The 144,179-nt window shown below is 38.9% G+C and overlaps 3 protein-coding genes across 3 annotated transcripts; 1 reads left to right on the forward strand and 2 right to left on the reverse strand.

Annotated features, from left to right (window-relative positions):
• Window positions 1-16,931: 16,931 nt before the first annotated feature.
• LOC121400404 (vomeronasal type-2 receptor 26-like) lies at window positions 16,932-17,657 on the forward strand (the record flags this gene model as incomplete). Its single annotated transcript, XM_041583394.1, has 1 exon — window positions 16,932-17,657. A coding segment is annotated over one exon (726 nt), but the record flags the coding sequence as incomplete, so codon positions are not given.
• Window positions 17,658-37,475: 19,818 nt separating this feature from the next.
• Window positions 37,476-57,498, reverse strand: LOC121400407 (vomeronasal type-2 receptor 26-like). Its single transcript, XM_041583400.1, has 6 exons — window positions 57,173-57,498; window positions 56,900-57,014; window positions 54,965-55,255; window positions 52,062-52,286; window positions 48,698-48,821; window positions 37,476-38,380 (listed from the first exon to the last, which is right to left on the reverse strand). The coding sequence occupies exons 1-6, from the start codon at window positions 57,496-57,498 to the stop codon at window positions 37,476-37,478; spliced, it is 1,986 nt and encodes a 661-aa protein (XP_041439334.1).
• Window positions 57,499-131,269: 73,771 nt separating this feature from the next.
• On the reverse strand, window positions 131,270-132,118 carry LOC121400408 (vomeronasal type-2 receptor 26-like). The gene has a single exon (XM_041583411.1). The coding sequence runs from the start codon at window positions 132,116-132,118 to the stop codon at window positions 131,270-131,272; it is 849 nt and encodes a 282-aa protein (XP_041439345.1).
• Between the last annotated feature and the right edge of the window lie 12,061 nt (window positions 132,119-144,179).

Here is a 144,179-nt window from a genome sequence, read left to right on the forward strand (position 1 = left end):
AATAAATGAGTTTCCCTCAGGGCTCCAAGGTTGGTGAATATTCTGTCACCAAGTCTCTGTGTCACAGACAGACAGAGTAATAAAAAAGCCACGATGGGACATACATGGCTAAATGTGACAGGCACTTTTTGTTATGGCAGTAGTAAATGCCTGTGTTGTGGAGTCATTAATAATAAAAAAAACAATGTATATCCCACACTACAGGTGAAAAGTATACTAGAAATAAATTACTATTGAGAATGTTAACAAAGAAACCCCAGTGGGAAGACATTTTCTACATTGCTGCAATAGTGTTACAAGGCGCTTATGGGTAAAAGTAATAGAAAAAGATTTCCCTCAATTACACAGGGTTATTTGTTAATGACTTGCAACCCCCGTGAGGCTTTTTGTATTTTTAAATTAGGCACTAGAAGCCCTGAGGGTCTTAATAAAAGATGGGATATAAATTGCTTTGTTTAGGTCTAATAACAATATCAGTATATACATCTAAGTAATTGAATACATTTTGTATTTGAATTTGGGTTTTATGTCATTATCGCTACTAATAACTTTTCCTTGCAGATAGATGTCGAGTTAGAACATAGTTTCAATTGCTTTTCCTTTCCCCTTTAATTTTCTCATGAGGAGTGCTTGAGTATAGGTGCAGTTTGATTTTATTGACCAGAGACAGTCATGTGATTTTATCATTCTGTATTTAAATGTTTTTTGAATTGAACATCATTGATTCATCATCTTATTGTGTTCTATCTGACAAATTCTGGGGCTGGCAGTACAAGGTTGTTACAGTCAATGTGAGGCAGCAGAGGGAGTTGTTATTTTCTCTGTGAGTATTGTCAACCCCAGGTAACATAGTAACATTGTAAGTTAGGTTGAAAAAAGACACACGTTCATCAAGTTCAACCTTTTTACTTTTTTAACCTGAATAACTGCCAGTTGATCCAGAGGAAGGCAAAAAAAAAAAACACAACTGAAACCTCTCCAATTTGCCTCAGAGGGGGATAAAATTAATTCTGACTAAAAAAATGGCAATAAGATCAGTCCCTGGATCAACTTGTACTATGAGCTATCTTCCATATCCCTGTATTCCCTCACTTGCTAAACACCATCCAACCCCTTCTTATACCTATCTAATGTATCAGCCTGTACCACTGATTCAGGGAGACAATTCCACATCTTCACAGCTCTTACTGTAAAAAACTTCTTCGGAATACATCCCCAACTTGGCCATTCTTTCCTCATAGCTAAGATTTTCCCTTTACCGGCTTAGTTGCCCTTCTCTGTACCCTACTACAATAATGTCCTGCTTGAGTGATGGAGACCATAACTGTACGGCATATTATAGATAAGGCATTACCAGTCCTCTATAAAATGGAAGAATGTCCACTTCCTGCCGTAAATCAATGCCCCTTTTAATACAGCTCAAGACCTTATTTGCCCTTGATGCTGCTGACTGGCATTACTTGCTACAGACAAGTTTATCATCTACAAGAACTCCAAGGTCCTTTTCCATTATGGATTTCCCTAGTGTAGTCCCATTAAGGGTATAAGTGGATATTGTTACATCCCAGGTGCAGGACTTTACATTTATCAACATTGAATCTCATTTGCCACTTAGCTGCCCAGATTGCCAGTTTGTCAAGATCCTGTTGCAAGTGCCACATCCTGAATGGAATTAATTGGGCTGGATAGTTTTGTGTCATCTGCAAACACTGATACATTACTTACAATACCTTCCCCATACTCATTAATGAACAAGTTAAATAAAAGTGGCCCCAATACCGAGCCCTGATTGACCGACCCCACTAAGAACCTTACTCCAAGTAGAGAATGTCCCATTAACAACCACCCTCTGTACCCGATCCTGTAGCCAGTTTCCTATCTATGTGGAAACGACTTCATTAAGCCCGACAGACCTTAGTTTAGAAAGCAGTCATTTGTGGGGCACAATATCAAATGCTTTGGCAAAATCCAAATAGATCACATGTACTGCCCCCCCACTGTCCAGCATCTTACTTACCTCATCATAAAATGCAATCAAATTAGTCTGACATGACCTATCCTTCATAATTTGCGCCGTTTCGCTTCGCCGGAAAATTCGCGAATTTCGCGCAAAATTCGCGAAACGGCGAAAAATTCGCGAAACGGCGCTGGCGTCTCGTTTTTGACGCCGGCGCCCGTTTTTTCGACGCCGGCGCCCGTTTTTGACGCCGGAATTTTTTCGGCGAATTTTCGCGGCCGTTTCGCAAATTTATTCGCCTGCCGCGAATCGCGCAAATTCGCCGCGAATTCGCGCCTGGCGAATAAATTCGACCATCACTAATTGTAATCCCTTTTTAAATATTTAAATAACATCAGTTTTTCTCCAATCCATAGGCACTATACCAGATGAAAGTGAATCTGAGAAAATCAGAAATAGGGGCTGCTCTAAAACTGAACTAAGCTCTCTTAGAATCCGGGGGTGTATGCCATCAGGCCCTGGAGCCTTGTTTACAATAATTTTTAATAAAGCGTTATGAATCATATCCTGAGTCAGCCACTGACTAGATTGAGCTGAACCATTAGTGCAGTTATAAAGTGAGCCTGGGAACTGGGTACTTCTCTATTGTATACACTGAAGAAAAGAACTGATTTAGCACATTTGCCTTTTCTGTCTCTGGCACAACCATATTGGTACCATTATTTAATGGAGCAACAATCTCAACCTGCATCTTTTTACTATTAATATATTTTTAAAAAAACTTTTTTGGGCTAGTCTTAGCCTCCACCGCAATGTACTCTTCATTTCTTTTCTTTGCCTTCAAGATTGCTGTTTTACAACATTTATTATAGTGTTTACATTCATTAAATACAGACTTTTAGTTTTTAAATGCCTTTCTCTTATTTCCTATTAACTTCTTTACTTCTATATTAAGCCACACGGGATGATTATTAGAGCTTCTACATTTACTCCTTAAAGGGATACTGTCATGGGAAAAAAGTTTTTTTTCAAAATGAATCAGTTAATAGTGCTGCTCCAGCAGAATTCTGCACTGAAATCCATTTCTCAAAAGAGCAAACAGATTTTTTTATATTCAATTTTGAAATCTGACATGGGGCTAGACATTTTGTCAATTTCCCAGCTGCCCCAAGTCATGTGACTTGTACTCTGATAAACTTCAATCACTCTTTACTGCTGTACTGCAAGTTGGAGTGATATCACCCCCTCCCTTTTTCCTCCCCGGCAGCCAAACAAAAGAACAATGGGAAGGTAACCAGATAATAGCTCCCTAACACAAGATAACAGCTGCCTGGTAGATCTAAGAACAAAACTCAATAGTAAAAACCCATGTCCCACTGAGACACATTCAGTTACATTGAGAAGGAAAAACAGCAGCCTGCCAGAAAGCATTTCTCTCCTAAAGTGCAGGCAAAAGTCACATGACCAGGGGCAGCTGGGAAATTGACAATATGTCTAGTCCCATGTCAGATTTCAAAATTGAATATAAAAAAATCTGATTGCTCTTTTGAGAAATAGATTTCAGTGCAGAATTCTGCTGGAGCAGCACTATTAACTGATTCATTTTGAAAAAAAATTATTTTCCCATGACAGTATCCCTTTAAGGGAATAAATTGAGAACAGTAATGATTTAATATCAGTTTAAATGACAACCATTTCTGTTCTGTGTTTTTAGCTGAAAACTTAATGCCCCAATCAATGCTCTGTAGGGCAGCCCTCAAGGTACTAAAATTAGCTTTCCTGAAATTCATGGTTTTTGTTACCCCAGGTAAGTGTAAGGTAAATAAATGGACCTTGTCTGACCAAGTAGAAGTTACAGTTCAAAGATATGGGGCACAAATCCTTTGAGACCCCCCTGCCTAGCCTAGTGGCCTGCATGGAGCTGGTACAACCACTGAAGGCAATCTTTGCCAGATAGCTGAACTCACCAGACACAAAAGGTGCTTTCTTTGGGACAAATGTAGGAGTGGATGTTCAAGTATTGCCTCCCTCATGGCAAGAGGCAGTAACACAAAAGGTTGATGGGAGGAATGGGAGGACATCACACATGAGAAAAGGGAATAGGAGGATTTTGGAAACAAGGAGCTTGCCATATAGCTTTGGCCACTAGGTGGCAGTGTAATAATGGGTAAGCATATCAGTATAAACAATTAAACATACATTTTAACATAATAAATCAATTAAATGCTGGGAAAGCACAAAAATTGTTTCTAATTTAATAAAAAACTCAAATGGAAAAAAAATTGATAATGCCCTAACTGCAACTTAAGTCAAGATCCTTAGCCCATACCACCCTATAGAAATATCAGGTCATTATCCACGGTACATTTGGAGGTTATTACTGTTTGAGTTGTGTTTTCCATGAAAATTCGAGTTTTCGAGTTGATTATTTTTGATCAAAACTCAAATTTTCAGGTTAAAAAACTAAAAATGTTTGAGTTTAAAAAAAATAATAATTTTTTTTCAAGATTTATTATACTCTGACCCTGGAAATAGCTTGAATCCAAAAATACACCATCTAAAACCTGTCAAGATAATGTAAAAGTCACTGGCAGAGGTCCCTTGAACCATTTGAAGATGTTAATATCCTGCATGATGTTCAAGTTTTTTCAAGTGTTTTTTCCTGAAAACTCAAGCAATTAGAGTGATTCAAGATTTTTTCCACTCAAAAACTCAATCAATATGAGTTTTCTGGTTTCACAACTTGAACTCACTGAATTGAGTTTTTCCCATTTAAGTTTTTTTTCTTAAATAAGAAACCATTCAAGTTGTGATTTTATTGGAGATATAAAAAAACTCTAGCATTCGACCTTTCATAAATGCGGGCAGATTTATCAAAATGTGAGTTTAGAGTTTAATAAATACCATTCCATTCATTCCTATGGGATTTTTAGAATGGTATTTATAAAATGGTGAGTTCTAACTTCCATCCATTGATAAATATTATTATAAAAATCCCATAGGAGTGACTAGAACATGGGTGAGTTTTTTTTAATTATTAAGTATATTTTTTAATTTTCCCAATTTCACAATTGGGGTTTGTTTATCTTTATTTCCATAATATTTCAAAGCCATGTTCCTATGTTTCAGATCAGTTATGGGGCCACAGACCCAGTACTGAATGACAGAACACTATATCCATTCCATTTTAGTACAGGACTAAATGATGATATTCAGCACATTGCTATAGCAGAACTGGTGGAACGTCTGGGTTGGACCTGGGTGATCATTCTGGCACCTGGTGATGACCATGGAGAGAGTGAGAGTAAGAACCTCAGGAATGAGATCAATAAACATGGAGCATGTGTTGACTTCATTGGGACTCTAACAGAAAATACAAACACAAATTTAAGAACATTAGAAAGGATACAAACATCTACTGCAGAGGTTGTTGTCTTGTGTGGGGGAGTTTTTCGTACTGAATCTTTAATTTCTGTTGTAGAGACAATGATAAAAGACAAAACGTTGGTCATTCCACAAACGTGGCATCGCTTGTATTCTACCATGCTATTTAATGGCAGTCTCCTTTTCTTTATTGAAAACAACCTGTGTTATGAGAGAAGTGAAAACAACTCATATGGATTGGTTGTTAAAGAAGACATTTTATATAAAGACCTATACTTTTATATGTACAGATGTGTGACACATGATAAAGAGAAGGATTATTTATTTCAGCAGGTTTATGGAACTGTTTTTAATAATTGGTCCGGTTTAGAAACATCAGTTTGGGCACACGAACCTAATTACCAAGTGTACAGAGCAGCAACCGGATTGGCACATGCAGAACATCTCATGCTCTCCTCATCTGGAAAATCCCATCATAAAGATATCCACAAATACATTCACAGAAAACAGGTAACAAATATGATTCATAAAAAACATTAATAGGGGCAGATTTATCAAAAATGTGAGCTTAGAGCTTAAAACATAAAAACACACCCACATTCTATTCATTGCTATGGCATTTTTAGAAATGTATTTATAAAATGGTGAGTTATAACGTTCACCCATTGATAAATAAAATTCTAAAAATCTCATAGGAATGAATAGAACATGGGTGCATTTTTATTTATTATGGTGCATATGTATCAAAGGTTGAATTTCAATGTTATATAACTTTTTTGAACTTTAATAAATTTGAATGTACACACAATTCGAATGGGAGAATATTTACGAAAATACTTGAATGTCCAGGGTCAGATTTTTTTTTTAATTTGAATTTAAAAGCACCAACACGAATGTAAATTCAAATGTGAGATTTATCACAGCTGGGCCATGAAAACAGATCTAATTTGAATATTCACCACCTAAAACCTGCCAAATTAATTTACAAGTCAATGGTAGAGGTCCATTGACCAAACTTCAAGATGGTAATATCCTTACTGAAAATTCAATTTGAGTTTCATTTGTATTCAATTAGAATACAAATCAAATGTTGATGTTCATTCCCATTCCCATTCAATCGTATTTTCATACTTAACCTCCCATTCAAGTTGAGTACATTTGATTTTATCAGAGTAAAAAAATTGACATCAATTCAAAATTTGACCTTGATAAAAATTGAATATGAATGACCCCGAAAATTTTAATCAAATTTTAATCAAGTTTTCCTCTAATGTCAGGAAAATAATAGTTCAACAGACCTCTGTCATTGACTTCTGAATGAACTATAAAGAAAAGCTATTAAGTGCTGCTGTTAAAAAGGTCCCTAGTTTTAGGGATTCAGCCCCCAGTTCCAAGGGCACACATATCAAAAAACAAAATAAATATCCCAAAACTCTATAATAAAGTTAAAAGCTAGTTTTTTATTTAACATCAAGTCAAAAGAGTAGGCATACAGACCAACTGGTATTCCGCCTTCTAAATGAACTTGGCAGGTTTTAGGTGGCAAATATTCGAATTGGGACTGGTTCCATGGTCATGGTGTGATAAATCTCACATTCAAATATAATTTGAGTTGTTGATTTAAAATTCGAATTGGAGAGTTTTGACCTAAAAACCTTTAAAAGAATCTAATTTGAATTTACCATTCGAATATTAGTAAATCTGCCCCTATGTCATTTTCAAAAAAAAAAAAAAGGAAACAACATGGTAACCAGTTAAATCTATAATTTTGAATATGTTCCACATCAATTATCCATTCCAATTAAATTATATGCATATAAGGGCCTACCATTTTTGAATATGAACATTTTTAAAATTTGAATTTTGGTTTTTAATTCATAATTCCAATTTTTGGATATGAAATTAGTATTTATGCCTAAACCTGTCACCACCATTTTGAAAATTGGAGAATATTCAGTATAAGGAGTTGTATTTATTGATTTATATGGTAAGGACTGATAATGTAGTAACTTAATTTTCCTTGTTTATCTGTCTAATCATCAGACTATCCGTGTATATATCTGTTTGTTTGTTCTATGATGTTATTGTACTGAATAGTGGATTATAAATAGCTGTTAACAGTAATAATTTTATTTTACAGTTACATCAATATCTAAGAAATGTGCGCTTCACTGAACCTTGTGGAACAGAAATAAATGTCAATGAGCTCAACAAATCTCCTGTAAAGTTCACAATTGATACTTTGCTTATTTCTTTCAACTCAGAAATCCAGCAAATACAAGTTGGTGAATATTTTTGGTCAGGCTCTGAAAGTTCTCTTAAAATTGATATCCAAAAAATATTTTGGAAAAAAGAAACCAATCACCAGGTAGGAGTCATTTCATATGCTGCTTGCAATTGAAGAAAAAACATTTTGAAGAGCAAATGTATTACTCTATTATGTTGAAAGAAATATAATAACTAAGCCTGATAGAGTCCCATTTTTCTGATGTCATTCTTCATGCAAAAGAAGAAAATTACATCATACAGGAACTTAAAAAAAATAAATTTGAAATTCATCTTGGCATCTATTAATTTTAAATTTCAAGGTGCTCTCATTTCATGACCATGAGTGCCACCATTTTGAATCTGTCAGTGCCAAGTAGTGTGTATTTTTGCCATTAGCTGCTCTAAGTTATGAATTCAAGGTTCTGGAATGGCAAGTTGCTGAAATTCATGCACTATAGATCTGCCTGCAATGCCTACTTTCAAAACTCTTGATTAATACCAGGGTCTGACGAGAGTCAGTATCAATTAAATTTATATATTATAGAGAAAAAGAACCCCTTATTAACCAATTTATTTAATTATATTTCCCTTGTTTGGGTTAAATTTCAAAATTCATTAGTGCTGTATGATAAGACTCACATTAAAAATAATGCAAACTATATATTTTAAGGGGCCGATTCATCAAGCTCGAGTGAAGGATTCGAAGTAAAAAAACTTCGAATTTCAAAGTGTTTTTTGGGCTACTTCGACCATCGAATGGGCTACTTTGACCTTCGACTACGACTACGACTTCGAATCGAAGGATTCGAACTAAAAATCGTTCGACTATTCGACCATTCGATAGTCGAAGTACTGCCTCTTTAAAAAAAACTTCGACCCCCTACTTCGGCAGCTAAAAGCTACCGAAGTCAATGTTAGCCTATGGAGAAGGTCCCCATAGGCTTGCCTAAGTTTTTTTGATCGAAGGATATTCCTTCGATCGTTGGATTAAAATCCTTCGAATCGTTCGATTCGAAGGATTTAATCGTTCGATCGAAGGAATAATCTTTTCTGCACTAAATCCTTCGACTTCGATATTCGAAGTCGAAGGATTTTAGTTCCTAGTCGAATATCGAGGGTTAATTAACCCTCGATATTCGACCCTTGATGAATCGGCCCCTAAAAGTATATCCCCACAATCATTCTCTGTGTTATCAATAATCAATAATGAATTTGTGCAATTTAATTGAACCCCCTTCAATAAATTGAGGTATTTAATAAACAATTCACTGGATTTCAATCATTAATTATAAAGTGGCTTGTGCTAATGGTTATCAATCAATAATCCACAATGAATTAGTGCAAATAGTAAACCTACTTCAATTAATTGAGGCATATAAAGTGCAATGCTCAAATAATTTGAAATGCATTGAGATACAAAACTTGATTCTAAAGTGACTTGTGCCAATAAAAGACTGAATAGTAATTACGCAATTATTAGATTTGATTGTCACACAGCTCAATTCATTTAAAAGTTAGGAAAATGAAATATTCACCACAGGGGAAGACCCATCAGATATTCTGTTATCATACATATGTACAATACCTAAACCGGGGAAGAACAATACACAATGCCCCGATTATAGTCCAATATCTTTTTTAAATGGATATTGAAAATATATGACACTATTTTAGCCAAATGGTTACAGACTCTATTGTCAAATGTAAAAATGCTGATTTCCCAAAAATCCTATATATAAAATTCCAAGTACCAAGTTCCAAGTATATAACTTCCAATACCACTGACAAACACTTAGGGGCAGATTCACTAGTAAAAAATACTTCGAAATTCGACCCTCGAATTGAAATCCTTCGACTTCGAATATCGAAGTCGAAGGATTTAGCGCTAAACGTTCGTTCGATCGATCGAAGGATTTTTCCTTCGAATCGAACGATTCGAAGGATTTTAATCCAACGATCGAAGGAAAATCCTTCGATCAAAAAAAGTTTAGCAAGCCTATGGGGACCTTCCCCATAGGCTAACATTGACTTCGGTAGGTTTTATCTGCCGAAGTAGGGGTTCGAAGTTTTTTTTAAAGGGAAAGTACTTCGACTATCGAATAGTCGAACGATTTTTCATTTGAATCGTTCGAATCGAAGTCGAAGGTCGTAGTTGAAGGTCGAAGTAGCCCATTCGATGGTCGAAGTACCCAAAAAATACTTCGAAATTCGAAGTATTTTTCATTCGAATCCTTCACTCGAGCTTAGTGAATCGGCCCCTTAGCCTAGCTTGTCCAAACATACTACAGAGCTACCCTACTGAATCAAATGGTGGATTGGCATTTAGCCCCTACCACAAAAAGCTGGATAGACCTTGAACATTGGCTATACAAAAGCTAGTAGAATCAAACTATAACAATGTCCATATGTCTATACAACAAAATGACAAAGAACAAACTCAGACCTCCTACCATTACCAATAGAGGCAAAGCTAAAAACCTGGCAAGCCACAAAAACAAATACAGACATGACTAAACCCCGAGCTGCCTTTGTCCCTCTTACAACTATGAAGAAGCTATACAGGATACATCCCTAAATATGTGGACCCCTGCAGTCCTGGAAAAACTAGGTATAAAAACCTTCTCAACAATCCTAGGAGCCTATAAGCTACCTAATAGTCAACCTAATAGGTATATACTTACCTGTGAATCCACGACTTTCTCAAGTCAAACCAACTACTACCAACTAACCCTCTACACAAAAGTGTCTACAAAAGCCCCAAAAAATATAAGGGAACTGCAACTGTCTACAGGTCACATGATGTTGAAATATTTCAAAAACAACTTAGGGGCACATTTACTAAGGGTCGAATATCGAGGGCTAATAAACCCTTGAATTCGACCCTCAAAGTAAAATCCTTCGATTTCAAATATCGAATTTGAAGGATTTTAGTGCAAATAATACGATTGAACGATCGATGTCAACGATTTTAATCGATCGATCGAAGGATTTTTCTTTGACCAAAAAAAGCTTAGAAAAGGAATGTCCCCATAGGCTAACATTGTACCTTGGTAGGTTTAAACTGCCGAAGTATGCAGTCAAAGTTTTTTTAAAGAGACAGTACTTCGAGTTTCGAATGGTCGAATGGTCGAATAGTCGAGCGATTTTTACTTTGAATCATTCAAATCGAAGCCGAAGTCGATGTCAAAGGTTGTAGTAGCCTATTCGATGGTCGAAGTACCCAGAAAAATACTTCAACATTCGAAGTTTTATTCATTCGAATCCTTCACTACTTGACACCAGAAAAAATCCATACAGCATATCCAAACATGTCACATCTGTGATAGAGATCTCAAAAAAATATTGGGTCACTATTCCATATTTCTTGGTCCTGTCCAATTACAAAGCACTTCTGGGGGAAAACACAGACCCTGATCCCAAAATGTACCAATTCCACAATTCAATTATTACCTGAATTAGCACTACTAGGAATTCTCCTGTGACAAACAGAGAAAAGTCACAAGGAAACCATCTTTTACATAATATTTGCAGGTAGATTTCTCAGTAGATTTCAAACCCTACCAAATTCAGAGGATATACACATGAAAGTAAACATATTATTCTATATAAGCAGACATTTGCATCATCTGGGACATACAGTAGTAGAGAAATAAAGCTACTTTGCCTAACGACTTTCTCCCCAACAAATTACCAACAAGCGAAAAATCAAGATATCAGAAACCTTGATATGTGCATACAAAGTTAAAATATATGTAATGTTTAACCACTACATTAGCTTATTTTATTCATGTGCTCCTTCTCTTCTTCATTTCTTCACATTCTCTTCTTTTCTCTTTCCTTCTTTCTAATCCTTCTATACTAGTTCTCTGGTACAAATGTTATGTGTCAATTGATGAAGGCTGCTGTGGAAATACTGGAGCTACCAACAACATCTCCAAGGTCTTCCCTATACCAATTGACACACATGCAAAAAGTATCATCCAGTCATAATGGTACCATGATTTTCATTGCTTCAGGTTAAGGTTTCAAGCTACATAACTGATAGTAATGTGACAATAACAGGGTAAAGCTGTTAAGAATCATTGCATGCTGCTGACAAGAGGTATGGCAGGCCCTCTCTTCTGTTTAGGGAGGGTTGTTCTCGATAGACAGGAGACAGGAGAGGATGACTGGAGAGTCCTGGCCCTGAGGAGTTAGCTCTTGTTAACCAAGTGGTTGCTTAGTCACCCCAATCTACACTGGACTGCTGCTATCATTACCCCAACACTTCCAATCATGCAACTTGAAAGTTGAATTCCTGTACAAATGTGATTCATGGTACCATTGTGACTTGATCATATTTTCACACCAGAATGATTTTTAGCTAACACCTACCTAAATAAGTTTAATGGAACTGTTGTGATTAGTTATTGGTTGGTGGTTATATAAATCTTAAAGTTTTAAATTGCCAGGGAAATCCCTTCCACTTAGTTGTGAAGAAGCCACTCAGTTGAGTTGAGATAATAAAGGTTTTGTGATTACTCAGCAAGTCAAGTTGTTTAAAACTTTCCATTATAAGACACTGTATATCATGCCCTAAATACATGAAAACCTTGATAAAACATGCAGCATGAGTTTGTCCAGCAAGGTTCAGGAAAGATTAAGAGCTGAATTTGATGATTTTCCTACATTGATCAACTCAAGTTTCCACAGAAGGAAAGGGACAAGCTAAGCAATTTCTAAGCATGTAATTCTAAATTATACTACAGCAGTAAAATGTCTGAAAATGTAATCTTGCTGAATAATAAATAGATTTCGGCATAAATTGTAATGAACATGAATGTTTAAATATAAAGAGCTGAAAACTCAATAATACAGTTAACACTATTTTTATTCTGATTTGTAGATTCTGAAGTCCCAGTGTTCTCCAAACTGCCCTCCCGGCTACAGAAAAGTCACAAGGGAAAGAGCGCCGCCCTGCTGCTATGACTGTGCCAGATGCTCAGAGGGGGAGATCTCCAACTTAACTGGTAACTAGTCATGTTGTAAAGAGAAAACAATAAACAGCAGGAACACAGATATGCTGCAAAGTGGGGGCAAGTCACTGTGTTTACTGTGTTAAACAAAACAAGGGCTTGTCCTCACTTTGCAACATATTCGTGTGCTGGTCATATATTGTTTTCTGGATACCTATGGGGGCGCTGTCCCCTTATACAGCTGCAGCACCAGTAATCTAAGGAGAGGTCAGATGTGCCTATAATCTTTGTTTTGAATGTTGTAAATACTTACATAGTTAGTTACATAGTTACATAGTTACATAGTTAAATCAGGTTGAAAAAAGACAAAGTCCATCAAGTCCAACCTCTCCAAATGAAAACCCAGCCCCATACACACACCCCTCCATACACTCACATAAACTATATATATATATACCCATATCTATACTAACTATAGAGTTTAGTATCACAATAGCCTTTGTATTATGTCTGTCCAAGAAATCATCCAAGTCCCTCTTATAGTCATTAACTGAATCAGCATCACAACATCACCCGGCAGTGCATTCCCCAACCTCACTGTCCTCACTGTGATGAACCCCCTACTCTGTTCCTTTAAATGAAACTTCTTTTCTTCTAGTCTGAAGGGGAGGCCTCTGGTACGTGATTCTCTTTATGGGTAAAAAGGTCCCCAGCTATTTGTCTATAATGTCCTCTAATGTATTTGTAAAGTCTAATCATGTCCTCTCGCAAGCGCCTTTTATCCAGAGAAAACAACCCCAAACTTGACAGTCTCTCCTCATAATTTAAATCTTCCCTCCCTCTAACCAGTTTAGTTGCACTTAGTCTCTGCACTCTCTCCAGCTCATTTATATCCCTCTTAAGGACTGGAGTCCAAAACTGCCCCCATACTCCAGATGAGGCCTCACCAGGGACCTATAAAGAGGCATAATTATGTTTTCATCCCTTGTTAATGCCCTTTTTTATACAAGACAGAACTTTATTTGCTTTAGTAGCCACAGAATGACACTGCCCAGAATTAGACAACTTGTTATCCACAAAAACCCCTAGATCCTTCTCAGTTAAGGAAACTCCCAACACACTGCCATTTAGTGTATAACTTGCATTTATATTATTTTTGCCAAAGTGCATAACCTGCATTTATCAACATTGAACCTCATTTTCCAGTTTGCTGCCCAGTTTTCCAGTTTAGACAAATCACTCTGCAAAGTGGCAGCATCCTGCATGGAACCTATAGTTCTGCACAATTTAGTCTCATCTGCACAAATAGAAACAGTACTTTCAATGGCCACCTCCAGGTCATTAATAAACAAGTTGAAAAGCAAGGGACCTAGTACAGAGCCCTGCGGTACTCCACTAACAACACTGGTCCAATTAGAAAATGTTCCATTTACCACCACTCTTTGTAGTCAATCTTTTAGCGAGTTCTCTATCCAGGTACAAATACTATGTTCCAGGCCAACATTCATTCATTTAGCCAGTAACCTTTTGTGTGGCACTGTAAATTATGGTTACAATATTGGTTACAAATGTGGCAAATAATGAGCTAAGATCTGTCTAAATATTTCCAACTCTAGAAAGAAATCCTCAGTACTCCTATGGATTTAAGCAGAAACAACAATATTATCTTTTTTTAAGGCAAATGGAATCTAGGGAATATTTTATGGTTTTATTGTAGGCTGGCTAGAACAAATTATATTATAATCAATCAACACATTGGTATCAAATAACTTGCCTATCTCATATAAGGTATTAAAAATACTTTTTGAGTGTTTGGAGGAGTGTCTTAAACAAAGCTTGAGGCTGAGGATTTGGTGTTGAGAGTCTATAAGAGTGGTCAGTTGTGTTGTATTTACAGGCTGGTGAGATACCAGGCTCCTGACTGCTATTTAAGATACCCTCAGATGTTATTTAGTGATAAATGGTTTAAAGGAGATGTCAAAAATGTTAATCCTCTTTGGTTTTGGGGAGTGAATATAAGGATTTTTCAAATAGCTAATAATTATTTTTTATTAGCCATTTTTTAGTTGCTCACAACACAAGCATATCCTCCACATACTGTACCTGCTCATACTTCAGTAGTGCGCAAAACCTTAATGGCCCATTGTTGTCTCTTCTTCTTGGTCTGCCTGCCTCTTCTGCTAGTCCCGCCAGCCTACCAATGAAAAATGAGTAGGCAGTCAAGCAATGGTGAGGCACATCAAGCAGGCATCTGCAAACAAGAATGACTACTTGCTTTTCATTGTAGGCTGGTGGGACTAGCAGAAGAGGCAAGCGGCCCAAAACGAAGAGACGGCCATGGGTTGTAAAGCTGAAGCATGAGCAGGTATGTGAGGGATATGATTGTTCTGCGACCAACTAAAACGGCTAATAAAAAATAATTATTTGCAATTTGAAAAATTCTTATATTCACTCCCTAAAGTCAAAGGGGAATTTAAATTTTTGACCATATATTCCCTTTAACTGGTGCATTTCTTAATTGAAATCCTCTTTTAATATATAGTGGAGGATATGGCAACAAACCCTAAATCTAATTGGTTACCGTATAGAGTTAATTAAAAGGATGTGGATTTTGATTGGAAAAAGGGATATACACATATTATCAATCAAAAACAAATGCTTCAAAAGTTCAAAAGTAAAGCCTTATTGAGGTGAAATTTATGTTTATCATAAATGAAATTGCTTACTAAATTTACTAAATGAATGCTTTATATTGTTTTATTATGCAATTTAATATTGGAATATGTTTCTTGCCAGGAAGGAAGGACTTTGACCGGGGGTAATTCACCATTTTCTGGGTCAAAGCTCGGTCCTTAGCTATCCCAGGCTTATCCACAAGATGGCACTGTGTTATCCCATCAAAGCTGAGCACACATCGTGCTCAGTGTCCATTTTGTTAATCCCCTTACCTGAGCATGCAGGAAGGGTGAAGTGGAACCTAAACAAGGTCAGGTCTAGTAAGGATAGGCTGACTCACTTTCATAGGTCACTCTAAGACTGACAAACAGTTAGACTATTTAGCCAAGTTGCTGAAGCTCCACCAAGAAGTATTGAGTGGGGATATGATCCCATGTACCAATTGCCCAGAAGTAGGGACTACATATTAGCGTGAGCTCCACTTAGGGTAAAGGCTGAAAGCTGGGTATACCTTTGGAAATGCTGTGCATGCTATTGTCCCTGCGGGGACTTATAATGATGATTTACTGTATACTGTGAGTATATGTCTATCCATTGTGTTCCATGTTCCTGCTCATTTTGATTGAATTCCTTTGTGGATGTTCTTATTTAAAGGAGAAGGAAAGCTACGGAGGCATTTTATTGCCAATAGATTAGCTGCAATAGTACAAGCTAGAATGCTTTAATTATTCTGTAGAATATTTTACCATACCTGAGTAAAAAGCTCTAGAAACTCTCTGTTTGTTTAGGATAGGAGCTGCAGTATTAACATGGTGTGACATCACTTCCTGCCTGAGTCTCTCCCTGCTCTGGGCTCAGATTACAGCAGGGAGGAGAGGAGGAGCAAACTGAGCATGCTCTTGCCCAGGGCAATGAGGATTAAGCTGAAGGCAGGAAGTCTGATACAGAAGCCCATGAGTACACAATAGAAGGAAAGAAATGCAGTGTTTCTTTTGACAGGGGTCTTGAGCAGCACTACTTTGGGGGTTTACTGGTATATTTAGATGGACCTTTCTGATAAGGCTTACTTAGTTTTAACCTTTCCTTCTCCTTTAATAAATATTAATAAATGTTACTAATAAATATATGTTTAAGTTGCAAGAACCACTAGCATTGTGCACTGCACACATTTGCAGTTGTGCAACACCCTGCCTCTGCACTGTTGCGAAGGCTCAACCCCTGGGTTCAACTTGTTATCATCTTGAAATTAGAATCTAAAACTATCATATGTGCTGTGGAATGTTTTGGAAGTGATAATTAGGCTGGGTTACTGAAAAGGGGTGTTGTGTCTGTATATGAATATATGTGGGACATTCTTAGCTAAAGATACTCTGAATAAAAGTCAAGAGAGAAATTGTCATTTTTTAATAGGATTAATTTTAATATAATAGTATCTTAAGCTAACCTTGTATCAGGTCATGTTAATGCCACAATATTCCTAACTTTGACAACAGATTTATTCTTTATTTACAGATATGGAAAATTGTCTAAAATGTCCCATCTATGAATGGCCAAATAATGAGAAAACCATGTGTATTGAGAAGCAAACTGAGTTCCTCTCATATGAAGGTGATTCCATAACTCTGGTCTTTATTGTCCTCTCTGTGGTGTCTCTTTTATTAGTGACAGTTATAGCAGGAATTTTTATTTCATTCCGAGACACTCCATTAGTGAAGGCCAACAATCGCAATCTGAGCTTTATTCTCCTTTTCTCCATCAAGCTGAGCTTTTTCTCTGTGTTTTTGTTCCTTGGTCGCCCATCTGATATAACCTGCATGCTCCGACAAACCTCTTTTGGTATCAGTTTCTCCATAGCTATGTCTTCTGTCCTGGCAAAAACAATTATGGTTTGTATTGCTTTCAAAGCCTCCAATCCTAATAGTCCTTGGAGAAAATGGTTGGGATTCAAAATCACATATTTTATAGTCATTATTTGTTCATTCATTCAGTTTCTAATTAGTGCTATCTGGCTGATCATTTCTCCCCCATTCATGGAGCTCAACATTCTGTCTGAACCTGGAAAAATCATCATTCAGTGCAATGAGGGCTCTGTCATTGCCTTCTATATTGTCCTCTCCTACATGGGATTGTTGGCATCTGTGAGTTTCATTGTAGCTTTCTTGGCTCGGACATTACCGGACAGTTTTAATGAGGCCAAGTACATCACTTTCAGCATGTTGCTCTTCTGCAGTGTTTGGATCACAATGATCCCGGCCTATCTGAGCACCAAAGGCAAATACATGGTGGCAGTGGAAATATTTGCCATAATCTCTTCAAGCTGTGGCCTTCTCTTCTGTATATTTCTACCCAAATGTTACATTATTATATTTAAGCCAAATAGGAATACAAAGCAATATTTACTGGGGAATAATAAATAGAGGAATGTATCAGCAAATGTGACTTATTTGATGCCATTTTATATGTAATAATCTATAATCTTTAGTCTAATATATTTCAATGCAAAGTAGGATAGTCTCACATACTCTTGAATATAGATAAAAAATTTTTTATAAACAACAAATGTTGTTAAGTAATAACGGTATGTTACATGGCTAATTACCATCAAGTTTATTGTGTCATTATCACCATTAGTGAGTGATAGTGATGGTCGAATTTGTCCCATTTCGAAACGCGGTAGCTGATGCCCGAATCAATTCTGACGCTAGTGTGAATTTTCACGCCAGTGTTAAAGTCCAATAATGTTGATGCGTGACTTTTCCAGTGCACGTCCAAAAAATTTTGATGCAAAAATGTGATGGCAAAACGTGGAAACTCACCACAAAATTGTGCCTGGTGAATTTATTCCCCCATCACTAATGAGTGATCCTCACAAGTGTATGTACCTATTAATGCAGCCTGCTAAAGGAACTCAGGAATTTTCCCCATATTAGGATGGCCAATGATAGGAGGAAGAGGAGGATGGGTCAAGCAGGCAGAAGGAATTAGGGATGCACCAAATCCACTATTTTGGATTCGGCCAACCCCCAAATCCTTTGCGAAATATATGCAAATTAGTGGTGGGAAGGGTAAAACATTTCTTACTTGTTTTGTGATAAATGTCACCAGATTTTCCTCCCCGCCGCTAATTTACATATGCAAATTAGGATTCCGATTCAGTTCTGCCAGGCAGAGGAATTCAGCTGGATCTGAATCCTGCTGAAAAAGGCTGAATCCCGGCGGAATCCCAAACCGAATCTTGGATTCAGGGCATCCCTAGAAGGAATGCTTATGGATGGATTCTAATGAAGGCTTGCTGTGACTGGTTGTTATGCTAGCAAATATGTAAAGGAATAGAGTAGTACTGCAAAGAGCCTGTACTATGTCTTACACATTTACACATTTACATGTTAACAATGATGAACAGTAGGGATGAGCAAATTTCTTCACCGAGCTTCGCTGCAAAAATGACACCCATAGACTTCAATCAGAGAAGAAAATGCGCGTCAAAAAACATTTGCAGCATGACAAAAAAAGATTATCGGCCCTAGACTTTAATGCACTTAGGCAAATTTTTACAGATGGTGAATTTTTGTCGAAGCGAAACGGGTCAAATTTGCCCATCCATATAAAACAGTACATTGTCCTTGATCCCAACTGTGATATAATTAATCCTTATTGAAATCAAAACCATCTTATTGGTTTTATTTACTGTTTTAATGATTTTCTAGTAGTCTTAAAGGACCAGTAACGTCAAAAAATTTTATTTGAGAAATACATTCTACATGTTAAAAATAATGGGCATGCCCTAATAAATTAATATTACACACCTAGCGCTTTTTTTAAAAAATAAATCAAAATACCTTTCCTCCATTACATGGAAAACAGCGAAAAGGCGACCAGTGCGCACTCCCGACGCTGTACACACAACCGGAAGTAGGGAAACCGGAAGTCAAAACACAGAGCAGCCGGTAACATCCAAGCAGGCAGTGGTGAGTGAACTGCTGCGCGAAGAGAAAGACTGAGGATTTTAGGCGCTGCACACACAGATAGAGAGAGGCTGAGAGGACAGAATGCTGCAGGGACTTAAACGCTGCGTGGAGAGAGAGGCTGGGACAGAAAAGCTGCCGGCAGAGAGGCTGAGGGGAGAAATGCTCAGGTAGGAAAGACTGCGGGGAGAAAAGTTTAGGAGACAGAAAAGCTGCCGGCAGAGGGGAGGGAAACACTGCGGGGACACAAACGCTGCAGAGTTACAAAAGCCTGAGGAGGAGGAACGGGTGTCGGGAGAGGGGAGGTAAAGGGTGCGGGGGGGAAAGAGAGATAAATGATCTTGACAAAAATATTCTGGAGGAGGAGAGAGAGAGACATGCTGGAGGAGTCAACATTGCTGGGCAAAAGAGCAGGGAGATAATGTAACAGGACAGCTGTCAGCTGTGAGCGTGAGCAGAGAAAAGCATCCAGAAGTGACATCAGTCCAGGAAGAGAGACACAGCAGCGCGCACGTAGGGGAGAAGAGAAGGAGAACCAGCAAGAAGATGGCGGAGACCCCTTGGACACCGTGGGACAGTGCCGGTTTGAGTTTTTTCCTATGTCTTATCCAAACAGCAGGAAAGATCAGCATATTGGAGGTAAGTAATATGTATGCATTTGTTTTTTTTTTTATTTTTAAAAATTGTGTTACTGGTCCTTTAAGGTGTGAAGATCCAAACTACGGAAAGACCTGTTATCTGGAAAACCCTAGGTCCCGAGCATTCTGTATAATATGTCCCATACCTGTATAGGGAATGTTGAGATTCATTTAGGGGGTCCTTTACTAAAACTCAAATTAATGTAATTTTTTTATTAAAACATATTCAACCAAACTCCCTTACACAAATTGAACTCATTTATCAATAATTTTTATCGAAAAAGTTGGAATCAGAAAATCTCGACATTATAAAATTGTTGTCTCAAAAACATGTATTTATCAGATAAAAATCAGCGTGAATCACTATGTCAAGAAACATCTTCAGGGACATCTGTCATTGACTTCTATATAACCTCAACAGGCTTGAGGTGGAGTATTTTTGGATTTGGATTTTTAGCAGCTTTGGAGTATAATAAAAATCTAAAATTTGAGTTTTCCTTTTTTACAAACTTGACCAGAAAAATGTGAAGTTTAATAAATGGGCCCCTAAATATTGAATATTCATTGGATAATTAAACCATATGGCATGTATCACTGATACAGATTATGGAGGATTAACCCGAATAAGTGAATTTCTGCTAGGAATACAAAGGTAAGTATATTACACATTATAGGGCAAATTTATTAAAGGTCAGGTTTTAGAGGTTTTTTATATATACCTCAAACTGAATTGCTTGAATTAATCGAGTTTTCTAGCGAAACCCACCCTGAACATCCTAAAGGCTATTAACATCTTCAAATGGTTCAAGGGACCTCTGTCATTGACTTCTACGTGATCTATTTGCAACAAACTCATTGCAGTTCATTACCACTTTATATCCAAATCTCTTAACCTTTTGGCTGTCTCTGAAACACGGCTCACACCTACTGACACTGGTGACCTGCTGCCCTCTCCTATGGAAACTTCTTATTTTATCAATCCCCTAGACCATAAGGTTGTAATTCTTCTCTCCCCAAATGTAGGTTTCAAATTCTAACCACACCAATTTTCATTCCTTCAATTCTTTTGACTTGAAATGGTGGATGTCTCTCGTGCCATCCTTTTAACCTCTCTAGCTCTCCCTTTCCACTATATGACTATCACTTACTTTCAGATAGAAATCTTACCACATTTGACCTACAATACCAATCAACAGTAGTAGCACATCAGATCTCTCATATTAACAAACTCTCTTGTCCAAATATGTCAGCTTCTGTCTTCAGTGATGTTCTTTCATCAACTTTGGACACGTTTCCTTCTTCCACCACCCATCTTAGTTGTCCAGCTAAACTCCAACCCTGGCACATTAGCTTAATTCAGTTCCTAAGAAGATGTAGCAGATTAGCTGAACAGTCTAGTGATGAGCAACATTTTTCATCAAGTTTTGGCAACATAGAACTCCAATGGGTGAAAAAATTTGTCAATTGGCAAAACATTTTTGCACTTACCCACCTATTTAACCTTTCACTCTCTATATCTTTCTGAAGAACTATAATGTGCCATTGTGATTAGATTAGAGGAAGAATTTAAATGCCAAGAACGTCCAACACCAGTCCCCTCCCAATTTCACTCCTTCTGTCATTTACAACAAAAACAGCATTAGGCAGGCACCAATCCAGAACGTTCAAGAGAAATAGAATCCATGAGCCAAAAATTTAATTTAAAAATTTGATACTTTATTTCACATTACATCTAAAAGGATTAAGCCTGAGGTGTTTCGTGTCCGACAAGGACACTTAATCATAGGCTAATTTTCTTGAAATACACACAAGATATTTAAAGGAAAAAGAGCCAATAAGAGATCACTAAGGCCAAGCTAGTAAAATTGACTAAAGGTATAAATGTATCTAGTGGCCAATTTGTAGAATACACAATATATAATATTACAAAAAATGTTTATCCACAGAAGTATAAATTCATTATATCCAAAAACATTTAGATGCATTATGTAAACAATTTTTATATATAAATATGCTCAGTATAATATTATAAATATCTAAAAATATACATATATAACAATATATAAATCTATAGATAAATAAATAAAGGATTTCATTTAGATAAAGCAAGAGATATCAAATTCGAAATTTAACCCCATTGGTTGTCTAGTTGCTAGGTAAAAAATCCATTTAGCTTCTTTTTTCAGGAGATTTGAAGTTGTACTTCCTCCTCGACTATTTGAAACAATTTTATCTATAGCTATTATTTTTAGAAAAGACAAATTTCTATTATTGTAATCTGCAAAATACTTAGCTACAGGAGTAACACGTGTTTCTTTTGAAATAGTGAGTATATGCTCTCTAATCCTATCTTTCAATTTACGGCCAGTTTGACCTACATATTGTTTTTGACATTTAGTACACGTCAAAAGATATATTACGTTCTTGGTATTGCAGTTAATTTAATGTTGTATATTATAGATTTTGTTTGTAATGGAAGATGTAAAAACTGATGTTTTCTTCAAAAATTTGCATGTAATTCATCTACCCGTGCCACACTGAAAGCAGCCTTTAGTTTGTAACCATGTGTTTTTTTGTTCTTGAAATTTGATAAAACTTGGGGTTAGTTTATTCCCTATGGTTTCTGTTCTCCTAGGGATAAAGTTATGTCCTCTTTTAAGGACTTGTTTCAAAACAGGATCAATTTCGAGAATCACTAGGTTCTTCTGGATAATATCTCTAATCGAATTAAATTAGGACTATATGTTAAAATACACGATAAAGTCCCAATATTATCTTTGACTTTATAATGGTCTCTCTTAAACAAATCTTCTCTTTTAATTTTTGCCGCTCTTTCAAAAGCTTTATCTAAAATATTTCTGTTATAACCTCTTTGTAATAATTTAGAATGAAGATCTTGGGATTTGGCAATGAATTCATCATCTTTAGTACAAATACGACGTAAACTCAAAAATTTACTATATGGTATATTTTTAGTAAGATGTTTTGGATGACATGACTTCGCATTAAGAATAGTGTTTACTGAACAGGGTTTCCTATAGATAGTGGTAACTATTATTATAATTATTATAATTATTATTAACATGTATTTATATAGCACCAACATATTGCGTATCACTGTAAAGTAAATGTGATTATACAACTAAATCACATGAATTATATACATAGAACATATGGAGTAACAAACATCACAATCAATACAGGTACAAAAAGGTGAGGAAGGCCCTATGCATAGGCATATAGTCTAAAGGGAAGGGAGTAATACACAAGGTGTGGGAGTGGGCAAGATTGAATAAAGTGGGTGAGAAATGTGGTATTGTATGTGGTGTTGTGTTTGGTAGTTAAGCAGAGTGAGGGTAGGCTTCTCGAAAGAAGTGCGTTTTCAGAGATTTCTTGAAAGCAGAAAGGTTGGGAGAAAGTGGGACAGACCGTGGGAGAGAGTTCCAGAGGAGGGGTGCAGCCCTTGCAAAGTCTTGAATGTGAGCATGTGAGGAGGTAATGAGAGAAGAGTTGAGTAGCAGGTCAGTAGAGGAGCGTAGTAAGCGATTGGGTGAGTATATAAAGATGAGAGATGTAGGGTGGGGCAGAGTTATGAAGTGCTTTGAATGTCAGTGTCATTAATTTGAATTTGATTCTGAAAGGTAACGGAAGCCAGTGCAGGGATTGACAGAATGGTGAGGCAGAGGAGGAGCGGTTGCTGAGGTATATGAGCCTCGCAGTAGTGTTCATTATGGACTGGAGAGGTGACAGTCTCTGGAGGGGAAGGCCAATTAAAAGAGAGTTACAGTAGTCTAGACACGATATGATGAGAGAGTGAATAAGAATTTTGGCAGCATCTTGGGTGATAAATGATGGTATTTTGGATATGTTCCTTAGGTAGAAGTGACATGATTTAATAAGTGACTGGATATGAGGAGTGAATGACAGGGCAGAATCTAGGATAACCCCAAGGCACCGGGCCTGGTGAGAGGGGGTGATAGTGGAATTGTTAACTATTATACTGGTGTTAGTTGAAGGAAAGAGAACCATTTCAGTTTTAGAGAGGTTTAATTTAAGGTAGCGTTGTGACATCCAGGTAGAGATAGCGGACAGGCAGGAGGAGACGCGAGTTAGGAGTTCTGGGTTGAGATCAGGAGATGAGAGATAGATCTGAGTATTGTCAGCATAGAGGTGGTAGTGGAAACCATACGAGTTGATTCATTTGCCGAGGGAGGAAGTATAGAGGGAGAATAGTAATGGTCCCAGGACAGAGCCGTGCGGAACTCCAACAGAAAGAGGTAGGGGAGAAGATGCTACTCCATTGTAGGAGACATTGAAGGAACGATTGGTGATGTAAGAAGAGAACCAGGACAGGGCTGTGTCACGAAGGTCAAGCGACTGGAGGGACTGGAGGAGGAGAGGGTGATCTACAGTGTCAAATGTGGCTGAGAGATCAAGCAGTATTAGTAGTGAGAAATGAATGTTAGCTTTAGGGGTTAAAAGGTCATTAGTTAGTCGAGTCAGGGCAGTTTCCGTGGAGTGTTGGGCTTAAAACCAGATTGTAGGGGGTCCAGCAGGTTATTGTCAGAGAGGAATGAGGTTATTCGGTTGTAGACTAGGCGCTCACGTAGTTTAGAGATGAAACGTAGCAGAGAGATAGGTCGGCGGTTGTCAAGATTGGAGGGATCAAGAGAGGGTTTTTTCAGAATGGGGGTGCCAAGAGCATGTTTTAGGTGAGAAGGAAACAGTCCAGTTGAGAGCGAGAGATTAAATAGGTGAGTTAAGGCTTTGATTAGAAAAGGATTGGTATTGCGGAGAAGTTTTGAGGGAATTGGATCAAGCGGGCAGGTGGTAAGGTGAGAAGAGGCCAAAAGCTTTGAGACTTTCTCATCAGTGACAGGGGTGAAGGAGCACAGGAGAGACTGGGGAGTGTGGAGGGAGGGTGGTGGAAGTCTAGGGGGCTTGAGTAGTGTAATGTCCTTCTGATAGTGTCAATTTTGTTTTTGAAGTGCTCAGCAATATCTTGAGCAGAGACAGATGTGCGTGGAGGGGGTGGAGAAGGGGAAAGGAGAGTGTTAAAGGTGGAGAAAAGTTGTGCTGGTTTTTTTTAGAAAGGGAGTTAATGAGGGAAGTAAAGTAAGTTTGTTTGGCTTGGAAGAGGCTGGTGTTATAGGAGCGCAGGGCAGATTTGTAGCTCCAAAAGTCTGATTCTGAATGGGATTTGCGCCAGCGACGCTCAAGTGCACGTGAATGTCTTTGGAGCGCTTTTGTATGAGCAGAAAAAGGGCCTGTGACGCCCGAAACATGTTGTGTGGACTATAATAAAGTTGCACTTTAGCAGTTATTCTGCAAGTTTGTTCCTCTGTTCTCCGCTTTTGATTGTATGAGCAGTATGCCAAGGTTGAAGTGGTTTGGGTCTAGAACGTTTAGTTTTTATAGGAGCAGCTCATTTACGGCAGTGGTGAGAGTACTATAGTAGACAGAGGTAGCCACATTAGGACATGAGATGGCTGAGATATTAGAGTGAAGAAAGTCAAAGGAAGAAGAGAGATGTGACACGTCTACAGCTTGCAAGTAACTACAGCATTGTTTTCAGTGTAAAGAGTAATATCCAAAAAATTGATGGACTCAGTGTTTATTTCATTCATGAACTGTAAATTCAGATTATTGTGATTAAGATAGGAAAGAAATTCTGTGTGCCCGACCAAACAATCAGAATATCATCTATGAAGCGACCATAGTATTGTATATATCCAGAAAATAGATTTTCATTTTGAAAAATATACATTTCTTCCCACCATCCTAAAAAGAGATTAGCATAGGATGGTGCAAACCTCGCACCCATAGCTGTGCCACAGCATTGCAAGTAATATTCATTATTGAAAAGAAAAGAAAAAAATGATGTGTTAGTAAGAAATGAATAGCTGGTAATATAAAGGAAATCAAATTGGTGTTGTATGCACTATAATGTTTAAGATGATATTCAATTGCAAACAAACCCAAATTATGTGGGATACATGAATACTAGGACACTACATCTATGGAGGCCCATTTATAGGAGGCATCCCACTGAAATGTACTTAAAGCATGTCTAACATGACCACTATCTTTCAGGTAGCTAGGTAATCTAAATACTAGAGGTTGCAGAAAATGGTCTATATACTCACATAGATTTTCTCCTAGTGAACCGATGCCAGATATAATTGGGCGACCTACTGGTGGTCTATTAGGTTTATGTGTTTTAGGGAGATAATGAAAAATCGCTGTTCTTGGATTTTCAACCTTAAGAAAAGTAGTTTCAACTATAATATTGAACTGTAAAGCAGTTGACAATAAATTCTCTATTTCTAGTTTAAGTTTTGCAGTTGGATTTTTATTTAACTTTTAATAGGAAGACAGGTCTGATAATTGTCTATTTGCTTCTATTAGATAGTCGTTTTTATTAAGAATGACATTTTGGCCTCCTTTATCGGCTCTTCTGATGACTATAGTTTGATCTTTTTTAAGATTATTTAACGCTTGTCGTTCTCTATTTGTCGTAAATCTATTGATATCAATTACTGTATCAAACAAATCAACATTTTTTGTAGGACAATAGGTTAAACCTTTTTCTAAGATATTAAATTCTTCTTTAGTTAGAGTTCGATCTGAAAGTTTTAAAACCTTTTGTTCCTCTCTCTCAGTGGGTATTTGAATGTTCTCATTCTTTCATCTTCCTCTCCTGAATCGCTTGAAAGGAAGTTTATTTTGTTCCTCCATTTGTTCTTTTTTCCATACATTTTTTGCAGGATAATAAGGTTCAGAGGACATCTCTCATTCTGAAAAGACTTCTTGGACATACAGATGAAGCCACTTGGATTTGTGAGTTAAATGCGTCATGACTCAGAGTTAATTGAAGAAACTGTGTTATCTAAAGTTATCTTAACTCATTTAATGCATTTAACCTTTTCATTAGCATACCAAAGCACCATTGTTCACAATGGTGAATGCTTTAATTAGATGGGATGTTATGTCACAGTTTTCTGTGTTAAATGAGATAAATGGGATATCTGTGTTTAGTTATTCTGTGTCAAACAGACAAACCAAAGTGGCTGCATCTGTATGTATTTCTTTTTCCCTGTGAAGACAAAGGAGAGGAGGAGCAGCCATCAGTACCCATTTCTTCAAAGCTATCATATTCAGTGTCCGAAAAACTGACATGTTTGTCTTTGGGTAGTTTTATATATGGACTTCTGAGAATTATATCTTTTTTGATCTGGTATATATACTTTTCTATATCTGTCACCAATTCAAGACCAGTTATAACCTTTATTTAACTCATAATCATTTTTATATTGCTTAAATGTATTGGTTTTCATGTCCATTAGTTCTTTTTTCGATTTTATCAACTTTTTTATTCATATTCTCAGTGAGTTTCAAATATTCTGGTTGTTCAGTAGAACCTGAATATTCATTTTTTAATTTAGAAATATCATTTCATAAAAGATCATACGTTTGACATTTTTTATCAGTCAGAAGAGGCATTTGACGTAGAGAACAGTTATTTCCCAAGTTACAGACTTCCTTTTTGCCTTCTCCAACTGGATGTTATGGCTCCACCATTCCTATGGGATGTTTAGATGTACGGTAATCAAATGGTGAATTCTAACTTGCTCTCACTGATGAAAACATTTCTAAAAATGCCTTAGAAATTAATATAAAGAGGGTGAGTTTTTCTGTGGGAAGCTCTAATATCAAAATTTGCTAAATCTGCCCCATAAAACATACATCACCTCCTTCTGAAAACACCTATAAACATTGCTTATAGAGGAACTGGTTGTGAGTATCAGGATAGTGGAACCTACAGAAGACAATTAATTCCCACAAGTGCAATAATATTGAGTCTAACCACTCACCAGAAATGCCTTTATAAACATATGTATCAAATATCTAGTCCATACAGTATATCCACCCTCATGGAAAGGCTCCAATTAAGCAAATACACATAATGTCCTTTTTCTGTGACCAGTGTTCCCTCTATATGAAAGATACAGATACTTTTAATGAATGGGGTTTTATGTGCTACTGACTTGTGGATCCTAAACTTAACCTTAATGTTTTTTATTATATACATATGGGAGTTGGAGATTCTTGACTTACAGGTTGCCAGAGAGCTCCTTTATTCCCTGAATATCCATGAGTGTGCAGTTTACAGGGACTCCTGGACAGAGAGACAGCATCATATTTCCCTGAAAAGTCTCTGTATCATTCCCCTCAGGCTTCACTGTGGGTTACCCCATTTTCCATAGCAAGGGGAACCATGCAGGGCTGCCCCCTGCCTCCCCTATTATTTGTGCTAGTAATAGAACCCTTCACCCACGCTACTTGACCACAACCACCATAGTAGGGTGTTGAATTCAGGGTATTGAGGAAAAAATCCAACTCTATGCTGATGTCACTCTTGTGTACCTGGAGGACAGGGGATCCTCTCTATCATAACAAAAAAGGTAAAGTTGTGCTCACCACTCATTTTTAAAAACATTAAGTGGGGGAGCAATGAGGTTGTGACCACAAAATGTACATAGATAAATACAAGAAATATGCTGCACTTGCATTGAGACTTTTGTGCCTTAAGCTACTAAAAAATGCCTTCCCCTTTAAACAAAACAGGAATTGTTTGTCCATATATTGCAATATATTTAAGATGGCCAACTGCATCAAAGTCATCCCATATCTGGCCAGTCCTACACTCAATTTTCATCTGATTCATTAAGAATTCAATTGCTTCATTGTACATTTTATAAAGAGACTACATTTTAATTGCAACTTACTTGCTGCTTTCAAAGTAAAACTCCAAAACGTGGTTGCCCTTTTATTAGCCGCCTGTGGGATCTATAGCTGGAAGGTGTGGGAGCTACAACAGGGGAGCTGGCCACTGCTGCTATATGAACCCTCTATATAATACCTTCTTTCTATAACCCAACAATTCAGTGTGATTTCTGGTTTAAAGGTCAGTCTTACTAAACTGGTTCTATTCATGACCCCCCTGCTGCAGACCTACAGTTAACCACTTGCATGATGAAAACAGGTGATGAATTTTCATATCTAGAGTATGAAATATCTAATGACCTAAGTCTATAACTGTAATGGATATGTGAACAGTACTAATGATTTTATATCTTCCTAAACAAAAATTTGAGTTTCTATAAAGTAATGGGATTAAATTCTGATACCCTAGTGGCTCCAACATGTATGTGCATTCCACCAAAATAACAATAGGCAGAGCCATCAGGGAAAAATAATCCCATCACCCAGACTCCAATACACTTTCCCCACCTACCGTATATACTCGAGTATAAGCCGACCCGAGTATAAGCCGAGGTACCTAATTTTACCTGCGAAAACTGGGAAAACGTATTGACTCTAGTATAAGCCTAGACACAACTACAGCCCTGTCTCCCAGCAGCGCATATTCCGCCAAAGTGACCCCCCAGCGATCAACCAGACTTCTTTGCAAAGTTGATGGTGACAGAGAATTGCCAAACGGATTACTGTGTGCATTGTCCCACTGTCCCACTACCATGTGCAGAGGGTGCTGAGTGATATTGTACAAAATAAGGGTGTGGAAGCACTCTAAAGGCTAAGTAATAGTATATTTAAGTATAATGGAAGTGCTAGTTTTAATGCACATTCCCTGGTCCCCTGTCTGAAAAGTAAGTTTACAAAACAGGGGTTTTTAGTTACAAAGTTATGATCATAAAGTTGAAAAGCCACCATACCACGTCAAGGTAAACCCCACATGCCGGTCCCTAACTTGTTTGCCTTTCGGCCATGGTATAAAAAATCTTACTGCATAGTAGCATTCTGTGTAATCAGTGTCTGTTGAACCTTGGTTTCAGTGAAAAGGATCTATCCTCCCCCACCAGTATAGTAACTTTGTAACTAAAAACCCCTGTTTTGTAAACTTACTTTTGAGACAGGCGCCCAGGGAATGTGCATTAAAACTAGCACTTCCATTATACTTAAATATACTATTACTTAGCCTTTAGAGTGCTTCCACACCCCTATTTTGTACACTGTTTGATATTGCCATCACTGTTAATCTTTCGTATAACCAACAGAGGGCGCTGTGTGATATTGTCATCACTGTTATTCTTTCATATAACCAATAGAGGGCGCTGTGTGATATTGCAGTCACTGTTATTCTTTCATATAACCAACAGAGGGCGCTGTGTGATATTGCAGTCACTGTTAATCTTTCATATAACCAACAGATGGCGCTGTGTGATATTGCAGTCACCAACAGAGGGTGCTGTGTGATATTGCAGTCACTGTTATTCTTTCATATAACCAACAGAGGGCGCACTGTTATTCTTTCATATAACCAACAGAGGGCATTGTGGGATATTGCAGTCTCTCCCCAAGTGTACTGTTGGTATAGGAATGATTAAAAGTGACTGCAATCTCAGTTTCTCGGGTCGGGTACCGCTGACCCGAGTATAAGCCGAGGTAGACTTTTTCAGCACTTTTTGGATCGCTGAAAAACTCGGTTTATACTCGGGTATATACGGTGGAAACAATAGGGATTTACTGGTAGGCTGGGCCAATAGGGGCATAAAAGAAGCCACAGGAATGTACCACTGCACATTAGATCTATTACTTCCCTACTCTTCACCATTATTTACTTGGAGTCTTCTTTGGATAGTGGACTTGTGTGGGACCCCAGAACTGCCTTTTTATATTTGTACAGAAGGATTTGTTGCTGCTGTTCTACCCTTGGAATTTACAAAATAAATTGGAAATTGTCTAGTAGTTACTCTCAAGTATTTTTTACATGCTTCTGTTAGGTAATTTTCATGACGGTAATGAACACTCCAAACTTCCCTTGGGATGTAATCTTAAGTACTAAGGATCGATCTATAAACCTGATCCATTTCATGCAGGGGCAGACCTTGCAAAAGGTGGATGTGGAAAAACAGCAGCCTGCCAGAAAGCATTTCTCTCCTAAAGTGCAGGCACAAGTCACATGACCAGGGGCAGCTGGGAAATTGACAAAATGTCTAGCCCAATGTCAGATATCAAAATTAAATATAAAAAAATCTGCTTGCTCTTTTGAGAAATGGATTTCAGTGCAGAATTCTGCTGGAGCAGCACTAGTAACTGATGTGTTTTGAAAAAAACATGTTTTCCAATGACAGGATCCCTTTAAGTACTAAGGATCAAGCTATAAACCTGTTCCATTTCATGCAGGGGCAGACCTTGCAAAAGGTGCATGTGTTAATAGACTTCACCAAAAAGGCCCACAGACACCCCTTGTAGAATAACATTGTATTCCCTCACCTGGCTCATATTCTTCCACCAAGGTGCTTGTTAACTCTGGTTAATTAATGGGATCACAACCATCTCAGATATGTGGCACACAACTCTCCTAAAACCGTTGCCACACTGAAGTCACAGCATAACAAAACTTACAATAGCTGGTATACCTGCAAGTTAGTAATGCCTTGAGATGGCAAAACAAACACAAACCCATCAGGTTATCTCCTTCTCATGTACTGGAATCCTTTCAAAGTCTGACCCAGAAAGGTGCCCTTTAGGAAATATACAAAATGCTATAAAAATTTCTTGTTAAAAACAACCCTGGCAAAGGTAGGGATACATAGGAGAGGGACCAGGCTTATTTAACTGATGATCAATGGAAAGCGGCCTTGCAAGCCCCTGAATATCTGGAGCAGCACTATTAACTGATTCATTTTGAATTTTTTTTCCCCATGACAGTATCCCTTTAAGATTACATCCCAAGGGAAGTTTGGAGTGTTCATTACTGTCATGAAAATGACCTAACAGAAGCATGTAAAAAATACTTGAGAGTAACCACTTGGCAATTTCCAATTATTTTGTAAAGTCCAAGGGTAGGTAGGTAGGTCTGCAGCAGGGGGGTCATGAATAGAACCACTTTAGTAGGACTGTGCTTTAAACCAGAAATCACACTGAATTGTTGGGTTATAGAAAGAAGGTATTATATAGAGGGTTCATATAGCAGCAGTGGCCAGCTCCCCTGTTGTAGCTCCCACCCCTTCCAGCTATAGAACCACAGGCGGCTAATAAAAGGGCATCCAAGTTTGGGAGTTGTACTTTGAAAGCAGCAAGTAAGTTGCAATTAAAATGTAGTCTCTTTATAAAATGTACAATGAAGCAATTGAATTCTTAATGAATCAGATGAAAATTGAGCATTGGACTGGCATATCGGGGATGACTTTGATGCAGTTGGCCATCTTAAATATATTGCAATATATGGACAAACAATCCCTGTTTTGTTTAAAGGGGGAGGCATTTTTTAGTAGCTTAAGGCACAAAAGTCTCAATGTCTTAATATATTGATAATGAGTTGAGTGCAGCATATTTCTTGTATTAATCTATGTAAATTTTGTGGCCAAAACCTCATTGCACCCCCACTTAATGTTTTTAAAGATTAGTGGTGAGCACAACTTTCCCTTGTTTGTTATGATAGAGAGGATCCCCTGTCCTCCAGGTACACAAGAGTGACATCAGCATAGAGTTGTTTTTTTTCCTCAATGCCCTGAATTCAACACCCTACTATGGTGGTTGTGGTTGAGTAGCTTGGGTGAAGGGTTCTATTACTAGCACAAATAATAGGGGGGGCAGGGGGCAGCCTTGCATGGTTCCCCTTGCTATGGAAAATAGGGTAACCCACAGTGAAGCCTGAGGGGAATGATACAGAGACTTTTCAGGGAAATATGATGCTGTCTCTCTGTCCAGGAGTCCCTGTAAACTGCACACTCATGGATATTCAGGGAATAAAGGAGCTCTCTGGCAACCTGTAAGTCAAGAATCTCCAACTCCCATATGTATATAATAAAAAGCATTAAGGTTAAGTGTAGGATCCACAAGTCAGTAGCACATAAAACCTCATTTATTAAAAGTATCTGCATCTTTCATATAGAGGGAACACTGGTCACAGAAAATGGACATTATGGGGCAGATGTATCAAGGGTCGAATATCGAGGGTTAATTAACCCTCGAAATTCGACTGGCAAATTAAAAGGATTTTGCGGAATTCCTTCAATCGAACGATCGAAGGAATAATCGATCGAAGGATTATCCTTCGATCAAAAAAGTGTTAGCAAGACTATGGGGACCTTCCCCATGAGAGCAAGTTAGAGTACACCATTTGATTACCGTACATCTAAACATCCCATAGGAATGGTGGAGCCATGACATCCAGGTGGAGAAGGCAAAAGGAAGTCTGTAACTTGGGAAATGACTGATGGAGTGAAATTGGGAGGGGACAAGAAGTGTTGTCATCAGCATAAGTATGGTTGAATAAACTTTTCCTAGAGATTTCTAATAAATGTAATTCTAAAACAATTTGACATGCTGAGTAATTATTGAAGACATTTCACTACCCATCCAAGCAGCTTCTTCAGTTCAACTGACTGGTGTTGGACGTTCTTGGCATTTAAACTCTTCCACTAATCCAATCACAATGGCACATTGTAGCTCTTCATAAAGGTGACATCTGAAATTAACAGAGATGTTATTCTGTGGGGTTACTTTGATAGGATTACCAAGGCTTTATGCAACTCCTAGAAACAGGTGTTACTTGTGAGAGTTCATAAATTGATGTTTGAAAGTGTTCTAAAACCACCAGGGTACATATATTAGAACAGCATTGTATGGTGAGAGAGAGAGAATGTAGTGGAACTAGAGGAGCCAGAGTTAGAAAAAGAAACTTAAAAGGCATGATCAAAAAGATAACATTTAAAGCTCAAACTAGCCTTTTTTTAACATTTTCGATGCAAATGGAAGAAGGGAAACTGGATGATATTTGGTGAAAGAGCTGGGATCAAGGGAATGTTTTTTGAGAAAAGTAGTGATTGGTGCTTGCTTGTATGATGATGGAAATGTACCTATAGAAAGTGAAAGGTTAAATAGGTGGGTAAGTGCTGGGCTGAGTGTATCAGAAACTGGGTAAAGTAGGTGAGAAGTATGGGGTCAATGGTGCAGGTTGTGGGATTTGAGCAGTCTAGAAGTTTACTACATTCAGTGATTGATGCATGGGTAAAAGAGGATAAAGTAGAAATGACTGTTTTGCAAGTTAATTTGATATTGTCTGTCTAATTAGGTCATTTTTCCTTTGAAATGAGCAAGGTCTTGGGTAGTTACAGTAATTGGCGGAGAGTGTGGTGGGGCACAGTAGAGAGTTAGAAGTGGCAAACTGTTGTGGTTTAAAGAAGAGAGATACAGCTGTTTAGTTATTAGGAGAGCTTCATTGTAGCAGAAGAGCATGAACTTGAAGTGGATGAAGTCAGGGTTAGTTTGTCTCATATTGATGGGCCAGTCTCACCCATTTCACTTTGCCAATAATTTGCAAAATGTCTATGGACAACAACAGTTTTTGTTTTTTTTGAAGCGAGACAAATTTATTTTGCCAGTCGACAAATTTTTTCGCCCATTGGAGTCTATGTTCATCATATCTGTGGCAAAACTTGATGACAATTTTTGCTCATCACTAGACTGTTCAGCTAATCTGCTACATCTTCTGAGGAACTGAATTACACTAATATGCCAGGGTTGGAATTTAGCTGGACATCTAAGATGGGTGGTGGAAGAAGGAAATGTGTCCAAAGTTGATGAAAGAACATCACTGAAGACAGAAGCTGCCATATTTGGACAGGAGAGTTTGTTAATATGAGAGATCTGATGTGCTACTACTGTTGATTGGTATTGTAGGTCAAATGTGGTAAGATTTCTATCTGAAAGTAAGTGATAGTCATATAGCGGAAAGGGAGAGCTTGAGAGGTTAAAAGGATGGCATGAGAGACATCCACCATTTCACCTCAAAATAATTGAATTAAAGGAATGAAAGTTGGTTATTTTTAGAATTTGCAACCTATATTTAGGGAGAGAAGAATTCCAACCTCATGGTCTAGGCCTTTGACAAAATAAAAAGTTTCCATAGGAGAGGGCAGCAGGTCACCAGTGTCAGTAGGTGTGAGCCGTGTTTCAGAGACAGCCAGAAGGTTAAGAGATTTGGATATAAAGTGGTAATGAACTGCAATGAGTTTGTTGCAAATAGATCACGTAGAAGTCAATGACAGAGGTCTCTTGAACCATTTGAAGATGTTAATAGCCTTTAGGATGTTCAAGGTGGGTTTCGCTTGAAAACTCAATTAATTTGAGCAATTCAGTTTGAGGTATATATAAAAAAAACTCTAAAACCTGACCTTTAATAAATCTGTCCCATAATGTATAATATACTTACCTTAGTAATCCTAGCAGAAATTCACTTATTCGGGTTATTCCTCCATGATCTGTATCAGTGATACATGCCATATGGTTTAATTATCCAATGAATATTCGACATTTAGGGGCCCATTTATTAAACTTCACATTTTTCTGGTCAAGTTTGTAAAGAGGAAAACTCAAATTTTAGAGTTTTATTATACTCCAAAGCTGCTAAAAATCCAAATCCAAAAATACTCCAACTCAAGCCTGTTGAGGTTATATAGAAGTCAATGGCAGATGTCGCTGAAGATGTTTCTTGACATAGTGATCCACGCTGATTTTTGTCTGATGAATACATGTTTTTGAGACAACAATTTGATAAAGTCAAGATTTTTTTTGATCCAAATTTTTCGATAAAAATTATTGATAAATGAGTTCATTTTGTGTAAGGGAGTTTGGTCGACTATGTTTTCATAAAAAATTACATTAATTTGAGTTTTAGTAAAGGACCCCCTAAATGAATCTCAAGATTCTCTATACAGGTATGGGACCTATTATACAGAATGCTCGGGACCTGGGGTTTTCTGGTCTATCCATAATTTGGATCTTCACACCTTAAGACTACTAGAAAATCATTGAAAAATTTAATAAAACCAATAAGATGGTTTTGATTTCAATAAGAATTAATTATATCACAGTTGAGATCAAGTACAAAGTACTGTTTCATAGAGATGGGCGAATTTGACCCGTTTTGCTTCAACAAAAATTCTCCGTCTGTAAAAATCCGCCTAAATACATTAAAGTATAGTTGCGATAATTTTTTTTGTCATGCTGCAAATGTTTTTTGACGTGCAACATTTTCTTCTCCGATTGAAGTCTATGGGTGTAATTTATGCAGCGAAACTCGGTGAAGAAATTTGCTCATCCCTACTGTTATCATATTATTATCATAGAAAAAAAAATGTTATTACAATTTTGCATTATTTGATTATAATTGAGTATATGGGAGATGGTCTTTCCATAATTCAGAAATTTCTGGATATTGGGTCTATGGATAACGAATCCCACACCTGTATTCCTATTCATGTGTTAAATGCAATTATTTTATTTATTTACAGAAGTGTATTAAAAACTACAAATTTTAGTATGGAATTGCAATTTGGTAGATTGGAGTAAAAAAAGACATGTTTTCCCATTTTAAATTCTCAGATTATACACATTTCAAACTGAGTTGTGGTTGCAGTACCAGTATTAACCATTTTAAATTCACAAGGTTCATTTAAGGGTCTCTACATATCGTATAGTTGGCCAATCCCAATATCATTGCCAAACTGTTCAGAATACTCCTGGCAAGACTTGTGTGAAATAAAATGATGCAAAGTGTTAGCTTTTCTTTTTCAAAATTACATGACAACTATTTAGCTTTAGAGCTTCAGTATAAAGTAGTCCTTTTTTTTACTATAAAATGCCCTAGTGGTATGTGTAACATGTAAGACATAATACAGGCTCTTTGCAGTACTACTCTGTTCCTTTACATCTTTGCTAGCATAACAACCAGCCACAGCCAAGCCTTAAGTAGAATCCATCCATAAGCATTTTTTTTAGGGATGCACCAAATCCAGTATTCTGCCTTTTTCAGCAGGATTCAGATTCGGCCGAATTCCTCTGCCTGGCCGAACCGAATCTGAATCCTAATTTGCATATGCAAATTAGGGGTGGGGAGGGAAATCACATGACCTTTTGTCACAAAACAAGGAAGTAAAAAATGTTTTATCCTTCCCACCACTAATTTGCATATCTTTCGCAAAGGATTCGGGGGTTCGACCTGAATCCAAAATAGTGGATTCAGTGCATCCTTAATTCCTTCTGCCTGCTTGACCCATCCTCCTCTTCCTCCTATCATTAGCCATCCTAATATGGTGATAATTCTTGAGTTCCTTTAGCAGGCTGCATTAATAGGTACATACACTTGTACCCAAAGGATCACTCATTAGTGATGGGCGAATAAATTCACAAGGCACAGTTTTGTGGTGAATTTCCACGTTTCGCCATCACATTTTCACATCAAAAATTTTTGGACGTGCACTGGAAAAGTCCCTCTTGTCAAAACAGTCACGCATCAACATTATTGGACACCCATTGACTTTAACACTGGTGTGAAAACTGACACTAGCTTCAGAATTGATGCGGGCATCAGCTTTCGTGTTTTGAAATGGGACAAATTTTACCCTTTATAAATAATTATATAAATCTAATTATAATAATTTATAGAAATCGGATTATAAATAATTTTTTATCTATATTCAACAGTATGTGAGACTATACTACTTTGCATTGAAATAGATCAGCAAATGGAGAGCCTAAAGATGATAGATTATTACATATAAAATGGCATCAAATAAGTCATGTTTGCTGACACAGTCCTCTATTTATTATTCCCCAGTAAATATTGCTTTGTATTCCTATTTGGCTTAAATATAATAATGTAACATTTGGGTAGAAATATACAGAAGAGAAGGCCACAGCTTGAAGAGATTATGGCAAATATTTCCACTGCCACCATGTATTTGCCTTTGGTGCTCAGATAGGCTGGGATCATTGTGATCCAAACACTGCAGAAGAGCAACATGCTGAAAGTGATGTACTTGGCCTCATTAAAACTGTCCGGTAATGTCCGAGCCAAGAAAGCTACAATGAAACTCACAGATGCCAACAATCCCATGTAGGAGAGGACAATATAGAAGGCAATGACAGAGCCCTCATTGCACTGAACGATGATTTTTCCAGGTTCAGACAGAATGTTGAGCTCCATGAATGGGGGAGAAATGATCAGCCAGATAGCACTAATTAGAAACTGAATGAATGAACAAATAATGACTATAAAATATGTGATTTTGACTCCCAACCATTTTCTCCAAGGACTATTAGGCTTGGAGGCTTTGAAAGCAATACAAACCATAATTGTTTTTGCCAGGACAGAAGACATAGCTATGGAGAAACTGATCCCAAAAGAGGTTTGTCGGAGGATGCAGGTTATATCAGATGGACGACCAAGGAACAAAAACACAGAGAGGAAGCTCAGCTTGATGGAGAAAAGGAGAATAAAGCTCAGATTGCGATTGTTGGCCTTCACTAATGGAGTGTCTCGGAATGAAATAAAAATTCCTATTATAACTGTCACTAATAAAAGAGACACCACGGAGAGGACAATAAAGACCAGAGTTAGGGAATCAGCTTCAAATGAGAGGAACTCAGTTTGCTTCTCAATACACATGGTTTTCTCATTATTTGGCCATTCATAGATGGGACATTTTAGACAATTTTCCATATCTGTAAATAAAGTATAAATCTGTTGTCAAAGTTAGGAATATTGTGGCATTAACATGACCTGTTACAAGGTTAGCTTACAATACTATTATATTAAAATTAATCCTATTAAAAAATGACAACTTCTCGCTTTACTTTTATTCAGAGTATCTTTAGCTAAGAATGTCCCACATATATTCATCTACAGACACAACACCCCCTTTTCAGTAACCCAACCTAATTATCACTTCCAAAACATTCCACACACATATGATAGTTTTAGCTGCTAATTTCAAGATGATAACAAGTTGAACCCAGGGATTGTGCCTTCGCAACAGTGCAGAGGCAGGGTGTTGCACAACTGCAAATGTAGGCAGTGCACAATGCTAGTGGTTCTTGCTGTAGATATCAGGATTTTAGATTTAAGCCATAAGTGGTTATTATCAAAGAACAAAGATTATAGAATATGACACTAAATACAGAATTGCTGTGTTGTAGAAGAAGCTCAAGGTTAAAGGCCATTCTGTTATTAGAATGTAGAATGTTTGCACAGAACAAGGAATACATCTGTTGTCTCATGTCACAAGTATAGTGCAAGGTTAAGCTAGACACATCGTCTCAGAAACGACAGCATAGATACCATTCTGGACACTGAGCTGACACAGTAGTTGCACCTTATTTGGCTATTGTACTGAGACTGTGAGTCTGTCCCTAAGATGGAAATAGTGACAAAGTTATGCTAAAACAAGAATGATGATTGGATGTCAAGGGATCAGCCCCATGGAAGAAGAAATGGTTAAATAGTCATCTGTTGTATTACTTTTTGTCCCCCAACGTCCTCACGAGCTTTCAGGGCGTGTGAGCTATTATTTAATACTCTGTATTGTAATACTCTGTATTAATGTATACCTCAAAGCTGTCTGGTTAATTTCCTGAGAGAATCTGTTTGGTTCAAGTCAGGCCCAGGGGGAACTTCGGGGCCAGGCTCGATTTGAGTAAGTATTTATTTAAATCCAAGAGGGACTTACTCATCGTGGCTGAGAATCTTATATCCCTGGAGGACTATAGGAGCATAAATCCGACATTTCTGGGGGCTTCGTTCCGGTCCTGTGGTTCTGGTCGCGACGCAAGGACAGATTGTCGAGACTCAGCTCGTGGTAAGTATGTTTCTTTTTAAATCTCGGGAAAGAATGGTGCCACAAGGTTCGCAACCTAGTGCAGATATTATTAGTCTACGGAGTGGTGTATCTAAAAGTATTGTTTCGTCAGGCAGCACAGAAGCTTTTTCCACTGTTTTGTTACGTCTTCCTAATGTTTTCCTTGAATATGTTCAATGTTGGATCACTAAATATGGCGGGCCATTTAAACTAAATAAAGAAAAGAATGAAAATGAGATAGAGGAAAGTCTGGATACTTTGACCTCTTCAATGGAATTAAAAGATGGAAAAATAAAAAAGGGAAGAACTTTACAAGCACTGCTGGATTTAGTCTTGACTTCCCTTTTATTAACTGTAAAGCTGCAGGTCAGTTATAATTTACAGTATTCTTATATAGAAAGACTGCTGGTTCAGTTAAAAAATTGTAGACATTCAGCTGTCCTCCTCCAGCACAGTATCAACAAACTGACAGCTGACAGTGTAAGATCATGTCATTTGAATAGGAGGAGAAGTAATAAGAATTGTTTTGTTACACAAGAAAATGATCTTTGCAACACTTCAACTGATGCAACTAACAGAGTTAATCCAACTGACTCTGAAATATCTAATATTGCACCAGTGTTATTTGAAAAGGTATTGGTGGGTTTCAACAATTTGAACAACTTGAATGCTGCAATTTTCCCAACATTTCCTTGCGAATTTCAAACATACAGCAATGTATATGTAAAAATCATAAGAGCAGCAATTATACATACAAATAAATTACACCAAAAGTGTAAATGTAGAAATGTAAACCTTGTGTTCTATTTTGACAATGGAGGTTAGGTTTAAGGTAGAAGAAAGCCATTCTGGATTCTATGATCTCTGAAAAAGGTTGTAAATGAATTAAATTAAATAATTTAGCATTTATACATGTTTTTATATCAGAGTTGGGAATCTAGTGTAGAGACCCCAGGATTTAGTTAGAGTAATTCGCCACTAGAGGGCAGGGAGAGTGTATAAATAAGGAGTACAATAAGGGATGGGGGCCTTTTTCCTCGCTGGGCACCTCCCAGTGAGGGACTACAGAACCAGGGACCTGGTCCTGGAGATAGGTGAAGTTAGAACAAGGCAGCAAATTGTTATAGTCGCTCTAGGAGTGAAAGGTGAGCTAGGGTAAATAGCGAGCAGCCATCGCTCCAACGAGGAGGATAGTGGGGTTAGAACCCCGTGGCATTTGGGCCACTAACATAGGGACTGAATTTTAAGGGTGAGTTGAGGGCTAGACAGGGTGCCAAGATCCAAGACCCCAGAAAGGGTGAGGTGAGGACCGGATCAAACCCAAGATACAAGACCCCAAGAGATTTATCCTGACTGCTAGTATTGCCCACTAAGAGGGAGTTCCCACCCAGTGAGAGAGGGTGAGACTACAGGGAAGAAGAGATCCTCGGAGTGTGGGGTGATATCTATTTATCCTGTGCCAGTAATCATAATTGCCTACAAGGATTCCATCAAGGTTGGAGCATGTATGACACCTTGTGTTTGTGTTGTATTCAATAAACCTGGAACTAACTTTCTCGGATGCCGAGTGAATTTCACTAACAGTTTGTGTCTGGTCACACATAAATCTTACACAGCCAAAAGTACACTCACGGGTGTGCTACACTAGTATATTTATTTCTTGAATGGAAACCATCAGCACTGTTGTGAATTTTTCTAATGTATGTTTTATTTTGCAGGTGTTTAAAGCTTCAGACCAGAGAACCAGATCTGTTTGAGTAGTTTTAGATACTGCTTAAAGACATGCAAACAATACTTAAGGAATAAATTCAATGTTTTTAGTAATATTAGTTTGCATTTAAAATTTAGATGCACTATAAATTACTTTTCTTAATTGTTCCCTTCTCTTTTCTTAGTAGAATATATGACAACAATGACATAGATTGATTAGTAGAAAAGTTTATCTCTTTAACAGCTGTTCAACCTCAAGGACACAGATATCTTTGGCAGTCTGCAGGAGAGATGGGACATCTCTAAGTTTATGTCATGTTTCTTTCCTTCTTCTTTCTGTATTTGTTTTAACTTTCTATTGTTTAATTAATATTCCTTTTCTGTATAGTTACTTTTATATGTAACACATCACTAACAACTTATTTTTCTGTATTTTTCTGTATATGTCTCACTTCTAATACTTTCTATTTTATTTTTGTCACTCTACTGTCACTCTACTGTCTTGTCTAAAATTACTAATTTCTCTAATATCACTAATGCATTGCCTCACCAGCATCTGAGGTTAATGTTTCATCACCAGATCAGGTTAAATTTGTTCATAGAGACTTATATGCATAACTGTTTGAGCCTAATGATAATGCTCTTGTTAAAATGCTTGTTATAGCAGCATCAACACTATTACTGATTGTTGGATATGTACACATTCCCCTTTGTCAGCTCACAGTATGACATACATAGTAGAATCTCTATCCTGTCAGGACATAGTTAACAGTCCTTGAGGTAATTTGACACTTCTCCAGTATAACACTACACTTATTCCAATGGCCATCTCAGGATTCAGTAAAGCACCAGTAGTGTATTTTCATAAAACGGTGTCGCCCAAGGATATTGGTAAGTTGGTACACTTATGTTCCGATGGCCTTTGTATCAACAGTTCAGCTAATCATCATTTGTTGCTGTTGTTCTTGCTGTACCTCCTTATTTTGTCACTCTTTTCTAAAGGCAAATTCTTCTAGGCCTGTTCTGTTCTATCCTAAGAACGCTAAAAGTCTGAAATGACTTCAATGAACCACCACAGTGTATGAACATTATATACCAGATATATTCTCATATAGGTTGTATGCATAGCATTTATAAGGTATACTATATTTAATTGTTTGTTTTGTATTATTGTTGCCAGACATACTGACGAAAAGGAGGAGTTGTAGAGGAAAAGTCTTGCAGGCCCTGCTTGGCCCCCTTAATGGAGTGAACAGTTTCTAAGTGCCCATGAGGCCCTTCTAGAAACTGTTCAACGTTATGTGTAACATCTGTCGAGAAGGTTCTTATCACTATTCTGTTATATTTTGTATTCCTGTAACAATGTGTTCTGACCTTGAAACACACACAATGGTACTCCCTATTTCCTGGTGATTGGGTGTTAGTCAAAGAATTCCTAACAAAACACTCCCTGGAACCAACTTTTAAAATAGAGTATCAAGATATTGTAATTAATTATATTTTTGCAATCTATTTAATTTCAAAAATTTTAATGGAAAGGGTTAATTGATAGCATTGATCATTAGTAACTGTGAAACACAAGCATGCCATTACCAGGGTAATGTTAATAACTTATTCTAGTCACATAAAAGTAAACAACAATTCTACTTACTCAGCAATTACTTATGTGTAACTTCTAATGTTTATATTTGTGTATATGTATGCATGCTAAATATTTACAAAAAAAAAATAAATCAGACAGCCTATATATAAATTATATGATAAATGGTATAGGTTTACAAACTATTTATTATTGTATTTTCAATAGCATTTATACCATGATTATACACAACAGTCATCATCCTGTTTTAATATAAAATATTTCTTTATTTGTGTACTCATATCTTCTATATTTTTGTTTCTTTGTAGATAACACCACCTTTACTTACTTTCTTCTATTCTTGGCTGAATCTTTTTGACTGGCACATGGGCATGTTTGTTTATAACTCTACCAGATAGATTAAACAGCTGAATACTCAATTGCTGTACAATGGCTACACATGAGAACTATATCAGTGGTGAAGCACACAGACAAAAGCATTCATTACATCAACTCTGCTACAGTATGAACTTTTCATCGTCATTGCATTGACTAAAAGTGACATCTAATGCTTTAAAAGACTATTTCAAAGACATTTCTACATTGCCATTCTATGATACACCATATCACGACAGGCTAGAGGACTAGTCCGAAGTGGTGCTGGATCATCTGGCATTGAATGGACTATGCATCTTCTCTGGATTTTCTCTATCTGCATCATTGAAATGCCTTATATATACTGTATATGCATATTACTGTGTTGATAAGTCCACTGTGATTGTAGCATTTTGTATTTGTCTGGTAGAACCAATTTTTTTCCCATTTTTAAATGTATTTTTTGTTTTCAGCCCACAGTGCTAGCTTAAGGATTTTGCTTATATTAGAAGAAAAAAAGTGGGGGAATGTAGATATCAGGATTTTAGATTTAAGCCATAAGTGGTTATTATCAAAGAACAAAGATTATAGAATATGACACTAAATACAGAATTGCTGTGTTGTAGAAGAAGCTCAAGGTTAAAGGCCATTCTGTTATTAGAATGTAGAATGTTTGCACAGAAAAAGGAATACATCTGTTGTCTCATGTCACAAGTATAGTGCAAGGTCAAGCAAGACACATCGTCTCAGAAACGACAGCATAGATACCATTCTGGACACTGAGCTGACACAGTAGTTGCACCTTATTTGGCCATTGTACTGAGACTGTGAGTCTGTCCCTAAGATGGAAATAGTGACAAAGTTATGCTAAAACAAGAATGATGATTGGATGTCAAGGGATCAGCCCCATGGAAGAAGAAATGGTTAAATAGTCATCTGTTGTATTGCTTATTGTCCCCCAACGTCCTCACGAGCTTTCAGGGCGTGTGAGCTATTATTTAATACTCTGTATTGTAATACTCTGTATTAATGTATACCTCAAATAAAGCTGTCTGGTTAATTTCCTGAGAGAATCTGTTTGGTTCAAGTCAGGCCCAGGGGGAACTTCGGGGCCAGGCTCGATTTGAGTAAGTATTTATTTAAATCCAAGAGAGACTTACTCATCGTGGCTGAGAATCTTATATCCCTGGAGGACTATAGGAGCATAAATCCGACACTTGCAACTTAAACAGGAAACATATTTATTAAATAAAAACATCCACAAAGGAATTCAGTCAAAATGAGCAGAAACATGGAACACAATTGATAGACACATACTCACAGTATACAGTAAATCGTCAGTTTAAGTCCCCGCAGGGACAATAGCATGCACAGCATTTCTGAAGGTATACCCAGTGTCACAGTCGGCACCCAACACCAGAACAAACACCAGGCACCCTGGTCTCGGTTTGTGCTTCACCAGTAGTGTGACTGCCTTTGGGCCTCGGGAGGAGCCCTCGGCTTACTTGGATGCCACCTGGACTTAATTGAGAGGTGCAAGATGAGGGTTCTGGATAGGCAGAGGGGCACGACTGTAAAGCAAAGTCTTTGGACAGAAGATTGTAGTACAAGGCATTAGGCAAAAGAGTAGTCATGCTGGTGTCGAGGCAGGCAGAGAATAAATATAGTCAGGCAGACAAGGATCAAACCAGGAAGTCAATCAGAGGGTTAAGCAGAAGAGGTAGTCGGTAATCAGACAGGGATCAGGATCCATAAGTCAGAATAGTCAAAATAGCCAGGCAGGGGTCAAAACAGGAATCAAACAGGTATAGGATATAGCACGGGCAATGATGTCTAGTAGAAATGTCCCTTTATACCTTTAAATTTCGCGCCATTGCACGTACAAAACCCGGAAGTGTGCGCGTGGCGCACACTAGGAAGGAACTGGCACCAGGGAAGAGGAGCGGTGCGGCGGGCGTCCCCGCACCGCACCACTAGACCACCAGGGTGAGTCTCTGTTACACCCAGCTTTCAGCCTCTATCCTAAGTGGAGCTCACACTAATACATAGTCCTTACTTCTGGGCAATTGGTACCTGTGATCATAACCCCACTCAATACTTCTTGGCGGAGCCTCAGCAACTTGGCTAAATAGTCTAACTATTTGTCAGTCCTAGAGTGACCTATGAAAGTGAGTCAGCCTATCCTTACTAGACCTGACATTTTTTAGGTTCCACTTCACCCTTCCTGCCTGCTCAGGTAAGGGGATTAACAAAGTGGACAATGAGCATGATGTGTGCTCAGCTTTGATAGTATAACACAGTGCCATCTTGTGGCTAAGCCTGGGATAGCTAAGGGTTGAGCTTTAACCCAGGAAATGGGGAATTACTCCTTTCCTTAGACTAAGGGTCCCCGTTGGGTAAAATCTTTGGGGAATGCAAAGTAAATGGGGATACATTTATCAGTCCCCTACATTCTCCCCCCCCCCCGGGTGAAGTACTTCCTTCCTGACAAGAAACATATTCCAATATTAAATTGCATAATAAAACAATATAAAGTATTCATTTAGTAAATATCTTCTTCCTTAGCCTCTCCGGAGGACTACCAGGGAACAATGGTTAACTTGAAAATCAAGCAAGTCAAGGCACATCTTGCATAGAAACCTTTTAAAAACCACAGTGGAGTCCCATCTCCATTCAAAATAGTATGGGTCTAAATGTTATCATTTTATTATCACTTGGAGTAACCCTTTTGAGTGTACCCAGGTACAATGGAATGACTGAAAATAGAGCAGCAGCATGAAACGGTTTCATTTATGATAAACATAAATTTCACCTCAAAAAGGCTTTACTTTTCAACTTTTGAAGTATTTGTTTTTGATTGATAATATGTGTATATCCCTTTTTCCAATCAATATCCACATCCTTTAAATCAACTCTATACGGTAACCAATTAGATTTAAGGTTTGTTGCCATATCCTCCACTCAAAAAAGAGGATTTCAAATAAGAAATGTACCAGTTAAAGGGAATATATGGTCAAAAATTCAAATTCCCCTTTGGCTTTAGGGAGTGAATATAAGGATTTTTTCAAATTGCAAATTATTATTTTTTATTAGCTGTTTTAGTTGGTCACAGAACAATCATATCCCTCGCATACCTGCTCATGCTTCAGCTTTACAACCCATGGCCGTCTCTTCATTTTGGGCCGCTTGCCTCTTCTGCTAGTCCCACCAGCCTACAATGAAAAGCAAGTAGTCATTCTTGTTTGCAGACGCCTGCTTGATGTGCCTCACCATCGACCCCACCGTTGCTTGACTGCCTACTCATTTTTCATTGGTAGGCTGGCAGGACTAGCAGAAGAGGCAGGCGGACCAACAAGAAGAGACGACCATGGGCCGTTAAGGTTTTGCGGTCTGCTGAAGTATGAGCAGGTACAGTATGTGGAGGATATGCTTGTGTTGTGAGCAACTAAAAAATGGCTAATAAAAAATAATTATTTGCAATTTGAAAATCCTTCTATTTACTCCCCAAGGCCAAAGGGGGATTAACATTTTTGACCATACATCCCCTTTAAACCATTTATCAATAAATAACATTTGAGGGTATCTTAAGGTGCAGTCAGGAGCCTGGTATCTCACCAGCCTGTAAATACAACACAACTGACCACTCTTATAGATTCTCCACACCAAATCCTCAGCCTCAAGCTTTGTTTAAGGCACTCCTCCAAACACTCAAAGATAATTTTTAATACATTATATGAGATAGGCAAGTTATTTGATACCAATGATTTGATTGATTATAATATAATTTGTTCTGGTCAGCCTACAATAAAACCATAAAATATTCCCTAAATTCCATTTGCTTTAAAAAAAGATGATATTGTTGTTTCTGCTTAAATCCATAGGAGTACTAAGGATTTCTTTCTGGAGTTGGAAATATTTAGACAGATCTTGGCTCATTTTTTGCCACATTTGAACAATGGACCAACACACTATTAATTATGTAACTTTCATTGTAACCCTAAATATTGTAACTGTAAGTTACAGTGCCACACAGAAGGTTACTGGTTAAATGAAGGAATGTTGGCCTGGAACATAGTATTTGTACCTGGATAGAGAACTGGCTAAAAGATAGACTACAAAGAGTGGTGGTAAATGGAACATTTTCTAATTGGACCAGTGTTGTTAGTGGAGTACCGCAGGGCTCTGTACTAGGTCCCTTGCTTTTCAACTTGTTTATTAATGACCTGGAGGTGGCCATTGAAAGTACTGTTTCTATTTTTGCAGATGATACTAAATTGTGCAGAACTATAGGTTCCATGCAGGATGCTGCCACTTTGCACAGTGATTTGTCTAAACTGGAAAACTGGGCAGCAAACTGGAAAATGAGGTTCAATGTTGATAAATGCAGGTTATGCACTTTGGCAAAAATAATATAAATGCAAGTTATACACTAAATGGCAGTGTGTTGGGCGTTTCCTTAAATGAGAAGGATCTTGGGGTCTTTGTAGATAACACGTTGTCTAATTCTGGGCAGTGTCATTCTGTGGCTACTAAAGCAAATAAAGTTCTTGTATAAAAAAGGGCATTAACTCAAGGGATAAAAACATAATTATGCCTCTTTATAGGTCCCTGGTGAGGCCTCATCTGGAGTATGGGGGCAGTTTTGGACTCCAGTCCTTAAGAGGGATATAAATGAGCTGGAGAGAGTGCAGAGACTAAGTGCAACTAAACTGGTTAGAGGGAGGAAAGAGTTAAATTATGAGGGGAGACTGACAAGGTTGGGGTTGTTTTCTCTGGAAAAAAGGCGCTTGTGAAGGGACATGATTAGACTTTACAAGTACATTAGAGGACATTATAGACAAATAGCAGGGGACCTTTTTACCCATAAAGAGAATCACGTACCAGAGGCCTCCCCTTCAGACTAGAGGAAAAGAAGTTTCATTTAAAGGAACAGAGTAGGGGGTTCATCACAGTGAGGACAGTGAGGTTGGGGAATGCACTGCCGGGTGATGTTGTGATGCTGATTCAGTTAATGACTATAAGAGGGACTTGGATGATTTCTTGGACAGACATAATACAAAGGCTATTGTGATACTAAACTCTATAGTTAGTATAGATATGGGTATATATCATTTATGTGACAGTAGGGAGGGGTGTGTGTATGGGGCTGGGTTTTCATTTGGAGTAGTTGAACTTGATGGACTTTGTTCAACCTGATTTAACTATGTAACTATGTAACTATGTAACTATGTAACTATGTAACTATGTAACTATGTAACTATGTAAGTATTTACAACATTCGAAACAAAGATTATAGACACATCTGGCCTCTCCTTAGATTACTGGTGCTGCAGCTGTATAAGGGGACAGCGCCCCCATAGGTATCCAGAAAACAATATATGACCAGCACACGAATATGTTGCAAAGTGAGGACAAGCCCTTGTTTTGTTTAACTCAGTAAACACAGTGACTTGCCCCCACTTTGCAGCATATCTGTGTTCCTGCTGTTTATTGTTTTCTCTTTACAACATGACTAGTTACCAGTTAAGTTGGAGATCTCCCCCTCTGAGCATCTGGCACAGTCATAGCAGCAGGGCGGCGCTCTTTCCCTTGGGACTTTTCTGTAGCCGGGAGGGCAGTTTGGAGAACACTGGGACTTCAGAAACTATAAATCAGAATAAAAATAGTGATAACTGTATTATTGAGTTTTCAGCTCTTTATATTTAAACATTCATGTTCATTACAATTTATGCCGAAATCTATTTATTATTCAGCAAGATTACATTTTCAGACATTTTACTGCTGTAGTATAATTTAGAATTACATGCTTAGAAATAGCTTAGCTGGTCTCTTTCCTTCTGTGGAAACTTGGGTTGATCAATGTAGGAAAATCATCAAATTCAGCTCTTAATCTTTCCTGAACCTTGCTGGACAAACTCATGCTGCATGTTTTATCAAGGTTTTCATGTATTTAGGGCATGATATACAGTGTCTTATAATGGAAAGTTTAAAACAACTTGACTTGCTGAGTAATCACAAAAACATTATTATTTCAACTCAACTGAGTGGCTTCTTCACAGCTGAGTGGAAGGGATTTCCCTGGCATTTTAAACCTTTAAGATTTATATAACCACCAACCAATAACTAATCACAACTGTTCCATTAAATTTATTAACGTAGGTGTTAGCTAAAAATCATTCTGGTATGAAAATATGATCAAGTCACAATGGTACCATGAATCACATTTGTACAGGAATTCAACTTTCAAGTTACATGATTGGAAGTGTTGGGGTAATGATAGCAGCAGTCCAGTGTAGATTGGGGTGACTAAGCAATCACATGGTAAACAAGAGCTAACTCCTCAGGGCCAGGACTCTCCAGTCATCCTCTCCTGTCTCCTGTCTATCTAGAACAACCCTCCCTAAACAGAAGAGAGGGCCTGCCATACCTCTTGTCAGCAGCATGCAATGATTCTTAACAGCTTTACCCTGTTATTGTACCAATACTATCAGTTATGTAACTTGAAACCTTAACCTGAAGCAATGAAAATCATGGTACCACTATGACTGGATGATACTTTTTGTGTGTCAATTGGGATAGGGAAGACCTTGGAGATGTTGTTGGTAGCTCCAGTATTTCCACAGCAGCCTTCATCAATAGACACATAACACTTGTACCAGAGAACTAGTATAGAAGGATTAGAAAGAAGGAAAGAGAAAAGAAGAGAATGTGAAGAAGTTAAGAAGAGAAGGAGCACATGAATATAATAAGCTAATGTAGTGGTTAAACATTACATATATTTTAACTTTGTATGCACATATCAAGGTTTCCCATATCTTGATTTCTCGCTTGTTGGTACTTTGTTGGGGTAGAAAGTCGTTAGACAAAGTAGCTTTATTTCTCTACTATTGTATGTCCCAGATGATGCAAATGTCTGCTTATATAGAATAATATGTTTTACTTCCATGTGTATATCCTCTAAATTTGGTAGGGTTTGTTTTTTTCCAAATTCTAGCAATGAGAAATCTACTGGCAAATATTATGTAAAAGATGGTTTGCTTGTGACTTTTCTCTGTTTGTCACGGGAGAATTCCTAGTAGTGCTAATTCAGGTAATAATTGAATTCTGGAATTGGTACATTTTTGGATCATTTTTGGATCAGGATCAGAAGTGCTTTGTAATTGGACAGGACCAACAAATATGGAATAGTGACCCAATTTTTTTTCGACATCTCTACCACAGATGTGACATGTTTGGATATGCTGTATGGATTTTTTTCTGGTGTCAAGTACCATTAGTACATCAGCTTTATTGTTGTTTCTTGGTGACAAAGTTGTTTTTGACAAATTACAACATCACAGAATTGTAGACAGCTGCAGTTACCTTATGTTTTTTGGGATTTTGTAGACACTTTTGTATAGAGGGTTAGTTGGTAGTAATTGGTTTGACTGGAGAAAGTTTTGGATTCACGGGTAAGTATATAGTTGACTATTAGATAGCTGATAGGCTCCTAGGATTGTTGAGAAGGGTTTAATACCTAGTTTTCCAGGACTGCAGGGGTCCACATATTTAGGGATGTATCCTGTATAGCTTCTTCAAGTGTTGTAAGAGGGACTAAAGCAGCTCGAGGTTTAGTCAAGTCTGTATTTGTTTTTGTGGCTTGCCAGGTTTGTAACATTGCCTCTATTGGTAATGGTAGGAGGTCTGAGTTTGTTCTTTGTCATTTTGTTGTATAGCAATATTGACATTGTTATAGTTTGATTCTACTGGCTTTTGTATAGCCAATGTTCAACTTCTACCCAGCTTTTTGTGGTAGGGGCTAAATGCCAGTCCACCATTTGATTCAGTAGGGTAGCTCTGTAGTATGATTGGACAAGCTAGGCTAAGCATTTGTCAATGGTATTGGAAGTTGTATACTTGGAACTTGGTAATTGGAATTTTATATATAGGATTTTTGGGAAATCAGCATTTTTACATTTAAGTCTGTAACCATTTGACTAAAATAGTGGCATATATTTTCAATCTCCATTTAAAAAAGATATTGGACTATAATCGGGGCATTGTGTATTGTCCTTCCCTGGATTAGGTATTGTAGATATGTATGATAACAGAATATCTGATGGGTCTTCCCCTGTGGTGAATATTTCATTTTCCTAACTTTTAAATGAATTGAGCTGTGTGACAATCAAATCTAATAATTGAGTAATTACTATTCAGTCTTTTATTGGCACACATCACTTTAGAATCAAGTTTTGAATCTCAAAGCATTTCATATTATTTGAGCATTGCACTTTATATGCCTCAATTAATTGAAGGAGGTTTATTATTTGCACTAATTCATTGTGGATTATTGATTGATAACCATTAGCACAAGCCACTTTATAATTGTGAGTCTAATCATACAGCACTAATGAATTTCGAAATTTAACCCAAACAAGGGAAATATAATTAAATAAATTGGTTAATAAGGGGTTCTTTTTCTCTATAATATATATATCTAATTGATACTGACACGTCAGACCCTGGTTTTAATCAAGAGTTTTGTAAAGCAGGCAGATCTATATTGCACAAATTTCAGCAACTTGCCATTCCAGAACCTTTAATTCATAACTTAGAGCAAAAATGCACACTATTTGACACTGATAGATTGAAAATGGTGGCACTCATGGTCATGAAATAAGAGCACCTTGAAATTTAAAATTAATAGATGCCAAGATGAATTGCAAATTTATTTTTTTTAAGTTCCTGTATGATGTCATTTTCTTCTTTTGCATGAAGAATGACATCAGAAAAATGGGACTCTATCAGGCTTAGTTATTATATTTCTTTCAGCATAATAGAGTAATACATTTGTTCATCAAAATGTTTTTCTTCAATTGCAAGCACCATATGAAATGACTCCTACCTGGTTATTGGTTTCTTTTTTCCAAAATATTTTTTGGATATCAATTTTAAGAGAACTTTCAGAGCCTGACCAAAAATATTCACCAACTTGTATTCGCTGGCTTATGGCATATGTAATAAGCCAAGTATCAATTGTGAACTTTACAGGAGATTTGTTGATCTCATTGACATTTATTTCTGTTCCACAAGGTTCAGTGAAGCGCACATTTCTTAGATATCTGTGTAACTGTAAAATAAAATTATTACTGTTAACAGCTATTTATAATCCACTATTCAGTACAATAACATCATAGAACAAACAAACAGATATATACACGGATAGTCTGATGATTACAGGAGGTGAAGAGGACACAGATCATTAAAGCTTACAATCAATAACTATAATGATATCTATAAGATGTGAATTAATATCCTTTCTGACAGGATAGAACAAGAATGAAATTCTCATAAATGTTAATGATATTTTAGTGTGTTTTGTGGACATTACACGAGAGACAACTTAAACTATTAACATTTCTGGGTTCTCAGGACCATTTGATATCTGTGGAAATGTTACAAAACATGATGTCAATCTCTAATAATGTCCATTTACTGCTAAGAAAGTCTTTCAGGTTCTCCCGATGTACATGTATTATAAAGACTACATATTTGGATTAAATGTAACTAATAGGACAATCAGTGACTGTGCAACTCTAGGCAATGGCAACTAAAGCAAATAACCCAAACCATACATTTTGCTTATGGTTTTAACCACAAACACAGTTTTTTGTTATTTTTTGAGCTAAACAAATAAACAGGGAAAATGAAGTTACTCCATTATCAGTCCTTACCATATAAATCAATAAATACAACTCCTTATACTGAATATTGTCCATTATCATAATGGTGGTGACAGGCTTAGGCATAACTACTAATTTCATATCCAAACATTGGAATTACGAATTCAAAACCAAAATTCTAATTTCAAAAATGTTCATATTCAAAAATGGTAGGTTCTTATATGCATATTTCAATTGGAATGGATAATAAAAAACTGGAAATTATTTTGACAAAGCACATGCCAGTAAGTGTAAAAATCCTGGTGATTAGCAAATATAATCCTTACCCACAATTGCACATTTGGGACATATTCAATACTACAGATTTACCTTGTTGCCATGTTGTTTCCTGCTATTTCTAGAAAATGTCATAGGGGCAGATTTACTAAGATTCGAATGGTAAATTCAAATTAGATTTTTTTTTTAAATCAACAACTCAAATTGTATTTGAATGTGAGATTTATCACACCATGACCATGGAAACAGTTCCAATTCGAATATTCACCACCTAAAACCTGCCAAGTTCATTTAGAAGGCGGATTACCAGTTGGTCTGTATCCCTACTCTTTTAACTTGATGTTAAATTAAAAACTAGCTTTTAACTTTATTATAGAGCTTTGGCATATTTATTTTGTTTTTTGATATGTGTGCCCTGGGAACTGGGGGCTGTATCCCTAAAACTGTGGACCTTTTTAACAGCAGCACTTAATAGCTTTTCTTTATAGTTCATTCAGAAGTCAATGACAGAGGTCTGTTGAACCATTATTTTCCTGACATTCGAGGAAAACTCAATTAAAATTTTCGGGTCATTTATATTCGATTGAATATTAGAGGTTTTTTTTATCAAAGGTCAGATTTTGAATTGATGTCAATTTTTTTCACTCTAATAAATTCGAATGTACTCAACTAGAATGGGAGGTTAAGTATGAAAAAATGTTAATATTGAAAATACGATTGAATGGGAACGACATCAAAAATTGATTTGTATTCTGATTGAATACAAATGAAACTCAAATCAAATTTTCCTCTGTACGTCATTAAGGATATTACCATCTTGAAGTTTGGTCAATGGACCACTACCATTGACTTGTAAATGAATTTGGCAGGTTTTAGGTGGTGAATATTCAAATTAGAACTGTTTTCATGGCCCAGGTGTGATAAATCTCACATTTGAATTTACATTCGAGTTGGTGCTTTTAAATTCAAATTTATAAGTTTTGACACAAAAAAAAAATCAAAAATTCAAATTCAGAATTACCATTCAAACCTTTATAAAGCTGACCCCGGACATTCAAGTATTTTCGTAAATATTCTCCCATTCGAATTGTGTGTACATTCAAATTTATTAAAGTTAAAAAAATTTACATAACATTGAAATTCAACCTTTGATACATATGCCCCTTAATAAATAAAAATGCACCCATGTTCTATTCATTCCTATGAAATTTTTAGAATTGTATTTATCAATGGGTGAACATTATAACTCACCATTTTATAAATACATTTCTAAAAATGCCATAGCAATGAATAGAATGTGGGTGTGTTTTTATGTTTTAAGCTCTAAACTCACATTTTGATAAATCTGCCCCTATTAATGTGTTTTATGAATCATATTTGTTACCTGTTTTCTGTGAATGTATTTGTGGATATCTTTATGATGGGATTTTCCAGATGAGGAGAGCATGAGATGTTCTGCATGTGCCAATCCGGTTGCTGCTCTGTACACTTGGTAATTAGGAGTGTGTGGCCAAATTGATGTTTCATAACTGGAACAATTATTTAAGTCTGTTCCATAAACCTGCTGAAATAAATCATCCTTCACTTTATCATGTGTCGCACATCTGTACATATAAAAGTATAGGTCTTTATATAAAATGTCTTCTTTAATAATCAATATATATGAGTTATTTTCATTTTTCTCATAACACACGTTTTCATTAAAGAAATGGAGACTGCCATTAAATAGAAAGTCGGAATACAAATTAAGCCACCTTTCTAGAATGACCAAAGTTTTGTCTGTCATCATTTTCTCTACGAGGTACATTAAAGATTCAGTACGAAAAAATCCCCCACACAAGACAACAACCTGTGCAGTAGATTTTTGTATCCTTTCTAATGTTCTTATATTTGTGTTTGTATCTTCTGTTAGAGTCCCAATGAAGTCAACACATGCTCCATGTTTATTGATCTCATTCCTGAGGTTCTTACTCTCTCCATGTTCATCACCAAGTGCCAGAATGATCACCCAGGTCCAACCCAGATGTTCCACCAGTTCTGCTATAGCAATGTGCAGAATATCATCATTTAGTCCTGTACTAAAATGGTATGGATATAGTGTTCTGTCATTCAGTACTGGGTCTGTGGCCCCATAACTGATCTGAAACATAAGAACATGGCTTTAAAATTTTATGGAAATAAAGATAAAAAAAACCAATTGTGAAAATGGGGAAAAATTTAAAAATATACCCAATAATAAATAAAAATTCACCCATGTTCTGTTCACTCCTATGGGATTTTTATAATTGTATTTATCAAAGTTAGAACTCACCATTTTATAAATACAGTTCTAAAAATCCCATAGGAATAAATGGAATAGTATTTATTAAGCTCTGAACTCACATTTTGATAAATCTGCCCCAAGGGAGTTATTTATCAAAGGTCGAATGCTAGAGTTTTTTTTATATCTCCAATGAACTCACAACTCGAATGGTTTCTTATTTAAGAAAAAAACTTAAATGGGAAAAACTCAATTCTGTGAGTTCAAGTTGTAAAACCAGAAAACTCATTTTAATTTTGTTTTTGGCGGGAAAAAACTTGGATCACTCAAATTGCACGAGTTTTCAGGAAAAAACACCTGAAAAAACTTGAACATCATGCAGGCTATTGACATCTTCAAATGGTTCAAGGGACTTTTATATTACCTTGACAGGTTTTAGATGGTGTATTTTTGGATTCAAGCTATTTCCAGGGTCAGAGTACAGAACAGCCAGAATGGATTGTCCATCTGGCGCGCTGTAACAGATCAAGCTAAATGCTTTCGTCCCGTTGAGTGCAGGGAACCGTGATGTCCCGACCTTAAAGGGATCCTGTCATCGGAAAACATGGTTTTTTCAAAACACATCAGTTAATAGTGCTACTCTAGCAGAATTCTGCACTGAAATCCATTTCTCAAAAGAGCAAACAGATTTTTTATATTAAATTTTGAAATCTGACATGGGGCTAGACATTTTGTCAATTTCCCAGCTGCCCCTGGTCATGTGACTTGTGCCTGCACTTTAGGAGAGCAATGCTTTCTGGCAGGCTGCTGTTTTTCCTTCTCAATGTAACTGAATGTGTCTCAGTGGGACCTGGATTTTACTATTGAGTGTTGTTCTTAGATCTACCAGGCAGCTGTTATCTTGTGTTAGGGAGCTGTTATCTGGTTACCTTCCCATTTTTCGTTTGTTTGGCTGCTGGGGGGGGGGAAGGGAGGGGGTGATATCACTCCAACTTGCAGTACAGCAGTAAAGAGTGAATGAAGTTTATCAGAGCACAAGTCACATGACTTGGGGCAGCTGGGAAAATGACAATATGTCTAGCCCCATGACAGATTTCAAAATTGAATATAAAAAAATCTGTTTGCTCTTTTGAGAAATGGATTTCAGTGCAGAATTCAGCTGGAGCAGCACTATTAACTTTCATTTTGAAAAAATGTTTTTCAACCATGACAGTATCCCTTTAAGAAATTCTAGATTCAAAATTACTATAGGCGCAATACCAGTAACAGACACCAGCAGTGATTTTTATTTTTACTTTTTAATAACTTTGTATAACAGCCTTAAAGATACATTTTTAGCTGATAAAACAGATAAATGCTTCATAGCCTTCTGGTTAAGTGAATGGATTTCAGAGGAAAAGGTCATGGGTTCAAATCCTGCATTTTGTTTTCCCCGATTCTAGCTATCTGTATAACAGAACATTCTATCCCAGTGGCTGCACAGATCCTATCTGATCCCCATTGTAAGCAGCAGTCCTGTCCTACTCTCGCATCTTCAGGACAAGAGACTGCTACCGTGACATCATCCGCATAGGCTACCGACCTGAGGGGCTGGCAACAGGGAACAGAGAGACCCTCAATTCCACTCGCCTGCAAACGCCTTAAAAAAGGATTGATCGCAAAAACATACAGCAGAGGGCTTAAGGGACACCCCTGTCTCACTCCTGCCCACCGCGCCACCCATTGATAAGTGTAAAGCTTACTGCCCCTTTGTACAAAGCTCAGAGCCATCTAATGAATGTTCCCGGGATGCAATACTTTGCCAAAATGGCCCACAGATACTCTTGATCCACTCGATCAAAGGCCTTAGCCTGGTCCAGAGACAGAAAGTAACACCCAGTGTTTTGGACTTTGCATAACTCCAAGGCTTCCTTAATAGTAAGGATCACCCCAAAGATGCTCCGCCCTTTCACTGTGCAGAACTGGACAGGAGATAATAAAGTTCCTGAAAATGAACTCAGTCTAGTAAAAAATATCCGTGCAAGAAGCTTCCTATCAGTGTTGAGAAGGGCAATTGGCCTCCAATTCTCAACCCGCTTTGGATCCTTACCCTTTGACAGCAAGATCAAGGAGGATTCTCTCATAGAGATTTTTATTATAAAAATACACTTACATTAATTCATCAAAATATAACATAATATTAGCAAATCCAAAAGCCACAAACCCACCCATACACCCTCCTGCCCGCAGAGTCCATCCCTCTGTCCATAGGCAAAAGTCTGAAGAAAAACCCTCCAACCCACCAATTCACAAGGCCAAACTCGCAAAGTCTTGTTTTTGTCCATATGGCCTTTATATCACCCCAAAACACAAAAACAATAGCCAGTCCTCGTACTCCAGGCTGAGCAATGTTAACACCATCACCCTGAGAAGAAAGGAATATCAGAGTACTGGAGACAGTATTGATAAAAGTACAACAGTTCCCCCCATACAACACATAACAAGAGGGCATGTTCATGAAAGAGAAAGGTACAACCCTCGCCATCGCTTTCCATTAGAGTTTGGCCTCCTTATATCATTTTCCTTTAGGAAACTCAACTGAGCCAGAGTTGCTCTTACAATATTGTCAGGAGTAGCCTTAAGTTCTCCTACACCTATGCTGCCAGATCTGGTACCGTGTGCAGGGGATTCTCTCATAGAGGGGGGCAAGATACCCCCTTCCAGGCAGTCTCTAAAAACCTCTACAAGAACTGGAGCCAGCTGATCTTTAAATTTCTTATAAAATTCGGCTGTAAGGCCGTCCGGTGCTGGAGCCTTCTTTTTAGCGAGGCAGTCGATGGCAGCTTTGACTTCGTCCTCTGTGATCTCAGCTGTCAAAGGTTCAAAATCCAAATTTGTTACATCAGGTCCTGGGGTTGCCTCCAGGAAGGATGAAGTCCTCCCCTTATCGAAAGCCTTAGCCCAGAACAGAGAAGTGTAAAAGTCTCTCACAATCCCAAGGATGCCCTCCCTTGATGTTTGTAACTCACCCTTGGGATCGATCAGACTGGTGACAAGTTTTCGCCCAACATTCTCTTTGCAGTTTAAAAAGGGGTCTGGCGAGTGAAAACTCCCATAGTCCCTTTCCTGCACAAGAGATTTGTACCGGCTGTACTGACATTCTCTGATCTGGGCTTTCAGCTGGGCAATTTTTGACCCCTCCACCCCATCCGAAATAGAGGACTCCAACTTCTTTATAAGAGTCAGATACTTCTTATACTTATTGCCCTCCCTTCGTACAGATAGATTTCGGAAGAAAGCCTGGAATGAGTGCTTAACACTCTCCCACCACAATGACACAGAGTCATAAAAATCAACTCTCCCAAACTGGTGCTGAAGAAGAGCCTCAAAAGACTGTTGTACTGCCTCACCCTCCAGGGAATCTGTACTGAGCCGCCACAGAACCTTGCCCTTCTCTGGAGTAGACAAAGTGCCCAATGTAAAGGAAAAGGTCATATGGTCTGAGTACTCAACCCCGATTTCCCTCACATCAGCAAACTCCTCACCCATCTGGACAAAAGCCATATCCAGACGGCTACTCCTAGCACCACACCTGTAAGTATGAATCGCTCTCCGGCTTCCCCACGTGGCAACATCAACCAATCTGGCTTATTGGATGAGTTGTTTAAAGAAAAAGCTTTCTGATCTACCTGATCTTCCTGACCGATCTTCTGATCTAAGGACTTGGTTGAAATCGCCAGCCAGGATGACAGACAGCGATGTGCGTAAATAGGGCCTGATTTCAGACAGCAAAGCCCTCCTACCTGACATAGACTGCGGCCCATAAACATTTATAAGACAAAAACGTCTGCTATTTACAGTCACGTCCAACATCAAACAGTGCCCCACTTGAATCTCGAGGAGACAATGTACTCTTATATTGAGGCCACCTCTAAATAATATCGCTACACCTCCACATGCCTCCTCCACTATGGACCAGAATGAAGGCCCATGCCACCAGTCAGCCTTTGCCTTTCTCAGTTCTACCTGAGTAGTAAGACAGGTTTCCTGAAGGAAAAACAACTCAGCGTCGGAGTTACCTATGCTTTCAAAAGCCAAAAATCTGGCTCGCTGAGTTCTGACACTACACACATTAGATGTTAAAAACAAAAATTGGAGACGACGACGCCATCATGAATATTTGTCACAGATTTGCCTTTCTTTCCCTTTGCTGAAAAACCAACTGCATCCCCATATCGCTTAACTTAGAGTCTGGGAGCTGTTTGCAGTTTCTCTTACACCTTTCTTACTGACCGGGTGCTCATCCCCTTCCCTAGTTCTTTTCTTTGAAGCCAATTGAACCTCCATATTCTCCTCCTCCAACTCTCTTGGGTTCCTCTCCCCAGCTTCTTCCATCTCTATCCTCTCCAGCAACTCTTGCTCTTCTCTTTCTGCCCTGTCACCCCAGGTCTCAGAATGATTATCCAGCACTGAGAATTTATTCCCAGTTCTAAGAGAGAAAGTATTTATTCCTGAGAGACCTTCTCCTGGATCTAACTGATGGGCATATTTTTTGGACTTTTGTTTTTAACTTTTTCCCAGCCATCTTTTTCATTGCCATCATTTGGTACCTCAACTTCACTCCCTCTTGCTGCCTTCTCTGGTTGCTTTCCTTTTTTCTGATCCTTTGTTGGCTGTTGCTTTCCATTTTTCTGATCCTTTGTTGGCTGTTGCTTTCCTTTTTTCTGATCCTTTGTTGGCTGCCTAAACCTCTGCCGCTTAGGAATGTTTTTTTCCTGTGTTGCTGGTACCTCCTCCTCTTGCTCCTGCTCTCCTTCCCCTTCCACCGGTTCCATTACCTTTCTCATCTCCCGGTCTATCTCAGGGAAAAGTCTGATCATATTATGGTATGCTTCCGGACACCTCCTGTGCCTCATGCCCCACAGCATTGCAAAGTGCAGACTTCAGTAAAGCGCAGGCTTTTGCCAGATGATCTCTAGCCCCACACTTAAAGCACTTCCGTGGCTGGCCTACATAGAAACAAGAACCATTTTCCTTTCCTATGAAAAAAGCATTGGGCAGATGGTTGGGTACATTGCCTGTCACCTCAAGCCTAACTTTTGTGCGCCAAACACCTCCCCAGACATTATCCTCATCATAGACCTTTACCAATGGAGACAAAACCGTACACTGGCGCTGCAACCAAACCAAGATATCCTCCTGGGGAACCGCATCATTTTTCATTACTATAGTAATGAGTTTAGTCTCAGGCTTGGTCATTGGAATGACAACTAAGTTCTCCCAGTTTTGGTGTCCTGCTCTTTTCTGCAAATTATAAATCCGCCAGAAATGGTCTAAAGCCTCAGGCAACTTAAAGGTGATGTCGTAATCCTTAGTGATCTTAGGTGAATCTCTGCTCAAAGAATTGAAGGCCTTGTAAATGAATTTGAATGGTCTGACACTTGCGTACTTAGCACATGGTATAGTATAGCACACACAACCCCCACTCCTTCCTTGTTGTTTGGACCCTATTGTGCATTCCTGTGTCTAGGAGTTTGGTACTAATTATATCTAAGCAAAGTACTGACCATTAATTGCCCTCAGCTCATTTGCATTTAAAAAGCACAAGGGTTTGTTTATATTACAGTGTTTACATATGTAGGACTTTTGTTGGGGGGAAGGTCTGTTAAAGGAGAAGAAAATTCCATGTCCAGAATGTGATTTAATAACGGCCCTGAAATTTCAAGTAAACAGAGGCCCAAACAGCCCCCCAGCAGTAGACTAAATAGTGAGTGTCTATGGCAGGGGGGCCCAGGACGTCAATCACAGTCGACCAGTCGATCCCCTTCCTGTTCCTGGTGGGCCGCAACCTGCTATTAAGCTCCCCATAGACGCCACGATTCTTCTTGCTGAACGACCGATTTTAGGGAAGTCCGACCAATCCTTCGAAATTATTGTGCAGTTAGTGGGATTCGAACGATCGTATATCTTACGATTTTTTGGCCGACATCTGTCAGGAAATTGATCCGCCAGGTCAAAAAATCTTTGTCGGTCCCAGTGCAATGTATCTATGTCTGCAGGGCCAAGCAGCTCCCCTTTGTTTTCCAGGCAAATTGGTCTTTTTAGTTGATGGTAAATTCGTACGATCGTTCCGAGAAGATCGTGGTCTCACGATGAGGATCTGATCTTTTAAAAATCTCAACATCTATGGCCAGCTTTAGTTTCAATGGCGTGTTACAATCTGCAACATTTACATTTACTTCCAGTGATATGGCTGTGCCCCCCCCAAAAAAAATCAGTGAGCATGTGAATATGAATTATAGGGGGGGATGGATTTAGAGGTCTCTCCTTAGCTTGGGGAAGGGGACAGAGTGGTGGTTATTGTAATCTCAGTAGACCAGGAAGCAAGAGATCACATACACTGTGCCGGCCGACAAATGCTGGTGTCTGGTGATTGGCAAAGGCGGTGAAAATATCAAAAACATAAAGCAGCAGTCAGAGGCTCACGTGGAGCTGCAGAGAAACCCCCCTCTTAACATAGACCCAGGTGTCAGGATATTTATCATCCAGGGTGTCCCAGGTCCAACAATAGGTGGCCCCAGCAGCTTTGGTCAGAGAGCTTTCAGTCAGGCACATGTTAAAGTGGCCATACACGGAGAGATCCACTCGTTTTGTGATGTCGCCAAAAGAGCGGATCTCTCTGTGATATGCCCACCTTGAGCTGGGCAATATCAGGCTGATCCGATCGTGGGCCCTAGGGGGGCCAGATTGTGGGACCGCATCAACGAACAGATGCGGCCGCGATCCAACGGTATTTTTTGTCCCATCTGATCGAGATCTGGCCGACTTTCGAGGGGCCCCATACACGGGCCAATAAGCTGCCGACACAGTCTGTCTCCAGCTTTTATCGGCCCGTGTCTGGCCACCTTTACACCTCATCAAAATGCTCCTCAAGCTTTTGGAACACAGAGTTGGGGTAGCACTTACCAGGCTCGGCAGCAAATCCATGTTAACAATTCCTGTTCCCTGTTTCATACAAATATTTGAAACCATTTCTTGAGACAAGTATTGTGTCGGGGGGGGATAAAAAAATAATGGGACTGGGAGCAGGGAGATGTTTTGGTGGCATTGTATAATACCAAGGGTTTTGAAGGGTTAATATAAAAACAATGATTGTTAACCCTTTACTTGAGTGCATCGAATCTCTCTCTGGCAGGACATTGGGTGCATTTTATAAAGCAATGTTTATCAATTATTCTGTTGCCTCTGTATATCACACATTCAATCTATAATAACAGGAAAATATTTTTTTTTGTGCTGTCAGAAATATAAATAATTTTAGTTTTTAATATGAATAAATCAACTGTTAGAATCTTTAATGCAAACACTGTGGAACATTGCCTTCCAGTGACATCATCCAGCCCAGTTGCATGCTGGATAGTGACCCGATTGGCTGGGAACCCCAGTGCATCCTGGGGAGAAAGGGTTCCTGACTTTGGAGCCAAAAGCACGGGGTCTCCCAGGGAGAGAGCTGAGAGAGCCAGCGTGAGTAGCTGTAAGACTGTGAGGTGCAGAGAAGAAGCTGCTGAATCTGGGGAGATTGAGCCCAGCCTGTCCCCTGCCAAGTTGCTGCAAACTCAGAAGGAGAAAGGGGCCACTAGTGAGATTGATCCTGCTGTGTGTGATCTCCAGTGTGAATTCCTCTGAGAGCCCCCCCCCGGTGAGTGAGCCACGCAAGGGAGGATACTGGCATGGATACAAGCGTGGGGCCCCATACTGAAGACAGCTTTTAACCCTTTATCTGCTACGAGAGAGCTGCTGCCAACTTCAAAAGGGAGAGGTACATTTGGGGAATAAGGTAGCGCTACCTGGGGAATAAGAGCTCTGGGGAAAGGACAATCATTTGAACTGTGTGATTATTAACCCCTTCAGGAGGATTGGGACTGTGATATTTACCAAGGACTGTGATATTTACTAAGGACTGTGTGAAGCAACAGTTAAGCACCTAATAGTGGTTTAGGGAGTGTCCCACGTGCCCCCAGTATAGGAGTACAGAGTGTATTAGTTGCCCAAGTGTTTACTTCTGTTTATATTGGTTCAAATTGCAAACTGTGTGTTTTATTATTCCTAGTGTAACCCCCTGAGGTGTCTTCCTCCGTGTTCACTAGGTGGAGGCACTGCACTGTAATTCCCAGTTCCCAGTACTTTTCATATGCAAAAGGGACTCAGGGCCCTGGATTGCCAAGGGTAAGTGGTGATTTAAAGAGACAGTAACCAAATTAGTGTTACAGATGTATGCATTTTTTTCAAATTATTATTTATTTGTTTTTATGGGGGGAAAGTACTCAACCAAGTATTTTAATGCAGTACTTTGCAGATTACTAAAGCCCAGAATTATGATCACAATGCCCATTCATTTATGTCCATTGATTTGGCAGTGTCCCACCCACCCAAAAAAAAATCATGATTGTGAATTATATGGGGGAAACTTTAAACCCATGATCTTCAGCTCCAAAGCTCATTCACTTAACCACAAGGCTATGAAGCCTCCTACCTGATGGAAGTGCAGAAAACTTTTATTTAAGGATAATACACAGTTATAATAAGCAAAAAAAAAAATCACTGCTGTATTTACAATATTGCCACTTGCCAGGGGTTCTATACAACCTTAAATAGATGTATGCATTTTTTTTATAATTTTTTATTTGTTTTTATTGGGGGGAAAGTACTCAACCAAGTGTTTTAATGCAGTACTATGCAGATTACCAAAGTCTAGAACAATAATCACAATGCCCATTCATTTATTTCCATTGATTTGGCAGTACCTACCAAAAACTCAATACATTTTTGTACTTAAAAATAGAAGGTTATGGGGCTGACACCGTTTTTGACACGGAGGTTTTTGGCAGCAGTAATGGAGCTGAAATATCAAAACTAGTCCAGGCGCCACCTGGTGTCTGTTACTGGTATTGTGCCTATAGTAATTTAGAATCTAGAATTTCTTAACGTCGGAAGGACAATCCATTCTGGCTGCATCTGTATGCCCCATCGTGGCTTTTTTATTACTCTGTCTGTCTGTGACACAGAGACTTGGTGACAGAATATTCACCAACCTTGGAGCCCTGAGGGAAACTTATTTATTTTCAGTATTACCTAAATCTTTTTCAGTTTGTGGTCACCATATAGAATTGATACATGACTGATTTTGTTTGATTGAATTCTTTACTATACTCGTGGAAATAGTGTATACTATAATAGTGGAAAAATAAAGTACATCATTCCCACTGTGTATACTGTCATTTTTTTCTTATCATTATTGTTTTGATTGTACATAGATGCCCTTTCATAAGCTTGCTAATCCAATCATATTGTTATTATTCACATATTCTAAAAATGTTTCAGGAGATAGGGGACCAAATTTCCATACCAACAATAGATTGTCTATGTATCGACCATACCATATCACCTGGTCTCTGAAGGGATATGTACCTCTAAATATGTGGGACTCCTCCCACCAGCACCGTCCCACATATTTGGAGGTAGAAACCTCCATCGATTGAGTAAAAATCCAACACATTCAACAAGAGATTGAAGAAATACCTCATTTATGGGTAATGCTTATGTATAACAAATGAATGTCTAACGTGATCCAATGTATTGTTTCTCCCATATCATATTATTGAGTTTTTTTTAGAACATGTGTGGAATCCCATAAGTATGAATCCAATTTCAATACAAATGGTCGTAGACATTTGTCGACCCATATAGAAAGACCTTCAGAGAGTGAGCCTACACCTGCCACTATAGGCCTGTCCTCAAGATTCTGTATTGCCTTGAGTACTTTTGGCAAGTGATGGAATATTGGTATCACTGGATGATCTAATAAATTTGACATCAACTGATGTTAAAATGCCAAGTGACACTCCATATGACACAAGAGATCTGAGAGCAGATCCATAGCTAGTGGTAGATTCACCCTTTAGTTTACAATATGTAACTGTATCATTTAGTTGACAATATGTTTCTTTAATGTAATGAGCTAGCTTTAGTAAATCTCTCTTGACAACTATCCATGAGATTGATCCTAAAAGCAACAGGGAAAAAGGTTGACAAAGATTTTTTTTTTCTTCGCATAGGGTCTCCAGGAACCTTCAGGGCTCAGGGCCAACATATTTCATAATGCACATTGTTCCCTGAATGTAAAATTAGGTGTAGTCCACCTATTGGTTTTGATGTGTCAAAAAAAATTACAATTGGAAAGGACAGTTCCCAATGACTTCTATATGACAATAGCAGCTTTTAGATTAAGTTTAGTGATGGGCGAATTTGTCCCATTTCGCTTTGCCGATAAATAATAATAATAACAGCGAAAAATTCACAAAACGTGAATTTTGACATCGGCGTTAAAGTCATTGGGTATCAGAATAATGTTGACTCATGTTCAAAATTTTTCGAATTTTCACCACTGGATTTTCAAGACAGTTTTGTGAATTTATTCACCGGTGGTGAAACACGTAAGTTGTCCGCGAATTTGTGCCTGCCGAATTTATTTGCCCATCACTAATAAAGTTTTGTATTATGTTTTTGTGTTTTTTCATAAATTAATTTTTTCAAGGTTTAGATTAACTGGTCTAATACATGATTTGTAGTGCTTTTTTTTATCTGCCCCTTAAGCATAAGTTTAATAGTAAAAAGACTGGACTGTATGTAATTGAAAATACTGTATAATGAGCAAACTTACCTGTGAGTATCCATATGAGCTCAGAAATTGTGCTATAGGCAGGGATGTAACAATTGACCGATCTGCAATAAATGCAACAACTTTTCCATAGTCTCCACAGGAGTAATTAGGAACCATTTCCCCTGGACCTGATAATATCTGCAGTATATTACCTATAGCAAGACTTGGCTCCATACATGAATCATATACTTGATATCCCACAGTGATGTTGGGCAGCAGATCAGGGTTCTTGTTGATATCATCAATGGCAAACAACAAGGAAATTATGTCCTGGTAGTAAAAACTGGGACTGTGAAAATATTTTGCCTGTTAATGTGGAATTATGTAGAACAAGTTTCCAAACTGTGCCAATTGATCTACTGACTCTAATCCCCAACACTGACCTTGGGAAGGCTAGAAACTAGTGACTAGTAACTCTATTATAAAAACAATACATTGCATCTAATTATTACTTGAAAATCAATGTTCACATTTAGCATACTTCATGGAATTCATTTGTGAACAGGAACATGTTCATTTGATTTGTTGATTAATTTGCATTGCTGATTAAACTAGTCTTTAAATCTGTAACACACAACAACACAATTTAAATAAAGGGAGAATTCAAGAAATACATTTTAACCAAGAACCTCCAAAAGGTCACTTAAATGCTTTATAGAAGAAAGAAAGTGAAAAATAGATGGCAAGTATGTTAAAGGGATTCTGTCATGATCTTTATGGTTATATTTTTTCTAAATTACTCTGTTTACATTGCAAATAATTCACTCATTTAAAATCTCAATTTTGAACAACCCTCAACAACGCAGCAATTTCAGTGCATTGTGCCTGATTCTGAGCTTTGAGAAAGAGCCAGCAGTTTAGGATAGAACTTTTTTGAGACAGCTATTGTTTCTCCCCATCTCTGTGCACTTCAGTATGACTCAAATAGAGCTAGCTCCATCTAGTGGTAGACATAGCACCAAGCAGGAAAAAGCAAGGTTTTAGCACAAACAAATGTTTCAGCAGAGGTGTCAGGTAGCTGATATCTTGTTAGTTGCCCATAGTTCTGTATATAAGGTGCTGATGGATTGCTGGGGGGGTCAGGGAGGGGATTGATATCACTCCAACTTGCAGTACAGCAATAAAGAGCAACTGAAGTTTATCGTAGCACAAGTTACATGACTGAGGGCACCTGGCAAACTGACATCATGGTGTTTTTTTTACCACAAATGAACTTGAATGACCTTGAAACTTGAATGGTATCTAATTTAAGAAAAAAACTCAAATGGCAAAACCCGAATATGTGAGCTTGAGTCCTGCAACCTAAAAACTCTAATTGATCAAGTTTTCAGCTGAAAAAACTCAAATGGATCTAATCAAGTTCTCAATTAGAGTTTTTAGACAAAACACTCAAGAAAACTTCAAGCAGGCTGTTAACCTTTTCAAATGGTTCCAGGGACCTTTACTACTGACTTGACAGGGTTTAGGTGGTGTATTTTTAGATTCAATCTATTTCTAAATCTCAAATATTAAAGTTTTTTTTTACCCGAAAATTTGAGTGTTGATAAAAAAATACAATTCCATAACTTGAACTAGACTTTTCATGGAGAAAAAAACTCAAACCTTAAAAAATCTGCCCCCACTTCTAGCCCCATGCAAAATTTCAAAATGAAACATCTGTTTGCTCTAAAAATGGATTTCAGTGCAGAAATCTTCTGGAATAACACGATTATCTGATTAATTTAGAAAACACATATTTTCCCATGGCAGTATACCTTTTAAGAAAAGAGGACCTGCATATAAGAGACTGGATAAGTGTGTATCATGGAAGTGAGGGGTGTGCACTGAGTATGGTTTATGTAGAGGTGAGTCCATAGATTCTGTTTGGAAGTACAATTGTATTGTCTTGTATTGTCTTGTGTAAGGGCCAAAATATCAATTCAATGAATTGTTAGAAAATTCACAGTGTGTGTTGTGTGTGTATGAAAAACATAGAAAATAGGATATAATACAATCTTTATCTTTAACACATTGGTGCATCAATGTAGGGAGGAGCATCTCATTATATACATAGTTACATAGTTACATTATTTTATTAACATGTATTTATATAGCGCCAACATATTGCGTAGCACTGTAAAGTAAATGTGATTATACAACTAAATCATATGAATTACATACATAGAACATATGGAGTAACATACATCACAATCAATACAGGTACAAAAAGGTGAGGAAGGCCCTATGCATAGGCATACAGTCTAAAGGGAAGGGAGTAATACACAAGGTGTGGGAGTGGGCAAGATCGAATTAAGTGGGTGAGAAATGTGGTATTGTATGTGGTGTTGCGTTTGGTAGTTAAGCAGAGTGAGGGGAGGCTTCTTGAAAGAAGTGCGTTTTCAGAGATTTCTTGAAAGCAGAAAGGTTGGGAGAAAGTTGGACAGACCATGGGAGAGAGTTCCAGAGGAGGAGTGCAGCCCTTGCAAAGTCTTGAATGCGAGCATGTGAGGAGGTAATGAGAGAAGAGTTGAGTAGCAGGTCAGTAGAGGAGCGTAGTAAGCGATTGGGTGAGTATATAGAGATGAGTTCAGAGATGTAGGGTGGGGCAGAGTTATGAAGTGCTTTGAAAGTCAGTGTCATTAATTTGAATTTGATTCTGAACGGTAACAGAAGCCAGTGCAGCGATTGACAGAATGGCGAGGCAGAGGAGGAGCGGTTGCTGAGGTACATGAGCCTCGCAGTAGTGTTCATTATGGACTGGAGAGGTGACAGTCTCTGGAGGGGAAGGCCAATTAAAAGAGAGTTACAGTAGACTAGACATGATATGACGAGAGAGTGAATAAGAATTTTGGCAGCATCTTGGGTGATAAATGATGGTATTTTGGATATGTTCCTTAGGTGGAAGTGACATGATTTAATAAGAGACTGGATACGAGGAGTGAATAACAGGGCAGAATCTAGGATAACCCCAAGGCTCCGGGCCTTTGGAGAGGGGGTGATAGTGGAATTGTTAACTATGATGGATACTTCCGGGATGTTACTGGTGTTAGTTGGAGGAAAGAGAACCATTTCAGATTTAGAGAGGTTTAATTTAAGGTAGCGTTGCAACATCCAGGTAGAGATAGCGGACAGGCAGGAGGAGACGCGAGTTAGGAGTTCTGGGTTGAGATCAGGAGATGAGAGATAGATCTGAGTATCGTCAACATAGAGGTGGTAGTAGAAACCATACGAGTTGATTCATTTGCCGAGGGAGGAAGTATAGAGGGAGAATAGTAATGGTCCCAGGACAGAGCCTTGAGGAACTCCAACAGAAAGAGTTAGGGGAGAAGATGATACTCCATTGTAGGAGACACTGAAGGAATGATTGGTGATGTAAGAAGAGAACCAGGACAGGGCTGTGTCACGAAAGCCAAGCGACTGAAGGAACTGGAGGAGGAGAGGGTGATCTACAGTGTCAAATGCGGCTGAGAGATCAAGCAGTATTAGTAGTGAGAAATGATTGTTGGCTTTAGCGGTTAAAAGGTCATTAGTTAGTCGAGTCAGGGCATTGTTAAGCTGAAAAAAAGAGAAATGTCCATCAAATTCAACTCCTCCAAATATACAGACCTATATATACACTCACATATGTATACTATGGAGCAGACTTTTCATCTGTGGTAAACTCTAAAATACTAAAAAAAACGAATTGCCTGAGTAAAAGCTGTCATGGTGCAATAGAAGTCAATGGAAGATGTGCTGATACTATTGGACATTTTAGCCATTTCGTCTTGTAGAGGTTTTCAGCTTGTTTTGCTATTAATTGTCCAAAAAACTCAATTTTTAGAGGTCTTCAATTTCATATAAATCTGCCCCTTGGGCAGATATCAAAATGTGAGTTTAGAACTTAAAATATAAAAAATCACCCCTGTTCTATTCATTCTTACTCTTTCCTATGGGATTTTTAGAATTGTATTTATCAATAGGGATGTAGCGAACCGCCGAGTATGTGTTCGCGAACGCCGTTCGCGAACACCGGCAAAAAATGCGAACAGTTCGCGAACAGTTCGCGAACTTCGAACATCCGAAAATCGTTCGATTCGAACGATCGAAGGATTTTAATCGTTCGATCGAACGATTTTCGTTCGAATCGAACGAAAATCGTTCGATTTTAGCGATCGAATGGTCGAATGGTCGAACGATTTTGACGCGAACGCCTATTGGCGAACGTCGCGCGACGTTCGCGAACTTGCGGCGGACGCGAACAGCCGATGTTCGCGCGAACAAGTTCGCCGCAGAACAGTTCGCTACATCCCTATTTATCAATGGGTAAAGATATGGGCCGATTTATTAAAATGTGAGATTACAACTCACCAGAAAAATGTACTCACTTTCTAATTGCTCCTGTGGAATTTTTAGAATCGTATTTATCAATGAGTGAAAGATAAATTTCAGTGAGCTTCTGGAATTTTGTTGCTTCCATTCGGCCACAATAGAATTAGGGGCAGATTTAATAATATGGGTATTAAAACCTTGCAAAAGTTCCTGATTGCCAGGAAGCTGAGATATTTGAATCCAGAAACCATGATTAAGTTTGGCAAATCTTGTGTGGTTTATGCACCTGAATGCTCAAGCTTAAGCATTCTGACATCCCAAAGTGATGTTGGGAAAGCAGAATAGGCTCACAGTCAGCATTCCAATTGTTCTAGGTTTGGGTTGATGTCAGATCATTGTGCAGACATAGAGTCACAGTCTTAGGGCCCATTTATTCTCTCAATTTTTTTGTGGTTGAGTATTTAAAGGGGAATTAGATTCTTCCTTGATCGTATTATAAAGAACATGTAATGCTTATTACGTCTGCTTCAGTATTTTTTTTATCTAAAGTTAATAAAGTTCAAAGTTGCCAAAAAGATGCCAGTTGGCAAGGGCCACATTGGAAGTTTAAAGCAGTCCTTGCCTGGTGGGTCCCATAATGTGACATTTTATGTGATCATCTGCCCCTAAGCCAAATGATCAGACTAGCCTAATTTAGCCCTGCCTCTAGGTGGCTGTATTGGGCAGAGATCCAATTGTTTGGTGACCATGCCAAATCTTTAAAGGGGAAGGAAAGTCTAAATGCTTATAATTGATGGGGAGGTGCAACCTAATTTGTCCTGGTGTAAGTTCTATCAATGTTGTGATATAGTATAACTGCGGAATGAGGTTGACACTTTACCTTGTACAGAGAGGAATATGTTTTCCATGGATATCTGGTATATAATACACCCCAGTGTGTACAGATTGGACTCCTCCAATGATGATGTCTCCATCCTGAAAGTATTTGTATTCATACTTAGGCTTGGTGAGGTGAATACGGCACTGTAAGTCTGACCCACTCTGCCCAGTATTGCAGTGTATTACCCATATCACTGCCAGGCAGAATATCACTCTTAGTTGAACCAATGAAAGATCTCTGATTGAAGACCATGAAACACTTATCATTTCTTTCATACACAGACACAATCATAAGATTTCTTCTCAAGTACTGATACACCTCTTGCTCTTCTGATAGAGGAAATGTATCTGTGCATCAGTCTCCTTATATATATATTCTCTGCCTAGTGATATTTCTCTTGTGCTCTATGTAGAACCTGCAATTAAACTATTCCAAACCTCCCCAATGTCCGTTTCTGTTTTCCACAAATAAACTCAGTAATGTCTCAGTATGACTTATTATTATATTTATTTTCTTTGAATTGTATATTTTGACTCAAGAAAATGAAAGATACAGATAATGTGCATCTTCTACATAAGGTCAATGTAAGTCTTACTTATGTATCAGTGACTACTTTTTTTGTGCTTTTTATTGAGAATTGTATATTTTTCTTTTTGAACAGTTACGCACTGAACAGTGCACATTTGTATTGTTGTGGTACATAATACAGCAAGTTTATAATTTACAATGGTTACCCTTATAGTACCTTATCAATTAACAAAGTAAACTTCACATACATTCAGTGTACAATTAGCTAACCATCAAAACAAGGAAGAAGATCTTTAGGGGTCTGGGGAAATGGATTGGGGTTACCCTGGTCAAAATGTGTGTATAGCCATAATGCCAACTTCCCCACCTACTTTGGAGTTGGCCGTTCCTGGTTAGTACAAGTCTTTCTTTGTTGCATATGGAGGTAACTGATTGGTGCCAGTCAGCAATGGCAGGGGGACCTGTTTTTTTTCCCCAAAAGTTATGACTCCTGGTGTGGAATATATCAAACTATTTTCCATATCCCTGTATTCCCTCACTTTATAAACACCATCCAACCCCTTCTTATACCTATCTAATGTATCAGCCTGTACCACTGATTCAGGGACATAATTCCACATCTTCACAACTCTCACTGTAACAAACCCCTTCTGAATATTTAGCTGGAACCTCTTTTCTTCTAATCAGAATGGGTGACCTTGTGTCAGCTGGAAAGACCTACTGCTACTACTTTAGAGAGATTATTAAAGAAAAACAGAGGGGTTGCTATTTTATTTCACAAATTGGTGAATGCTCAAATTATTCACACAGAAATAGATGAAAATGGTTGTTTTGTTCATACTGAAGTTTTCATTAATAATACAATTTGGAATTTTTGTTGCATTTATGCCCCTAATGATAACAAAATTGAGTTCTATAAAATGTTGACCCAGAAAATTACCTATTTGTCTCAAGTTAGGCTGATTGTAGGTGGGGATTTTAATGAGGCACATTTTGCTTCTATGGATAAATGTGTCCCAAAATCAAAACTTTCCTTTAATAAATCTCCATTGATATCTATTTTTTTGAAAAATACTAGATTAACTGATGTATGGAGAACTTTGCACCCTACTGAGGTAGATTTCACTTTTTTTCTCATCCTCATAACATGGGTTCTAGGATAGATTTTATTTTTACATCCATAGATACAGATGAAGCCACTTGATTTTGTACATTTAACGCGCTATATCTGTAGATAAGCAGCAACAAGTGCGATGTCTTAAGTTGCCTTGTCACATTTATCGCAGTTTCTTTTGTTAACCAGCTTGCAATACTAGTTTTGACCAACAGATATACTATACATTGTTATAGCTGTGGTTACAGAGATGCCGGTTACAGAGAGAGAATAAGATCACTTCAACCACTATCTCCTAAAGTGAAGAACAGGGCTCCTGGGGGAAAGTCATTTTACCTTCCTCTTCCTGAGCCACAATGCTTTAAAAAGTTTGACCTTAGTTACCAATACAATCTGCCCTTGTAGTTATTAAGTTTTTTTTTCAAAGTTTTTTGCTAGATAAGTGGAGGCAGCAGTTTACTTATTAGGGAGGAGAGGTACATTAAGCATTCCCTACAGTTCCTCAGTTCTCTCTGGTGTATGTGAAAGTTTTTGTTTTTTTTAAGTGTGGTGGCAGCCTGTCAAGTCTAATTCATAAAATTATATGGAATTAGCCATAGTTTGGGAATAGCTCAATGTATAAATGCCCTCTAGTACAATGTGGAAGGTCGTTGGATCGATTCATAGCATTATTGAGCTTATTTGTTAAAATTAAATTTTATTTTTTAAACCAAATAAATGAATTGTAATTTAGTGGAAAAATGAAAACATGCATCACAAATCAAACAAAGGGAAGTTCCCCCATCTTTATTACGACCCTAAAGTTACAAATGCCTTCATCTATATTTCAGCTCCTTGATTCTCTGTAAAAATATATATTGATGGGTGAATCTGTCGTTTTGCTAAAAAATTTGCAAAACTCTGCATTTATTTGCAAAGAGGTAAAAAAATTTGCTAATTTGCAAACCTATTTTAATACGCAACAATTTTTACAGAAGCGTCTATTTTACATGCATGATTTTTTTGTCCAAATGCACTGAAGTCAATGGGCGGCAAAATTATTTTGACGCATAACAATTTTTATGACTCGGCAATTTTTACACGAGTGACTTTTTTGTCGCTGCAAAATTTTTTCACTTTCGAATTTTTGCAGCAGTTTCACAAAACAATTTTCAGGTGGTGAAATGCGAATAAATTTGCCCATCACTAAAAATAGATATTATAATAAATCTATAACACTACACAAAATGAACTACAGATGAAGCCACTTGGATTTGTGAGATAAATGCGTCATGACTCATGGTTAATTGAAGAAACTGCATTATCTAAAGTCATCTTAACTCATTTAATGCATTTAACCTTTCCATTAGCATACCAAAGCACCATTGTGAACAATGGTGAATGCCTTAATTAGATGGGATGTTGTGACGCAGTTTTCTGTGTTAAATGAGATAAATGGGATATCTGTGTTTAGTTATTCTGTGTCAAACAGACAAACCAAAGTGGCTGCATCTGTACTTTTGTGTTTTATATGACTCTACATAACTTTATAAGGGCAGGATGACACTCGAAAGTTCGGACAACTTTGAAAATGAAGCGCTCAGTGCTGAGATCTCCACTGCTAAAGCTGGTCATAGACGCAATGATCCGATCGTACGAATCGTGTTTGGAGAGTCCCGACATTTTTCGTCCGACGGAGATCGGTCCTTTGGTCGATGGGACAGGTTAGAAAATTTCTGTCGCCTGCCGATAATATCTCAGCGTGTATTGACGATCGTACGATTTTCAGTGGGAGACTGTCACCAGCTTTGGTCGGACATAACTATCGTACGATTGCTGTCAGGGGCAGAACATCGGCTGCTACTACTTTATTTGATTGGAATGGCTAGTGGCAAGTCGGGAGATGGGGAAGTCCGAATGTACGTTGATTCGTACGATCGGATCTTTGCTTCTATGGCCAGCTTAAGGCTCCTCACCTGCTTGTCTGAAATTGTAACTTGAGATCACAAACCCATCCCCCACTTCTCTTACAGGCAAGCTTAACAATCAGAACCCAGCAGCTACTATATGTTTACCCCTTAACATATGTTTATTACAGTTTACACTTCCTAGCAGGACACTGAGACATGGTGGAGAGGGGGTGGGCAGATACCAATCTTTCCTGCTGTTCTACTTTGATTCAATGGTAAAGCACTAATGACAACACAACACAAGCCTGGATTTGTGTGAGGCCACAAAGGCCTGTGTCTAGGATATGTCCCTGCTTTGTGGGAAGGCCACAAAGACATGGGCCTAGGATAGCACAAAATGAAGGGCTGCCCAGCCACTTCTGCCTCTGGTGTAGAATGAGTATCAGGAGTCCATAGTCCCCAGCAGTTGGACATTAGGTTCTTGGTTTTGATGTCATAGGTAGCAGCCAGGCCCGGACTGGCCATCTGTGAATTCGGGCAAATGCCCATTGGGCCGCTGTCCATGTAATATAAATGGGCCACACAGGCCTCTCTGCACAGCCTGCCGATATTGTTTCCCAGCTGAGAAGGAGCGAGCGGGAGCGCTGAAGGCATGCAGCATGGGGTGAGCTTCTTGCGGAAGCGCTGACAGGAGCCGGAGGGAGATATCTCTGGACGAGAGAGTCTAAGAGCTTTGTACTGATTGTATGTAAAGTTGGTCATAGATGTAAAGATTTTTAAAAGATCCGGTTGTCATCGTGAGACCACGATTATCTCAAAATGATCGTACGAGTTGTCCATCAACTAAAAAGACCAATTTGCCAGGAAAACAAAGGGGAGCTGCTTGACCCTGCAAACATAAATACATTGCACTGGGACCGACAAAGATTTTTTAACCTGGCTGATCAATTTTCTGACAGATGTCTGACGAAAAATCATAAGGTGTATGATAGGTGTCGATAATTTCGAAGGATTGGTCGGACTTCTCTAAAAACGGTTGTTCGGCAAAAAAAATCTTTGCGTCTATGGGGACCTTAAGCAGTACTGAGCATTGTTTAGCCATTAACATGCCCTCAGCTCATTTGCAATTAAAAAGCACAAGGGTTTGTTTATGTTGAAGTGTTCACACATGTAGGACTTTTTTGGGTGGAAGGCCTGTGGGCGGCATGCTGTCCTAGGCCCAGGTCTACACAAATATATGCATACGTACAGCTTACTACAATTGTATTTGCTTTAATGTATCAGGTGCAACTGTGTCAGACTGAACTCTGCCCTTGTCCACAGTGATCCTGCAATGGGTAACCCTTACACCATAATTGCACTTTACACAAAATGCTGTCAAAAATGGTCCCTTTTAGTGTTTAGTTAGAAAAACACACCCATATTTCTCAACTCATATTTTCTACGTTTAGTAATAAATTCCCTGTGACTCTAAATGCAAAGGAGATCAGTGCACCACATGTTGTGGCTACTGTATAATATTATTATTGAGCCACAGTTACATCAAAATATTGTATTCACTTGTCATACTATAATAAAGCAGCATTTTAAAATTAACAATAAAAAAGTTTGATAGCATGTCTGGATGCAAAATTTTCCATTGTTAAGTCCAGTACCCACAAAAGCTAAAAAAATGCAGTTTTAAAGAAGTTTTATAGTATATTTTATTAAATGAGAAAATAATTGTGAATTATCAGGAAAAAAAAAAAGTTTAACATGCAGGATTTGAACCCAGGACCTTTTAATCCAAAGGTCTTCGCCTTAATCGCAAGGCTACAAAGCTTCTATTCAGGCAAATCATCTGAAAAGTTTTACTTAAGGTTAATATATATCATTATTAATAAGTTAAAAAAAAAGAATATTTTAAGGCGTTAAGGATAATGACATGGGTTTTTAGAAAAACTTAAATAAATGTATGCTTATTTTATTTTTTGGAGGGGGAAAGTCACTGTGGAATGAAGTACAATATTAGATGACTCTAAAACTGTCAGATATGGAAATAATACTGACAGCCAGCTGCCTCTAAAGCACACATTTTTCATAACAAACTTCTTAAACTATGAAGCAAACAGTAACACATAGCAAATATAAACTGGCATCATGGCAGCTATACAGACTATAGCATGATGAACACTATAAACATATGAGTAAGAGTGGCTCGTTTCTGGGAGCTGTAATTTTGTGTTTAGCACAAATTCAAATACAACACACATAAGACACACTCACATGCCCATTACTACACATTTTCCCATATACATAGAACTGTATGGGGCAGTCACGGAGCTTTAAAATCAAACCTAGTTCTTTCTGTTCTAAAGGACGGGACATCATGTTTCTCTGCAGTCAACGCGACTAGCGGGTTTAACTTGATCTGTTACATCGCGCCAGACAGACAATTCCTGCTGGCTGCATCTGTATTATAAATATTGTTCAATCAGCGGATATAGGGATAATTGATCTATCTGACCACGCACAGGTTTGGGCTGAATTTAAGTTTAATTCTGCTCAGTGATCTTATATTCCTTGGTCCTTTCCGGTTGCTTTATCTGAGAAACCTGATTTTGTTAATATGATATTAAAAAGATGGGATTATTTCTTAAAAGATAACATTTTCCATCAAAAGGATCCTCTCTTATTATGGGATACCTGGAAATGTGTTATTACAGGTGAAATCACTTGCTTTAAAAGTGCTTACTTAAAGAAGGTGAATAAGGAATTTTTTTCATTAAGCAAAAAGTATGAAAAATGTATCTTAATTTTAAAACTTTTCCAACATCCCATAATGCTAACAAGCTTAAAGGGGGTTATAGAAATCTTTAAGAAATGGAGGGATCTAAGAGATCAATTTTATACCTCCTTTTCAAATGCTAGATTTCATAATCTTAGTAATAAATCTACTAGTTTTTTGGCTAACCTAGGAAAATATTGGAATAGCTCTTCTCATACTTACATGATTAAAGACATCAAGAATAGAGTTAGTAGCTCTCCTAAGGCCATATCGAATATTTTTAAAGATTATTTAAAAGAGCATTTACTCTTGTATGATAAAGATAAAAGCTTAGAATATTTGTCTAAAATACATTTACTTTAAACCTCTCAGGATAAATTGAAAATCTTGAATTCCAGGGGGCGTGGCCTGCAGCTGAGTATGGTGGACGTGTGAACGTGCGGCTCCTGACCACACCGATCCAGAACAGTGGCAATCCCTCTTTTTGGCTATGGGCAAACACGGCAAACTTAAGGATTCTACCTCAGAGAACTCTAAGACCCCAAGAGCAAGTGAGGCGCAACGCTCGTTGAAGCAGTTTTTCACTTCTGCAGATTTGGAAGCTGCGTCGCATAAATCCAAGATGGCGCTGAGGCGCCCGCGCAGCCCGGTCGAGGACTCCGACAGCGAGTCTGTGAGTACTGACACTACTACGCTCTCTTACCTTAAATCATTACCGACTAAAAGGGATTTTGAACATTTGGTATCGCAAATTAAAAAGACTATGCGCGAGGAAGTAGCAGACCTTAAGCTGGAAATGGCTACCTTGCATTCGCGTGTCGCCGATGCTGAAACGCGCCAAGACACGGTGGAAACTGCTACGAACTCCTTAATTCAATCGCAGTCTGCTCAAAACAAACTGCTTTATTCCCTGCAGAAGCGGATAGACGATCTGGACAATCGAGGTCGACGTTGTAATCTGCGCATTAGGGGCCTCCCGGAACAAGTTGATGGGGTAAGCCCCCATCTACTTGAGCAGCCGGATACGCATACGGTGGAGTTTGAGAGGATACACAGAGCTTTGAGGCCTAAGGGATTGCCAACGGATAAGCCCAGAGATGTAATCTGTTGCCTGACTCGCTTTCCGGTGAAGGAGGAAATTTTGCAAAAGGCAAGGAAAATGCAAACCATTCCCTTCCAGGAGACACATTTGATAATTCTCCAGGATCTATCCTGGTCTACTCTACAACACCGACGGCTACTGCGACCCCTTATAACTGCACTTAAAGAAAATAATCTCTTGTTTCGGTGGGGCTATCCGTTCAGTCTACATGTAACCCACAATGGCCAATCCTTTGTTCTCACGGGGCCGGATGATTTAGCTCCTTTTCTTGCCGGATTGGGGCTTTCTGATGTGAATCTACCGGAGTGGATAAAGTTTTGCTACCTGCCAAAGATGCCGTTATTGGCAGCTCGGGAACCGTGGATCGAGGCGACTACACCCAAGGAACAGCGTAAGAAGACCAAAGCCACCCCGGCCAAAGATAAATCACCAGTGGGATGAGTATATTTAATGTGTACTATACTGCCTACCAGCTCTTTGAACTATTTGTGTTTGGCACTATCTTGTCAACTATGACGGTAGAATTCAGTTTGATACGTTTGTTTTTTTTTCCTTTTATTCTCCGTTTTCTCTTTGACCTAAATTTGGATTGGATTTTGCTGGACGGTATGGTACTGTTCTTCATGTTTGGTTCTACACTGTTTCTGGATCGGATGACTGGGGAGCAGTCCTTTCAGCATACTGATCTCTCCACCCCCCCCAGGGGATTTGGTAACTACTAGGGAAGACACTGGCTGTTGACCCTTCTAGTGCCTACTACATCTCACCTACAATGGTGATTTTTTCTCGACCCCATTTTGAAAAGTTTACCACACAGTTTAATGTGCATTTTGACCTTTTTGTTGCATGTTTTGCAATGTCTCGTTTTTTTTTTATTATTGTTTGTTTTAGGCAAGGCTATATATGGCAATACGCTTTTGCATTCTGTTTAAATGGGTGATATTACTGTGACTTCTTTAAATGTCAATGGCTTCAATATTCCGGAGAAAAGGCGCAAAATCCTACATGCAATGTACAAAAGCAAAACTGATATTATTTTATTCCAGGAAACCCATTTTAAGGGGGATGACTGCGCTCCTATTAAACATGGCGGCTATTCCAGGTGGTTTTATAGTAATAACGCTTCTCAAAAAAGTAAGGGAGTAGCCATTGGACTGCACAAAAATTTGGATTTCAAATTAATAGATGTTTTGAAAGATGTTGAGGGACGATATATTTTTGTAAAAGGGTTTATTCACCATACCCAATGTACTATTGGGAGTATATACTCTCCTAACAAGTCACAACCCTCATTTGTCAGGAAGATGTTGTCCGCTTTGGACTCTTTTGGTGTAGGTTGTTTGATTCTCGGAGGTGATCTCAACCTCACATTGCAACCTAGATTGGATTCGTCCAGGGGTACATCATCACTAGGGATGTAGCGAACCGCCGCCGATGTGTTCGCGAACGCCGTTCGCGAACACCGGCAAAATTTGCGAACAGTTCGCGAACTGTTCGCGAACTTCGATCATCCGAAAATCGTTCGAACGATCGAAGCCATTGGATCGAATGATTTCATTCGATCCAATGCTTCGATCGTTCGATTCGAACGAAAATCCTTCGATTTTAGCGCTCGAATGGTCGAATGGTCGAACGATTTTGACGCGAACGCCTATTGGCGAACGTCGCGCGACGTTCGCGAACTTGCGGCGGACGCGAACAGCCGATGTTCGCGCGAACAAGTTCGCCGGCGAACAGTCCGCGACATCCCTAATCATCACTACCATTCTCTGCCATTAATTTGACACATAAGGCTCTCAGACGAGCCCAATTGATTGATACATGGAGATATCTGCATCCCTTGGATCGTAATTTCACTTTTTACTCTCATGCTAAAGCAGTGTATACTAGAATCGACTATATTTTCCTTTCCCAATACCACCTGGAATGGTTGTCATCGGCTTCGATACAGGATATTTTGTGGTCAGACCATGGAGCAAACTTAATGACCCTGAGATTTCCACATAAACAGGTTTCTGAATGGAGATGGAAACTTAATGAGTCCTTGCTAAATGATCAGGATTGTATGTCCGAGTTGACTGAAGCTTCATTGGCTTATAGTGAAGCTCTTCAGTCGGACATGTCTTCCTCTCCCATGTCTAAATGGCAAGCCTTTAAATGTTTAGCCAGAGGTATCTTTATTAAACATGGTTCAAGACTAAAGAAATTGAGGTCTCAACAACTTACCCAACTGTTTTATCAAATACACTCCCTTGAAGAGTTGCATAAAAAATCTCAAGATGAGGGGCATCTGAAGACTTTAACCGAATGTAAACTTAAACTCCACTCTTTGTTAAATCATAGGATTCAGGGTACTTTAACTAAAGTCAGACAAAAATATTATGAATATGGGAATAAGGTAGGGAAAATGTTGGCTCAAGCTTTGAAACAGAAACACACCATTTCCCATATTCATAAAATTAAGGATGATAAGGGTCTGGCTCATCTTATTTCTAAGCAGATAGCGGCGGCGTTCCATGCTTATTATAAGAAATTGTACAATATTAATCCATCTATTTCTTCTCAGGCTAGAGATGCTCTTCGGATGCGTATTCGTAAATATTTATCTGATAATAAACTCCCCTCAATACCTTCTGCGCACTTGGAAGCATTAGAATCCCCTATTACTAGATTGGAAATTATGGATGCTATTAAACAACTCTCCTCCCATAAAGCCCCGGGCCCTGATGGATTCCCGGCTGGGTTTTACAAACAATGTCTTACCCATGTAACGCCTCTTTTGGAAACATTGTTTAACGCCTTAGATTTTGACGCTCCTCCTAACCAAGAATTTTTATTGGCGCACATTGCTGTTATTCCCAAACCGGGTAAAGATGACACTAATTGTAGTAGTTATCGTCCCATCTCTCTCCTAAATCAGGATTTAAAATTATTCACCAAAATTCTGGCCCAGCGCTTACGACCGGTTCTCCCTATGATTATACATAGAGATCAGGTAGGCTTTGTTCTGGGTCGGGAAGCCAAGGAAAACACTTATAAAGTTCTCAATTGGATTGAATGGTTACAGGTACAAGGGAGGCCTTCTCTGCTTCTTTCAACAGATGCGGAGAAGGCCTTCGATAGGGTTAGCTGGGACTTTCTGGACTTGGCGCTAGAAAGTTTGGAGTTTGGGCCTAAGTTCAGGGGTAAAATAATGGCTTCTTATACTGCTCCTTCTGCACAAGTTCGAATCAATGGGACTCTCTCTTCTCCGTTTGAGATACGGAATGGGACGAGACAGGGTTGCCCTCTTTCCCCACTTATTTATGTGATAACGATGGAGTTTTTGTTGACCGCTGTCAGACGCAATCCGGATATACTGGGGGTAACAATTGGGAATGATACCTATAAAGTTGCGGCATTTGCGGACGACCTTTTATTTGCTATTTCGCGACCACTGCTTACCTTACCCAACCTTATGCGAGAACTGAAAGATTTTGGGGTATTGTCTAATTACAAAATTAACATGGATAAGTCAGAAGTACTATTCTTGAATATGCAGTTTCCTCTGCAGCAACAATTAAAATCTAACTTTGCCTTTAAATGTCCACCTTTATGTATAAAGTATTTGGGGATCCGGATTTCGTCTGACAGTCAACAACTCTACAATTTAAATTACAAGCCCCTATTAGATGAGACTCGGAATACTCTAAAAGTATGGGGAACTAAACAATTTACGTGGCTGGGTAGAATTAATACTGTTAAAATGTCCATTCTTCCTAAGTTTCTGTATCTTTTTCAGACTCTCCCTATCCATCTTCCCACTAACTTTTTTAAGGAGTTTAATACTGTTTTCAGGGATTACATTAATAAGGGGAAGAGGGGTAGAGTGAAGACTTTAACGCTTAATAAAACAAGGCAATCTGGAGGGCTTGGTTATCCAGATCTGGAATCGTATTATCAGGCCAGTATTTTGTCGCGAATCCGAACATTTGCAGACCCAAATTCTGTTCTCCAGTGGAGACAAATGGAGGATTCTTGGGTGGACTCTGCACTCCTGCACTCCTTACCTTGGGCCAAAGATATTAGCCAATCTATTAGGAGGATTCGTCCTCACGTATTAATAAATCCTACCCTCTTGACCTGGCGACAGCTTAATCGCAAACTCCAGCTTACGGTGTTCCCCTCGCCTCTTTTGCCGTTATATAGCAATCCTGATTTCCCGCCTAGCTTACATGATAACAGTTTTAAACAAGCCTTTGGAATTTCGAAGCCTAGTTTGAGATATTTCTTGTTAACCCAGCCGGGAGGATTGTCCCAAGTTTTACAGCAAAAGGAGCTGTGGTCCATACAGGATTTCTGGAGATTTCGGCAGCTTTCTCATTGGGTAAAGGACTTAAAATTATGTGGGGAAGTGGCCAGAGACCTGACTACCTTTGAGTCCCTATGTGCTAGAGACGGGAATATTTTGCACCAGGTCTCTATATTTTATAAGTTAATAAATAGCTTTAAATGCAAAGACCAACCAACCTATGCACGACAATGGGAGGTTGAATTGGATACGACTTTTACTGATTCTGAATGGGCCTCTATTTACCGAACTAACTCCCGCTGCTCTATTAGTAATAAATATCAGGAATACTCCTTTAAATTATTGCCCCGGTGGTATAGAACTCCAGTTAGACTGAAGCAGATGGGTTTGTATCCAGACGATTTGTGTTGGAGGTGCAAAATGGAACCTGGGACTCTCTCCCATCTCTGGTTGCATTGTTCGGTGCTAAATTCTTTTTGGGGAAATGTGATATCAGACTGTAAAGATATAACTGGAATTCAGCTGCCTAGGTCTCCATCCACCCTATTATTGTTTCATAATATTAATTCTTTTGACCCCTCCAGGTCGAAATTATTAATACAGCTCCTGATGGCAGCTAAATCCTTAATTCCAATGCATTGGAGGAGTTTACTGCCTCCCACTAGAGAGGAATGGTATAATGCGGTGAGTGAAATTTATCGTATGGAGGAACTGACGGCCTATATCAATAATACCTACGAGAAATTTGTGGCCACCTGGTTTTTATGGATGCAATTTATAGCAAATAAAGGGGAAACAAGTGTTCAGTGATACACTGTAGCTTGAAAGTGTGTATTGTAGTTCATTTTCTATGGACGTATTGCCTTGCCTTATGTATTTGTTTATTTACTTATTTGTTCATTTGGTTCGTTTCTCTTTGTCTTTTTTTTTCTCTGTTTTTTTTTATTTCTCTATTTTGTAATGTGTATCATGACAACTCTTGCATTTATTGAACCTGTGTTTATTGGTGCAATGTGATTCATGTAACAAATGCTTCTATACATGTTTTGAATATTTTATTTTAATAAACACATTTTTTTGAATATGAGAAAATGTTGAATTCCCCTATAACTACAGAGGAAGTGATGAAAACCATCAAAAGTCTTAAAAAATTTAAAGCTAGTGGTCCTGATGGCCTTCCAACTTTTTATAAATCTATTTCCACTAAAATAACCCCTTTCCTCACTGATATTTTCAATGAAATTTATTTACAGGATAAAACTTTACAATTCAGTATAACTTCAAACATTAACCTTATTCCTAAAGAAAGGAAAGATCTTTTGTTAACTTCTTCTTACCACCAAATCTCTTTTATTAATCAGGATTTCAAGATTTTTACCAAGATTTTGGCTCATAGGTTGGCTGATATTCTTCCAGATATTATCTCAACTTTTCAGAAAAAGGTCGGGAATAAAAAATATTAGGGCAATCCTAAATGCCATTTTTTACTCCATTCCATGCTCCTTAGTAAGCTTAGATGCTGAGAAAGCATTTGAAAATGTTAATTGGAATTATCCTTTTGATTGTTGTAATTTCTTTGGTTTTAACTGGGAGTTTATCTCTTTTTTAGAGTAAATTTATTCTTCTCCCATAGCCAGGATAATAGTTGCTAGAGAACAATCTGATTCCTTTACCTTGTGTAGAGGAACAAGACAGGGTTGCCCCTTGCCCCCTGCTCTTTAATTTAACAATTGACCCTTTGATTCGATTTTTACATTGTTCATATTTCAGGGTATACAAGTTAATGGTAGATATATTAAAATTTTAGTATTTGCAGATGATCTACTTTTGGTAGTTCAAGATGCTCAAAACTCAATTAGGAAGATTTTTAATTTTTTCAATTCCTATAGTTCTTACTCTGGATATGTAATTAACTGTAATAAAACAGGATTACTTAATATTAATAGTAATATTCCAAAAAAAAAAAAACCTTTTTGACTTAAAGTTAAAGCCTCCAGGATGTTTAATTAAATATTTGGGTATTAATATTCCTTCTGATATATCTAGACTTTATTCTTTAAATTTGTCTCCCCGATTAGGCTTACTGAATCTTTATGTGATAAGTGGCTTAATTCGCCTCTTAATCTTATAGGCAGAGCTGCTTTCTGTAAAAAGTTTAATTTTTCAAAGTTATCATATCTGTTACTTAGTCCTCCTCTTCTTTTAAAACATTCTTATGTTAAGAAATTGGATCAAGCGCTTTCAAAATTTTTGTGGCAAGGGAAGAACCCTAAAATCTTTTTACGACAAAAATTTGGGTGATCTTAATATTCCTAATTTTAGGTTCTTTTACATTGCTTCTCTATGTAGATACATTTTTGAGTGGATTTCAGGTGGGGAAGTTTACACCAATCCTTCTTTTGAATCCTATTTGGAAGGGGGTGATCATATTTCCACCTTTCTTCATAGAAAATGGGGTGGCCTTCCTATTGATATTAAGAGAAACAATCTTTGGTGAGATACTTTTTGTCAGGTATTGCTGGGATTCAAGCCGGGGACCTTTGGGTTTCTGGCTCGATACCCTAACCATTTGGCCAGGTGAGCAGCCTGTAGGGGTTGCTCTCTATGTGTAACCTGGCCTCTGCAGTCCCAGCCCAGCTGCTGCCTGATTGGCCTCTCCAGCCCCAGCTCAGCTGCTGCCTATCTTAATCAGCCAATCAGGGCTGACTCTTTCCTATTTAAGGGCAGCACTCAGACCACTCCTTGCCAGAGCATTGTATGGTGTTCCTAGTACTGCGGCAGCACCCCTAACTAGGTAGTTCTAGCTCTTGCCCCTTTTCCCTTGTTATTCCGCCTTGCCTGCCTGTCCTTGTCTTGCTTTACCTTATCTTGTACCTTCCCAGCCTTGACCTTGATCCGACCCTACCTTGTACCCCTCTTGCTATCTTGCTCCAGTCTCCCTCTCTTGCTATTCTGCTCCAGTCTCCCTCTCTTGCTATTCTTCTCCAGTCTCCCTCTCTTGCTATTCTGCTCCAGTCTCCCTCTCTTGCTATTCTGCTCCAGTCTCCCTCTCTTGCTATTCTGCTCCAGTCTCCCTCTCTTGCTATCTTGCTCCAGTCCTCTCTTGCTCCAGTCCTCTCTTGCTCCAGTCCTCTCTTGCTCCAGTCCTCTCTTGCTATCTTGCTCCAGTCCTCTCTTGCTATCTTGCTCCAGTCCTCTCTTGCTATCTTGCTCCAGTCCTCTCTTGCTATCCACTCTAGTCTCCTTCTGCTCCTGTCTTGCTATCTGCTCCAGTCTCCCTCTGCACTCTATCCCTCTGCACTCTATCCCAAGTTTGATCTGATCTATGCCCGCACCGTCCTGTCCCATCCTGTCTGTTCCGGTTCCACTCCTGCCCCGTCCAGTCTGTTCCTGTTGAGTCGTCGCCCTCTTCTTCCTGCCTAGACCAGTCCTGACCTTCGCCCTCTCCGTCCTGTTCTGCACCTGATCCAGACTGACTCTTCGCCCTCATCAACCTGTTCCTGCTTTCCCTTCAAGTGTTCCCTAGGCACATACAGCTCCTGCCTCAAGGACTCGCCCTTTCCCTTCAGTCTCTACAGCGCCCCCTACCTAATCCTTGACACTTTTGCTACCTGGAAGATAGTTCATAAATGACATGGTAGCAATTATCAGATCTCTCTTTTTTGTCTCATTTTGATCTAAGTTTATTTATTAAAGCAGAAAGAAAATCTTTGATTCGATATTCGAGGAAAAAAGGTATTTCCCAACTGATACATTTGGTTGATAATGTTTCTGGTTCACCAATATTGTGGGAAGATTTGAAAAGTGAATTTGATCTAAATGAATGTGACAGATTAATCCATCTGAGATTTGAAAAATGTTGCCGTTGATCCAATGTAAAGGGTTTCAATTTTTTTAGATGATTCTACCTTTAACAGGATATCTTTTATCACTGACTTTTGTCTTAGATCTTCTCCTAGCAGTCTTAATCCATTACAAATTCTAGCGGAAAAATGGTCATCCTTATTAAAAATTAGCATTACCTCTCATCATTTATTATCTTCTATTAAGAATTTTAATAAACTTATTAGATGTGAAGGTTGGCGAGTTCAACATTTTAGATTGATCCATTTAAGCTACAAGATATCTTACTTTAGGAATTCAGAGGGTGTATCATTTTCTTACTGCCCTAAGTGCAAGTCAAATAATGTTTCTCTTTTTCATTATGTGTGGGAATGTCCTTTCATTTCTGAGTTATGGAATGAGCTTGAAAATTTCCTAAATTACAAATTGAATATTGACCTTAAATTGTCTCATTGTCTACAAAATTTGCACTGCTTGATTGTTGGGTAATATCTTCTGCTGTTCGTATTCCAAAGACAACATTTTGGAATAATTATAAGAATTTTGTACATCTCGCCATTGCTTCTACCCATAAATCCATTTTTTATATTGGATCCAGGAAACTTCTCCAGATTTTAAGGTTATTTTATCCTATCTTAGGTCACTCTGCATAGATGAAGCAATAGTTTTTAGGTATGGTAATTTGGGTTTTATAGAAAATTTTCTTACACTGTGGTCTCCCTATCTTAAAAGAGTCTGAAGATAGGGTTTATATAGGAAAATATATGTATTATTCTGATGAAGACTCCTTTCTTTATACTCATTGCAATTCCAAGATTGACTGAAGATGTGATAATTTTGTTCACTATTGGGGTAAATTTTTTGGTTGGTAGAGAGGAAAATTTTATCTTACTTTATCTTATTTTATATAATTTTATTTTCATTGATGAATTTTGTTATTGTCTTTATGATGTTTGGTTAGTTTGTTGTTTGGTTTGTTGTGTAATAATTCTCTTATTATTATTAAATTGTCAAATGTTTTGCTGAGCTATTGCTTTGCTGCTTTTTGTTCTTTTTGTTTATTCAAAGATGCCAATAAAAACAATTGGAAAGAAAGGGAGATTATTATATGATGCCCTTATATATTTATACATACTGTAGTTATATCACCCCTTAAATGCCTCTTCTTTAGCGTGAACATCCCCAATTTGGCCAGTCTTTCCTCATAGCTAAGATTTTCCATTTACCAGCTTAGTTACCCTCTCTAATACAATAATGTCCTGTTTGAGTGATGGAGACCAAAACTGTATGGCATATTCTAGATGGGGCCTTACCAGTGCTCTATAAAGTGGAAGAATGACCCATTCCTCCCTTGACTTTATGCCCCTTTTAATACAGCTCAAGACCTTATTTGCCCTTGATGCTGCTGACTGGCATTGCTTACTACAGACAAGTTTATTATCCACAAGGACTCTAAGCTCCATCTCCATTATGGATTTGCGTAATGCAGTACCATTAAGGGTATAAGCGGATATTTTTACATCAGGTGCATGACTTTACATTTATCAAAATTGAATCTCATTTGCCACTTTGCTGCCCAGAGTGCCAGTTTGTCAAGATCCTGTTGCAAGTGCCACATCCTGGATGGAATTAATTGGGCTGATAGTTTTGTGTGATCTGCAAACACAGATACATTACTTACAACACCCTCCCCTAAGTCATTAATGAAGAAGTTAAATAAAATTGGACCCAATACTGAGTCCTGAGGGACCCCACTAAGAACCTTACTCCAAGTAGAGAATGTACCATTGACAACCACCCTCTGTACCCGATCCTGTAGCCAGTTTCCTATCCATGTGCAAACAACTTCATTAAACCCAACAGACCTTTGTTTAGAAAGCAGTCGTTTGTGGGGCACAGCATCAAACGCTTTGGCAAAATCCAACATCTACTGCCCCCCCACTGTCCAGTATCTTACTTACCTCATCATAAAAAGCAATCAAATTAGTCTGACATGACCTATCCTTCATAAAGCCATGCTGATTGCTGCTGATAATGTCATTCACTAGGACAAAATTTTGAATGTGATCCCTTAACAAGCCTTTAAATAATTTGCCCACCACAGATGTCAAATTTACTGGCCTATAATTGCCAGGCTGAGATTGTAATCCCTTTCTAAATATTGGAATAACATCATCTTTTCTCCAATCCATAGGCACCATACCAGATGAAAGTGAATCTGAGAAAATCAGAAAAAGGGGCTGCTCTAAAACTGAACCTCACCTTCATTCTTAGGTCTAATAAGTACTTGCAGACTTAATTTAGATCTGGAGTTCCCACAGATACATTTCAGCAGTATAGTATTGATGGTACCAAAGATTTTAGAGGGAATCCATGTGGGGAGTTCCAAAATGGATACAAAAATGTTGGCATGACAAACACTTCAATAAGCTGTATCCTACCCACTGGGCCAAGAGGAAGGTGTTCCCAAAGTTTTATTTTGTCCTGCAGCCATCTCAACTGCTTGTCAATATTGTGCTTGTTATACTGCTCTAGGTTATTAGATACTTCCACCCCTAGAAATGTAAATTTCTCAACTGTTGCATCTCACAGGGGGTTAACTGTAAATCTGCAGCAGAAGGGTCTTCCAGGAATAGAACCGATTTAGTAGGACTGACCTTTAAACCAGAAATCACACAGAATAGCTGGGTTATCGAAAGAAGGTGTGAGAGGCAGGGTCCCCTGTACTCCAGGTACACAAGAATTCTAAACCCTACTATGCTGGGTGCATGTCAAAATGCTTGGGCCAAGGGTTCCATTGCTAGTGCAAATAATATTGGGGACAGGGGGGCAGCCTTACCTGGTTCCCCTTGCTAGGGAATATGGGGTGGTCAGCATGGCGTTAACCTGCAGTGAAGCCTGGGAGAAATGGTACATGAGTTTGACCATGTTTTGGAAGGCAAGCTCAATGTGAAAGTGTGTGAGAGCTTTCCATAAGTAGGGCAATTCAACTGTGTCAAACGCTTTGGCTAATGATGCTATAGCCCTCTGACCTCGGTTGTCACATTTTGCTATTAGGTTTAATAACAGATTAATAACAGCTGCCTGGCATTAAGTTCTACTGTTTTCCCTGGAATAAAACCCATTTAATTTTAACATCGACGTGAGAAGAAAGTTGGGCCAGTATCATCATCATTTATTTATATAGCGCTGTCAAGATACGCAGTGGTTGTATGACTCACACAGCATTTGGTCTTTGTCTGGCTTAGCCAACAAAGTAAAGAGCTGTATTAAAAGTTTCAAGAAGGTATGGGATATGTTTTGGCTTGGGATACCTCAATCAGTATCCCATCAGCTCCTGGAGCTTTGCTATTTGGAAAAGACTCGATTGCCAAGGTCATCCAAAAAATTTCCTATACTTAGGGGAAAACTAAGGGAGTCAACTTCCCTAGGTGCATCAGTCTCTGACAGTGGCTTTGTCAGTTTGGACGAGTACAGTTCATTATAAAATGAAACAAGGGTTTGCTTGACTGCCTCAGGGTCTGTTTTAGTAATGCAGGGTCATTTATAGCAGAGATATTTGGAGGGGGTAGAATGTTGTTTTGCCAGGTGTGTTGCACTCCGCATTAAACACGCAAGGCAATCTTGCTTGCAATTAGTCCTGTGTGCCTTTGGATGTATTTTTATGGAGCTCTACCCGACTGTCAGAACTGCTGCTTGTGCATTTGGTGGAGTAGTAATGTATCAGTCATAAATAACCAATTCCCCCTGATATAGATTAAACTCCATATTACCCTGTATACCTAAAGTTTATTAACTGCATTATAATGTCAGTCTCCTCCTCTGCATTAAAGCAATTTCCATTCTGATGGTGTAGGGAGGCTCAGTCTCCCCAAACCTTCATTAAAATCTGCCCATGAGCATTCCTCCTGCCTGTTTGACCCATCCTCCTCCTCCTCCCCTTCTCCATAAACTATAAGGCTCACTTTCTCACATCTCTCACCAGCTCCAACCTCAGCCTGAATCTAAACACAGGACAAGATGGCAGGCAGCTTAATTCTGCTTCTGATCTCACACTGTTGATTATTAATGGCAAAAGATATCTTTTTTTGTAAGAACTAGTAAGTATTTATGAATATCATGAATATGTGTTTGTTCTCATGTTTAAATGCAGCCAGAATTGCAACCATACAAAACTATTACAACATTGATGATATTCATTAAAGGTACTCGCAGCTGAGCTAGAGATAATGAAAAGACAGTGTAATTATTTATACTAGAGAACCCTGGAGCTGGACTCCTGGAGATTTGGCCACCCTAATATGTTGATAATTCTAGGGTTCCCTTAGCAGACTGTATTAATAGGTACATACACTTGTACCCAAAGAATCACTCACTAATGGTGATAATGACACAATGAACTTGATGACAATAAGCCATGTAACATAGAGCTTTTACCTAACAACATTTGTTGTGTATAAATACTTATTAGTATCCAAGAGTGTATGAGACTATCTTACTTTTAATTGAAATATATTTTTATTACATAGCAAATGGAGAGCCTAAACACCATGTAACATACAGTTGTTACCTAGCAACATTGGTTGTGCATACATTTTTTATCGATATCCAAGCGTATGTGAGACTATCCTACTTTGCATTGAAATATATTAGCAAATGGAGAGCCTAAAGATGATAGATTATTACATATAAATTAGTATCAAATAAGTCATGTTTGCTGATACATTCCTCTATGTACTATTCCCCATTAAATAATGCTTTGTATTCCTATTTGGCTTAAATATAATAATGTAACATTTGGGTAGAAATATACAGAAGAGGAGGCCACAGCTTGAAGAGATAATGGCAAATATTTCCACTGTCACCATGTATTTGCCTTTGGTGCTCAGATAGGCCGGGATCATTGTGATCCAAACACTGCAGAAGAGCAACATGCTGAAAGTGATGTACTTGGTCTCATTAAAACTGTCCGGTAATGTCCGAGCCAAGAAAGCTACAATGAAACTCACAGATGCCAACAATCCCATGTAGGAGAGGACAATATAGAAGGCAATGACAGAGCCCTCATTGCACTGAATGAAGATTTTTCCAGGTTCAGACAGAATGTTGAGCTCCATGAATGGAGGAGAAATGATCAGCCAGATAGCACTAATAAGAAACTGATTTAATAAACAAATAATGACTATAAAATATGCAAATTTGACTCCCAACCATTTTCTCCAGGGACTGTCAGGCTTGGAGGCTTTGAAAGCAATACAAACCATAATTGTTTTTCCCAGGACAGAAGACATAGCTATGGTTATATCAGATGGGCGACCAAGAAACAAAAACACAGAGAGGAAGCTCAGCTTGATGGAGAAAAGGAGAATAAAGCTCAGATTGCGATTGTACGCCTTCATTAATGGAGTGTCTCGATATGAAATGAAAATTCCTATTATAACTGTCACTAATAAAATAGACACCACAGAGAGGACAATAAATACCAGAGTTAGGGAATCAACTTCATATGAGAGGAACTCAGTTTGCTTCTCAATGCACATGGTTTTCTCATTATTTGGCCATTCATAGATGGGACATTTTAGAGAATTTTCCATATCTGCAAACAAAGAATAAATATGTTGTCAAAGTTAGGAATATTGTAATAAATTCACAAATATTTCAGCAATTACAGGAAATTTTCACAAACAGGGCATATTTGCTCATCACTAAGGGGCAGATTTATCAAAGGTCGAGGTGAATTTTCGAATGAAAAAAAAAAATCGAATTTCAAGCTATTTTTGTGTACTTCAACTAGGGATCAGTCCAAATTCTATTTGAATTTGAAAAAAAATCGAAAATTGAGTATCGAAATGTATCATGTACGGTCTCTTTAAAAATTCAACTTCGACCATTTGCCATCTAAAACCTGCCAAATTGCTGTTTTAGCCTATGGGAGACCTTCTACAACCTATTTGGAGTCAATTGGTGGACTTTGAAAAATCAAAGTTTTTTTTTTTGGGAAAAACTTCTAAACAAATTCGATCGAATGCACTATTACTTCGATTTGAATGTTTCAAATTCAGCCAAATACGGACCTACAGTTGTCCTTCATAGCCTGGGTCTCTGGTATTTACATGGATAAGTTCTTCCCCTTGGGGGAACAGTACCCGAAACTAGGTCAACGGCTACATTTGTAAGGTCTTTGGGGGGAAGTACTTCAACCCTCTTCTTTTTGAACATCCAAAAAGTCCTTGTAGCAGGCAGGTAGGGACTGAACCACAGTAGATACTGCAGAAACAGGTACAGATTGGAAAAAGTGGAAAGGCAGTCAGAGAAATACAATGAACTTTTCCAGAAGAACAGTCAATTGCTGGATTATGCCACTGTAGCCAGGGTAGACCTAAAATGACTGGCGTGGATGGGAAGGAAATTGCCAGAAATTAGATCTCTTCAGAGTGAAGACCTTGCAGATGCAGAGGTGGAGTAGAGGAGGTAATGAGACCTGGGGAAACTGCTACAGGAACCGTTAGAGGAATGATAGGCAAAGCAGAACATCTAGCAAAAGTCAAGTCAAAGAAATTTCTGGCAGCATCAGAATCAATAAAGGCTTGGCAGGAGATATTCTTAGACAAATATTTAATAGAACTGGGAATCAAGAGACAAGAATAACTCTTCTGTGGAGAAGAGGCAACAGTGCCCCGGAAGGTCTCCACCCTCCGCCCTAGGCATTGAAGTTTTCCTGTGGCCGCGGCTGGGGCATGTGCAGAGATCCTCGGTTTCCAAGTAGAAGCCTCCCCAATAGGCTGTGAAGCCAAGGCTAGGGCAGAAGCTGGTGGTACATTAGAGACAGATGGAGATAGTACCTGTTGGGAGACCTGAAAGTCTTCTAGACGGGATGACAGATGCTGCAAGGTTTGAGTCAGATACATCTGAGTGCCTCTTGGGCCTCAAGGCGCTTCATGAGTACCTCTAGAATGGACTCCAGAAAATGAGAGGACCAGCAGCTTGAGAGGGATCCATTTCTCTCTTTCAGGCCCAAGCTTACTGTAACAGTCTTTTAACAAGTATACCCTTGGAAGGCTGCTGTTGAGAATTCTCTAGGTGGCTCTGACACTCCCCTGCAAGTTTTTGCTGATGCCCTTTTGGGGCCACGGAACTTTCTGCAGTGGAGGAAACAGGGGACTAGAGCTCTACAGAGGTGAAGCGTGCAGACAAGGATTAATCTGAAAATTAAGTCAAGGTCAGGCAGAAATTTGGTCAGGCAGTAAGAATCAGTAGTCAAATAATCATGCCAAGGTGAAAATACAGGATCAAAATGAACACAAGCTTGAGCTGGTCCTGAGGGAACAGAAACCAGTTTGGGCAATGAGTAAACAGAGGGAGCACTATTTAAGGGGCAAGGAACCAATCAGGAAGGACTAATAATTTGATAGACAGGCAGGGGACCAATCAAAAGGCAAGGAAATCTTTGTTTATAAACAAAGAACACACTTTAATGATGTCATCACGTTTGACGCACTTGTTGCATGCACCTTGAAGACATCATAGCATTCCGACATCATTGCGTGATTAGGATGGATTAGGCAAGGATTAGACTGAAAATGAAGTCAAGGTCAGGCAGAAGTTGGGTCAGGCAGCAAGAATCAGTATTCAAATAATCAGGCCGAAATGAAAATACAGGATCAAAACAAACACAAGCTTGAGCTGGTCCTGAGGGAACAGAAGCCAGCTTGGGCAATGAGTAAACAGAGGGAGCACTATTTAAGGGGCAAGGAATCAATCAGGAAGGAGTAATAATTTGATAGACAGGCAGGGGACCAATCAAAATGCAAGGAAATCTTTGTTTTTAAACAAAGCACGCACTTTAACCCTTTAAGTGCCAGCAGAATTTCACATATTGGTTACGCGAAATGCCAGCCGTTTTTGAAACATTTTGTGCTCTCTCACTTTAGGGGCATTTTCTGAGGGGAAACCTATAGTTTACCTAGGAAAACTATACATTGTTTTTTTCGGTAGAAACTGAGCTTTCTAAATCTGCCTGAGTTTTCATGTATTTCCACCTGTGCAAAAAAATTTATAGTGCTAAATACCAAAAAAAAAAGAAAAATTACCATTTTTCTTCGTATATCAATTTATACCAGAAAAATATTTCATTTTACGGATGAAAATCCAACTGATTTGGAAAGCCTTATGTCTCTCGAACGTGCCAATACCAGATATGTATAGTTTTAGGGAGATTTAGGACTTCTGTACCTCAAAAACTCCCGGCAGTATATTGCCCGAATTTTGAAAGCACTAAGGCAGAAAACGGCATGCTTTAGATTCCAAGGCAAAAACTCCTGAAACCGTAGGTTTACCCCAGAAAACCATACATTTTTGAAAAGTACACATTCTGCCGATTACAAAATGGGTAACTATGTCTCTCTACTCCCAACTACCAAACATAAAAGCTTGTCTGAACATAGCGGTTCTTCAAAAAAAAATTCAAAATTCTGAAAAATCATTTCAAAGGTTTTATTTTGCTGCTCCGCATATCCCAAACTATATTAGGTACCAAGAAAAAGCACCTGAAATATGATTGCCAGGGGTCCACTGAACAGTTTGATACCCATTATGCATAGGTTTACCAAAGTATCTGGCATTTAGAGACACCAATATGAAGTTAGCACATCCAAATTGATCAGGACTTTACTTCAGCTACTGAGAAATCAACACATTGACTGCATTTTTTTTGGGGTAAAAACACAGAAATATATGTTTACCCCCCAAACCCATATATTTTTGGAAAGTACACATTCTACCGAATCTAAAATGGGTACCCATGCCTTTCTGCTCCAAACTACTGAGTCGCAAGGCTTTCCCAAAATTGTCGGTTTTGGTGAAATATGTGAAAATTGCCTCAAACCTTCAACTTCCCAGCACCATATCACCCATGTATCATTATGCACTAAGAAAAAGCACCCTAAATATGATTGCCATGGTTCCTCTGAACATTTTGGTGGCCATTGTTCATAGGTTTACCAAAGTATCTGGCATTTAGAGGCCCCAAAATGAAGTTAGCGCATACAAACAGTCCCGTGGGTAACTTCAGCTAATGAAAAATCAACACATTGACTGCATTTTTGTGGGGTAAAAACACAGAAATATATGTTTACCCCCAAAACCCATATATTTTTGGAAAGTACACATTCTACCCAATCTAAAATGGGTACCCATGCCTTTCTGCTCCAAACTACTGAGTCGCAAGGCTTTCCCACAATTGTCGGTTTTGGTGAAATATGTGAAAATTGCCTCAAACCTTCAACTTCTCAGCACCATATCACCCATGTATCGTTATGCACCAAGAAAAAGCACCCTAAATATGATTGCCAGGGTTCCTCCAAACAGTTTGGTGGCCATTGTTCATAGGTTTACCAAAGTATCTGGCATTTAGAGGCCCCAAAATGAAGTTAGCGCATACAAACAGTCCCGTGGGTAACTTCAGCTAATGAAAAATCAACACATTGACTGCATTTTTGTGGGGTAAAAACACAGAAATATATGTTTACCCCCAAAACCCATATATTTTTGGAAACTACACATTCTACCGAATCTAAAATGGGTACCCATGCCTTTCTGCTCCAAACTACTGAGTCGCAAGGCTTTCCCAAAATTGTCGGTTTTGGTGAAATATGTGAAAATTGCCTCAAACCTTCAACTTCCCAGCACCATATCACCCATGTATCATTATGCACTAAGAAAAAGCACCCTAAATATGATTGCCATGGTTCCTCTGAACATTTTGGTGGCCATTGTTCATAGGTTTACCAAAGTATCTGGCATTTAGAGGCCCCAAAATGAAGTTAGCGCATACAAACAGTCCCGTGGGTAACTTCAGCTAATGAAAAATCAACACATTGACTGCATTTTTGTGGGGTAAAAACACAGAAATATATGTTTACCCCCAAAACCCATATATTTTTGGAAAGTACACATTCTAACCGAATCTAAAATGGGTACCCATGCCTTTCTGCTCCAAACTACTGAGTCGCAAGGCTTTCCCACAATTGTCGGTTTTGGTGAAATATGTGAAAATTGCCTCAAACCTTCAACTTCTCAGCACCATATCACCCATGTATCGTTATGCACCAAGAAAAAGCACCCTAAATATGATTGCCAGGGTTCCTCCAAACAGTTTGGTGGCCATTGTTCATAGGTTTACCAAAGTATCTGGCATTTAGAGGCCCCAAAATGAAGTTAGCGCATACAAACAGTCCCGTGGGTAACTTCAGCTAATGAAAAATCAACACATTGACTGCATTTTTGTGGGGTAAAAACACAGAAATATATGTTTACCCCCAAAACCCATATATTTTTGGAAAGTACACATTCTACCGAATCTAAAATGGGTACCCATGCCTTTCTGCTCCAAACTACTGAGTCGCAAGGCTTTCCAACAATTGTCGGTTTTGGTGAAATATCTGAAAATTGCCTCAAAGCTTCAACTTCTCAGTACCATATCACCCATGTATCGTTACGCACCAAGATAAAGCACCCTAAATATGATTGCCAGGGTTCCTCCAAACAGTTTGGTGGCCATTGTTCCTAGGTTTACCAAAGTATCTGGCATTTAGAGGCCCCAAAATGAAGTTAGCGCATACAAACAGTCCCGTGGGTAACTTCAGCTAATGAAAAATCAACACATTGACTGCATTTTTGTGGGGTAAAAACACAGAAATATATGTTTACCCCCAAAACCCATATATTTTTGGAAAGTACACATTCTACCAAATCTAAAATGGGTACCCATGCCTTTCTGCTCCAAACTACTGAGTCGCAAGGCTTTCCCACAATTGTCGGTTTTGGTGAAATATCTGAAAATTGCCTCAAAGCTTCAACTTCTCAGTACCATATCACCCATGTATCGTTACGCACCAAGAAAAGCACCCTAAATATGATTGCCAGGGTTCCTCCAAACAGTTTGGTGGCCATTGTTCATAGGTTTACCAAAGTATCTGGCATTTAGAGGCCCCAAAATGAAGTTAGCGCATACAAACAGTCCCGTGGGTAACTTCAGCTAATGAAAAATCAACACATTGACTGCATTTTTGTGGGGTAAAAACACAGAAATATATGTTTACCCCCCAAACCCATATATTTTTGGAAAGTACACATTCTACCGAATCTAAAATGGGTACCCATGCCTTTCTGCTCCAAACTACTGAGTCGCAAGGCTTTCCCACAATTGTCGGTTTTGGTGAAATATCTGAAAATTGCCTCAAAGCTTCAACTTCTCAGCACCATATCACCCATGTATCGTTACGCACCAAGAAAAAGCACCCTAAATATGATTGCCAGGGTTCCTCCAAACAGTTTGGTGGCCATTGTTCATAGGTTTACCAAAGTATCTGGCATTTAGAGGCCTCAAAATGAAGTTAGCGCAGACAAATAGTCCTGTAGGTAACTTCATCTAATGAGAAATCAACACATTGACTGCATTTTTGTGGGGTAAAAACACAGAAATATATGTTTACCCCCCAAACCCATATATTTTTGGAAAGTACACATTCTACTGAATCTAAAATGGGTACCCATGCCTTTCTGCTCCAAACTACTGAGTCGCAAGGCTTTCCCAAAGTTGTCAGTTTTGGTGAAATATCTGAAAATTGCCTCAAAGCTTCAACTTCCCAGCACTATATCACCCATGTATCATTACGTACTAAGAAAAAGCACCCTAAATATGATTGCCAGGGTTCCTCTGAACATTTTGGTGGCCATTGTTCATAAGTTCACCAAAGTATCTGGCATTTAGAGGCCCCAAAATGAAGTTAGCGCATACAAACAGTTCCGTGGGTAACTTCAGCTAATGAAAAATCAACACATTGGGGCTCATTTATTAACGCAGCGCAGCGCTAAAAAGAGCGCAGTGGCCAGACATTTGCCCAGCGCATGCGAGTATTTAATAATGTAGCGCACGATACCTTAACAGTGCGATTTGTGCGCTAATGTAGACACAAGACAGGTGCGACGTGTGAAACTGCGTATCAGCTGTCGCAGTGCTTATAATAAATTGTGCGCACAGGAAGATACCGCAAAGGTAAGGATTAGTTGTGCTCATGTATGAATGCGCTGCTTTAATTAGTTGCGTCACATATTGCGCATATTGCGTTCACTTAGACGCATCTGCATTTGTTTCTGTGCTAATATTTGTTTGGTTGCAAAGGTGTTTAGCCTACCTGATACCCTTAAAGGAACCTTGGTCAATATAAACATGTTGGGTGGAAGGCGTGGTTAATATGCACTTTACAAGGGTTGTTCATCTTGAATATACTAGCGCAGCTGGGCAGGAATGCGCATTTTGAAGAGCGTTACTATTACGCCACGAAGAGGCAGGCGTAAAAATTGTGGTGCTGTTGCCCGGGTGCAGTTTTGCACATATACAGACGCAAATCTGCGACGGCCGCAGTGCAAGCGCATTGTAGCCACGCCCACAGCCACGCCCCTAACAACCACGGCATCGTTTGCGACATAAATGCCCAATCTTTTGCGCAATGCGCATAAACAAAACCATCGCAAAAGCTCTGTGTTATGCGCAATATCACGCAAATATATTAGCGATCACGCTTGTGATGGCGCAGACAACCTTTTGCGTCCACTTATGCGCTGCGCTGCTTTAATAAATGAGCCCCATTGACTGCATTTTTGTGGGGTAAAAACACAGAAATATATGTTTGCCCCCCAAAACCCATATAGTTTTGGAAAGTACACATTCTACCGAATCTAAAATGGGTACCCATGCCTTTCTGCTCCAAACTACTGAGTCGCAAGGCTTTGCCAAATTTGGCGGTTTTGGTGAAATATCTGGAAATTGCCTCAAAGCTTCAACTTTCCAGCATCGTATTGTCCATGTATCATTACCAGCATAAAGCATCCTAAATATAAACATAGGGGTCTACTAAACAGTTTGATGCCCAATGTGCATAGATATACCAAACTTTGTGGCGCACAGAGACCCCCAAATGACAATATGTATAGACATTTTCACGGCTGACGCGCTTGCTGCTTCAATATAACCACCTGGTGTGTGTATTATGCGACATTAGACCACCTAACAGTACAGAGACCCCACAAAACCATATATTTTCAGAAAGTACACATTCTGACGAATCCAATATGGGTAAATAGGTGTTTCTACTGCAAACTGCCAAACTGCAAAGCAATGCTGAAAATAACAGTTTTTATCAAATTTCAGAAAATCGTCACAAAGCTTGAATTCTACCCCATTATATGCCACACATTTCGTAACTTATCAGCATAAAACATCCTAAATATGAACGCCAGGGGTCTACTGAACACTTTGATGCCCAATATGCATAGATATACCAAACTATGTGGCGCACAGAGACCCCCAAATGACAATAGTGTATATACATTTTCACGGCTGACGCGCTGGCTGCTGCAATATAAGCACCTGGTGTGTGTATTATGCAACATTAGACCCCCTAACAGTACAGAGACCCCAGAAAACCATATATTTTCAGAAAGTACACATTCTGATGAATCCAATATGGGTAAATAAGTGTTTCTACTACAAACTGCCAAACTGCAAAGCAATGCTGAACATAACGGTTTTTATCAAATTTCTGAAAATCGTCACAAAGCTTGAATTTTACCCCATTATATGCCACACATTTCGTAACGTATCAGCATAAAACATCCTATATATGAACGCCAGGGGTCTACTGAACACTTTGATGCCCAATATGCATAGATATACCAAACTATGTGGCGCACAGAGACCCCCAAATGACAATAGTGTATATACATTTTCACGGCTGACGCGCTGGCTGCTGCAATATGAGCACCTGGTGTGTGTATTATGCGACATTAGACCCCCTAACAGTACAGAGACCCCAGAAAACCATATATTTTCAGAAAATACACATTCTGACGAATCCAATATGGGTAAATAAGTGTTTCTACTGCAAACTGCCAAACTGCAAAGCAATGCTGAACATAACGGTTTTTATCAAATTTCGGAAAATCGTCACAAAGCTTGAATTCTACCCCATTATATGCCACACATTTCGTAACTTATCAGCATAAAACATCCTAAATATGAACGCCAGGGGTCTACTGAACACTTTGATGCCCAGTATGCATAGATATACCAAACTATGTGGCGCACAGAGACCCCCAAATGACAATAGTGTATATACATTTTCACGGCTGATGCGCTGGCTGCTGCAATATAAGCACCTGGTGTGTGTATTATGCAACATTAGACCCCCCTAACAGCACAGAGACCCCAGAAAACCATATATTTTCAGAAAGTACACATTCTGACGAATCCAATATGGGTAAATAAGTGTTTCTACTGCAAACTGCCAAACTGCAAAGCAATGCTGAACATAACGGTTTTTATCAAATTTCTGAAAATCGTCACAAAGCTTGAATTTTACCCCATTATATGCCACACATTTCGTAATGTATCAGCATAAAACATCCTAAATATGAACGCCAGGGGTCTACTGAACACTTTGATGCCCAATATGCATAGATATACCAAACTATGTGGCGCACAGAGACCCCCAAATAACAATAGTGTATATACATTTTCACGGCTGACGCGCTGGCTGCTGCAATATGAGCACCTGGTGTGTGTATTATGCGACATTAGACCCCCCCTAACAGTACACAGACCCCAGAAAACCATATATTTTCAGAAAGTACACTTTCTGACGAATCCAATATGGGTAAATAAGTGTTTCTACTGCAAACTGCCAAACTGCAAAGCAATGCTGAACATAACGGTTTTTATCAAATTTCGGAAAATCGTCACAAAGCTTGAATTCTACCCCATTATATGCCACACATTTCGTAACTTATCAGCATAAAACATCCTAAATATGAACGCCAGGGGTCTACTGAACACTTTGATGCCCAATATGCATAGATATACCAAACTATGTGGCGCACAGAGACCCCCAAATGACAATAGTGTATATACATTTTCACGGCTGGCGCGCTGGCTGCTGAAATATGAGCACCTGGTGTGTGTATTATGCGACATTAGACCCCCCTAACAGTACAGAGACCCCAGAAAACCATATATTTTCAGAAAGTACACATTCTGACGAATCCAATATGGGTAAATAAGTGTTTCTACTGCAAACTGCCAAACTGCAAAGCAATGCTGAACATAACGGTTTTTATCAAATTTCGGAAAATCGTCACAAAGCTTGAATTCTACCCCATTATATGCCACACATTTCGTAACTTATCAGCATAAAACATCCTAAATATGAACGCCAGGGGTCTACTGAACACTTTGATGCCCAGTATGCATAGATATACCAAACTATGTGGCGCACAGAGACCCCCAAATGACAATAGTGTATATACATTTTCACGGCTGATGCGCTGGCTGCTGCAATATAAGCACCTGGTGTGTGTATTATGCAACATTAGACCCCCCTAACAGTACAGAGACCCCAGAAAACCATATATTTTCAGAAAGTACACATTCTGACGAATCCAATATGGGTAAATAAGTGTTTCTACTGCAAACTGTCAAACTGCAAAGCAATGCTGAACATAACGGTTTTTATCAAATTTCTGAAAATCGTCACAAAGCTTGAATTTTACCCCATTATATGCCACACATTTCGTAACGTATCAGCATAAAACATCCTAAATATGAATGCCAGGGGTCTACTGAACACTTTGATGCCCAATATGCATAGATATACCAAACTATGTGGCGCACAGAGACCCCCAAATGACAATAGTGTATATACATTTTCACGGCTGACGCGCTGGCTGCTGCAATATGAGCACCTGGTGTATGTATTATGCGACATTAGACCCCCCTAACAGTACAGAGACCCCAGAAAACCATATATTTTCAGAAAGTACACATTCTGACGAATCCAATATGGGTAAATAAGTGTTTCTACTGCAAACTGCCAAACTGCAAAGCAATGCTGAACATAACGGTTTTTATCAAATTTCTGAAAATCGTCACAAAGCTTGAATTTTACCCCATTATATGCCACACATTTCGTAACGTATCAGCATAAAACATCCTAAATATGAACGCCAGGGGTCTACTGAACACTTTGATGCCCAATATGCATAGATATACCAAACTATGTGGCGCACAGAGACCCCCAAATGGATATATAGTAGAAAAAATTTACAAGGCAAAACAAAATAAGGCAGTAAAGAGTGAAATGCAAAAAAAATCCAATAAAACCACAAAAATCTATGTTTTTTTTTCCAGACTAGTGTTATCGGCCATCAGAATCACAGTTTGAATATTTTAGCTGGGCCAAACAGGTTATACGGCTAGAAACAAGTGAACACAACATACGCAGAGCTGAAAATGCAATAAAATGGCTAAAAATTCAATAAAATGGCTAAAAATGCACCAAAATACCCAAAATTGCAATATAATCACCAAAATAACATACAAAAGGTATTGCACAGTACGGTTAGCGAATACGCTATTCGTAATGGCAATAAAACATTTTTTTCAGCCAAAAAAAGAAACGATGCGATAAGAAAAAAAAAAAAAAAGCCACAATGCCATGTATGTGCGTGTGCGTGTGTACAAATGGTAAATTACATGTTATGTGCGCGTGTGTGCGTGTGCACGTGTGTGTAAGTGCAGTGAGTGTAAGTGACCCCCCCAATCCCCAAAAATGTATGTGTAAGTGTGTGTAAGTGTGAATCTAAGTGTGTATTACTGTAATAAGTGTGTGTTGGTGTGTTTGTGTGTGTAATTGTTGCACTAACCTGAAAAAGTCGCTGGAGACTGTTGCACACGATCAGGAAGAGCCTCTGGAAGAGATCTGCGACGTCATCTGTGTCCCTGTGCTGTGGGGGCGGAGATCTCCGGCGCGGTGTAGGCTGCAGCAGCAGGACACGTAAGTAACACGTGCCTGCTGCTGTTTTTGGGCCCCTGGGCGATCGCGCCCCAGGGGCCACTCGATCCCCTGCTCTGCTCGTTGCCTAGGGGCAGGGGATCGTGAAGGAGTGGAGCGAGCGGCTCTAACAGCCGCTCCTCCGCTCGCAAACCCGGAAGTGCTGCAGAACGTAGAATCTACGATCTGTGGCACTTTGGTCCTTTGATCCACAGAACGTAGATTCTACGTTCTGTGGCACTTAAAGGGTTAATGGTGTCATCACATTTGATGCACTCATCGCATGCATCTTGAAGACATCATAGCATTCCGACATCATTGTATGTTGTCCCATCACCATTTTAATGCAGCACACAACCAGAAGAGGGATTTTATCTAGGTATTTATGTATAAAACAATAAAAATAATTGACTTTGTCCAAGTTAGATGTGTTATATGAGGGAGTGGTTTTATTTTTTTACATACAAAATATTTGTGTTACTGGTCCTTTAAGAATAAAATAATGTAATAAAATACATTTATCAGACATTGATTTTTATTATAGTTAGATAGTCAGAAAATAAATGTAATAATGTGTCATAATGAGAGTCTATTTGTAAGAAGTAGAAATGGACATGGGGGGGTTAAAATAGTTTAATTGCAGGTTCTACATAGAGCACAAGAGACATTTCAACACACAGAGAATCTTCCACCTCCAAAGTACACAGTTCGAAAGAATGTCACTGAATGCACCTTGAAATTGAGATTGGGGAAAATACAAGAAAATAAATATAGTGTAGCGTTCTCATAAAAAAACACACACCACTTTAGTATTAACACATTCACTTTTATCAGTGTATGAAAACCAAAATGTAAACCCTTTAGTTACATCAAAGTGCTACTGCTTTATTACCAAACATACATCAAACAAAGTGAAAAAGTTGTGTTTTAGAGAGGGAAAGTTTTTATAGAATTTGATGATACCCACACTTCTACCAACAATGATTTTGGTAGTTGATCATTGGCTTTCTCAATTCAGTAAACAAGATCTTTCTCGAATAAATACCCTGGAATGTTGCTCCAATCAGCATAATCTGTTTCCTAAACAACCAGGATGTCATTAAATTAGGTGTTGATGGTATTAGGAAGATTGGAGCTTTGATGTTTTATTAAACCTTCCAGGGAGAGGTGTCAAAACAGAATTGTACTGTATGTGGGAGACAATAGATTTTGCACCCCCGCCTCTATTAAAACTTGGTTTTTCAGTTTTTACATATATGGCTTCTTTAACACCTCTTTTGAACCAGTTGTTCTCCCAGTCTATTATCTGGACTTGGCAGTTTTCAAACGTGTGTCCTTTTTCCTTTGGATGTAGGTACACGGCTGAGTTCTGACCAGAGGAGCTGACTCTTCTGGGCTGTGCCAGTAACTGTTTTTTGGTTTCTCCCAGATACAAATCAGAACACTCCTCACTGCACCACATACACAATGTTACTCTTCTTGTGTTTTGGGCTTGGATCTTTTGGGTGAACCAGTTGCTGCCTCAATGTGTTGATGGGTTTAAAGTGAAACTGCTGATCACATCGTGCAGCCATGCTTCTGCCTGTAGAATGTATCCGTGTACTTGAAATAGATGGTACTTAGGCATAGGTCCAGTAAGAAAAACACTTGCTCTGCATTAAGTTTTGTTCTGTTGTCAAAGGTGTTGTCTTTTAGCAACAGTTTTCTCAATGTTTCAACTGCCTCTGTTAATCAGCTAATACAATAAAATCCTAACTTTATGACATTCCTGCTGATTATGATAAACAGATTATGCTGATTGGAGCAACATTCCAGGGTATTTATTCCAGAAAGATCTTTTTTCCAAGTCATTCTGAAGTGAGAAAGGCAGTTGGATGACTGGTGAAAGTCTTTGAGAAAAACACAGCAAGTCCAGTTGATAATACTTATTCCTACAGATATTTATTCAAAGTAGTATTGTAGGAATCCGTGCAAAATCATTGCACTTATCCCTGTAAGGGCAGAGAGCCTGTGTGTGTGTTTTGTAAGATGTTACCTAGCAACCAGCTATTCAGTGCAACAGGAAGTGACACAGCAGCTAGTGAGTGGCAGGCAGGAAAAGGAAGTCACAGAGACTGGCAAAAGAAGAAAGCCTGGCATAGAGAGCCACATGATGGACAGAGAAGGACAGAGAGCTGCTGGTGGGCCCAGAGAGCTGAGAGGCTGCACCACATTCATTTGGATCAGACTGGCACAGGGAAGCCACATACTGTGCCTGGAGAGACAGAGAGTGTGAGAGGAATCCAGACTGGAGGAACAACCAGCAGGAGATTCCTATCTGAGCATCCAAAGGGGCTGCTAGTCTCACTGTATGTCTGACTGTGCTGGACTCACCTGAAGAGACCTCTGAAGTATCCAAAGAGGATTTGTGAGTATCCTGGTTAAAGGGACAGTACCCTAAAGAGCGCTGAAGATAAACAGGCTGTGTATTAAAGGACTTTACCTTTTTTCTTAGTTAGCTAGACAGATTGCGCTAGCAAGTTAGTTAGTGAGGCGCTATTGCCACCAGTTAGAAGTGCTGCATGTATTAGGTGCCCATTTATTTGATATAAACTGTTATTTAGTTTAACCAATAGTGTGTGTGTGTTATTACTGTATTCCCAGTGGGGCCAACCGTAGGTCATTCCCGGATCCCACTAGGTGGAGGCACTGTGCTAGTAAGTACCAGGTACCCAGTCTCCCAATACCACTGCGGAGTGGCTCAGGTTTGTCCCGTGTCATCAGGTAAGCGCCACACGTGGAGTGTAACACCGACAAAGGGGTGTCAAAAGGGTTACAGTATATTTCTCTGTCATAGGGAGCTCTTTGAAAAGCACTGCATGTGCATGAATGCTATATATAGAATTTTTTAAAACTTATACCAGGCAAAATCAAATATTACCACAATCAATTACATGGATTTAGACTTTCCTTCCTTCTGGATTTAGATCTTTGCCCTATATGGACACCCATAATCAAGGCTAATTTTGGATAGTCTGATCATTGACCCAGGAGCTAACAATCAGATAAGCAGTTGCCATCTGTTACCCACCAGGCAAGTACTGCTTTAACATTCCAATATGGTCCTACATAGTAACATAGTAACATAGTAACATAGTAACATAGTAAGTAAGGTTGAAAAAAGACACATGTCCATCGAGTTCAACCTTTTTTTTTTTTTTTTTTTTGTTTATTAACTACCTATCTGCCAGTTGATCCAGAGGAAGGCAAAAAACCCATCTGAAGCCTCTCCAATTTGCCTTAGAGGGGGAAAAATTCCTTCCTGACTCCAAAATGGCAATTGGACTAGTCCCTGGATCAACTTGGACTATGACCTATTTCCCACAACCCTGTATTCCCTTACTTGCTAAAAAGCCATCCAACCCCTTCTTAAAGCTATCTAATGTATCAGCCTGTACCACTGATTCAGGGAGAGAATTCCACATCTTCACAGCTCTCACTGTAAAAAACCCCTTCCGAATATTTAGGCGGAACCTCTTTTCTTCTAATCGGAATGGGTGACCTCGTGTCAGCTGGAAAGACCTACTGGTAAATAAAGCATTAGAGAGATTGTTATATGATCCCCTTATATATTTATACATAGTCATCATATCACCCCTTAAGCGCCTCTTCTCCAGCGTGAACATCTCCAATTTGGCCAGTCTTTCCTCATAGCTAAGATTTTCAATACCTTTTACCAGCTTAGTTGCCCTTCTCTGTACCCTCTCTAATACAATAATGTCCTGTTTGAGTGATGGAGACCAAAACTGTACGGCATATTCTAGATGGGCCTTACAAGTGCTCTATACAGTGGAAGAATGACCCCCTCCTCCCGTGACTCTATGCCCCTTTTAATACAGCTCAAGACCTTATTTGCCCTTGATGCTGCCGACTGGCATTGCTTGCTACAGCCAAGTTTATCATCTACAAGGACTCCAAGGTCCTTTTCCATAATGGATTTGCCTAGTGCAGTCCCATTAAGGGTATAAGTGGCTTGGATATTTTTACATCCCAGGTGCATGACTTTACATTTATCAACATTGAATCTCATTTGCCACTTAGCTGCCCAGATTGCCAGTTTGTCGAGATCCTGTTGCAAGGATGCCACATCCTGGATGGAATTAATTGGGCTGGATAATTTTGTGTCATCTGCAAACACTGATACATTACTTACAACACCCTCCCCCAAGTCATTAATGAACAAGTTAAATAAAAGTGGACCCAATACTGAGCCCTGGGGGACCCCACTAAGAACCTTACTCCAAGTAGAGAATGTCCCATTAACAACGACCCTCTGTACCCGATCCTGTAGCCAGTTTCCTATCCACGTGCAAACGACTTCATTAAGCCCAACAGACCTTAGTTTGAAAAGCAGTCGTTTGTGGGGCACAGTGTCAAACGCTTTGGCAAAATCCAAATAGATCACATCTACTGCCCCCCCACTATCCAGAATCTTACTTACCACATCATAAAATGCAATCAAATTCGTCTGACATGACCTATCCTTCATAAAGCCATGCTGATTGTTGCTCATAATGCCATTCATTAGGACAAAATTTTGAATGTGATCCCTTAACAAGCCTTCAAATAATTTGCCCACCACAGATGTCAAGCTTACTGGCCTATAATTGCCAGGCTGAGATCGTAATCCCTTTTTAAATATTGGAATAACATCAGCTTTTCTCCAATCCTTAGGCACCATACCAGATGACAGTGAATCTGAGAAAATCAGAAATAAGGGCTGGTCTAAAACTGAACTAAGCTCTCTTAGAACCCGGGGGTGTATGCCATCAGGCCCTGGAGCCTTGTTTACATTAATTTGTATTAAAGCTTTTTGAATCATATCCTGAGTCAGCCACTGACTAGATTGAGCTGAACCATTCGTGCAGTTATTAAGTGAGCCTGTGAACCCAGACTCCTCTATAGTATACACTGAAGAAAAGAACTGATTTAACACATTTGCCTTATCTGTATCTGTTACAACCATACTGGTACCATTGTTTAATGGAGCAACACTCTCAACCTGCATCTTTTTACTATTAATATATTTAAAAAACTTTTTAGGGTTAGTTTTCACCTCCACCGCAATTAACTCTTCATTTCTTTTCTTAGCCTTCCGGATTGCTGATTTACAACATTTATTACAGTGTTTATATTCATTAAATGCAGCTTCTGTCCCTACAGATTTGTAGTTTTTAAATGCCTTTCTCTTCTTTCCCATTAACATCTTTACCTCTGTATTAAGCCACACAGGATGATTCTTAGAGCTTCTACGTTTAGTCCTTAAGGGAATAAATTGAGAACAGTAATGATTTAATATCATTTTAAAGGACAACCATTTCTGTTCTGTGTTTTTAGCTGAAAACCTAATGCCCCAATCAATGCTCTGTAGGGCAGCCCTCAAGGCACTAAAATTAGCTTTTGCAAAATTCATGGTTTTTGTTGCCCCAGTATATTTTTGTTTTTTGCACCAGACATTAAAAGATATAACATTATGGTCACTATTACCCAGGGGTTCAATGACTTGCACATTTGCTATAAGTTCTGGGTCATTTGAGATCACTAAATCAAGAATAGCATTTTTTTCTGGTAGGCTCCTCAACAACCTGTGCCAAAAAATTGTCGTGCAATAAGTTTATAAACTTGTTCCCATTAACTGATCTGGCAGTACTGTTGCTCCAGTCAATATCTGGGTAATTAAAATCCCCCATTATCATTACTTTACCTAAACTAGCAGCCTTTTCTATTTGCATTAGGAGCTTTGTCTCTTCCTCCTCACTTACATTAGGGGGTCTATAGCATACGCCTACAATTAATTTGCTGGATTCTTTACAATTGGTGAAGAACTCCACCCATACGACTTCTGGCCCCTCATTTTCTAACATAACCTCCTCCTTTATATGAGCTTTTAAATCCTGCCTAACAAACAGACATACCCCTCCTCCTATTCTATTGCCTCTGTCCCTCCGAAACAACGTATAGCCACTGATATTTACTGCCCAGTCATGCGACTCATTCAGCCATGTTTCGGCCACACCAATCACATCATATTTTCCTTCCATCACCAGCAGCTCTAGCTCTCCCATTTTACCAGTCAGACTTCTTGCATTTGTAAACATACATTTAATACTGGCACCATATTGAACATATGACATGTGGTCCTCCCTATCCTTAACAGTATCCCCAGCCAAATCTCCTCCCCCATTTTCCCTTTCTTTGCCCACTATCTCATCTAACCTGTCTACCACTGAATCTTTTACTGAACCCTCCCCCCCCACACCTAGTTTAAAATCTCCTCCAACCCTCTAGCCATCTTCTCTCCCAAAACAGCTGCCCCATCATCATTGAGGTGCAGCCTTCCCTAGCAAAGAGCCTGTAGCCGACTGAAAAATCAGCCCAGTTCTCCAAAAACCCAAAACCCTCCTCCCTACACCAATCTTTCAGCCACGCATTAATCTCCCTACGCTCCCGCTGTCTCCTTAGCGTTGCTCGTGGCTCAGGTAATATCTCTGAGAAAATTACCTTGGAAGTCCTCGCCCTCAGCTTTGAACCTAATTTTTTAAAATCATTTTTGAGGACTTCACCACCTCCTCTAACTTTGTCATTGGTACCTATGTGTACCAAGACCGCTGGGTCTTCCCCAGCCCCTCCCAATAATCTGTCAACTCGTTCCACCACATGCCGAACCCTAGCACCAGGCAAGCAGCAGACTGTTCTGCATGTAGGGGCCTTGCGACAGATTACCCTATCCACCTTTCTAATAATTGAATCCCCTATAACTAGAACCTGCCTTTCCTTCCTTGCACTCCCCCCACCACCCGTATTAGAGCCACTGCCTCCCGGGGTGCTCCGAGAGTCAGCCTGCTCCATACACGCCAGTTCGGAGTTTTCCTCCCCAGCATCTTCAGCCAAAACGGCGAATTTGCTGTTTTGGACAAACTGTGGACCAGCCCCCCTACTCTTCTGTCCCCTACTTCCCCTCTTGACTGTCACAAACCTTCCTCCCTCATTAGCCTCCACTGCCCCTTCTCCTCCCCCCACTCCACTAGCCCCTGCCAGTGGTTGCTCTGCGAGCCTCCTTTCCTCCCCCTCGTTTGCCGATGTAGGGTGGGGCAGAGTTATGAACTGCTTTAGAAGTCAGTGTCATTAATTTGAATTTGATTCTGAAAGGTAACGGAAGCCAGTGCAGGGATTGACCGAATGGAGAGGCAGAGGAGGAGCGGTTGCTGAGGTGTATGAGCCTCGCAGCAGTGTTCATTATGGACTGGAGAGGTGACAGTCTATGGAGGGGAAGGCCAATTAAAAGAGAGTTACAGTAGTCTAGACGCGATATGATGAGAGAGTGAATAAGAATTTTGGCAGCATCTTGGGTGATAAATGATCGTATTTTGGATATGTTCCTTAGGTGGAAGTGACATGATTTAATAAGTGACTGGATATGAGGAGTGAATGACAGGGCAGAATCTAGGATAGGGGGTGATAGTGGAATTGTTAACTATGATGGATACTACCGGGATGTTACTGGTGTTAGTTGGAGGAAAGAGAACCATTTCAGTTTTAGAGAGGTTTAATTTAAGGTAGCGTTGTGACATCCAGGTAGAGATAGCGGACAGGCAGGAGGAGATGCGAGTTAGGAGTTCTGGGTTGAGATCAGGAGATGAGAGATAGATCTGAGTATCGTCAGCATAGAGGTGGTAGTGGAAACCATACGAGTTGATTAATTTGCCGAGGGAGGAAGTTTAGAGGGAGAATAGTAATGGTCCCAGGAGAGAGCCTTGCGGAACTCCAACAGAAAGATCAAGCAGTATTAGTAGTGAGAAATGAATGTTAGCTTTAGGGGTTAAAAGGTCATTAGTTAGTCTAGTCAGGGCAGTTTCCGTGGAGTGTTGTGGCTTAAAACCAGATTGTAGGGGGTCCAGCAGGTTATTGTCAGAGAGGAATGAGGTTATTCGGTTGTAGACTAGGCGCTCAAGTAGTTTAGAGATGAAAGGTAGCAGAGAGATAGGTCAGAGGTTGTCAAGATTGGAGGGATCAAGAGAGGGTTTTTTCAGAATGGGGGTGATAAGAGCATATTTTAGGTGAGAAGGAAACAGTCCAGTTGAGAGCGAGAGATTAAATAGGTGAGTTAATGCTTTGATTAGACAAGGATTGGTATTGTGGAGACGTTTTGAGGGAATTGGATCAAGCGGGCAGGTGGTAAGGTGAGAAGAGGCCAAAAGCTTTGAGACTTCCTTATCAATGACAGGGGTGAAGGAGCACAGGAGAGACTGGGGAGTGTGGAGGGAGGGTGGTGGAAGTCTAGGGGGCTTGAGTACTGTAATGTCCCTTATGATAGTGTCAATTTTGTTTTTGAAGTGCTCAGCAATATCTTGAGCAGAGACAGATGTTCATGGAGGGGGTGGAGAAGGGGAAAGGAGAGTGTTAAAGGTGGAGAAAAGTTGTGCTGTTTTTTTAGAAAGGGAGTTAATGAGTGAAGTAAAGTAAGTTTGTTTGGCTTGGAAGAGGTTGGTGTTATAGGAGCGCAGGGCAGATTTGTAGCGCCAAAAGTCTGATTCTGAATGGGATATGCGCCAGCGACGCTCAAGTGCATGTGAGTGTCTTTGGAGCGCTTTTGTATGAGCAGTATGTCAAGGTTGAAGTGGTTTGGGTCTAGAACGTTTAGTTTTTATAGGAGCAAGCTCATTTAGGGCAGTGGTGAGAGTACTATAGTAGACAGAGGTAGCCACATTAGGACATGAGATGGCTGAGATATTAGAGTGAAGAGAGTCAAAGGAAGAAGAGAGATGTGACACGTCTACAGCTTGCAAGTAACTACAGCATTGTTTTCAGTGTAAAGAGTAATATCCAAAAAATTTATGTTCTCAGTGTTTATTTCATTCATGAACTGTAAATTCAGATTATTGTGATTAAGATAGAAAAGAAATTCTTTGAAAGTTTTATGTGTGCCCAACCAAACAATCAGAATATCATCTATGAAGCGAACATAGTATTGTATATATCCAGAAAATAGATTTTCATCTTGAAAAATATACATTTCTTCCCACAATCCTAAAAAGAGATTAGCATAGGATGGTGCAAACCTCGCACCCATAGCTGTGCCACAGCATTGCAAGTAATATTCATTATTGAAAAGAAAAGAAAAAAATTATGTGTTAGTAAGAAATGAATAGCTTGTAATATAAAGGAAATCAAATTGGTGTTGTATGCACTATAATGTTTAAGATGATATTCAATTGCAAACAAACCCAAATTATGTGGGATACATGAATACTAGGACACTACATCTATGGAGGCCCATTTATAGGAGGCATCCCACTGAAATGTACTTAAAGCATGTCTAACATGACCACTATCTTTCAGGTAGCTAGGTAATCTAAATACTAGAGGTTGCAGAAAATGGTCTATATATTCACATAGATTTTTTCCTAGTGAACTGATGCCAGATATAATTGGGCTACCTACTGGTGGTCTATTAGGTTTATGTGTTTTAGGGAGATAATGAAAAATCGCTGTTCTTGGATTTTCAACCTTAAGAAAAGTAGTTTCAACTATAATATTGAACTGTAAAGCAGTTGACAATAAATTCTCCATTTCTAGTTTAAATTTTGCAGTTGGATTTTTATTTAACTTTTTATAGGAAGACAGGTCTGATAATTGTCTTTTTGCTTCTTTTAGAGTTTAAAACCTTTTGTTCCTCTCTCTCAGTTGGTATTTGAATGTTCTCATTCTTTCATCTTCCTCTCTCTGAATCGCTTGAAAGGAAGTTTATTTTGTTCCTCCATTTGTTCTTTTTTCCATACATGTTTTTTGCAGGATAATAAGGTTCAGAGGACATCTCTCATTCTGAAAAGACTTCTTGGACATATGTATTTATTTTTCCCTGTGAAGACAAAGGAGAGGAGGAGCAGCCATCAGTACCCATTTCTTCAAAGCTATCATATTCAGTGTCTGAAAAACTGACATGTTTGTCTTTGGGTGATCTTATATATGGACTTCTGAGAATAATATCTTTTTTGATCTGGTGTATATACTTTTCTATATCTGTCACCAATTCAAGACCAAATATAACCTTTATTTAACTCATAATCACTTTTATATTGCTTAAATTTATTGGTTTTCATGTCCATTAGTCCTTTTTCGATTTTAGCAACTTTTTTATTCATATTCTCAGTGAGTTTCAAATATTCTGGTTGTTCAGTAGAACCTGAATATTCATTTTTTAATTTAAAATATCATTTCATAAAAGATCATACGTTTGACGTTTTTTATCAGTGAGAAGAGACATAAGACGTAGAGAACAGTTATTTCCCAAGTTACAGACTTCCTTTTTGCATTCTCCACCTGGATGTCATGGCTCCACCATTCCTATGGGATGTTTAGATGTACGGTAATCAAATGGTGAATTCTAACTTGCTCTCACTGATGAAAACATTTCTAAAAATGCCTTAGAAATTAATATAAAGAGGGTGAGTTTTTCTGTGGGAAGCTCTAATATCAAAATTTGCTAAATCTGCCCCATAAAACATACATCACCTCCTTCTGAAAACACCTATAAACATTGCTTATAGAGGAACTGGTTGTGAGTATCAGGATAGTGGAACCTACAGAAGACAATTAATTTCCACAAGTGCAATAATAGTGAGTCTAACCACTCACCAGAAATGGCTTTATAAACATATGTATCAAATATCTAGTCCATACAGTATATCCACCGTCATGGAAAGGCTCCAATTAAGCAAATACACATAATGCCTATTTTCTGTGACCAGTTTTCCCTCTATATGAAAGATACAGATACTTTTAATGAATGGGGTTTTATGTGCTACTGACTTGTGGATCCTAAACTTAACCTTAATGTTTTTTATTATATACATATGGGAGTTGGAGATTCTTGACTTACAGGTTGCCAGAGAGCTCCTTTATTCCCTGAATATCCATGAGTGTGCAGTTTACAGGGACTCCTGGACAGAAAGACAGCATCATATTTCCCTGAAAAGTTTCTGTATCATTCCCCTCAGGCTTCACTGTGGGTTACCCCATTTTCTATAGCAAGGGGAACCATGCAAGGCTGCCCCCTGCCCCCCCCTATTATTTGTGCTAGTAATAGAACCCTTCACCCAAGCAACTTGACCACAACCACCATAGTAGGGTGTTGAATTCAGGGTATTGAGGAAAAAATCCAACTCTATGCTGATGTCACTCTTGTGTACCTGGAGGACAGGGGATCCTCTCTATCATAACAAACAAGGTAAAGTTGTGCTCACCACTAATTTTTAAAAACATTAAGTGGGGGTGCAATGAGGTTGTGACCACAAATGTACATAGATAAATACAAGAAATACGCTGCACTCAACTCACTATCAATATATTAAGACATTGAGACTTTTGTGCCTTAAGCTACTAAAAAATGCCTTCCCCTTTAAACAAAACAGGGATTGTTTGTCCATATATTGCAATATATTTAAGATGGCCAACTGCGTCATAGTCATCCCATATCTGGCCAGTCCAATGCTCAATTTTCATCTGATTCATTAAGAATTCAATTGCTTCATTGTACATTTTATAAAGAGACTACATTTTAATTGCAACTTTCTTGCTGCTTTCAAAGTAAAACTCCAAAACTTGGTTGCCCTTTTATTAGCCACCTGTGGGATCTATAGCTGGAAGGTGTGGGAGCTACAACAGGGGAGCTGGCCACTGCTGCTATATGAACCCTCTATATAATACCTTCTTTCTATAACCCAACAATTCAGTGTGATTTCTGGTTTAAAGGTCAGTCTTACCAAAGTGGTTATATTCATGGCCCCCCTGCTGCAGACCTACAGTTAACCACTTGCATGATGAAAACAGTTGATGAATTTTCATATGTAGGGGATGAAATATCTAATGACCTAAGTCTATAACTGTAATGGATATGTGAACAGTACTAATGATTTTATATCTTCCTAAACAAAAACTTGAGTTTCTATAAAGTAATGGGATTAAATTATGATACCCTGGTGGCTCCAACATGTATGTGCATTCCACCAAAAGAACAATAGGCAGAGCCATCAGGGGAAAATAATCCCATCACCCAGACTCCAATACACTTTCCCCACCTACATGGAAACAATAGGGATTTACTGGTAGGCTGGGCCAATAGGGGCATAAAAGAAGCCACAGGAATGTACTACTGCACATCAGATCTATTACTTCCCTACTCTTCACCATTATTTACTTGGAGTCTTCTTTGGATAGTGGACTTGTGTGGGACCCCAGAATTGCCTTTTGGTTTTGTACAGAAGGATTTGTTGCTGCTGTTCTACCCTTGGAATTTACAAAATAAATTGCCTAGCAGTTACTCTCAAGTATTTTTTACATGCTTCTGTTAGGTCATTTTCATGACAGTAATGAACACTCCAAACTTCCCTTGGGATGTAATCTTAAGTACTAAGGATCGATCTATAAACCTGACCCATTTCATGCAGGGGCAGACCTTGCAAAAGGTGGATGTGTTAATAGACCCACAGACACACCTTGTAGAATAACATTGTATTCCCTCACCTGGCTCATATTCCTACACCAAGGTGCTGGTTAACTAATGGGATCACAACCATCTCAGATATGTGGCACACAACTATCCTAAAACCGTTGCCACACAGAAGTCACAGCATAACAAACTCACAATGGTGAGTAATGCCTTGAGATGGCAAAACAAACACAAACCCATCAGGTTATCTCCTTCTCAGGTACTGGAATACTTTCAAAGTCTGACCCAGAAAGGTGCCCTTTAGGAAATATACAAAATACTATAAAAATGTCCTGTTAAAAACAACCCTCGCAAAGGTAGGGATACATAGGAGAGGGACCAGGCTTATTTAACTGATGATCAATGGAAAGCGGCCTTGCAAGCCCCTGCATTTGTTTTCCTTGGCTACAAAGACGGGATTTTACAACCTTACATGGTACACAGAGCATACAATGCCAGCGTTAAATTAAATAAGTTGTACTCCAGTGTGGAACCCAGATGGCTACCTTGTGGTTAAAGACCACAAAACACTTATAATTTCTTTTGTACAGAGACACAATCATAACATTTCTTCTCAAGTACTGATACACCTCTTGCTCTTCTGATAGAGGAAATATATCTGTGCATCAGTCTCCTTATATATATTCTCTGCCTAGTGATATTTCTCTTGTGCTCTATGTAGAACCTGCAGTTAAACTATTCCTACCCCCCATACCTGTCCTTTCTGTTTCCTACAAATAAACTCTGTAGTTGTCTCATTATGACATATTATTAAATGTATTTTCTTTTCTTTTCTTTGAATTTTTTGACTCAAGAAAGTTAAAGCTAAAGATAATGTGCATCTTCTCTATAACAGTTATGCACTGAACGGTGCACAGTTGTATTGTTCTGGTATATGTAGGGACCCTGAGATTTGGGTTAAATTACTTAGGCTGTTCCCCTTTAGTACTTGGACACCTAAGGGTCCTTTAGTTAACTCAGGCAGCTATGTCCCTTGCTATGTCAGCACAGGGTAGCTAGTGAGCAGATGTGGCTCCAACGAGGAGAAATAGTGGGGTTAGGACCCCGTGGTATTTGAACTACTAGAGCAGGGACTACAGTGGCCGAGTTGAGGACCAGAAAGGGTACCAAGACCCAAGACCCCAGGCTGAATACAGTGGGTGAGGTGAGGACCAAGTCCGGTACCAAGATAAAAGACCCCAGGCTGAGAAACTCATGCTTTAGTGCTCAACCAGAGGGATAGTGCCCAGTGAGAGTGATAACTATTCCCCAAGTCTATTGTTGCTGTAACTCTGATTTATATTGAATATTAGCCTGTCTGCTGTACCTTGTACCCCCTGGAGGAAATATTGCTGTTGGAAGCTATTCTATGATTGCTGTGAAATCAAAGTGCTTGTGAACTACTACCTTGTCACTGTTCTCTGTTTAATAAACAAGTTATAGTTTGCTGCAAAGAAACTGTCTGGCTGAATATCCTGCTGCATTTATCCACACCATGTACCGGGAGTTGCAGGGAGTTGCAGGGAGTTACACGGGTACACTGGGGGTCTGGGGCACACTACAAGCAGTTTTAGCCTGGTCACACATCGCCTTAATACACAGCAAAAGTACACTCAAGGTTGTGCTACATATATAATACAGCAAATTTACAATTGTATATCCTCACTATTTTACAATGGTTACCCTTATACTACTTTATCAAATATCAAAGCAGCCTTCACATGCATTCAATGTACAGTTAGCTAACCATCAAACCAGGGGGAGTGGATCTTTAGGGGTTTAGGGAAATGGATTCTTGTTAATTATCCTGGTCAAATCAAATTCTATGTCTAGCCATAGTTTCCAACTTCCCCACCTGCTTTGCAGTTGGCCTTTCCTGGTTAATACAAGTTTTTCTTTGTTGCATATGGAGGAACTGTTTTTCCAGTTCAAAGTTACTTGACACCTGGTGTGGAATATGGCCTTTGAAACCAACTGTCTATACACTGCTGGTACATCACTTTTAATTCCAATGTTTAATAGGCAGAGATCAGGCTGGATTGTTGGAGCAGTACCTGTTAATTTAGATAAATGTCATAGAATTCTTTCTCAGTATTGCTGTAGTCTAGGGCAGTGCCATAGTGTGTGCATCAAGGTAGCCATCTGGGTTCCACACTGGAGTACAACTTATTTAATTTAACGCTGGCATTGTATGCTCTGTGTACCATGTAAGGTTGTAAAATCCCGTCTTTGTAGCCAAGGAAAACAAATGCAGGGGCTTGCAAGGCCGCTTTCCATTGATCATCAGTTAAATAAGCCTGGTCCCTCTCCTATGTACCCCTACCTTTGCGAGGGTTGTTTTTAACAAGAAATTTTTATAGCATTTTGTATATTTCCTAAAGGGCACCTTTCTGGGTCAGACTTTGAAAGGATTCCAGTACCTGAGAAGGAGATAACCTGATGGGTTTGTGTTTGTTTTGCCATCGCAAGGCATTAGAAACTTGTAGGTATACCAGCCATTGTGAATTTGTTATGCTGTGACTTCAGTGTGGCCATGGTTTTAGGATAGTTGTGTGCCACATATCTGAGATGGTTGTGATCCCATTAGTTAACCAGCACCTTGGTGGAGAAATATGAGCCAGGTGAGGGAATACAATGTTATTCTACAAGGGGTGTCTGTGGGCCTTTTTGGTGAAGTCTATTAACACATCCACCTTTTGCAAGGTCTGCCCCTGCATGAAATGGATCAGGTTTATAGATTGATCCTTAGTACTTAAGATTACATCCCAAGGGAAGTTTGGAGTGTTCATTACCGTCATGAAAATTACCGTACAGAAGCATGTAAAAAATACTTGAGAGTAACTACTAGGCAATTTCCAATTTATTTTGTAAAGTCCAAGGGTAGGTAGGTAGGTAGGTCTGCAGCAGGGGGGTCATGAATAGAACCACTTTAGTAGGACTGACCTTAAAACCAGAAATCACACTGAATTGATGGGTTATAGAAAGAAGGTATTATATAGAGGGTTCATATAGCAGCAGTGGCCAGCTCCCCTGTTGTTGCTCCCACCCCTTCCAGCTATAGATCCCACTGGTGTTTAATAAAAGGGCAACCAAGTTTGGGAGTTTTACTTTGAAAGCAACAAGTAAGTTGCAATTAAAATGTAGTCTCTTATAAAATGTACAATGAAGCAATTGAATTCTTAATGAATCAGATGAAAATTGAGCATTGGACTGGCCGTATCGGGGATGACTTTGACGTAGTTGGCCATCTTAAATATATTGCAATATATGGACAAACAATCCCTGTTTTGTTTAAAGGGGAAGGCATTTTTTAGTAGCTTAAGGCACAAAAGTCTCAGTGTCTTAATATATTAATAATGAGTTGAGTGCAGCGTATTTCTTGTATTTATCTATGTAAATGTTGTGATCACAACCTCATTGCACCCCCACTTAATGTTTTTAAAGATTAGTGGTGAGCACAATTTTCCCTTGTTTTTTATGATGGAGAGGGTCCCCTGTCCTCCAGGTACACAAGAGTGACATCAGCATAGAGTTGGATTTTTTCCTCAATGCCCTGAATTCAACACCCTACTATGGTGGTTGTGGTCGAGTAGCTTGGGTGAAGGGTTCTATTACTAGCACAAATAATAGGGCGGGGGGGCTGGGGGCTTGCTATGGAAAATGGGGTAACCTACAGTGAAGCCTGAGGGGAATGATACAGAGACTGTTCAGGAAAATATGATGCTGTCTTTCTGTCCAGGAGTCCCTGTAAACTGCACACTCATGGATATTCAGGGAATAAAGGAGCTCTCTGGCAACCTGTAAGTCAAGAATCTCCAACTCCCATATGTATATAATAAAAAACATTAAGGTTAAGTTTAGGATCCACAAGTCAGTAGCACATAAAACCCCATTCATTTAAAGTATCTGCATCTTTTTTTTTTTAACAATTCTTTTATTGTGCAATCATAGCAATACAGAAATAAAGTTGTATAATAGCATTGCATCTCAATTTTCCTGCACATTAACCAAAGAAACAATCATTACAAACATTAACCATCTTGATGCCATCCTTCAACACAGGTTATTATACACAGGTTCATTCCATATACTGTTCCATAAAAAAATAATAAAAGAAAAACCAAAAACAGTGTAATAGACAGGTACATTCATCTACTGCAGTTAGCCCAGACTCTCATCCTCCTCCGACCAAGGTGCCCAAATTTTATTAAATTTCTCCAAACAGCCCCTTCTCATATATGTGAGTTTATGCAGGGGGAGCGCATTGTTAATGAGTTGCTCCCAGCCCTGTACCGTTGGGCCCCCTCTAGATTTCCATTTCAAAGCTATAGCTTTTTTTGCGTACATACATAAAGTGATCAAAAGCGTCCTCTGCGCCCTGTTGTGGGAGATCTCCCCTAGCAGATTCAATATCAACACCTTAGGGTGCAGTGGCACCGGGATACCAGTTTTTACCCTAATGATTCGGCTGACCTCTCCCCAAAATGTCTGCATAACCGGGCAATTCCAAATCATGTGCATAAAATTTGCTGGCGAGTTAGAACATCTGGGGCATTCATCTCTCAAAGCATGGTTCATTTTATTCAGCCTGTAGGGAGTAAGATATATTCTATGCAGGTAATTCAATTGGGTCATTCTATCCCTACTGCAGATAATCCCATCCAAACTCAATTCCAGAATCTCCTCCCATTCCTCCGAAGTAAGCCCCGGGATATCCTGTTGCCATCTAGCTAGCAGTTTGGTGAGTGAGGGACTACCGACCCTGACCAATTGGGCATAAAAATATGAAAGAGGTTTCCGAATAGCCTCTGAGCGAATATCTAATTCTACTTTCCTGGGGGTAGTGTCCGGTGGGCCCGACTGAAACTGAATAGCTATAGCATGCCTCAGTTGCAAATACCTAAAGAGCATTGGATTAGGGAGAGAGAATTTCTGCTTCAAGTCTTGAAAGGAACTGAGGTTACCATCAGGCATAACGTCGGAGACGTACTTAATGCCATAACGTGCCCATAGCTGCGGGTCTGGGATAGTGCGGAGATGCCGGAGTCTGGGATTACACCACAGTGGGGAGAATCCCGAACAGTGTGGCTGACATTTGGGGTAAAATTGCAAAACAGTGCGCCACACTGCAATTGTGGTAGACATTAGGGGAGACAAGGTCTGAGAAAGGGAGGTACCCCTATATAGCAGATTCCTCAAACCTTCCCAAGACCCCACTATTTGTGCTTCCAGGAGCGTCGCCGCATTAGTGGGAGAAGGAGTAACCCAGCTTTTCGCCACCACCAATTGTGACGCCAAGTAGTACCAGAAGGGGTTAGGAGCCGCCAAACCACCCTGAGTAATAGGGAGCTGCAGAGTGCTCAAGGCTAACCTGGGTGGAGCGTTGTTCCAAAATAGGGACAACATCGAACTCTTTAGTTTGGTAAAAACAGCTTTGTGTATGCCAATCGGGGCCTGTCGAAATACATATGTGAGTTTTGGAAGGATTATCATCTTAAACAAGTTAATTCTACCTAATAGGGTAAGGGGAAGATGCACCCAAGCCTCCCTTCTCTCCAGTATATATTTAAGGATGGGTTGTACATTCAACTCAACATATTTCTGGAGATCCGAATGTACCCATATGCCCAAGTATTTAAAGGTGTCCGCCCACTGAAGACCATGGACGTTCTGAGGTAGGTTCGGCGGGAGGGGGTCAATGGGGAAAAGCACTGATTTAGACCAGTTAATCTTCAACCCTGAATACCTTGTGTGTAAATTTATAATGGCCAGTGCTCCAGTGAGAGCATAATTCGGATTAGGAAGATAAAGGAGAGTGTCATCCGCATACATGGAGATAATTTCCCTACACGAACCCAGGTGTAACCCCTGCACCTCCTGCGAAAGTTTAATGCGACAGGCCAATGGCTCCATGGCAAGAGCGAACAGAAGAGGGGACAGGGGGCATCCTTGTCTAGTGCCCCTTCCAATTGCCAAGGCCTTTGACACTTTGGTGTTGGTTCTAATTTTGCCCACCGGGAAGCGGTAAAGTGCCTGCACCCATTTGATGTAATCTATGGGCACACCCACCCTCCTCATTGTGGCCCATAGATAGTGCCATTCCACCGAATCAAACGCCTTCTCATTATCCAATGACGCCACCACCCTCTCACCCCGGGTATCATGTACAACTGAGATATTAGTAAACAGCCGGCGGATATTAATGTCAGTAGTGCGGCCCGGCATGAAGCCCGTTTGATCCGGTGAAATAACCTTGGCCAGGTGTGGTGCCAATCTATTCCCAAGCACCTTTGCCAGAATCTTGGCATCCACATTAATAAGCGATATTGGTCTATACGAGGAGCATTCTAAGGGGTCCTTGCCGGGTTTGAGAATCAATATAATGAGCGTTTCCCTCATAGACTCTGGGAGGGGTGCCCCCACCCTAACATCATTATACAAATTAACCAACAGAGGGGCTATCTTTTTAACATTTTGCTTATACCACTCAATGGGGAGGCCATCTAAGCCTGGAGTTTTACCCCCCGGGAAGGCTCCAATCGCCACCTCCACCTCCTCTTGAGTAATTGGCTCGGCTAGCAGTGCTATTGTACCTACATCAAATTCCGGTATGTCCGTGTCAAACAAGTATTGGTCTACCTCCTCATTCGTTACCGTCATCTTGGAAGTATAGAGATCTGCGTAATAACTCATAAACCGATCATTGATACCCTCTGGAGTGGAATCAATATCCCCAGTGGAAACTTTTATCGCTGGTATAGCCATTGAACCCCCCTCTTCTTTGGACAATAGAGCCAGTAATTTTCCATTTTTATCTCCAAACTCAAAAATATTGGACCTCTGATAAAGGATATGCTTTTTTGTAAGCTCCACCTGGGCCAACTGTAGCTCCCTTTGTTTATCCTGCCATAATTTTTGAGTTTGGTCAGTTGGGTGTGCCACATATCTAATCTCAGCTTCCTGCACCGCCGCAGATTTTTGCATCAGATCTCTTTGGTAGCTATCTGACAGCGCCTTAATATTACTGATAAACTCCCCCCTAATAAAAGCTTTAAAGGCATCCCATGTTATTTGTGGGGAGACTTCTTCCTTGTTTAGTGCCAGGAAATTTTCTATGCTAGTATGAATGGATTCCTGAAGCTGGTCATGCTTAGCCCAGTAAGGACTCAATCTCCAAATCCGATCAGCTGGGGATTGCGAGGCCGACATGGTGAGCAGAATGGGGGAATGATCAGATATGCCTCGCGTGAGTATTTCTACCTTCTGAACCCATTTATTAAACTCAGGGCAACCTATCGCCAAGTCAATTCTAGACATATTATTGGAACCAGGAGAGTAACACGTGAACTGCCGCGCCCCCGGGTTACGCACCCGCCATAAGTCTACCAGTTGAAAAGTGTTCAGCCATCTATTCAAAATTGCCGAGGACACTCTGGGGGGGTGAAGTTTATCTATATCCGCATTAGCTACCGCATTAAAGTCACCCATGAGGAGTAGCGGAGTCACTGCAATGGTCAGAAGTTTGTTGGTCAGTTCCTGCAAAAAACCATCAGATAGCGGGGGGGGTGCATACACATTAATCAGAGTTATTTTCTTTCCCAACAAAGTGCCTTGCACTATTATAAACCTTCCAAGTCTATCTGAAATAATCGTTTCTGCTACAAAGGGGCACGATCTACATACCAGAACAGAGACCCCCCTAGAATAGCTGGAATATACTGAGTGGTACATCGTAGTTATCCAAGGCTTTTTCATGGACAGCGTTTTCCCGCCCACTAAATGAGTCTCCTGTAAGAATATCAATTGAGGTCTATGCCTACGTATAAAATCAAAGACTAATCTTCTTTTTATGGCGTCCCCCATACCCCTCACATTCCACGATAAGATGTTAACCGAAGCCATGTTTCTCAAGTTTCCTAACTGATACCTTACTCGATATCATGGGCAGTTGTCTGCCAAACCACAGCAGTAGAACCCTACATAACCTTCCATTACATGTGACATCAAGCAACAAAACATTCATAACCAAAAACCCTTTTCCCCACCCCCACCCCACCCACTGCATAAACATAGTACAAGTGAGTTTACTGCCCATAACTGAAACAAGCCTTAACTTTGTCGTGGGGTTAGTACCCGCACAGAGTCCAGTCCAGGAGGTGCCCACCGACAGTCCACACCGGTGCCCTCCAACCCGGGGCAAGATAGTTAAACTGAAAATGTGTCCCATTAGGCAGTAATATAAAGACCATTACCTGTCCTGCGAGAAGTCACAGATGTAACCAAGTAGAAATTTGGATAAGCGAATGTGTCCACCAAACCCAGGACAATAAAGAAAAAGGGGAGCCGGATCCTTAATGCCAATCGCAACCGCCCATACACTAGGCATGGCACCTCCATATTCCAAGCTGCATGCAAATCCTCATCAATCTCTGCGTGGGGAGCCGCGTGGTCTCTCCTCCATCCATTGTATGACCTCCTCCGGCTTGGTGAAGAAATAGGCTTTACCACTGAGATTGACCCTCAGTCTCGCCGGGAACAACATGGCATATGGTAGCTGTTTCTGCCGCAGGAGCCGCTTTGCCTCTGTAAACCGTGCTCTCTGTTTTCTCACCTCTGTAGAGAAGTCGGGGTATAAAGAGATTCTTTGATTTTCATACAGAATCTCCCCTGCTTGTCGAGCCGCTGCCAGAGCCGCATCCCTATCCCTATAGTTTAGCAAACGTGCTATTAGGGGTCGCGGGGGGGCCCCTGGCGGAGGTGGCTTCCCTGGAACTCTATGAGCTCTCTCCACTATGAAAGCCGATGAGAATGACGATTGGCCAAAGGTGCTAGTAAGCCACTGTTCAATGAATCTTTCAGTTGCAGCTCCTTCTGCCCTCTCAGGTAGCCCCAGGATCCTGATGTTATTCCTTCGGAGCCTGTTCTCCAAGTCATCCGCCTTAGCCTCCAATAAAGCAATATGCGATTCTGCAGCATTTAGGCGGCCTGGAATGGGGTGAGTAAGGTCTTCCAGATCACTGATCCTCCTCTCAGCTTCCCCCGTTCTCTCTCTTAGCTTTTGGGTGTCATGTTTCAAAATCGCAAAGTCAGTTTTAAGCTCATCAATCTTCCCCATGAGCACAGTGTGATTAGCTGTAATTGCAGACAAAACCTCATTTAACGTGGGTTCTATAGGCTCAGGGCTCAGTGAGGCCTGGGGTAAAGGATCAGGCACTGCGGCCTTCCCTGGAGTTTCAAACCGCGAGGAATCAGTGCTCTGTGAGCAACCAGTCTCACCTTTAGCAGGCCGTGGAGCTTGCGGGTCTCTGACAAACTGCGCGAGCCTCTGTGCAGCCGCATCCCGTGCACCCAGTGTATGTTCAGGCGTCATGCTGCGTGCAGACGGATCGGCGCCATTTTGATTCGACATGGTGCGCCTCGAGGATTTCGCTTGTGCTGCGCTTTTGCTCCGACCTCTCCGCACCATCGGGAGTAGCTGCCACCCTGGTAAGGTACTTGCCTCTTGAGGGGATTGCGAATTTCGCCGGGTATCAACAGGATAAAAGCAGTATTTTTGCGCCCCAGGTCGGAGCTCACACGACACACGTCCTAGCCGTTCCCCATGCAGGCAAGTATCTGCATCTTTCATATAGAGGGAACACTGGTCACAGAAAATGGACATTATGTGTATTTGCTTAATTGGAGCCTTTCCATGAGGGTGGATATACTGTATGGACTAGATATTTGATACATATGTTTATAAAGGCATTTCTGGTGAGTGGTTAGACTCACTATTATTGCACTTGTGGAAATTAATTGTCTTCTGTAGGTTCCACTATCCTGATACTCACAACCAGTTCCTCTATAAGCAATGTTTATAGGTGTTTTCAGAAGGAGGTGATGTATGTTTTATGGAGCAGATTTAGCAAATTTTGATACTGGAGCTTCCCACAGAAAAACTCACCCACTTTATATTAATTTCTATGGCATTTTTAGAAATGTTTTCATCAGTGAGAGCAAGTTAGAGTTCACCATTTGATTACCGTACATCTAAACATCCCATAGGAATGGTGGAGTCATGACATGCAGGTGGAGAAGGCAAAAGGAAGTCTGTAACTTGGGAAATGACTGAAGGAGTGAAATTGGGAGGGGACAAGAAGTGTTGTCATCAGCATAAGTGTGGTTGAATAAACTTTTCCTAGAGATTTCTAATATATGTAATTCTAAAACAATTTGACATGCTGAGTAATGATTGAAGACATTTCACTACCCATCCAAGCAGCTTCTTCAGTTCAACTGACTGGTGTTGGACGTTCTTGGCATTTAAACTCTTCCACTAATCCAATCACAATGGCACATTGTAGCTCTTCATAAAGGTGACATCTGAAATTAACAGAGATGTTATTCTGTGGGGTTGCTTTGATAGGATTACCAAGGTTTCATGCAACTCCTAGAAACAGGTGTTACTTGTGAGAGTTCATAAATTGATGTTTGAAAGTGTTCTGAAACCACCAGGGTAAATATATTAGAACAGCATTGTATGTAGAGAGAGAGAGAATGTAGTGGAGCTAGAGTTAGAAAAAGAAACTTAAAAGGCATGATCAAAAAGATAACATTTATACCACAAAGGAGCGGTGTCACGAATGCCAGCTAAGTACAGAATATCAAGGAGTAGTGGAAGGTCAACTATGTCATAAGTTGCATTGAGATGAATAGAATAGAGACCTTTAGACTTTGCCATGAGAAGAGTATTGGTTACTGTGGTGAGTGTATTTTCTGTTGAGTGTATTGGGTGGAATCCAGAATGCAGGGGGTCTATGAGGGAGTTGTGAGTGAGATGTTTGACATGCAGTTGTAAACAAGCCTTTTTTTTAGCATTATTGATGCAAATGGAAGAAGGGAAACTGGATGATATTTGGTGAAAGAGCTGGGATCAATGGAATATTTTTGAGAACAGTAGTGATTGGTGCTTGGTTGTATGATGATGGAAATCTACCTTTAGAAAGTGAAAGGTTAAATAGGTGGGTAAGTGCTGGGCTGAGTGTATCAGAAACTGGGTAAAGTAGGTGAGAAGTATGGGGTCAATGGTGCAGGTTGTGGGATTTGAGCAGTCTAGAAGTTTACTACATTCAGTGATTGATGCATGGGTAAAAGAGGATAAAGTAGAAATTACTGTTTTGCAAGTTAATTTGATATTGTCTGTCTAATTAGGTCATTTTTTCCTTTGAAATGAGCAAGGTCTTGGGTAGTTACAGTAATTGATGGAGGGTGTGGTGGAGCACAGTAGAGAGTTAAATGTGGCAAACTGTTGTGGTTTAAAGAAGAGAGATACAGCTGTTTAGTTATTAGGAGAGCTTCATTGTAGCAGAAGAGCATGAACTTGAAGTGGATGAAGTCAGGGTTAGTTTGACTCATATTGATGGGCCAGTCTCACCCATTTCACTTTGCCAATAATTTGCAAAATGTATATGGAAGACAACAGTTTTTGTTTTTGTTTTTGAAGCAAGACAAATTTATTTTGCCAGTCGACAAATTTTTTCGCCCATTGGAGTCTATGTTCATTATATTCGTGGCAAAACTTGATGACAATTTTTTCACTAGACGGTTCAGCTAATCTGCTACATCTTCTGAGGAACTGAATTAAGCTAATGTGCCAGGGTTGGAATTTAGCTGGACTACTAAAATGGATGGTGGAAGAAGGAAATGTGTCCAAAGTTAATAAGAGTGCATCACTGAAGACAGAAGCTGCCATATTTGGACAGGAGAGTTTGTTAATATGAGAGATCTGATGTGCTACTACTGTTGATAGTATTGTAGGTCAAATGTGGTAAGATTTCTATCTGAAAGTAAGTGATAGTCATTTAGTGGAAAGGGAGAGCTAGAGAGGTTAAAAGGATGGCATGAGAGACATCCACCATTTCACGTCAAAATAATTGAAGGAATGAAAGTTGGTTTGTTTAGAATTTGAAATCTATATTTAGGGAGAGAAGAATTCCAACCTCATGGTCTAGGCCTTTGACAAAATAAGAAGTCTCCATAGGAGAGGGCAGCAGGTTAAGCAGTGTCAGTAGGTGTGAGCCGTGTTTCAGAGACAGCCAGAAGGTTAAGAGATTTGGATATAAAGTGGTAATGAACTGCAATGAGTTTGTTGCAAATAGATCACGTAGAAGTCAATGACAGAGGTCCCTTGAACCATTTGAAGATGTTAATAGCCTTTAGGATGTTCAGGGTGGGTTTTGCTTGAAAACTCGATTAATTTGAGCAATTCAGTTTGAGGTATATATAAAAAAAACCTCTAAAACCTGACCTTTAATAAATCTGCCCCATAATGTGTAATATACTTACCTTTGTAATCCTAGCAGAAACTCACTTATTTGGGTTATTCCTCCATGATCTGTATCAGTGATACATGCCATATGGTTTAATTATCGAATGAATATTCGACATTTAGGGGCCAATTTATTAAACTTCACATTTTTCTGGTCAAGTTTGTAAAGAGGAAAACTCATTTTTTTTTTTATTATACTCCAAAGCTGCTAAAAATCCAAATCCAAAAATACTCCAACTCAAGCCTGTTGAGGTTATATAGAAGTCAATGGCAGATGTCCCTGAAGATGTTTCTTGACATAGTGAACCAGGCTGATTTTTGTCTGATAAATACATGTTTTTGAGACAACAATTTGATAAAGTCGAGAATTTTTTGTTCCAAGTTTTTCGATAAAAATTCTTGATAAATGAGTTCATTTTGTGTAAGGGAGTTTGGTTGACTATGTTTTCATAAAAAATTACATTAATTTGAGTTTTAGTAAAGGACCTCCTAAATGAATCTCAAGATTCCCTATACAGGTATGGGACCTATTATACAGAATGCTCAGGACCTGGGGTTTTCTGGTCTATCCGCAATTTGGATCTTCACACCTTAAGACTACTAGAAAATCATTGAAAAATTAAATAAAACCAATAAGATGGTTTTGATTTCAATAAGGATTAATTATATCACAGTTGGGATCAAGTACAAAGTACTGTTTCATAGAGATGGGCGAATTTGACCAGTTTTGTTTCAACAAAAATTCACCGTCTGTAAAAATTCACCTAAATGCATTAAAGTATAGGGGCGATAATTTTTTTTGTCATGCTGCAAATGTTTTTTCTTCTCCGATTGAAGTCTATGGGTGTCATTTTTTCAGCAAAGCTCGGTGAAGAAATTTGCTAATCCCTACTGTTATCATATTATTATCATAGAAAAAAAGGAAAAATGTTATTTATTTATTATATTATTATAATTGAGTATATGGGAGATGGTCTTTCCATAATTCAGAACTTTCTGGATAACGGGATAACAGATCCCACACCTGTATTCCTATTCACGTGTTTCATCTTTTCAGATAAGATGCTTTCAATGCAATTATTTTGTTTATTTACAGAAATGTATCAAAAACCACACATTTTTGTATGGAATTGCAATTTGGTAGATTGGAGTAAAAAAGACATGTTTTCCCATTTTAAATTCTCAGATTATACACATTTCAAACTGTGTTGTGGTTGCAGTACCAGTATTAACCATTCTGAATTTACAAGGTTCATTTAAGGGTCTCTACCTATCGTATAGTTGGACAATCCCAATATCATTGCCAAACTGTTTAGAATACTCCTGGCAAGACTTGTGTGAAATAAAATGATGCAAAGTGTTAGCTTTCAGTTTCTTTTTCAAAATTACATGATAACTATTAAGCTTTAGAGCTTCAGTATAAAGTAGTCCTTTACGGGCCTTTTTTTTTACTAGAAAATGCCCTAGTGGTGCCGTATATACTCGAGTATAAGCCGAGTTTTTCAGCCCCCAAAATATGCTGAAAAACTCTACCTCGGCTTATACTCGGGTCAAGAGCAAAAACGGTCGCCGGCACCTAAGAATAGTCGCCGACACCTAAGAATAGTCGCCGGCGCCTAAGAATAGTCGCCGGCGTCCAAGAATAGTGGCCGGCATCCAAAAACGAGACGCCAGCACCTCCAATGGGAGCAGAAACCCTCAATTTTTTGATTGAAATTTACCAGAAGCTGCTGCATTTCTCACCCTAGGCTTATACTCGAGTCAATAAGCTTTCCCAGTTTTTGGAGGTAAAATTAGGTACCTCGGCTTATACTCGAGTATATACGGTATGTGTAACATTTAAGACATAATACAGGCTCTTGGCAGTATTACTCTGTTCCTTTACATCTTTGCTAGCATAACAACCAGTCACAGCCAAGCCTTCATTAGAATCCATCCATAAGCATTTTTTTTAGGGATGCACCGAAACCAGCATTCGGACTTTTTCAGCAGGATTCAGATTCGGCCGAATTCCTCTGCCTGGCCGAACCGAATCCAAATCCAAATTTGCATATGCAAATTAGGGGTGGGGAGGGAAATCATGTGACTTTTTGTCACAAAACAAGGAAGTAAAAAATGTTTTGTTCTTCCCACCACTAATTTGCATATCTTTCGCAAAGGATTCGGGGTTTCGGCCGAATCCAAAATAGTGGATTCGGTGCATCCTTAATTCCTTCTGCCTGCTTGACCCATCCTCCTCTTCCTCCTATAATTAGCCATCCTCATATGGTGATAATTCCTGAGTTCCTTTAGCAGGCTGCATTAATAGGTACATACACTTGTACCCAACGGATCACTCACTAGTGATGGGCGAATAAATTCACCAGGCGCAATTTTGTGGCGAATTTCCACATTTTGCCATCACATTTTCACATCAAAAATATTTGGACGTGCACTGGAAAAGTCCCTCGTGTTAAAACAGTCACGCATCAACATTATTGGACACCCATTGACTTTAACACTGGCGTGAAAATTTACACTAGCGTCAATTGATGCGGACATCAGCTTTCGTGTTTCGAAATGGGACGAATTCGACCCATTCTAAATAATTATATAAATCGAATTATAATAATTTATATAAATCAAATTATAAATAATTTTTTAGCTATATTCAAGAGTATGTGAGACTATCCTACTTTGCATTGAAAAAGATCAGCAAATGGAGACCCTAAACATTATAGATTATTACATATAAAATGGCATCAAATAAGTCACATTTGCTGATACATTCCTCTATTTATTATTCCCCAGTAAATATTGCTTTGTATTCCTATTTGGCTTAAATATAATAATGTAACATTTGGGTAGAAATATACAGAAGAGAAGGCCACAGCTTGAAGAGATAATGGCAAATATTTCCACTGCCACCATGTATTTGCCTTTGGTGCTCAGATAGGCCGGGATCATTGTGATCCAAACACTGCAGAAGAGCAACATGCTGAAAGTGATGTACTTGGCCTCATTAAAACTGTCCGGTAATGTCCGAGCCAAGAAAGCTACAATGAAACTCACAGATGCCAACAATCCCATGTAGGAGAGGACAATATAGAAGGCAATGACAGAGCCCTCATTGCACTGAATGATGATTTTTCCAGGTTCAGACAGAATGTTGAGCTCCATGAATGGAGGAGAAATGATCAGCCAGATAGTACTAATTAGAAACTGAATGAATGAACAAATAATGACTATAAAATATGTGATTTTGACTCCCAGCCATTTTCTCCAAGGACTATTAGGCTTGGAGGCTTTGAAAGCAATACAAACCATAATTGTTTTTGCCAGGACAGAAGATATAGCTATGGAGAAACTGATCCCAAAAGAGGTTTGTCGGAGGATGCAGGTTATATCAGATGGGCGACCAAGGAACAAAAACACAGAGAGGATGCTCAGATTGATGGAGAAAAGGAGAATAAAGCTCAGATTGCGATTGTTGGCCTTCACTAAGGGAGTGTCTCGGAATGAAATAAACATTCCTATTATAACTGTCACTAATAAAAGAGACACAACAGAGAGGACAATAAAGACCAGAGTTAGGGAATCACCTTCATATGAGAGGAACTCAGTTTGCTTCTCAATACACATGGTTTTCTCATAATTTGGCCATTCATAGATGGGACATTTTAGACAATTTTCCATATCTGTAAATAAAGAATAAATCTGTTGTCAAAGTTAGGAATATTGTGGCTAACCTGTTACAAGGTTAGCTTACGATACTATTATATTAAAATTAATCCTATTAAAAAATGACAATTTCTCTCTTGACTTGTATTCAGAGTATCTTTAGCTAAGAATGTCCCACATATATTCATCTACAGACACAACAACCCTTTTCAGTAACCCAACCTAATTATCAATTCCAAAACATTCCACAGCACATATGATAGTTTTAGCTGCTAATTTCAAGATGATAACAAGTTGAACCCAGGGGTTGAGCCTTCACAACAGTGCAGAGGCAGGGTGTTGCACAACTGCAAATGTGTGCAGTGCACAATCCTAGTGGTTCTTGCAACTTAAACAGGAAACATATTTATTAAATAAAAACATCCACAAAGGAATTCAGTCAAAATGAGCAGAAACATGGAACACAATTGATAGACACATACTCACAGTATACAGTAAATTGTCAGTATAAGTCCCCACAGGAACAATAGCATGCACAGCATTTCTGAAGGTATACCCAGTGTCACGGTTGGCACCCAACACCAGAACAAACACCAGGCACCCTGGTCTCGGCTCGTGCTTCACCAGTAGTGTGACTGCCTTTGGGCCTCGGGAGGAGCCCTCGGCTTATTTGGATGCCACCTGGACTTAAACGAGAGGTGCAAGATGAGGGTTCTGGATAGGCAGAGGGGCACAACTGTAAAGCAAAGTCTTTGGACAGAAGATCATAGTACAAGGTGTTAGGCAAAAGAGTAGTCAGATCAGACCGGGTCGAGGCAGGCAGAGAATTAATGTAGTCAGGCAGGCAAGGGTCAAACCAGGAAGTCAATCAGAGGGTTAATCAGAAGAGGTAGTCGTAATCAGGCAGGGGTCAGGATCCAGAGATCAGAATAGTCAAAATATCAAGGCAGGGGTCAAAACAGGAATCAAACAGGTTCAGGATATAGCAACAAATAGCACAAGGCTCAGGAGCACCAGGAAACACAATCCTATCATGGGCAATGATGTCTAGTAAAAATGTCCCTTTATACCTTTAAATTTTGCGGGGGAAGTGCAAGCCCGGCGCGCACTAGGAAGGAGCTGGCACCAGGGAAGAGGAGCCGCATCACTAGACCACCAGGGTGAGTCTCTGTTACACCCAGCTTTTCAGCCTTTATCCTAAGTGGAGCTCACACTAATACATAGTCCTTACTTCTGGGCAATTGGTACGCGGGATCATAAACCCACTCAATACTTCTTGGTGGAGCTTCAGCAACTTGGCTAAATAGTCTAACTATTTGTCAGTCCTAGAGTGACCTATGAAAGTGAGTCAGCCTATCCTTACTAGACCTGACATTTTCTAGGTTCCACTTCACCCTTCCTGCCTGCTCAGGTAAGGGGATTAACAAAGTGGACACTGAGCACAATGTGTGCTCAGCTTTGATAGTATAACACAGTGCCATCTTGTGGCTAAGCCTGGGATAGCTAAGGGTTGAGCTTTAACCCAGGAAATGGGAAATTACTCCTTTCCTTAGACTAAGGGTCCCCATTGGGTAAAATCTTTGGGGGATGCAAAGTAAATGGGGATACATTTATCAGTCCCCTACATTCTCCCCCCCCCCCCCCGGTGAAGTACTTCCTTCCTGGCAAGAAACATATTCCAATATTAAATTGCATAATATAACAATTTAAAGCTCTTATTTAGTAAATATCTTCTTCCTTAGCCTCTCCAGGAGGACTACCAGGGAACAATGGTTAACTTGAAAATTAAGCAAGTCAAGGCACATCTTGCATAGAAACCCCTTAAAAACCACAATGGAGTCCCATCTCCATTCAAAATAGTATGGGTCTAAATGTTATCATTTTATTAACCCTTTTGAGTGTATCCAGGTACAATGGAATGACTGAAAATAGAGCAGCAGCATGAAACGGTTTCATTTACGATAAACATAAATTTCACCTCAATAAGACTTTACTTTTCAACTTTTGAAGTATTTGTTTTTGATTGATAATATGTGTATATCCAATCAATATCCACATCCTTTTAATTAACTCTATACGGTAAACAATTCAATTTAGGGTTTGTTGCCATATCCTCCACTATATATATTAAAACAGGATTTCAATTAAGAAATGTACCAGTTAAAGGGCATATATGGTCAAAAATGTAAATTCCGCTTTGGCTTTAGGGAGTGAATATAAGGATTTTTTCAAATTGCAAATAATTATTTTTTATTAGCCATTTTAGTTGGTCGCAGAACAATCATATCCCTCGCATACCTGCTCATGCTTCAGCTTTACAACCCATGGCCGTCTCTTCGTTTTGGTCCGCTTGCCTCTTCTGCTAGTCCCACCAGCCTACAATGAAAAGCAAGTAGGAATTCTTGTTTGCAGACGCCTGCTTGATGTGCCTCACCATCACCCCCACCATTGCTTGACTGCCTACTCGTTTTTCATTGGTAGGCTGGTGGGACTAGCAGAAGAGGCAGGCGGACCAAGAAGAAGAGACGACCATGGGCCGTTAAGGTTTTGCGCTCTGCTGAAGTATGAGCAGGTACAGTATGTGGGGGATATGCTTGTGTTGTGAGCAACTAAAAAATGGCTAATAAAAAATAATTAGTAGCAATTTTAAAAATACTTATATTCACTCCACAAAGCCAAAGAGGATTAACATTTTTGACCCTTTAAACCATTTATCACTAAATAACATTTGAGGGTATCTTAAATAGCAGTCAGGAGCCTGGTATCTCACCAGCCTGTAAATACAACACAACTGACCACTCTTATAGATTCTCTACACCAAATCCTCAGCCTCAAGCTTTGTTTAAGGCACTCCTCCAAACACTCAAAGATAATTTTTTTTTTTTAAAGTTTTTATTTATCATTTTCAATACAAGCAATTAAGGCATAAAAAGAAAGAAGAGGTGGAAGAAAGAAAGGAAAATACAAGAGAGCTGTATGCACAATCGTTCATGATACATGTATTGACATATGTTTCACAGTACAGTTCAGTGAAGGTTAGTGGTCATACACCACTGCTAAAGACCCGATGAGTACTAGAGTACCTGTTGTATCTAATCCCTTTGCTTAAATACTAGTTTAATTGCCCACATCCTCAACAGTATGAATATCTAGCCAGGGGGACCATATTGCGTCAAATTTCCCAGAGGATCCTCGAGCTTCATATGTAAGTCGAACAGAAGGGAGTATCTTATTAACTAGGTTGACTCAATGTTCCACTGTCGGCACAGTATGTCCCATCCAGTTCATTACAATTATTTTCTTTGCATAGAAAAGTAATGTTTTAGCAAGTGTTCTAGACCTATTCAGCGGTAGAAGATCATCCACTAGGCTTAAAAGGCATAACTCAGGGCTGCAGACATTCGGGAAGGCAATATTATCGACCAGGTAGCGGAGCACACCCTTCCAGAACCCAAGGGTTAAAGGGCATTCCCAGATTAGGTGGAAAAAGGAGCCCTTGACATTTAGGACAGGCGGTATCCAACCTCACCCCCATTCTTTGCAATTTTAATGTGGCGCAATATAACTGATGTATCAATTTAAATGGAATCATCCTATCTCTGATCGAGATAAGGTCACGGTACAAACCGTCAACAGCATCATCCCATTGCTCATCATTAAGGTGGGGGATAACTTGCAACCATTTCTGTTTGGCTCTAGTAAAGGGGGAAGGGACAGAGTCCATCAAAGAGCTATTAAGACGTGACATGAGCTTGCCTGTTTGTGGATTATGGAGCACTGTTGCAAATGTTGGGGAAGAGTATTCGATGGCAAGTGAGCCAAATTGAGCATCAAAAGCATGGCGCAGCTGCAAGAACCTATAAAATTGTATCACAGTTCCTCCAACTTTGGCTTGTAGTTGCGGTAATGAGGGAAACACATTGTCAATAAGACGATCGCCTAGTGTCCAAACCCCCTTTTTAGGCCAATATTGGACATCCTGCAGGGCCCTAAAGTGAGGGAGATGGGAATTACCCCAAAGCGGTGTAAATGGAGATTGAGTAAGTGAGGGGTGACCGGTTATGCGACATGCAAGGGTCCATGCCTTAAATGGGGTTGTAATTGTCGTTGGACAAGTTATATAGTCACATAGTTTCCTATAAGGGAGATGTCTTAATGCCTCCCATGAGCCTAGCTTAAGGCCAGTAGTATAGTGCCCGTGTCTGTTTCATCCATGTGTATCCAGCTGTGCATATAATATATCTGGCTTGCCAGAAAATAGAGGTGTAAATGTGGAAGTGCCAGACCACCTTTAGAAATTGGGGCGGTGAGCATTATCCAAGAGAAACGCAAGACTTGGCCCATAGAAAGGGGAAAAGGATTGAGTTGATCTTTTGAAAGATTAATTTGGGGATCCAGATTGGGGAGTTATGGAGTTTGTACAAAAATTTAGGGAGATAGATCATCTTAAATAAATTCACTCTACGTAATGAGTATCCCAAGGTACTTAAATTTGGACACCCATTGAAGGCCTTGAGTAGTTGTAGGTTGATCAGGGATTGTGTCCAGTGGCAGAATAACTGACTTATCATTATTGATCACAAGACCTGAGTAGACACCAAACTTTTGGCTCAAAGATAATTTTTAATACATTATATGAGATAGGCAAGTTATTTGATACCAATGATTTGATTGATTATAATATAATTTGTTCTGGCCAGCCTACAATAAAACCATAAAATATTCTCTAGATTCCATTTGCTTTAAAAAAAGATGATATTGTTGTTTCTGCTTAAATCCATAGGAGTACTGAGGATTTCTTTCTGGAGTTGGAAATATTTAGACAGATCTTGGCTCATTTTTTGCCACATTTAAAGAGAATCACCAGAGGCCTCCCCTTCAGACTAGAGGAAAAGAAGTTTAATTTAAAGGAACAGAGTAGGGGGTTCATCACAGTCAGGACATTGAGGTTGGGGAATGCACTGCCGGGTGATGTTGTGATGATGATTCAGTTAATGACTATAAGAGGGACTTGGATGATTTCTTGGACAGACATAATACAAAGGCTATTGTGATACTAAACTCTATAGTTAGTATAGATATGGATATATATCATTTATGTGACAGTAGGGAGGGGTGTGTTTATGGGGCTGGGTTTTCATTTGGAGGGGTTGGCCTTGATGGACTTTGTCTTTTTTCAACCAATTTAACTATGTAACTACCGTATGTAACTAACTATGTAAGTATTTACAACATTCAAAACAAAGATTATAGACACATCTGGCCTCTCCTTAGATTACTGGTGCTGCAGCTGTATAAGGGGACAGCGCCCCCATAGGTATCCAGAAAACAATATATGACCAGCACACGAATATGTTGCAAAGCGAGGACAAGCCCTTGTTTTGTTTAACTCAGTAAACACAGTGACTTGCCCCCACTTTGCAGCATATCTGTGTTCCTGCTGTTTATTGTTTTCTCTTTACAACATGACTAGTTACCAGTTAAGTTGGAGATCTCCCCCTCTGAGCATCTGGCACAGTCATAGCAGCAGGGCGGCGCTCTTTCCCTTGTGACTTTTCTGTAGCCGGGAGGGCAGTTTGGAGAACACTGGGACTTCAGAATCTACAAATCAGAATAAAAATAGTGATAACTGTATTATTGAGTTTTCAGCTCTTTGTATTTAAACATTCATGTTCATTACAATTTATGCCAAAATCTATTTATTATTCAGCAAGATTACATTTTCAGACATTTTACTGCTGTAGTATAATTTAGAATTACATGCTTAGAAATTGCTTAGCTGGTCTCTTTCCTTCTGTGGAAACTTGGGTTGATCAATGTAGGAAAATCATCAAATTCAGCTCTTAATCTTTCCTGAACCTTGCTGGACAAACTCATGCTGCATGTTTTATCAAGGTTTTCATGTATTTAGGGCATGATATACAGTGTCTTGTAATGGAAAGTTTAAAACAACTTGACTTGCTGAGTGATCACAAAAACATTATTATTTCAACTCAACTGAGTGGCTTCTTCACAACTGAGTGGAAGGGAGTTCCCCGGTATTTTAAACCTTTTAGATTTATATAACCACCAACCAATAACTAATCACAACAGTTCCATTAAACTTATTTAGGTAGGTGTTAGCTAAAAATCATTGTGGTGTGAAAATATGATCAAGTCACAATGGTACCATGAATCACATTTGTACAGGAATTCAACTTTCAAGTTGCATGATTGGAAGTGTTGGGGTAATGATAGCAGCAGTCCAGTGTAGATTGGGGTGACTAAGCAACCACTTGGTAAACAAGAGCTAACTCCTCAGGGCCAGGACTCTCCAGTCATCCTCTCCTGTCTCTTGTCTATCTAGAACAACCCTCCCTAAACAGAAGAGAGGGCCTGCCATACCTCTTGTCAGCAGCATGCAATGATTCTTAACAGCTTTACCCTGTTATTGTACCAATACTATCAGTTATGTAACTTGAAACCTTAACCTGAAGCAATGAAAATCATGGTACCACTATGACTGGATGATACTTTTTGTGTGTCAATTGGTATAGGGAAGACCTTGGAGATGTTGTTGGTAGCTCCAGTATTTCGACAGCAGCCTTCATCAATTGACACATAACACTTGTACCAGAGAACTAGTATAGAAGGATTAAAAAGAAGGAAAGAGAAAAGAAGAGAATGTGAAGGAGTTAAGAAGAGAAGGAGCACATGAATCAAATAAGCTAATGTAGTGGTTAAACATTACATATATTTTAGCTTTGTATGCACATATCAAGGTTTCCCATATCTTGATTTTTCGCTTGTTGGTACTCTGTTGGGGTAGAAAGTCGTTAGGCAAAGTAGCTTTATTTCTCTACTACTGTATGTCCCAGATGATGCAAATGTCTGCTTATATAGAATAATATGTTTTACTTCCTTCTAAATTTGGTAGGGTTTGTTTTTTTCCAAATTCTAGCAATGAGAAATCTACTGGCAAATATTATGTAAAAGATGGTTTGCTTGTGACTTTTCTCTGTTTGTCACGGGAGAATTCCTAGTAGTGCTTATTCAGGTAATAATTGAATTCTGGAATTGGTACATTTTTGGATCATTTTTGGATCAGGATCAGAAGTGCTTTGTAATTGGACAGGACCAACAAATATGGAATAGTGACCCAATCTTTTTTTCAACATCTCTACCACAGATGTGACATGTTTGGATATGCTGTATGGATTTTTTTCCTGGTGTCAAGTACCATTAGTACATCAGCTTTATTGTTGCCTCTTGGTGACAAAGTTGTTTTTGACAAATTACAACATCACAGAATTGTAGACAGCTGCAGTTACCTTATGTTTTTTGGGATTTTGTAGACACCTTTGTATAGAGGGTTAGTTGGTAGTAATTGGTTTGACTGGAGAAAGTTTTGGATTCACGGGTAAGTATATAGTTGACTATTAGGTAGCTGATAGGCTCCTAGGATTGTTGAGAAGGTTTTAATACCTAGTTTTCCAGGACTGCAGGGGTCCACATATTTAGGGATGTATCCTGTATAGTTTCTTCAAGTGTTGTAAGAGGGACTAAGGCAGCTCGAGGTTTAGTCAAGTCTGTATTTGTTTTTGTGGCTTGCCAGGTTTTTAGCTTTGCCTCTATTGGTAATGGTAGGAGGTCTGAGTTTGTTCTTTGTCATTTTGTTGTATAGCCATATGGACATTGTTATAGTTTGATTCTACTGGCTTTTGTATAGCCAATGTTCAAGGTCTACCCAGCTTTTTGTGGTAGGGGCTAAATGCCAGTCCACCATTTGATTCAGTAGTTTAGCTGTGTAGTATGATTGGACAAGCTAGGCTTGGGGGCCGATTCACTCAGCTCGTGTGAAGGATTCGAATGAAAAATACTTCGAATTTCGAAGTATTTTTTGGGTACTTCGACCATCGAATGGGCTACTTCGACCTTCGACTACAACCTTCGACTTCGATTCGAACGATTCGAACGAAAAATCGTTCGACTATTCGACCATTCGATAGTCGAAGTACTTTCCCTTTAAAAAAAACTTCGACCCCCTACTTCGGCAGATAAAACCTACCGAAGTCAATGTTAGCCTATGGGGAAGGTCCCCATAGGCTTGCTAACCTTTTTTTGATCGAAGGATTTTCCTTCGATCGTTGGATTAAAATCCTTCGAATCGTTCGATTCGAAGGATTTAATCGAAAAACGAAAAATCCTTTGATCGATCGCAGGATTAGCGCTAAATCCTTCGACTTCGATATTCGAAGTCGAAGGATTTCGATTTGAGGGTCGAATTTCGAAGTATTTTTAACTTCGAAATTCGACCCTTAGTGAATCGGCCCCTAAGTGTTTGTCAATGGTATTGGAAGTTATATACTTGGAACTTGGTACTTGGAATTTTATATATAGGATTTTTGGGAAATCAGCATTTTTACATTTAAGTCTGTAACCATTTGACTAAAATAGTGGCATATATTTTCAATCTCCATTTTAAAAAGATATTGGACTATAATCGGGGCATTGTGTATTGTCCTTCCCCGGTTTAGGTATTGTAGATGTGTATGATAACAAAATATCTGATGGGTCTTCCCCTGTGGTGAATATTTCATTTTCCTAACTTTTAAATGAATTGAGCTGTATGACAATCAAATCTAATAATTGAGTAATTACTATTCAGTCTTTTATTGGCACAAGTCACTTTAGAATCAAGTTTTGAATCTCAATACATTTCAAATTATTTGAGAATTGCACTTTATATGCCTCAATTAATTGAAGGAGGTTTATTATTTGCACTAATTCATTGTGGATTATTGATTGATAACCATTAGCACAAGCCACTTTATAATTAATGATTGAAATCCAGTGAATTGTTTATTAAATACCTCAATTTATTGAAGGGGTTTCAATTAAATTGCACTAATTCATTATTGATTATTGACAACACAGAGAATCACTGTGGGCATATACTTTTAAAATATATAGTTTGCATTATTTTTAATGTGAGTCAAATCATACAGCACTAATGAATTTCGAAATTTAACCCAAACAAGGGAAATATAATTAAATAAATTGGTTAATAAGGGGTTCTTTTTCTCTATAATATATAAATCTAATTGATACTGACACGTCAGACCCTGGTTTTAATCAAGAGTTTTGTAAAGCAGGCAGATCTATATTGCACAAATTTCAGCAACTTGCCATTCCAGAACCTTTAATTCATAACTTAGAGCAGCTAATGGCAAAAATACACACTACCTGGCACTGACAGATTCAAAATGGTAGCACTCATGGTCATGAAATGAGAGCACCTTGAAATTTAAAATTAATAGATGCCAAGATGAATTTCAAATTTATTTTTTTTAAGTTCCTGTATGATGTCATTTTCTTCTTTTGCATGAAGAATGACATCAGAAAAATGGGACTCTATCAGGCTTAGTTTTTATATTTCTTTCAGCATAATAGAGTAATACATTTGCTCTTCAAAATGTTTTTCTTCAATTGCAAGCAGCATATGAAATGACTCCTACCTGGTTATTGGTTTCTTTTTTCCAAAATATTTTTTGGATATCAATTTTAAGAGAACTTTCAGAGCCTGACCAAAAATATTCACCAACTTGTATTCGTTGGTTTATGGCATATGAAATAATCCAAGTATCAATTGTGTACTTTACAGGAGATTTGTTGAGCTCATTGACATTTATTTCTGTTCCACAAGGTTCAGTGAAGCGCACATTTCTTAGATATTGATGTAACTGTAAAATAAAATGATTACTGTTAACAGCTATTTATGATCCACTATTCAGTACAATAACATCATAGAACAAACAAACAGAAAGATAAATAGATAGTCTGATGATTACAGGAGGTGAAGAGGGCACAGATCATTAAAGCTTACAATCAATAACTATAATAATATATATAAGATGTGAATTAATATCCTTTCTGACAGGATAGAAAAAGAATGAAATTCTCATAAATGTTAATGATATTTTAGTGTATTTTGTGATATTACATGAGAGCCAACTTAAACTATTAACATTTCTGGGTTCTCAGGACCATTTGATATCTGTGGAAATGTTACAAAACATGATGTCAATCTCTAATGATGTCCATTTACTGCTAAGAAAGTCTTTCAGGTTCTCCCGAGGTGCATGTATTATAAATACTACATATTTGGATTAAATGTAACTAATAGGACAATCGGTGACTGTGCAACTCTAGGCAATGGCAACTAAAGCAAATAACCCAAACCATACATTTTGCCTATGGTTTTAACCACAAACAAACAGTTTTTTGTTATTTTTTAGCTAAACAGATAAACAGGGAAAATGAAGTTACTCCATTATCAGTCCTTACCATATAAATCAATAAATACAACTCCTTATACTGAATATTGTCCATTATCATAATGGTGGTGACAGGCTTAGGCATAACTACTAATTTCATATCCAAAAATTGGAATTATGAATTCAAAACCAAAATTCTAATTTCAAAAATGTTCATATTCAAAAATGGTAGGTCCTTATATGCATATTTCAATTGGAATGGATAATAAAAAACTGGAAATTATTTTGACAAAGCACATGCCAGTAAGTGTAAAAATCCTGGTGATTAGCAAATATAATCCTTACCCACAATTTCACATTTGGGACATATTCAATACTACAGATTTACCTTGTTACCATGTTGTTTCCTGCTATTTTTAGAAAATGTCATAGGGGCAGATTTACTAAGATTCGAATGGTAAATTCAAATTAGATTTTTTTTTTTAAATCATCAACTCAAATTGTATTTGAATGTGAGATTTATCACACCATGACCATGGAACCAGTCCCAATTCGAATATTCGCCACCTAAAACCTGCCAAGTTCATTTAGAAGGCGGAATACCAGTTGGTCTGTATGCCTACTCTTTTAACTTGATGTTAAATTAAAAACTAGCTTTTAACTTTATTATAAAGTTTTGGCATATTTATTTTGTTTTTTGATATGTGTGCCCTGGGAACTGGGGGCTGTATCCCTAAAACTGTGGACCTTTTTAACAGCAGCACTTAATAGCTTTTCTTTATAGTTAATTCAGAAGTCAATGACAGAGGTCTGTTGAACCATTATTTTCCTGACATTCGAGGAAAACTCAATTAAAATATTCGGGTCATTTATATTCGATTGAATATTAGACTTTTTTTTTATCAAAGGTCAAATTTTGAATTGATGTCAATTTTTTTCACTCTAATAAATTCAAATGTACTCAACTAGAATGGGAGGTTAAGTATGAAAAAATGTTAATATTGAAAATACGATTGAATGAGACGACATCAAAAATTGATTTGTATTCTAATTGAATACAAATAAAACTCAAATCAAATTTTCCTCTGTATGTCAGTAAGGATATTACCATCTTGAAGTTTGGTCAATGGACCTCTACCATTTACTTGTAAATGAATTTGGCAGGTTTTAGGTGCTGAATATTCAAATTAGAACTGTTTTCATGGTCCAGGTGTGATAAATCTCACATTTGAATTTACATTCGAGTTGGTGCTTTTAAATTCAAATTTATAAGTTTTGACACAAACAAAATCAAAAATTCAAATTCAGAATTACCATTCAAACCTTTATAAAGCTGACCCCAGACATTCAAGTATTTTCGTAAATATTCTCCCATTCGAATTGTGTGTACATTCAAATTTATTAAAGTAAAAAAAAATTACATAACATTGAAATTTGACCTTTGATACATATGCCCCTTAATAAATAAAAATGCACCCATGTTCTATTCATTCCTATGAAATTTTTAGAATTGTATCTATCAATGGGTGAACATTATAACTCACCATTTTATAAATAAATTTCTAAAAATGCCATAACAATGAATAGAATGTGGGTGTGTTTTTATGTTTTAAGCTCCAAGTTCACATTTTGATAAATCTGCCCCTATTAATGTTTTTTTATGAATCATATTTGTTACCTGTTTTCTGTGAATGTATTTGTGGATATCTTTATGATGGGATTTTCCAGATGAGGAGAGCATGAGTTGTTCTGCATGTGCCAATCCA

Source organism: Xenopus laevis, chromosome 1L, assembly GCF_017654675.1.
Source record: "Xenopus laevis strain J_2021 chromosome 1L, Xenopus_laevis_v10.1, whole genome shotgun sequence".
NCBI lineage: Eukaryota > Metazoa > Chordata > Amphibia > Anura > Pipidae > Xenopus > Xenopus laevis.

Bases quoted from the DNA above. Each gene is read 5' to 3' on its own strand.
- LOC121400407 (XM_041583400.1), bottom strand. From the start codon at position 57,498: ATGAGAGAATCCTCCTTGATCTTGCTGTCAAAGGGTAAGGATCCAAAG. The intron at 52,287-54,964 runs GTTGTTGTCTTG...TTTATTTTACAG, and splicing joins TACAAAAATCTACTGCACAG to TTACACAGATATCTAAGAAA. The intron at 38,381-48,697 runs GTAACTAGTCAT...CTTTATTTACAG, and splicing joins GGAGATCTCCAACTTAACTG to ATATGGAAAATTGTCTAAAA.
- LOC121400408 (XM_041583411.1), bottom strand. From the start codon at position 132,118: ATGTGTATTGAGAAGCAAACTGAGTTCCTCTCATATGAAGGTGATTCC.